Source organism: Macaca nemestrina, chromosome 16 (assembly GCF_043159975.1).
Source record: "Macaca nemestrina isolate mMacNem1 chromosome 16, mMacNem.hap1, whole genome shotgun sequence".
Classification (NCBI taxonomy): domain Eukaryota; kingdom Metazoa; phylum Chordata; class Mammalia; order Primates; family Cercopithecidae; genus Macaca; species Macaca nemestrina.
The window spans coordinates 4,144,212-4,288,390 of NC_092140.1; the positions used below are offsets into that span (position 1 = coordinate 4,144,212).

General features: G+C 43.7%; 1 protein-coding gene and 2 long non-coding RNA genes across 3 annotated transcripts; 1 reads left to right on the forward strand and 2 right to left on the reverse strand.

Moving 5' to 3' along the window:
• Positions 1–4,712: 4,712 nt before the first annotated feature.
• On the reverse strand, positions 4,713–25,097 carry LOC105485306 (uncharacterized). Its single transcript, XR_989475.3, has 4 exons — positions 25,036–25,097; positions 7,763–7,890; positions 6,173–6,279; positions 4,713–5,827 (listed from the first exon to the last, which is right to left on the reverse strand). It is a non-coding gene; the product is annotated as an uncharacterized lncRNA (long non-coding RNA).
• Positions 25,098–25,206: 109 nt separating this feature from the next.
• On the forward strand, positions 25,207–55,980 carry LOC105485304 (insulin receptor substrate 2). The gene is made up of 2 exons (XM_024793953.2): positions 25,207–29,556; positions 53,505–55,980. Exons 1-2 carry the CDS (start codon positions 25,557–25,559, stop codon positions 53,507–53,509), a joined length of 4,005 nt encoding a protein of 1,334 aa, XP_024649721.1. The 5' UTR covers positions 25,207–25,556; the 3' UTR covers positions 53,510–55,980.
• Positions 55,981–78,348: 22,368 nt separating this feature from the next.
• LOC139359197 (uncharacterized) lies at positions 78,349–80,197 on the reverse strand. The gene is made up of 3 exons (XR_011615099.1): positions 79,935–80,197; positions 79,292–79,446; positions 78,349–78,505 (listed from the first exon to the last, which is right to left on the reverse strand). It is a non-coding gene; the product is annotated as an uncharacterized lncRNA (long non-coding RNA).
• Positions 80,198–144,179: the final 63,982 nt, after the last annotated feature.

The following is a 144,179-nucleotide window of genomic DNA, read 5'->3' on the forward strand; positions in this document are numbered from 1 at the left end:
CTCAGGCCAATCCTCCTTTTGGGTTATAGCAGAATCTCATAATCATTTTTCTTCCATTCTACCAAATTGCCTATGCAAGATAGAGTACCTGTTCCAAAGACCTCAGACAAAGAACAATAGCTTAAAAATATTTATACTTGAGTCAATTTTTAAAATAAATGTGAAGCCAGGCATTTCCAGGAACCCTCTTAGCCCAGTCATACTGGGTAGCAACAGACCGAGCCAAATGCTGGAAGCAGGGTATGGATGGAGGGAGGGGCTGCTGGAACCCACAGGCACAGTCAGACCAGACATCCAGTGGCTTTCCGCAGGGGACATCTGTCAGGTGCTTTGGAAAGATGCAAACGACAAGCCACATCTGTGGACCGGGGCGTCTGTGAGGCAGGATCTTCTGTGGTCTGGTTCTGGATCTGATTACATCCTGCCATCAAAGAGGATGGATCATTCTCTAAAACCCAAGCTTGCCTGGAGCCAAACTCAGTGCCTTCGAGAGCTTAGGGCTAATGGTAGCCTCAGGCTACCCAGAACTGCCTCCTCCTGTCCTTCCTGGTAAACATCTTCACTCAGAGCTTCTCCACAGAGGACAGCAGGGAAAGGCACTAAGCAAGAACCTAATGCTCTGGGTCCTCGGTACATCATAAAACCATGATCGCGCAGACTCTTATGTCTATGTCCGATTCGACTGTAAGATGGCTGAGGGCAGAGGCCAGGGGTTGCTCTCACACTCCTCCCTCCTCCAGGACGGGGCACAAAGTGCCGCACACAGGAGGCTTGCTGCCACTCTCTTTGCTTAGCTAACAATGGGAACACGACAGGAGTGAGTTTTGGGCCAGATTTCCTGATTAGCAGCTGCAAACGTTCTGGAGCTGCTGCATGCCTGTGTGCACCACCTCACTCCACACATACACTGTGCACTCCCAGGTATCCAGCCTCTGCACAGCCTGTTCCTTCTGCCCAGGTGGCAATTCCTTATTTCCCTCTCTTAGGACAATTCCAGGCTCCTACGTATCTGTGGCCTGATCTCAGTATAGATAGAGCTTCTCCTAGGAAGCATATTCTAAATCCTAAGCCCCAGGGAAGGGCTTCTCTGATGGTCTCCCATGGCTTTTCATACCCCACTCCTAAAATAGATGTGTAATCACACAGCCACTTCTCCAGGACCTCTGACTGAAACCTTGTCAAGTCAGGGACCACATTTGTCTGCTCTCTGCGGTACTGGGCACCCACACTGTGCCTGGGCACAGCAGATGCCCCATAGATGTTTGTTGGATGAACATAAGAAATATGACGGCTACCACTTAGTGAGTGCTTATCAAGTGTCAAGTTCTGTGCCGGCCTCTCCACATAAAGCATCCCAATGTTTAAAACAGTCTTGTTAGGTAGACATTACCATGACATATGTAAAGACAAGAAGAACAAAGCCCAGAGAGATTTTAAAACTTTTCCAGAGTCACATGCCCAAGAAATAGTAGAGATGCAATTTTGACCTTGGTCCTTTGAAAAAGAAGTGTGTTCCTTCCACCACTGGTGACTGTGTAAGCTATGGAGCCAGTAGCCAGAGCAACTCATCCCTGCTGCTTTTTGAGAGATGGGCTTAAGTAACCTCCTTCCCTTGTGGTCCACACTGATGTTTCCAAAACAGCAGACATGAATTTCAAGAAGGCACAACTCAAGTCTTATTTCCGCATGAACTGTTTTCCTTTGCATATTCATAATTTATTTTTCACGACTCGTGGTTTTGCAATTGATTGTATACCGTCTTAATTCATTGCACACTCATTTCTTATTTACATAGGGCATATCCTCGAAGAGCATTTAAATGAATGAGCCTTGCACTTCTCCTGTTCTTACATGAGCCCCAGGTGCTCAGATGGCTGTGGTTGTCAGGAGGAGACAGAGTGGGGTGTAGAATCATCAAACACAACCGTTTGCGGGACAGGGCATCCAACTTTCTCTCATGCCACAGTCAGGACCTCACATTTAAATGCTTCTATCAAAAGGACAAGAGCAATTGATTCTATTTTTCTTCTTCTTCAGACCACGGAATATACTTTGGAATCAAGAAAGTGGTCCCCCAAGCATATCTCAAAGCCAGAAATGGGCTTCTGTGCCTTGAGTTTGTTGGTGTTTCAGATAACTGGGTGCTGCCTGCAGCAGAAAGAGTGCTCCCTTCAGGGGAACGGACAGCCAGGATGGTCTCAGGACGCCTTGACTTTCCTAATGAGGTGCCAAGGCCATCGTGGATGCCAACTGAGGGGTAAGGCAGGTGTTGGACCACACCTGTCCGTGCCAGACTCCTGGGGTCCATGGAAATCCCTCTAGAACCGTCCCTGGCTATGCAGTCTCAGTCTTGCGCTTAGAAGCAGATCGTCACTAGAGCATAATGAACTCTGAACCACAGGAACTTTTGGAGCTCAGGAGATGCAGAGGCTGTGGCCCTGGCCCTCAGAGACAGCAGACGGTGTCTTTGGGAGGCTGGGGAGGGGACTCCTCACACACTGTACCAGCCCGCTTCTTTGTACCGTGTCAGGAGCTCCACCTGGACTCTTGCAGGAGTTGCAAATTTGGTCTGCAAAAGGTCAGAGAGTCAATATGTTGGGATTCGTGGACCATATGGTTTTTGTCAGAACCACTCAACAGGTGGGTTGGAGCCAGGATTCTAACTCAGGTTTATTTGACTCTGAATCCCCTGAGTTATTCCCTGTGGTTACCCGGATAAAATAGTGACTGTTCACACCTTATACACCACATATGCCAGACATTGTAAGCACGCTTCAAAAAATTAACTTATGTGATCCTCAATGATTTAAATCTATTTGAACCTCTCCATGAGATAGGAATTGGCCTTATTTTCATTTTACAAATGAGGAAACTGAGGCATGAGAGTTTAAGTAACTTTCCTGAGGACACACAGCTAACAGTGGTGGTGCTGGGATGTGAACCCTGGCAGATCACCTAGAAAGTCTGGGCCCCTATCCACTACACTAAAACAGAGGTGAATCAGATGTCCACAATAAAAGACACTGTATAATTGAATGCATAGCTTGGTGACCAGGACTCAAAGCGACTTCAGAGTTTACAGGGGAGTCTATCTGGAACAGGCCCAAAGTACCCCCTAGCCCCATAAGAGGAGGACAGATATGACAGAGGAGGGCAGGAGAGGACAGTGCCAGTGCCTGTGGAACCAGACAATTTGCTCCTTGTCCAGACACTTTGCATCTAACCCATAACCAAAATTTATCGGGCACTTACAATGTGCCTTACTCCATTAAGCACTTTCATTTCTGTAAAAGACAAATTAATCTGTTTTACTACATAGATAATCGAGAATATTAAAACTAAACAAGGCTTTAAAAATCACCTAGAGAGTTCCAGCTCAGAGCAGGGGCCAGAGTTACAATCTGAAGACCAGGCTGTGGGGGCTGCACCACCAATTGCAGGGAGGCTTGGCAGGTGGGATTTCTCTTGCTCAGGTGGCAGACAATCCAACTTAAACTGGCCTACACCAAAAAAAAAAAAAAAAAAAGAGACACATTGGCCACATGCTGAAAGGTCTGGCAGTGAACTCAATATGCTTATACACAATGGTGCGATCTGGGCTCACTGCAACCTCCACCTCCCAGGTTCAAGCAATTCTCCCGCCTCAGCCTCCCTAGTAGCTGGGACGACAGGCATGTGCCACCAAGTCTGGCTAAATTTTTTTTGGTGTGTATTTTTAGTAGAGATGGGGTTTCACCATGTTGGTCAGGCTGGTTTTGAACTCCTGACATTAGGTGATCCACCCGCCTTGGCCTCCCAAAGTGCTGGGATTTCACGTGTGAGCCACTGTGCCTGGCCAGCAACTCATTTTTAAAGAAATTACAATCAATAACCAACCCTATAATGTACTGGGCATTTGGGTGATGAGAAAATTGAGACACACAGAGGACAAGCTGCTGGCCAGGGTGATTTAATAGAGAGGAAAACCACTGTTTTCAGGACGCCAGCACCCATTCCCACCTTGTGAGGACACTGACTTTTGCTTCGAGGGAATGGCTCTGACACCACAATTTGAAAAGCATCCTATAATTCATTGCTAAGTCCCGTGACAAAGACTCAAAATGGCCTGGAGAGGATGAATCCACCCCAGCACCAGGGATGGCTTGTGTCCTAGACCCATCGAACAAGTGCAGGACCTCTGTCAGCTGGTCAGAGACAGCGAGTCAGCTCCAGACCTTCTGACTGAGGTACTGGGTAATATTTTCTGATTCTCTCTCTCTCTGTTCAGCTGGTGGTTAAGAAGCAATAGAGCTCAAGCATCCAGGGCCACTGTTGGAGGCTGGGAGAGGGTGCAGCAGAGTCACAGATGTGGGTAAGAAATGGAGTCAGAGAGCCCAGATTTCAGGGGCCCCGGCTTGCGCTGTATAGTGTTTCACTTTGTGAATATATTCTAACTTATTGTCCTTCTATTTTTGATGGCTATTTAGCTTGTTTCCAGTCCTTTCAAAACTACTATTGAAATAGTGCCAGGAATATTTTTGTACATATTCTTTGGTAGAAATAAGTACCCACTTACGCTGGGTATTTACTAATGCCTACAGAAGAATTTAAATCATGACAACTTTATGAATAACAAAGTTTGCCAAAATATTATTTATAATTGAAAAAAATAATAAAGATCAACAGGGAAATGATAGGTCATTAAATACACAACCTTGGGAAGAAGGGTTTTGATTTTTATTTTCACCATTTACTAAAAGAAAAGCATTAAATACATAAGGACATAATAAATTCTAAGAAAGCGTAAGCAACAGCGGACAAGGAAGAAATTTCTAAGTGTGAAAATTTATTAAGTAAATCACAATGGAAAAATTTTGAGTACATAGCAACTTTAAACTTATGTGGGCCAACACACATAATTAACCAAATTATAACTTATCTAATAATTCAGAAAAATATTTATAACAAATACATCACAAAGGTTTAATAAACTTCCTATAATCTAAGTTCACATACATTGGTGATAAAGATATTACCAACCCAAGAAAAGTTAGCAAAACTGTAGAAATGGATTTACACCTGTGCTTAATAATGAAAACACTTCAACATTTCTAGTAATCAAAGGAGAGAGGACTGAAACATAGGGACATAATTTTGCACTATTACAAGGTACAAATATTTAACGCTATTAAAACAGCGCTGAAGAGAATGGGAAAAAAGAGGCATGGTTATATGCTGTTGGGCTAACTTCTGCAGAAAGCAACTCAGCATTACGCATATGAAGCTTAAAAACATGCAGAGCTTCTGAATCAGTATTTCTACACTGAGAAATCTGTTCTTCCCAGGAATAATGCAAAACACAAACAAAATAAATGTATACCATATTCATCAAACCAGCATTTATCATTGAAAGAAATAAGAAAAAAAAAAAGGCAATACCTAACAATAAAAAAGTAGAGAAAAACGACTATTGACCGTGTGATGGAATGTGATGCAACCATTAAACGATGGTGGTCATTAGGTTATGCAGAGCAAGGTCAAGTGGCCAGGTGGCATGAGCATCACCACTCCTGCAGCAGCCTGGACAGGTCCACTGGGCAGAACAGACCCAGGACGACAGGCCCGTAGTACAGGACCCCACTGTCCATCACACCCCACCCCGCGCAGTAGCAGCAGTCCAGCTGGTGCAGATGTTTGTTGCCTGGAGAGACAGTCTGATCCCTGAACTGCAACCTTCAAACTGTGAGACTGGGGAGTGTCACTGGGGTGTCTTCAGGACCTTGGATAACTCCAGTGAGGCTGTAAGATTAGAGATGGCACCGGGAGACAGTGGGAGACGGTTGTCCACCTGCAATTGAAATAAGGACATTTCTCATGGCTTCACAGGGAGTGAAGGTGTCTGTGGGCTCGTCAAGTTGAGTAAGAAAGATAGATGTGGAGAAGGGGCACAGACTAGGGGAGAGAAAAGCTGGAAATACCAACTCATAACCCCTTAGAGACAAATGTATGTGTTTGTATATTGAACCAGACACAGCGAGGGGCTAGGCATTCTTCTTTGGCAGATAGGAGAATGTAAAGCAATAGGAAGGGCAGTTACCATTCCTGTGATCCTATCTTTAACTTCATATTGTGCTGAGCTAATGGACATGTTATATGTTTCAAAGAAAGAGAAAAAGAAAAGGAATCATGTTACCTAACTCACTGTTGAGATGAAAAGGGAGTGTATGGTGGGCAACTGGGAGGAGTCAGTTTCTTTGCTGCTTCCCTTTGCTTCAACCAAGATGTTTTTATGGCTTTATTCTGTAAGGTAAAGTTTTTAAGAAGTTAAATGAGTGGCAAAAATCAAGCAGAATTTGTAGCGATTGTATAGGTTCTTTCAAAGATGGGCATGGTGGCGATAACATTTATATCGTGATTTCATGCATATTATCCTTTTTGTTCTTTGCATGAACTTTACTATGATTCTGATGTCACAGGTGAGTAACTAAATGTTCGGGAATGTTATCTGCCACAGGATCAGGGCAGCCACACTGTACACAGCCAGGGAGCCCTGTTCAGAGTGTTGTATTTGTGGGTGGTGCTCCTGAAGTTGCGTGTGGCTTTAGGTGGCAGTCCTGACCAGCCAGAAGTAAATGGCAAAAGGTGCCTCTCAAAACTACGTTCTTTGTCGTCTCTCCCAGGCTGTCACATTACAGAAATCTGCTAGTTAAGGAAAGGAGGATTTCTCTTCTCTCCTTTGTTTTCCCATACTACAAAATATAATGCATACTGCAAACAAGTTTCCCTTTCTACATGATTTATTGAGGAAATAAGTCATCCTTTTAGGGTTCAATGTCTTCAAATTTTTAAGCAGCTTCTTTGGAATGTATTTTATTTGGTATTGCTATCTATTGCTGTGACACTGTATTCACATAAAATGTCATTTAAAGACTATATATAAAATAGTTACATGTTCTTTCTAGTACAAAAACAAAGAATGAACATAAAAAAAGGTTTTTAGATAGAATTCAAAAAATATTGAAAGCCTCTGGTTTTCCCTCTTGGGCAAAACTTCTAGTCTTGATACCCTGAAAAAATCTCTGCTGTAAAATACCTCTATAGTATAAAATAAAATAAAAATCCGCATCCTTTTAAGTTCATAATGACCTTGCAAGAATGTAGGAGAAATCCCAGGGGACGAAACAAAAGGAGGCAGGCACGCAAGGAATGATGGCTCTGGGGGAACCTGGTAACGTCCCCACACCTTGTGCTGTGGTTTCAGTAGCCGTAAAAGGCAGAAGACAACGTGGAGGGCTCTTGGAAGGAGAGAATCTCTCTAGACCTTCTCATGCAGCCAGAAACTCCAAGAGCCATGCTGAGTGAAAGGACAAACACATACACAAGTCCCTGCCCTTCAAAGGGAGAGATGGCGACTTCAATATCATCTAGGCACAAAGGTTGGAAGTCAGCGAACAAAGCAACAGATGATGACTCAGTCACACAGCTCCACAGCCAGATGCTGGAACGATCAGACGCTGAGCCCTTCTCTCAAGGTCATTTTTTAGGGGAACCCAAAGTTAAAGAATGACCAGGTTAAATCTATTCCAGAAATGTACATTTTGGTTTAACATTGAAAAATCAATTAATGTAGTTAGCCATACTTAGAAATCAAACTAGAAAGGCCTAAGATCACCTCAGGAGGCACCAAAACATATTTGATTAATTTTTATATTCATTCAGCTTAAAATCCTTGGCATAATGGGCTAGAGGATAACTTCTTTAAACTGAAAAAAATTGAACCTACCAAAATCTTAGAGCAAACATGGTACCAAGTGGTAGAATCTGGAACATTCCCTTTCAAAAAGGATTAAGACAAGGTTGCTTTTACACCATACATTGGGGGCTCTAGCCACTTCAATAAGATGAGAAGATCTGTAAGCAACACACAAAATGGTATTATTTGTATATTATATTTATAAAATATTTCCTTCCAAACATCTTTAAAGCATTAAAATTAATATGAGGGTTTAACAAAATTATCAGATATAAGATAAATTAAAATTTGATTTCATTTCTATACCCAAGCAACAAAGAGAAAACGTAGTTTTGAAAAATGGGTACCTTTTACGAGAGTAACAAAATATATAAGGTGTTAGATTTATCTAGCAAAATATTTTAAAGATCTTTATGGGGAACATTATAAAACTTTATAAAAAGACAGTTTACAATTCACTAAAGAAATAGGGAAATGTGCCACATTCCTAGCTAGGAGAACTCAATACCTTAAAGATGTCCAATCTTTCTAATATTATCTCAGTCCTAACAAGGTTTATTAAACTTGTCAAACTGATACTAAATCATAAGGAAAAGAGTTACAAATATCCAAGACATTCCTGAAGGAAAGTGAGGAACTAGGTGAAGGAAATGGTCTACCAGAAACTGAGATTTGTTAATAAAATATAGTAATTAAGACAGTGAGGTATTGGCATAAGAAGAAGCAAAAGGAACATCAGGGGAAAAGAACAGAGGGCACAGAGGCTGACTCATGCAAACCTAGATACTTGTTATATCTGAGAAGCGCTATTCAGACCACTGGGAAAAAGTCAAATATTTAAAACACGCTTCGGAAACAGTTAAAAAAAAAAACTGAAACTGAGCCACTATCAGACACCATGCACAATCATATAATGCAGGTGAATTAAAGCTAAAAAAAGAGAGAGAAAGGAAATACAGGAGTAAATATATGAAAATTTGGCGATAGAGAAAAAAATTAAAACAAAATGAAAAACAAAACTCAAAAGGGAAACTTGATAAATTTCACTCAGTTAAAATTTAAAATTGATGTTCATTCAAAAGAAAACATAAGTAAACAAAAAGCCAGTAATAAATTTGACAAATCGATTTTTATAAAAGATTAACACACGGCATATGTAAACAATGCCTACAATCCAATGGGAAAAATTATGAAAGACAATGATACCCTGTTGGTGGAATTTTCAATTTGTACACTCACTTTAGAAAATGATTTTTATTATGCATTAAAATTAAAGGTGGGCAGAATTAACACTGGCAATTCTATTCCTCTGTCCAAAACAGTGCGCCTAAGAATATATATGTATGCATAAATGTTAAAAGGCACTTTAATTGTTAAAAGGTATGTAACTGTGAAACATACTTTTTAAAAAAATAATGTTCAAATAGAAATTTAAAAAAAACAACTACAAATAACCTAAATTTCTATTGGCAGAAGTGAAAAACAGTTATATATTTATTATAACCGAAAAAGATAAACTATGACTTCAGACATCGTAATACATTTCTCTCAAAAACATAACAATGGACAGAAAGAGGACTTGTGACCACCAGAGGTGAAGGCAGGGGAACACAAAAGTGACTGCTGTGGGTACAAAGTCTCTTGAGGTTTCTTTTGGGGCGATGGAGATGTTCCAGACTTGGATTGTGATGACAATTTCACAGCCTTGTGATTATACTAAAAAATACTAAGCTGTACATTTTTATGGTACCTAAGTTGTATCTCAATATAAAACCCATAATGTTGAGCAAGTTGCAGAAGAATATTAACAGGATGATAATATTTCTATAATGCTTAAACTTAAGTACAATGCAAAATGTTTATATACATATCTGGTAAAATCATGAAGACAGTCAAAGGATAATAATCACAAAATTTCAGATCGTGATAAGGCTAATCAGTGGACCTCAAAATATTGATAATGTTCTACTTTTTAGGCTTGACTATGCCTATTTTAAAGTATTATTATTTATAATTTACATATATGTTAAATATCTTTTTGAATGTGTGTACTATGTTGCACAATATAAAATCCAAAAAGTAAAAAATAAATTTCTTAAGGTAAATAAACTGAATTTCATCAAAAATTTGAGAGAAAAATTGGAAGGAGAGTAACAATAGGGTAGGTGTGAAAAATAAAAGATAATAAGTACCTTAGTATATTGCTGAACCAATAAGGAATTAAAAAATATTAGGGCAAAAATATTTATGAGGGGTGGAAAGAAGTGAATAAGCTTAATAGATACTAAGAATAGAAAATTGACAGAATTTGGCAATGGATTGGGATGGGAGGTGAAAACTATTGCAAGAATGATTTCCAGGTTTCCAGCTGCACAATTGGATAGATGGTGACCTACTTATCAAGGTAAGAATCACCTCCCAAATAATCATTAGCAAGGGCAGTTAAATTTTTATTTGCAAGAAATTAGAAACACCAAAAATGAAGCAAGCAAGTATTAAGATGGTGGATAAATGAATCATGGTACAATGGTGTGGAGGAATGGTATGCAGCCATTAAAAATCATGTTTTAAGAGACTGATGACATCTTGCATTTTAGGAGCAGATTAATATCTGCACATACAGTACAGTTTCCATTCTGCAAAATAATATTAATATATATGTATATTAAAAAATGACCAAAATGTTTTAAAGTACTAGCAATGGCTGTCTCTGGCAGATGCAATTATAACTAATTTTAATTGTCTTCTATTTACTTTTGTGGAATCTAAAATGTAATTAACGTCCTACAATAAACAAGCATTAATTTAATATTATAGAATATGTGTGGCATTTCAAAATGCAACTAAAATCACCAGGAGTCTCTTCAAGTCCATCTCTTTAGGACACTGATGTTACATGGAAGGCTGCAAAATCACACATCGTATCATGCATGTGCTATGAGGTAGTCTGGGAAACTGATGGGGAAGAGAAATGTTCCTGGTTGTTTGTTATGAAATAATTATGTGGCTGGGGTTAAAAGCCTCTTAGGACAGCCAAGTGGCAGCTTTCACTCAAGACACTTTTAATGCATTGGCAAAATGCCTTCTTTTCAAGTGCACCCCAGGTGATTCGGGGTAAAAGCTCAAAACAGCACCTTTTTTCCCAAAACTACCTTCAGAAAGAAGGGTTGTCAATTTGCTGGAAATAATTTTTGTCATCTTCTAGGGTTATAGGCACAACATGGTTATTCTCCTTCCTTTAACTTTGGGATGTTGGAGTTTTGCATGTCTATCGCTTCTGTCCTTTTTTCCATTTTCTCTACTACTTTCTTCTACTTTCTTTCTGTTTCATCTTTTGAAATAAGAACTTTTTGGAATAAATATTATGTTTTTATTTATTTATTTATAAAAGGACAGTAGTTATGGTATTGTTCCTTTACCCCTCTCTGCATAGACATAATGTCTTAATCATGGCAGTTCTATTATATTTTTTAGGTAACATTTTCATAACATGAAATGATTCATTTTAAAATATGCCATTCAGTGACAATTAGTACTTTCTAGTGGTAGATTTTTAATACATTTATGTTTATTATATATGACTGAATAAATAAAATAAATAAGATTGCACTGAATTAAATAGGCCTCCAAACAACAAAACGCAAATTGAAAACATTTTCTACTTTTTTTGCCAAGATGCTCTTGTTTCATTTAATCTAATACCTGCTTCATTTGTTTCATTCATCTAATACCTGCTTAGATATAAACTTCCTAAATTAATACAAATATCCTTACATAGTTAAACATAAGTTTAGGAAGCAAGCGTTTAGGTAGCAAGGGATAATTCATTTCCATTATATGTCATTAGCTCTTGGAAGGTAGACTTCCGAATATGAAAACACACTGATTTCATTGAAATGAGGGTTTTCTACTCCCTAAACAGAGAGCCATGGGAATAGGTGGTTTTATTCAAGTGACCAAGTATAGCTGGAATCACCTCTCACCTCTCTCTCCGCCTTAACCCCACAGATGCAAGCAGACTTCTCTCTAGCTCTAAAGATTACACACTTTATCTTGATAGTGTTGGGAAATGAAGAATTAGAAGAAACAAATTCTAGATCAGTAGCACATCTATAAGATGAGATTTTACAGATTAATCCTCTTTGCTGCAAAACTAGATTTTCTTTTTCCTCTAAAAACCTTCAGCTTTCTTGGATTGGCTTTACCTGTTTTTTCCCCTCTAGCAATGGTCAAGAGACAAATTGTACTCTTCCAGAACCAAATCTTGAAATATTTAATAAATACCTAATTTATCTAAATCATGTATTTACACATATTTGTTCAGAATACATAATATGGTATAACTTGTCATTTTTCAGTCATAAACCTCCTCTGACTCCTTCACAAAGGGCTCAGGTTTCCTTGCCTTGGCCAACTCTCTTCACCTAGAGACTCTAGGATTGGTACTTTCAGAAACCTGAAGGCCAACTGGGTTCCCTCTTCCCCCTTCTTATACTCCCTTTTCCACCTTCCTGCACCCAACATGCTTTGCTTTTCTCTCTTCCAGGTCATTCATTCCATCACACCCTCTGGAGTTTCCACGTCGTTACAACAGAAGCTTCTTTCATCCTCAGATACCAGCTCTTCACTGCCTGAACAGAGAGGATCCGTAGGGCCCCATCTTTGTGGCCTGTAAACCAATCTGGTACAGAACACAAACGATCATAGCCAATATGTACTGGCTGTGTCTACTGTGCCAGGCAGGAGCTTTCAAAGGTCTTTAATGTGTTAATTTATGTGAACTTATCAGTAGCTCTACAAAAAGTACTTAATCAGAAAAATATATATATAAAAGTGTAATCTAAAACATAGAAGAACAATCCTGAAAAGAGTATGTTGAGCACTTATGATGCAGCAGGTTCTTTGAGAAAGCCTATCAAGCATAGAGAGTGAATCAAAACACATCAGGGCAGGTTCCAGAGGCTACCAGGAATGCCCCTTGAGGAGGTGCAGTGGAGAAAGGACAGCCTGCAGGACTGAGGACCAGAGGAAAGGCCAGACCCCAGTGTCCGTCTCTGTTCCAAGATGATGCCAACATTTGGTCTCACACATCTGGTGGCATCTACAGTCCTCTAATGGAGAAATCTCTGGAAAGGTTTGAGCTGAAGTCATTGGGAGGGAGGTGTTAAATGTAAATGTGTCGCATTCATTTCTAGTTGCTACATGAATGCATTCTAACAAGCTGTTAGAAAGGGAGTCAAGGAAAGGAAAGATTCTGATCCATATTCCAAAAATGCAAAGCTGAAGAGATGTTGCAAGATGACATTCAATATGGGGAAAAGCCCAGTAATGGGGCTTCTCCACTTTGCAAGAAAACCATGAGATTAAGAGGAATGATGGACACCCACCACCCAGACATGATGGAATCCCCTAGGGTTTCATACCTGGGCTCCCAGGGACTTTGACTCAAGCAGAAGAACCCTGGGCACACCTACCCTCTCCCTGTAGGCACCACAGGGCCCCTGGTTGGAGCCTCTCTGCTCACTGATGACAGCTATTGCTGCACTCACCATGGATGCCAATGCAAGCAACACAGAACAGGCGGTCTGCAGTGCTCCTCTCAGGTGCCAGGCCACACTTCCAGGTCACAGCTGAACTTGCATCTTCACAGACATCATTAAAACTCAACCTACTGGCCAGGTACAGTGACTCACGCCTGCAATCCCAGCACTTTGGGAGGCTGAGGCAGGTGGACTGCTTGACGTCAGGAGTTCGAGACCAACTTGGCCAACATGGTGAAACCTCATCTCTACTAAAAATACAATAAAAATTAGCTGGGCATGGTGGTGCATGCCTGTAGTCCTAGCTACTCAGGGGCTGAGGCAGGAGAACTGCTTGAACCTGGGAGGCAGAGGTTGCAGTGAGCCAAGATTGTGCCACTGCATTCCAGCCTCGGTGACGAGTGAGACTCAATCTCAAAACCAAACAAAATTTAAAAACTCAACCTACCATGAGTCATATTTCTGCCTACAGTGGAAGCCCTTAGAGCTATTCACTTTCTCCCATGGGGTTATCCTAACTGATGTTTTCCTTTCACCCAGTCCTTTTTCACTCCTTTACCTCCCAAACAGTTCCAGAGTCTTCTCTCAAGTGTCCTTTCCATTGCAACACTACTCCCATGCTTTCTCAGCCTTTTCTGAAAGCTGGCTGCATCCTGGGCACTCTGACTCTTTTGCTTATTTTGCCCCTGGGCTTTCCTTGGGATTCTTCTCGTTCTTCAATGATTCTGTCAAATAGTACTTTGAATCCATAATGCAAAGTCTTCATTTATTGAAAGTTCATTCTCATGGATCCTGCCCCATCTGTCATGCCTTCTCCAGGCTGCATTCCCCTCTTCCTCATACCAGGAAACCAAGCACTAGATCAACATGGCTCGCATGTCGCCAGGTCCCCTGCCTGGACCACTCATCCACGTTACCCCTGGCTGGCCAGTCCCTGCTGCAATGCTCTCTTCTGTCCACTCCCGTGGTTCCTCAGCTGGCTAGTCTGTGCCCCTTCATTGCGTTTTCTCTGCTAGCTTACCTTTCTGTCCCTGACTTCTAAAAGTTAAGAGTAGTTGGGTCCGATCCCAGGTGCTCCCTTCCATCTCATCTCTCAAGTCACTTTCAGCAAATCCTAGGGACTTAAATGCAGCTAGATGCCCATGAATCCCAAATTAACATCTCCATTCCACGCCTCTCCAACAGCCTACCCAACATCTTCTCTCATATTTCTGTTATGTCCAACCTCGTATGTCCAAAATAAATCTCTTAACTCTCCCTCCCCCATCTCAGGAGAAGACCTTGTCATCACCCAGTGACAGTGCAGCACACTGAAGGTTCTCCCTTCCTCCCCGACTCCCAAATCATCACCAGGCGCTACTGAGCCTTTAGAAATGAAAGTCGATTATTTTTACACCGTTAAATATTTAATACATATGTGTGCTACAAAATTCGGGAAGTCCAAAAAATAACACGATGAAACGTGAGTCCTCTCCCCAACCCGTCCCTTCCCCAGGAAGTCAGGCTGACTCCTTGTGTTATCATATTTTTGAGTTCACTTGCAGTAGGTATCTGTGCACATCGTTGTCACATTTGTGAGTTCACTTGCAGTGGGTATCTGTGCACATACCCACACATTTTAAAAATTTTTTAAAAAATGGTTGTACTATACCATACACACTGTTCTGGAGCTTGTTTCCCCACCTCACACTATACAGTCAAATATTATTCTGGGTCAGTATAAACAGAGCTGCGTCGTTTGTGTTAACAGTTGCATAGGATTCAAACCTTCGCCATTACAAGACAGTACTGTAATAAGCATGTGTATAAGCTTCTATTCCTAACAATAATGCAATGAAGCCCCTTATAAAGAAATCATTTCCCATCCACATGAGTAATTCCTGGAAATTAAATTCTGGGTCAGGGAACATAAGGCATTTGTCATATCGATAGATACAACCAAATTGCATAGATGCTTGCTGTTCAGTCTGTACCACCAGCAGCCTTGGGTGGGAACCCGTTTCCCAACATTCTGGCAAACACACTGTGCTATCAAACTTCTTGATCTGTGCCAATCTGATAGGTGAACTATTCTACCACACTGTGGTTTTCATTGCATTCATCTTATTACAAGAAAGGTTAAGCAATCTTTCATACATGTAAGCCTTTCTTGCATTAATTTTCATGATTGTGAACTTTGTATTCAGGTCATTCACCCATTTTTAGAATGTTTTTAGTTTCTTATTTTTTATAGTGCTCTTTTCAAGTATTAAATAAGCATCATTAGCACTTCATCTATGATATTGGCTGCAATTTCCTTCCAGCTTGTACTTTAATTTTGTTTTTACTGTTTTTGTTTTGTTTTACTGTCTTCCCCCTACAGAATCCTATTTTAGAAAGTCAAATTTATCAATATTTCTTTACTTTTCTACTAGGTTTTATGGTTTCATGTTTTAATATTTAATTTTTTGCTTCACCTGACATTTTAGTGAAAGGAGACAGGCATCTAACTTTTAGGTGTCTACAGGTATATTTTCTGGCTCTGCCTACTCCATTTACTGAATAATCTATCTTATCCTCCAATGAAATAAACTGCCAGCTTTAGAATATGTTTTGTCCTTTGTATCTAGATTTATTTCTGTACTAAATACAACTGGCCTTTTGATTTGGCTATGTGCATGTAGGTTCTCCACTTCCACCGGTTTGTGAGCTTCCTAAGCACACTGTCAGGGTCTGAGATTTTATTCCCCTTCCCTTAGAAAGTAATGTTAGCCTGTCACCGTTAGGTGGATGCTGGCAGAGGATGCAAACCTTTCCGGTCAGAGACTCATGGCACAGAAAGCGGCATGACTTGCCTCTATTCCTCTTGCTCCCCAGGCAGCATGGGGCAACAGGGCGGGGCCTGTTGGATGCCACGTCTGCAGTGGGCTGTGTTTCGGCTGACACAAAGGGCTTGGAGAATCCACCATTTTTGCAGCAGGAAATAAGCAGGCCTGCTCTTTGTTCTGGAATGCAACCTCACCTTTTAGTGTGGTTTGCTGCAAGCACAACCCCTAGAAAAGGCTTGAGTAAAGCGAAACCAGGGTCTTGCGTATTTAACTGAGCCACTAAGAGGCATGGGAGCAGGAGAGAAGCACGGAGTAGAGTCCTTCCCAGCAGACACAGCTGGGTGGTTGTGGTCGGTTTGCATTTTGATGTCCACAGGATCACACAGTGTCTAGCACAAACCAGATGCTTAAGACATTGATAAATTTGACAGAATCCAACGTTTCATGGGGTTAGAATGAATTTACCACCACATAGCATAACTACGAACCATCTATTGAGTATTATTCTCCTCCACACAGATAGTTCCTCACACTATTGACCCAGGCAGCGTGGAGTCTAAAACGTTACCTTTTAAAGGAATCAACCTAAAAATAAATGAAATAGAATTACTATTTGACTCATTAAAACTAATTTCTGTGAAATGAAATTTAGAGACTTTATTTACTGTCTTCATTTCCTGTGAAATGTTGAGCTGATAACTTGGAAGCAAGCACTGAGTTGAAGCACCCCTAACCGTTTTTTAGTAGCTGTACCATATTTGCCAAGGGCCCTTGGTTATTACCACGAGAATGTTTTAATTATGCCTTATTATGTTTGAAATTACAATCTAACCAGGACCAGGAATACCATCTAGTGAAGAAATACGAGGAGATAAAAAAGCGTTTTTCCCTCTTACGAAATTAGCTAGAGATTGCAAATACCATTTAGAAACTAGAAAAACGAACTTGTTGAAGAACTTCAAGGAAAAAAGGCCCAATGGAAAACAGTGAGACAATTGGCAAATAGTTTAACTGTACTTAAGAAACATTTGGAAATGAATGACGGGATGCAGTCACATTAAACACGTAGACTTGTGACTCTGTGCCTGCACACTGAGTAAGAATTGAATGACACGCATGACGCGCTCTGTGGAAGCACAGTGGAAGACAGTTAACGTCACAGGTGGATGTGCTGCAGACCTCACTGAAGCTGGCACACTGAAAACAGCCCTCTGGATCACTTGCAAATCAATTTAAATGTTAACATTTAACATCGATACATTAAAACAAAGGTTGCCTCAATTTCCCTTCTACTTGTTTTCATTTACCTCCTGTCTTCTAACTGCAAACATAACTTCAATCGGAGGATAAACCTGTTTAACCAAGATGGAGTTCCATTCTTTTTTTTTCTTTTCTTTCTGGTTTTATTTTTTTCTTTTGGAGACAGAATCTCGCTCTGTTGCCAGGCTGGAGTGCAGTGGCGGGATCTCGGCTCACTGTAACCTCTGCCTCCTGGGTTCAAGCGATTCTCCTACCTCAGCCTTCCGAGTAGCTGAGACTACAGTGCGCCACCACACCCAGCTAATTTTTGTATTTGTAGTAGAGGTGAGGTTTCACCATGCTGGCTAGGATGGTCTCGATCTCTTGACCTTGAAATCCTCCCACCTCGGACTCCCAAAGTGCTAGGATTACAGGCGTGAGCCACTGTGCCTGGCCCATTCTTGTCTTCTTACCTTATCTTTATATCACTTTTTCCTGGAATTTCCCTGAATATGTAATCTGATGTGATATTTGATACTTTGTGAAACTTCCTCAGCTCAAAGATAAGTCACTTTCTCTACTATACTACTATATATAGTAGTAAGAAGAAGCTAAAATTGCAGCATTAGACATTAAAATTAAGCACTAAGAAAGTTAAAAAAATGCCAGATGATGGTTATAATACATGGCAATTTTTATCTTCAAATTATGTGTGGCAATATTGTAACAAAAGACACAAGAAAAAAATATTTGAGGAAAGAAATATTTGAGGAAAATAGTGCCTTATTACTTAGATAGACAGCTAATGGGGCAAAGACCTATGTTTTGGTAATCCTTAGTATGTATTTGAGGCTTAACAAATATTTAGCACATTTTTAGTAACAATGTTTGCTGATTTTTATATTTTGAATTGAAAAAGCCATAAATGCACCTTCATAATAAAGGGTGAGCCCACTTTTCTATTATTCTGTAACTAAAACATGATGCTATTTAAAACAACAGGGCAAAATAATGAACTAGATATTAATTTCCTTTAAAGTTTATATTGTGAGAGACAAGGGTGCCATTTTGAAACTGTGTTGTACTTTTAGTATGAAGAAACTTTAAAACTAGGTACAAGTTTATCAAAATAAAACAGGTATCAAGTCTCAAAAATACCATCTATTTCATTTTCTGTGTGCTTTTAATGGCAGTGAGAATCATGTTTTTAAATTCTCACTTTTACTACCTAAAAGGAAATTTTTGTAGTATAAAATATAATTTTAAGATGTTTTCAATATATAATACCTTTTTTTTTTTTTTAGCAAGACAGCTTTGGGCTGACATTTGAAACTTTTACTAAAGAACCAGCAAATATTAAAATGCAGGCTGATGTTTACACTTTCAGTAGTAATTCTTAGAATGTGTTTATCTGAACTGAAATCTCCACTTAACAGTCAGCGGGAAATGGCAATAAATGGCATCTGCCCTAAATTTCACAAGTTGTTGCTTTATTTATTTTCTTGTGAACCTCATTTATCCATACTCCCTCAAGTCACTTTAGTTTAATGTTATTTGTGTGACAAAAGTGTTTTAAACAAGGAAAAATGGAAAATTCATGTGTAAATAGCTAATCATTGCTTTTAAACATAGCATATACACGGGGGCTCAGAGGACAGGTTGGTGAAGATTACTCAGAGAATTTAAAAACCTTACCTCAATTCTCAGGTATGTCATAATCATATCTTTATATTACATATTATAAAATATTTTTTACCTATCCCTCATACTGGTCAGAGTCAAATTCATGATCTTTGTGAGTATACTGACAAACTACTCTCACAAGCTATTACTATTATTGATATTTTATATATCAACTGTTTTTTTTTTTCATCCATAAAAGCACCTCAACGACATGTTCGGTAGCAAATAAGTTTTCAGATCCCTTCACTCCATTGAATAACAGCTCTAAAAACACTTTGACTAACTTGAATATCTTCTATTTGCAATGCCTAAAGATTGAGAATAAAGCGGTTAAGAAGGAAGGTGTAATTTGTAAATTTAGAATTGCCAAATTAGTAATGAGTACATAAGTTCAAATAATTTTACTCAATCAAAAAGATAGTGACATTTGATGCTGATTAATCACCATTTTTGTTATGTGTGATTTTCAGAGTATGTTTTCTTTCCTATCTTACTTTTTCAAATTTTGCTTTTCAGTATCTTTCAAGATGACTTTGGCTTATCCTAAAAAGAATCTGAGACCTAAAGTTCAATGTAGGGGAGAAATACAATTAAAAAAATCTTTGCTTGCCAGACAAGCAAATCTTGATTATAACTTGTTTGATTAGGTAAACATTCTAAAATAATACTGAATTTAGGTTCTTGTTTTTATTTTGTTGGCTAGTTTTCTAAACTCTTAAGTGGGCAGTGATATACATTTCTATTAAACTGTATAAGTATGCAAATTGGGATATAAATTGCATTAGAAAATGTGAACGTATTTGCTTGATATTTAATTCAACCATAAAAAATAAATTATTGCACTTATTACTGTTCTCTTTCCTCATTTGTCATCTCATATTGCTCTTAGTCACTCACTATCAAAATTTGTTTAATCTTACTTCTATTAATTTCCTTAAAGATTCATGCAAAGCAAATTTCTGTCAGGTTGTAAGCACCTTTCTCTCAAAGCAACCACCACTGTATTTGTGACAACTCACGCCAGAACCCTGAATCTGCCTTGGGAAGAAACATTGCCAGTTGGTGGCAGCATTCACAAGAGAGGGTCACATTTCCTCTGTTATCTTTAGGTTGAATTTCAAAACAACTCTAGAAAACAGACTCAGAAGGCTAGCCTTGGAAACAGCATGCAAACAACTGCAGAGAAGTGGAAGGTTTCTGACTATAATACAGTTCTACCAAACAGCAGGGCATGGGGCAAAAAAGCAGGCTGGCTCCCTTCCTCCTGTTTACCTCCTGAGCAGTGTATAAAACAGGGTGAGCTTGCTCCTGGAATCAATACGTGAATCAATGAACACAGGCTGATCTTCCCCCCTTCATAAAATCTGTGCTGTGTACAAGGACACCCCGGGCCACCCTCACTGAGCATCCTCCCGCCCTCTCCCAGAAAATATAGCTGTGTCATCTTAGAGACATTTTTAATGTCATCTGCTTATGATGTGCAGATTGAGAAGCAGACAATTTTGTTCTGCTCTGGCATGAAAAAAACAAAACGTTTCAGTCGGCAGCTAGGATATCAACATGAAGCAACACACAGGACATCAAATTTCATCATGCAAAATATGGGTGTATTCTATTACAGGGGCCAAGCACTCCAAGGAAAAGTAATGGTCTAAGAAGATGCTCTTGCATTTTAAAAGTATCTACTAGTGTTATACAGCCATTAATGTGTAATTTCCATTTCAATAATAGGAAGCCTTCTGGAAAAAAACCCTGTGTTGCTTCTTAAATCTAGAAACACATTCCCAAAATTCAAACACAACAAAATCCAGAGGCATATTAATAAAAATTTTAAACTCCTAACTGCAGTCAGTTTTTAATTGGGCATTTATGTATTTCTTCCACATAATTATATTTATAATGAAAAATGTTGCAAATATTGGATTAGCTGTATTTGTACCTACAACATATTTTTCTAAACAGTATTAATTTAATTGATAGACTTTTAAAAAGTTACAGTAGTTTGTTCTATCATATATGCACATTAAATAATCATTTATTTTAGAAAATCCTCCCTCATCAAATGAACATTTAGGAAAGAGACTGATCCATATTTTTAACAAGAATAATAAACACTCAAGAAGAAAGCCTTTATAATTTCCAAGGGGCTGATCAATTCCATTAACACATCCTGATACTTTAAATGTTTGCAATGCTGCACATAGCAAATGATCCAAACAGCAGTTACATTCTCTCATGTAAGTCATTCTGTTGCACATACACAGACTTAGCAAGTTACAAAACTCTTGTGAAATTTCAGTTGAAACATTAGCAAATAAATTTGCTGGTAAAGTGCAAGAAGTCTCCTTATAAATCCTAGATGAGGAAAAGTCTGTCCACAGTTCATTCATCAGAAGAATGGAATTTCTCAAATGAGCTACTGAACAACATTATCTAATAAAATGAAATATAACGAAACGGTGCCACTCATTTTAAAGATTAAATATATCCTTTGACAGAAACCTGTGAAGTTAAAAATCTTTCCCTCTTAAAATACCTTTTAAATTAAAGCTATTCTAACTAGTTATATAGCATTCCACTTAATCTGCTTAGTTTTTAGATTGAGTTCACCTAAATACAAAATACTATCAAACACCTACAGGGCAAATAACTAAAAAAGAAAGACAATTTCACAAGCAATAAAATGCTATCCACCTTTCTCCTCCCATACTTGCCTCTCCTATATGAAACAAAGAAAAGAATTAGTGATGTTCATTATTGGTAGTGCTACTAGTATTTGTATGGTGAACCTGTAACATATTTTTAAATCTCTACACTTTTATATAATTGACTCTTTCTTCAAAAGTAATTGTTTCAGAAGACTTCTAATAAAATAATCATTATTATATATGATTCTGTTAAAAATAGAAACAAACAAACAAACAAACAAACAGAAAAAAATTCCTGCTGAAAGATATCCCCATTTTATTAGCCGTGAAAGGAAAGAAAGCTTCCAGGGAAAGATCTTGGACCATGAGAAAAAATTTCAACCAGGCTGTTTGCTGGCAAGAGGCCATGCCGGCCCCAGCCAGTCCTGCGTGCAGAGCATGTTGGCAGATGTTATTAGCTGACTTTTGCTGAAAAAGTATGGAAGAACAGTTGGAAAATCACAAGGTGTAGAACAAGCTTTAAATAAATAAATAGCTTATCTGGCAATAGAAAGGGGGAATGAAAACAAGTTCCTCAGTTGAGGAAGAGGACTGGGATACTTCTAATCACACAGTTTCTTACTGTTGGTTTGTTTCATGGGCTGACTCTCAATGAGAATTGAAATTGTATCACCCACATTTGTATTTAGAGGTTCTAACTGCAGAATTGCAATTAATTTCCAGTTTGCTGTAGGAAATTTATACTCTCTATGACAGAATACCACAGATAGAAGTGATAATTCTTTAACCTTCTCTCTTTTGTCCCCAGTCTGGTAACTGAGGCAATACATGGGGAAAGTGCTAACTGCCGATCCAGAGCTGCTGATACTTTAAAAACACTGGCCTTTACCACTAGGATGCCCCCAAGAAACAAGCAAACAGGAAAAGATGACACTTGCTAACGTGTGACGGGCACAGCAAGTAAATGTTCAACACGGATATGAAAATGTAACTTCACATTAAAAGTCAAAATGAAAAAGAAAAAAAATGCAAAATATACTTTCTCAGAAGAAACCATGACATGATCTTTAAAAGTGGTGGTTCCTTTAGCATTGTCTACTGATGGCTGGCAACATACAGGAACGTAGAGGTGGCCCATTTACATCCTCATAAAAGTGGGATGTAAGTGATCACAAAGCCAATAAAACTATACTACATTTTTTTCAAGTTCCAAGATAAGAATCCCTTCATCTTTCCTGAGTAGACATATTGCTAGGCAACATTTGTGAACATAAAAAAAGGTAACAAGATCTAAAAAGAACGCCAAAGCATAATGTTCATAAAGGTAGGGCCCCCAACACACACAATCATACACACACAATCATACCTATACACACACAATCATACACAATCTATTATATAAACAAACGCACACATACAGGTGCACAGACTTCAAATGGCATTTCTTGAGGTATTATTTTTTAAAGATATGATTTAAAAATGGAAGATCAACTTTAAACACACCTCTTTGAGGCACATTGCGTGATATTTGCCACACTGATTATTCTTCCCAAATTCAGGCTACTAATCAATAATCCTAACTGTATACATGCTAAAAATAAAAACGCCATAATCTTTGTACTAGTCAGGGCTCTCTTGGCACATAAAATTAGCCAACACAATCTTCAAGTCACTTGTTACAAAAATATATTAAAATATGTATCACCCTTTCAAAAATTACAATCTTATTTTCTCTTAGATTAAGACTTTATTACATTAAAAACACTTCTATGAATTATACAGGACATCCAAAAGTAAACATCCGGGACTTAAAAACAACCAATATTGTAAGACAAATTATTGCTGTAAATTATTTCATGAAGACATAATTAAAAATAAATAAATAAATAAGCAGCCAAGGCCGGTTTTGTTGAGCTTTCTTCGTTGTACAGGATCGGCAGCCCGCTGGGATCTGAACTCAGGAAGCCCTCACCTCACCCTGACTTGGTCACTGAGGAGAGGCAATTGTAGGGGTGCTTATTTGCTATAGGCTTTGAAAGTCACAAAAGCCCCGCAGATATAAGAATTCGAAGCAGTGCTCCAATGGCATCTCCAACTTGGCCGTCACCGCCCGCAACGCGCACACAGGTAGTGGACGCCGGCCCACCTGCCCGTCCGCTGGGCGCGGGCCGCTCCACCGCGGGAGAAGGGGCGCTCCTGCCTCGGAGGGGGCGAGGACGCCCCTGTGGAAAGAAGGGGGCCCCTGCCTCGGAGGGGGCGAGGACGCCCCTGTACAAGAAAGGGGGGCTTTTGAAGCGGTGTGGTGAGAGGACGCTTCCGAGGAAGGAAGGGGGAGGGCTCCCGCAGCGGTGCAGGGAGAGGACGCCCCTGCGGAAGGAAGGGGGCGCTCCCGCGGGGGCTGGAGAGACGCCCGCGCGGTCTCCCGGCTCCGGGGCCGCTGGTTCGCGGGCCCGCCCTCTCCCCGGCGCTATGGAAACCGCACTTTCTCCGCCAGCCGTCCCCAATCTCTTTCTCCTATTACCTCCCAAATGCGATTTCAACTTCCCGAGAAGCTGACAAGTGAATGGCGCAGAGGACGCCCCGTAAGGCGCCCGCGAGCGGGTGGGACACGGGCGCCCCCTCTGCGCCCCTCGCAGCCCCGCTGTCCTCCAGGGAAGGGCGCGCGCCGCTCTCGATCTGGAGCGCGGGGCTCGCGAACCCGCGGCCGCGGGCCCTGGAACCTCCCTGCGCTCACCGGCTGCGGGGGACCGAGACGGGGACGGGGAACGGGCGCGCCCACCCCGAGCGCGGGTGCGGCCGCCCTCGCCCAGAATGGGGACCCCGCGCCCCGAGAGCAGGGCCCAGCTCGCCGCCCAGGCTTCCCCTGCGAGGCCGCAGCCCCCGCCGCCGATCCAGATCCCCCGCCCCGCCCCGCCGCGGCCCCGCCCGGCGCCCCCTCCCCGGCGGAACCTCCCCGGCGGACCCAATTAATTGAGTCCGAGGCGGGAGGGAAGGGCCCTGCGCGCCGTGGCCTGGCCCGCCCCGCCCCTCCTCCGCGCCCCTTTTCCCGCCCTGGGTGGCATCTCCTCCGCCGGCATCCACAACGAGCCGCTGATTAATGAGGCCGGGGCCGCCCCCACCCCGCCCGGCCCGGCCGGGGCCTCCGCGGGAGGGGGAGGGGACGGCGGGAAACGCGGCCCGGGGAGAAAGGGGGGCGGGGCGGGGGCGCGCGGCCCGCCCCCGCGAGCGCCGCGCCGATTGGCCGAGCGCGCCGTCCGTCGGGGGGCGCGGCGCCAATGCGAGGCGGCGGGGCGGGGCGGCCGCGCCGTGTGTGCCTGCGTAACGCCGAGTCACATGTTGTTTTGCTCTTCTTAGTTCAGTCACTCGGTGCGCGATGTGTTACTCACTGTGCGGCGGGGACCGCGACGAGCCCGGGTCGCCTTTGGCAGCAGCAGCAGCAGCACCAGCAGCGGCAGCAGCCCCGGCGGCGGCGCGGACCCCGAGCGCCCGGGCGCACCCCGGCTCCCCGGAGCGCGACGCGGCGGCAGCAGCCCCGGTGCGGCCGCGCGCGCCTTAGGCTCGGCCCCGCGGCTCGGGGACCCCGACTCCCGGCCCAGTCAGCGCGTCCCCCGGCGCCGCCCGAGAGCCTGAGGAGGCAGCGGCCGCAGGCAGCCGGGGCGGGGGGCGGCCACCGCCCGCGCCGGGCATCCTTGGGAGCCCCGAAGCGCGGAGGGCGCGGCGCAGCCGAGCGGTGCTGGCCCCCGCGGGCCTCCCCGGACCTTCCCCACCGCCTGGGCCCGAGGGACGCGTGCTCGGGCGGGCGGCCGGGCGCAAGGGTGGGAGGGAGCCGCCCCCGCCCGCGCCCCCTCCGCCCCTCGCCCCAGCCCTTGGGCGCCGGGCCCGGGCGGCGCGGCCTGAAGCGCCCGGGATGGCGAGCCCGCCGCGGCACGGGCCGCCCGGGCCGGCGAGCGGAGACGGCCCCAACCTCAACAACAACAACAACAACAACAACCACAGCGTGCGCAAGTGCGGCTACCTGCGCAAGCAGAAGCACGGCCACAAGCGCTTCTTCGTGCTGCGCGGGCCCGGCACGGGCGGCGACGAGGCGACGGCGGGAGGGGGGTCGGCGCCGCAGCCGCCGCGGCTCGAGTACTACGAGAGCGAGAAAAAGTGGCGGAGCAAGGCAGGCGCGCCGAAGCGGGTGATCGCGCTCGACTGCTGCCTGAACATCAACAAGCGCGCCGACGCCAAGCACAAGTACCTGATCGCCCTCTACACCAAGGACGAGTACTTCGCCGTGGCCGCCGAGAACGAGCAGGAGCAGGAGGGCTGGTACCGCGCGCTCACCGACCTGGTCAGCGAGGGCCGCGCGGCCGCCGCAGACGCGCCCCCCACCGCCGCGCCCGCCGCGTCCTGCAGCGCCTCTCTGCCCGGCGCCCTGGGCGGCTCTGCCGGCGCCGAGGACACCTACGGGCTGGTGGCGCCCGCCACGGCCGCCTACCGCGAGGTGTGGCAGGTGAACCTGAAGCCCAAGGGTCTGGGCCAGAGCAAGAACCTGACGGGCGTTTACCGTCTGTGCCTGTCGGCGCGCACCATCGGCTTCGTGAAGCTCAACTGCGAGCAGCCGTCGGTGACGCTGCAGCTCATGAACATCCGCCGCTGCGGCCACTCGGACAGCTTCTTCTTCATCGAGGTGGGCCGCTCGGCCGTCACGGGTCCCGGCGAGCTGTGGATGCAGGCGGATGACTCGGTGGTGGCGCAGAACATACACGAGACCATCCTGGAGGCCATGAAGGCGCTCAAAGAGCTCTTCGAGTTCCGGCCACGCAGCAAGAGCCAGTCGTCGGGGTCGTCGGCCACACACCCTATCAGCGTCCCCGGCGCGCGCCGCCACCACCACCTGGTCAACCTACCCCCCAGCCAGACGGGCTTGGTGCGCCGTTCGCGTACCGACAGCCTGGCCGCCACCCCGCCGGCGGCCAAGTGCAGCTCGTGCCGGGTGCGCACCGCCAGCGAGGGCGACGGCGGCGCGGCGGCGGGGGCAGCGGCCGCGGGCGCCAGGCCAGTGTCGGTGGCTGGGAGCCCCCTGAGCCCCGGGCCAGTGCGCGCGCCCCTGAGCCGCTCGCACACCCTGAGCGGCGGCTGCGGCGGCCGCGGGAGCAAGGTGGCGCTGCTGCCGGCAGGGGGCGCGCTGCAGCACAGCCGCTCCATGTCCATGCCTGTGGCGCACTCGCCGCCCGCCGCCACCAGCCCCGGCTCCCTGTCGTCCAGCAGCGGCCACGGCTCGGGCTCCTACCCGCCGCCGCCGGGCCCGCACCCGCCCCTGCCGCACCCACTGCACCACGGCCCCGGCCAGCGGCCCTCCAGCGGCAGCGCCTCCGCCTCGGGTTCCCCCAGCGACCCCGGCTTCATGTCCCTGGACGAGTACGGCTCCAGCCCCGGCGACCTGCGCGCCTTCTGCAGCCACCGGAGCAACACGCCCGAGTCCATCGCGGAAACGCCCCCCGCGCGAGACGGCAGCGGCGGCGGTGAGTTCTACGGGTACATGACCATGGACAGGCCCCTGAGCCACTGTGGCCGCCCCTACCGCAGGGTCTCGGGAGACGCGGCCCAGGACCTGGACCGAGGGCTGCGCAAGAGGACCTACTCCCTGACCACGCCGGCCCGGCAGCGGCCGGTGCCCCAGCCCTCCTCCGCCTCGCTGGATGAGTACACCCTGATGCGGGCCACCTTCTCCGGCAGCGCAGGCCGCCTCTGCCCGTCCTGCCCCGCGTCCTCTCCCAAGGTGGCCTACCACCCCTACCCAGAGGACTACGGAGATATCGAGATCGGCTCCCACAGGAGCTCCAGCAGCAATCTGGGTGCAGACGACGGCTACATGCCCATGACGCCTGGCGCGGCCCTCGCGGGCAGTGGGAGCGGCAGCTGCAGGAGCGACGACTACATGCCCATGAGCCCTGCCAGCGTGTCCGCCCCCAAGCAGATCTTGCAGCCCAGGGCCGCCGCCGCTGCCGCCGCCACCGTGCCCCCTGCGGGGCCTGCGGGGCCAGCGCCCACCTCTGCGGCGGGCAGGACATTCCCGGCGAGCGGGGGCGGTTACAAGGCCAGCTCGCCGGCCGAGAGCTCTCCCGAGGACAGCGGGTACATGCGCATGTGGTGCGGCTCCAAGCTGTCCATGGAGCACGCGGACGGCAAGCTGCTGCTCAACGGGGACTACCTCAACGTGTCCCCCAGCGACGCGGTCACCACGGGCACCCCGCCCGACTTCTTCTCCGCAGCTCTGCACGCCGGCGGGGAGCCGCTCAGGGGCGTTCCTGGCTGCTGCTACAGCTCCTTGCCCCGCTCCTACAAGGCCCCCTACACCTGCGGTGGGGACAGCGACCAGTACGTGCTCATGAGCTCCCCCGTGGGGCGCATCCTGGAGGAGGAGCGGCTGGAGCCTCAGGCCACGCCAGGGCCCAGCCAGGCGGCCAGCGCCTTCGGGGCCGGCCCCACGCAGCCCCCCCACCCCGTAGTGCCTTCGCCCGTGCGACCCAGCGGCGGCCGCCCCGAGGGCCTCCTGGGCCAGCGCGGCCGGGCTGTGCGGCCCACGCGCCTGTCCCTGGAGGGGCTGCCCAGCCTGCCCAGCATGCACGAGTACCCACTGCCGCCAGAGCCCAAGAGCCCCGGCGAGTACATCAACATCGACTTTGGCGAGCCCGGGGCCCGCCTGTCGCCGCCCGCGCCTCCCCTGCTGGCGTCGGCGGCCTCGTCCTCCTCGCTCTTGTCCGCCAGCAGCCCGGCCTCGTCGCTGGGCTCAGGCACCCCGGGCACCAGCAGCGACAGCCGGCAGCGCTCCCCGCTCTCTGACTACATGAACCTCGACTTCAGCTCCCCCAAGTCTCCCAAGCCGGGCGCCCGGAGCGGCCACCCCGTGGGCTCCTTGGACGCCCTCCTGTCCCCTGAGGCCTCCTCCCCGTATCCGCCGCTGCCCCCGCGTCCGTCCGCATCCCCGTCGTCGTCCCTGCAGCCGCCACCGCCACCACCGCCCCCCGGGGAGCTGTACCGCTTGCCCCCTGCTTCGGCCACTGCCACCGTCCAGGGCCCAGGCGCCGCCTCGTCCTCGGACACCGGAGACAATGGTGACTACACCGAGATGGCTTTCGGTGTGGCCGCCACCCCGCCGCAACCCATCGCGGCCCCCGCGAAGCCAGAAGCTGTCCGCGTGGCCAGCCCGACGTCGGGCGTGAAGAGGCTGAGCCTCATGGAGCAGGTGTCGGGGGTCGAGGCCTTCCTGCAGGCCAGCCAGCCCCCGGACCCCCACCGCGGCGCCAAGGTCATCCGCGCAGACCCACAGGGGGGCCGCCGCCGCCACAGCTCCGAGACCTTCTCCTCCACCACGACGGTCACCCCCGTGTCCCCGTCTTTCGCCCACAACCCCAAGCGCCACAACTCGGCCTCCGTGGAAAATGTGTCTCTCAGGAAAAGCAGCGAGGGCGGCGTGGGCGGCGTCCCTGGAGGGGGCGACGAGCCGCCCACCTCCCCCAGACAGTTGCAGCCGGCGCCCCCCTTGGCACCGCAGGGCCGGCCTTGGACCCCGGGTCAGCCCGGGGGCTTGGTCGGTTGTCCTGGGAGCGGTGGGTCACCAATGCGCAGAGAGACCTCTGCCGGCTTCCAGAATGGTCTCAACTACATCGCCATCGACGTGAGGGAGGAGCCCGGGCTGCCACCCCAGCCGCAGCCGCAGCCGCAGTCGCCGCTTCCTCAGCCGGGAGACAAGAACTCCTGGGGTCGGACCCGAAGCCTCGGGGGTCTCATCAGCGCTGTGGGCGTCGGCAGCACCGGTGGCGGGTGCGGGGGGCCAGGTCCCGGTGCCCTGCCCCCTGCCAACACCTACGCTAGCATTGACTTCTTGTCCCACCACTTGAAGGAGGCCACCATCGTGAAAGGTGAGGCCCTTTGCCTTGGCGTCTGGCGGGAAGCAGGGGTGGGGCGGTGAGGGAGCCTCTTGGGTTTCACTGCTCTCACTTCTTTGGGACCTTGACCCTGAAGCCAACAGCCTGGCTCTGGCTCCTTGTTTTGTTTTTCTGTGGGCTGCCTTGTTCTCTTCCCTCAGAGAACTTGCCAGAAAACTCGTCTTTGAGTTGAATGACGTTTTCCGCGTGGGAGGGAGACTGATTTTTGAGGCCCCACCCATTCCCCCATTCTGTGCGTCCCACAGTCCCCTGTCCCTTAACACAGTGGAAGTTCTCCCAGACCGGCCACACTAGAGGCCGTGGGGCACCCGACTGTCTTCCCCTGGGTGCCTGGGTCCGTTCTTCCGGAGGACCTGCGGGTCCGGACCGCTGCCCGCAGCTGCAGTTTTCACCTTTCTCTGTGTTCCCGGAGCTGGGCTCCGCCTGATTCTTGGTGAGCTTGAAGATTCAGACCTGAAAGTCATTTAAGAAATGAGCATCCATTTTGATGGCTGTTAATAGTGACAGTTAACTATTTCCATTTTACACATAAACTGTAGGAGCTTTTCCATCGGAGGCATTGTTTTTCTCTGAAGGGTGAAACGGTAAGGCTGCACACAGCCTAATGCAGTGGTGTTCAACTTGAGCATATGTGGGAATTACCTGGCGGGCTTTGCTGAAACATGGATCTCTGGCCTGTGTTAACCCCGCAGTTTCCGATGCTGTAGCTTTGGGGCGCGGCCCGGGCTGCGCATTTCTAGTGAGTCTCCACATAATGACGATGCTGCTGGCCAGGGGACCACCCTCTGAGGACCCTGCCCCAGGTGAGACTCACCTGGGGAGGATTCAAAAATTACCGATTGGGCCTCATGCCAAGACACATTGAAGTGAAACATGAGATGTCTAGGAGGCAGGGATGGGTGTTTTTCAGACCTGTCCAGATGATTTGAATGTGCAGCCAGGATTTACAATCAGTGCTTTGGAGAAAACAGGGAAAGACAAAAAAACACAGGTCTTTTCAAGAACAATTGGATAGGAGGGTGCTGGTATTGTTCTTCGCGTTCTCATCAAATATCCGTGAGGAGACAGAGCTGGGCTGACTTTGCAGCTGGTGGTGCATTCTGGTTGTCTAAACTTTGAATGGTGTTTGGGTGGGGGAGATGAAAGGGAAAGGTGAATGTTCAAATCGGGAGACTTTATTTAATTTCGTAGCTGTTTTCTTTGTGGGGTTCCTAGCAGGATAGAGGCTTTATGGGAACAGTGAAACATATAGTAACATTTGGATGGTGGACTAGATGTGAGCCTAAGGTGTAAACAATCTTCAAGGGTCATAAGATGAGGATCAAGGTGGCTGGGGATTCGCAGCCTTTTGTTCTTAAATAGACCAGTTTAGTGCTATCCAAATCTAGTATCTGTTTTATAGTATACTTAGGACTGTTGGTCCATGGGATTTAAAATTATAGCTGTGGGGTGAATACCCTGTTATTCCAGTGTAACAGAGAAAAGCTCTTTCCTTTATTAAAACCGTAGACTAGAAGATGAAAAGAGTCACAGAGAATTATCAGGAGTGTGGTGCTTCAGCATCCAATTAAATCATTGGAAGTCGCCAGAATGTGTCCCATGAACAGTGATTCTCAGCTGAAGGTCACTTTGGTTGGAGTTACTTATACACTATTGCTAGTGTGTCAGAAAGTTGGAGGATTAGCTGCCTTTAAGACACAGACCATTATAAACACAGCAGCAGTATAATTGAGGAGGGAAACACACACATATTTATGGTCTGCACAAATGGGTATATGCTAGTGTGAACATGAAAGTAATCTACATCTTGCCGGAATCTGATTCTAATCAGAAAACAGCCTAAGAACATAACACCTTTTCCTGCTTTCAGTGGAGCCAGTGGGACAAACCTGGAGTGGGTGGAGGTGGGGCCTCAGCAGTGGGCTCTGCCATAGCAGGGGCCATAAGCTGGAATTTGTGCCTACAGGCCTGGAGGGACTCAAGGCCTTTCTGATGAAGCTGATACATTCAGAATTGGGGTCCAAATAGGAGACAGTGCCCTTTTCAGGCTAGTGAAAATGTTGAACTCTAAGAGATAAGTTTATTTAGAGACTGGATTGAGCTTTCATTTAAGATTTCCCACCAACGTAAACTTCCTTTCAGCCGTAGGATTCTCGATGGTGAAGTCCACACAGAAGCCTGCGTTCTATGGCTGCTGAACAAAGATGAGAGATCATTAGGGCTGCTGTTTTCCCGAAGTTTGTGTGGGTATCATGATGAACCCTCTTCTAAGATTTTTAAGGACTCTTTTAAATCAAAATGGACAACTGCAGTCAGTCCACCACGCCAAATCACGTTTTAAAAAAGGAAATATCTGCCCCACTGGGTTTCTAGTAAAGTAAGTTGAACACAGAGAACAGCAGAATAGGAAAGACTAGTGTCACCTTAGGCCACGTAGCACCAAAGTTGTGGTCTGTTGAGACAGAAAGGAAACATTTAGGAACTTGGGATGAATATCCACTTTTATTTAACTTGCACATGCACTAGAAATTTGTTTGTGATGCTCATAAATACAGAGTTCACAGTAGATAAGTGTCCTTTAAGGCAATGATTTGTAGAAGGCAGACTCGCAAAGCATTTCTTTGAAGACAAGTAGAGAAAGCACTTACTAGGCGGCCCCCTGCCCTCCCTAGCTCTTAAAAGTGGCCTGTGTTTCCACCCTGAGCTCCTCCTGTTCTGCCTGGGAAGACCTCATTAGTGATGCTGATGCAGAATAATTTGGGGTTACTTGGGTAATGTTTGGCATTTGCATAAGTGATAGCAGAGAGGTAAGGTTCCAGCCATGTCTGGCAGTTGTTTACAATAGAATTGTGAATGGGGATGGGGTTTCAATGCAAGAGCCAATTAAAACGTGTATCTCAGGTACCTCTGTTTTTATTAGTCCAGAGCAAACTCTAAATTATGCATCTTATTTTAGGGCAAGTTAAAGTTACTTATCATGTGTTTTTGGTGTGTATGCATGTGGAAACTCCAACCAATTTGTTAGGTTTTGTTGTTTGGGAATTGGAAATACGCTACTGAATTTCCTGCGCTTTAAAACTGATTTTTACTAGTAACTTTTTATGTTTTTGTGTTAGGATAGTAGATTGATGAATGCCATAAAATATGCTGTTTTAGTGTTCCTCTTTAGTGATTTTAGGGATTTTATTCTAAAATTGGCACACACATATATATATATATGTATGTATGTATGTATAAAACAGATTAGATCAGAATTACCACTGAAAGTATCCATATTTAAGTTTTGTTGGATACAAGGACTATCAATTCTTATCCTACGGTGAAAGAATGATAAGAGACATGTTTCCAAAGGGACAATAAAATCACGATTTATGTTGAAAAGTTTTGCCTTTTGAAGTTGTAAAGAAGAGAATTTTCCTAAATTCAGAAATCCAGTGAGATGATTGACAAACCACACAAGCTTTCTGTTTGCTGTGGCGGGCGCTGGTTTGCTTTAGTTGGCTGGCTCTGGCCATAAGAAGATAATGGCACGCACTGCTGCTGCCCTCTTCGCAGGAGCAGACAACTAAGGTGCTAATGAAAACACACACGGGCTTTCGTGAATGAAAGTCACGTGACTTGTTCTGTTTCCTTTATTGAAAGAGAAACCTTTACAAAAATAGTACTTCATAGAAGGAAGCATAGTATGTGGAACACTAAACCAGGAATCAGGAAACCAGGTTTCTAGTTGCTGATCTTAATGAGTCATTGTGTGTCTATGGGCGAGCCACTTAATCCTTCCTTCTCACTTTCCCTGTCTGTAAAATGGGGGTAATTATAATCCTCCCCTTTCTGTGTCACAAGGCTGCTGGAAGGCAAATGAGATCATAAACATCAAGAGTGTTTTAAGCTCTTCTAAAGGAAGATGCTAATAAATCCAATTGTTGATACTTACTACTTTGAAACCATGCATGTATTCAGAAAAGACACTTTTGTAAATGGGTACTCTTATATTGAAACAAACAGTAACAGTGTAGTCTGAAAATGGAAGCAGCACCTTGAAAATTGCTTACCTTTACTGCTTCATTGCTAGTTCCACTCCAGGCTCCCAAGAGCTATTGTTTTCCCCCTTTGTTTAATTTAAGATCTGTTCATAGATATTTATGAACAGATTGTAACAAAGTGGTGTTCTGAATTACATAGTAAAGTAACAATTAGAGAAAACAGTATGGTAATCCTGAAACTATATTAAGACTGAACTTCTGACTACCTTTTATGACTTGTTTATGTATTAAGAGATGTTGACAAGATGAAAGTGTATAATTCGAATATACATTTTAAAAATCGCCTCTTAATGCTGAATGCATTGAAGGAAAAACAGAACACTGCGGTTGTTTGACTACTCCTTGTTTAGTCTGAGCTTTCATTCTTTGGGGTTGATTTAATTAGGATGGTCATTCCTGCAGTTTTGATGGTAGCACTGTGCTTATCAAACATAGTAGGAAAATGTGTGATTATTTTGTGTTTCTACCCCCCCAAAAGGAATCTTAGTAGAGAATTGATATTTTATTTTCTTTAGAAGTATCAGTATTAAAAATGAGGCTCTTTTTTCTGAAGAGAAGAACTTGCAAAAGTTTTAGTAACAGCATGAGTATAATGGGTTTTCTGTTAAAATTCCCACTAATGCATTTTCTTCAGAAGCATAGTTCCAAGAGCTAGTTAATTTTGGTATCAGATTTGGCAAGTAGAAAGGGTTTTTGTTTGTTTGTTTGTTTTGGGTTTTTTCTAGGGGGAGTAGCACAGAATTAAGTGTTCCCATTTCACCTTATAAACTTAAGGGAAAATGTAACTTTATTCTTTTATCTGCATTGCCAAGTAGAGTGAGGAAAACACCGGGTGAAGCAAAGTGCTGTGCCACCCTGTCCTGCATTTGGACAGCTGTAATGCAGGTGGATTCTCTGTTTAATTTCTCTAGTATGGATGAGAGCAGAATGTATATTTCTATACAAGATGAACAGAACATTTTAGTGTTGGCATTTTAATGAACAAATGAAGACAACATTTTCTGAATGTCCAAAAGTATTGGTTATAAACATACTAACTGTCAGATCATGGTTTTTGTGAAAATAATGCTGTCCAAGTTTAGACAGGGACACTGTTTCTATATTTAGTTTGAGTGGGTTCTTCCAGATTGCAGTGGTTATTCTGACTCACTTAAGGTAGATTATTGTAGACAGAGCTCAGTGCTAGACTTTTCTGAAGAAAAGTAGTAAAGTCATCATTTGGCATGGAGGAGATGATGAGGTTGATGATTGCTATTTATTTTAGTTTCTTTCAAGATAGCTACAGAGACTAACATTAAGTGGGTGCTAAAATAAAATGCATAGGTGAAGATTAGTATAGAGAGAGTTGGAGTATATATTGTGTGCCAGCATTTTGCTCTGTAGGTGCAAATAATGCAAGATGCTACTGTGTGTTATAGCTTTATTACTTAAGTGAATTCATTACATAAGAATTCCGAAATAGATTGGATTAAAACTTATAGGTTACATGTTTACAAATGATCAAATAGTCCATTTGGTGGTTCTGATTAATTTTCTATTAGACTAGAAAAATACTAAGTTTGTATAGAGTCACTTTTATGTGTCCAAAGACACTGTAAAACTTGAGTGGGTAGAGGTGAAACCTTGGAAACTTTGTCCAGTTTTCTTATGTCTTATATGATATCTATATACACAAGGTTTATAAAATATTCCTTGCTTACTGTGTTTTTATTGAAATTTGGAATATTTGATACAATATTTTGACCCACAATATATTTTTTAAAGATAAGTGATCACATGCATTGCACCCTGTAAATGCTGGATTTTTTTTTTTTTTTTTTTTGAGACAGTCTCGCTCTGTCACTCAGTCTGGAGTGCAGTGGCGTGATCTCAGCTTACTGCAACCTCCACCTCCGGGTTCAAGCTATTCTCCTGCCTCTGCCTCCTGAGTAGCTGGGACTACAGGCGCGTGCCACCACGCCCTGCTAATTTTTTGTATTTTTAGTAGAGACAGGGTTTCACTGTGTCAGCCAGGATGATCTCAATCTCCTGACCTCGTGATCCGCCCGCCTTGGCCTCCCAAAGTGCTGGGATTACAGGCGTGAGGCACCGCACCCAGCCTAATGCTGGATCTTTTAATATTCATTTTAAAGAGTATTGGGTTTTCCAGAAATAAATATTTGGGGCTGGTGTGTGTGTGTGTGTGTGTGTGTATGTGTATGTGTATGTGTGTATGTGTGGTTCCATAATATCTCATTCAGTGATGCTCTGGGAGGCTCAATGTGATATTTTTCTCCATAACCGAAATTCAAGTATTAATGATGTGTTTTTTGTTCGTGTTGAAACTTTATAACTTAAGCTTAGTCTACTGTTACTTTACCCCTATACAGTTAGTACAAATACTTGAGTCCGTTATTATGGTGTGGTATGAAATTTCAATTGTTTTCAATGCATAAAAGCAGATACTATGATATAGTTCATTATACTATGTGATTTTGTTACTTTACAATCCTGTTATACTGTGTGATTTTGTTACCTTAAAATACTTATGTTTATGTTAAGAATGAGTCATTCTTGGATGGGCGTGGTGGCTCATGCGTGTAATCCCAGCACTTTGGGAGGCCGAGGCAGGCGGATCACCTGAGGTTGGGAGTTCAAGACCAGCCTGGCTAACATGGTTTAACCCCGTCTCTACTAAAAATACAAAAATTAGCCAGGCATGGTGGCGTGCACCTGTAGTCCCAGCTACTCGGGAGGCTGAGACAGGAGAATCGCTTGAGCCTGGGAGGCAGAGGTTGCAATGAGCCGAGATCGCACCACTGTACTCCAGCCTGAGCAACAAAGAGTGAAATTCTGTCTCCAAAAAAAAAAGACTCATTCTTTTGCATAGTATTAATGCTTAATCTTTAATATTTAAGACTGTGATATAGTGCTTTCTCTGTGCATTCTATGGACTTAAATAAGTCAATCTTTGGCCTCCAAAGTGTAAGTGTAACAGATAATCCCATAACTTGGCAGACAACTGGCAACTGAAGATTTTGAAAGAATGTTATTGAAGTTGAATGCAATGACAATGTACCATTATTCTGATCAATATGGACAGATAACTGTCTGCTATTATCCTCTTGGGGTTAAAAGAGTTGTGTAAAATTCAAAAGGTGTTTTTATTCCCTTTATAGTGGTAAGACATTTTCCTATATACAATATTGTACCCTATTCCAAAAAATCCTATGGCATAGGCAGAACCACCATGAACCCCATTCTTTGGAATTGAGAACCTACAGTGTGGAGAGGCCAGATGACTTGCCCGAGATCTCTGAGCTAAAAGGGGAAGGAGTGTGCGGTTCAACCTCATAACATCTTAGTATCCCTAGCCCAGTTCTCGAATGTCGTATTGTCTGCTCGGGAAGCTCATATGCAATAATTACATTAGGATTTTATTCTAGACCCTTGCCTTCAAGTTAATATTTTGCTGGAGTGATAGTTACTTACCCCCCACCCCTTTTTCTTCCACTTGGTATCAATTCAAAGAAAAATGGGGACAATTGAGGAGGAAGACTGGTAGGAAAGCCCTCTATTTATTTTAATCAGTTTTTACATCCACCAGTTTGGAGAGTTTAGTATTTGATGCTATTTTCAAGGCTGTCATGTTGCTAGTGAATTTTAGAGTTGACTGTTAAGTTGGTGATGGATCTGTTCTGGGGACTCCAGTCATGCTTCCTGGACCTCTAGATGTGTCGACAAAGTGGAAAACTTAGATTCCTCTCGCTGTCTTTGATTACATCTTAGTAAAGCGAACAGTTTATGATACTTGGTAAGATACCTCCCCACCACCACCATCAAATACATTAAAACTCTTGCAACTTAGGTGGTGACAATAAGAAAAAAATATGCAAGGGTGTTCTGAGAAGGAAGAGTTGAGAACTGTTGATAGAATGTAACTTACTTAAGTTGTGAAAACAGAGGCTGTGTGAGGTCGGGAGTCTTAGTCAAGGTCACTGATTTAATTAGTGGTAGAGTTGTTTGTAGATATCATCAAGAAAGAATAGGAGAATGTGATACAAACAATGACACATCTCAGTTGGTTCTTTGTATCCTGATGAATAACTTTCTCCCAGGATACAGCCTATGCTCTTTAGAACAACGTAGTATTTGTAGAAATGATATTAGTCTTTTTACTTTGGAACATTTTAGTAACTTTCTTCATCCATAGACTAAAAGATACCCTGAAAGCCAGAAATAGAGAATGCTGAATTCCTAAATGAGGAAACGTGTTATAAATCAGAGAAATATGGCTCTTCATGACTATGTGGACAGTGTTTACTGAGCGGGGAGAAGATTTGACAAATGTTTTCGGTCATGTATTCACTTTGTTAAAGAAAAGGAAACAAAGTTATTGGGATGAGTGAAAAAGGCCTACATTATCTAGCAGAATTGAAGTCTTTGCTCTGTGTAACAGGTTCAGCCTGGGGGGGGAGGTGACACAGTGATTGATGAGTCAGTGGGTGCGTTCAGTCACTGCTCTCTGTGTCTCTAAGACAGGCGCTTGTTCTATAAGTGAAATATCATATATTCCCCATTATGGATAAGTCCATTAACATTTTGCTAAGAAATGAGTCATTAACTTATTTAATGAGTTTATTTGAAAACTAACCAATTGAGAATCTGCCTAAGGACCAATAAGTAACTAGTCAGTCATTGCTAGGTGGTTATCTTCTGGGGTTTTGAGTATTTCGTCAGTGCCTTTTTATTTTTAACAGCCTTCGTTGTTTATTGTTTCTTTTTTATAATTCTCAGGGAAAAAAATCATTTAGCTGGATTTTTATATGAAGATAAATAGTTTTCATACAAATTTAATTTCACAGAAGCTGCTGTCTTTCTCAAGACGTGACTATAACCTCACTTTCAAAAGCAGAAAGAAACACTTTAGCAAACACATAAAAATTCTTAAGATATTCACACTTTAAAACACATAATAGGCAAACCTGTGGCCTGGAACGCTTGTGGGCAGTGCAGTGTTTGGTTTGTGTGAGCTGTCAGGCCCCTCAGCATCAGGGGAGAGTACCTCCTTCGTGGCCAGCACCCCCAGCGGTGAGCCCCGTGACTCACCAGATAGCAGGTGAGATTGGAGACCTGGTTGAATGAGCAAAGCAGGAAAGCAGTTTTGCTATCAGGGCGAATGGACTTACGGACCCCCTTCCAGGTTAAGAAGAAAGCCACATTCCCAGCACCCTGTGTTGCAGTGATGGGTTTGTTGAGCACCCACCAATTTAGTCAGGAAAACTGATCCAGGCGTGTGGTCTGGGGGTCTTCATGAATAGGCCAGAAGCCCTTTCCCCAGCGAGGTTTGGTGACAATGGGAACTTTTGCCCTCTGCAGAGGACCTGGGAAGAGCATATACCTATCTGCACTGCTCTGTGCTGTGAAGCCACCGAAAATAGGGACTGAAGTCAGAGACCATCTGATCCCTTGAATTCCCAGGTCTTCGGTAGAAGCCGCCCCTGATCCCAGCATCTCAGTGGCCGCCCTCACCCATGACTGCCCGGCGCTGCCCGGGCCCAGCGCATGCCAGGTGGGCCTCTCTGCCCTCCTTTGTTCGGTACTTCCCATACTCAGATGGGTGGATAAGTAAGGGGAATTGTGAAGTAGGGAGAAAAGTTTTGGAAATAGGCCAGAATTTCCTTACTAAATTTAAAAACCATGCACATAATCCTTTAGAAACTCCAGGCAATAAGCAGGATTAAGTAAGTCATGGATTGGAGTGTATTGAGCAGAGACTGTGTTTGTTTGAAGAGGTCAGAAATGGAGGTACTGGGACCCTAGTTTACTGTGGACATTGCAGGGTTTCTGAACTTCCCAGATGGCAGAAATTCCTGGAAAAGTAGAGTCTTGTGGTCAGTTTTTTACCCCACACCTTGGGTGCATTTTTAAAAAATAAATTACTAAAGTGCTTTGCTTCAGTTTTATGAAGTAAAATATTTGGTATACCATAAAACTATTTGGTATGATAGTAGATATTCACTTTTTATTGTCTTCCTGCGTAAAAGCGACCTACAGTAACATTTCACATCTGCAAATGAAACAGAAAACAAATCCGTGAGCTACCCATGCCCTCTTCCAGTTCTATATGTCAGATGAGTGTGCGGAGACTTGTACAAATAACTTTTGTTATGTTGCCAAGTAGACATCTACTAAGTGTATAGTTGAACTGAAAGTATATTTGGGTGTGCTTTAGCAAAATGTATTAGTTGCAAAAGTACCAAATCTCTTTTTCTCTTTTAATGTATTATAAATCCAGGATTGTAAATTTATTTTAATTGCAGTCAGTTTCAGAAAACTAACTTTAATTTAGCTGGCTGAGAAAGCAAAAGAGAAAATATTGGAACTTTAATATTGAACTGTATGAAAATACCAGATACAAATGCTACACAAAACCCCTTTAGATGTAAGCATCAATGAATTTGCAGACATTGTTGAGATTATTTGTTTTGACAAGTTTTTTAAATGATAATTTTCTCCTAAAGGTTTTGTAGCTTCCACATATAAGGGCATTTTGGTGTTTGGGGATAGATGAAAGTTTCAGTGGTCCAGTAGAAAGGACACACCTTGGTTCAGTTTGCAATCTTACTATTATTTGCAGCTTAGCTTATCAGTGGTCCTAGTTCCAGATGAAACAATCACTGCAATAACATGTCCAAGTTTTCCCAGCAGGGAGCATTTAATTAAGTTCTTAGAACAAGTCTGGGTGATACGCATTCATCTGTGTGAGTCTTGGTGTGTCCAGGTCAGCTGGACTGTTTAGAATTCACTGGGTCTTCAGCCATTTCCTAAAGGCGGAACGTAGTTGATATTTTAAGCCAATCAATGTATTGAGAGTTCAGCGTGTGTCAGCACAAGAGTAGATGTCCTGGGAGATGCAGAAGAAGTGTGAAGCCGGGCCTCTGTCCCCTAGGTGCCTTCAGAGTCAACTTGGCAGCATCCCACTATGCGCCATTTTCTGGGCAGCCCCTCTGATCCTTTTCCTAAGTGTCCACCCTGTAGCCAATCTTGGCTGAGCACAGATAATGGCATGTTTCATGGGATGTCACTGCTGCAATTGTGGATGTCCTTGCTGGAACATTCACAGTACTGGTCCCATTCACAGCTGGGACCACTCAGATGTTTCACCGCTTCACCCCTGCGCGAGCCTGGGGTGCATCAGATGAGGTGGTGGTTGTGAGTTTTCTTCTCTGAAAAATAGTAGCTTTGATTCTGCTCCTCTCCCGATTCCTAGATGTTAGCTTGCCCTGAGCTGTTCGGTGGCCTTGTGGCCATACTCTCCTGGTATTTCATTCTGTGCTCAGTCTCTGTCATACACGGTAGTATTCCAGAAACTTCCCCATTGTTAGGTTTCTTGGCTCCTTTTCGTAGTAGGCGGCTCCGAAGCCTGCGTTAAGAGTATTGATCTCATTCTTTGTACAGGCATCCCTGGCCTGTCCAGGAAAGCCCCCTCCCTTCCTGCCAACCACAGCCCCCCCTGGCTCAAAGAGCTGCTTCCCACTCTTGGCCCCCCTGCCCACCATGGTGGTGGCCAGTGGAGGAGAAAGAAGGAAGTCCCATTGGGTTGGAGAGCTCCAAGTCAGCCACCCGTGAGGCTGATGGGAGAATTGGTCACAGATGAGTCTTGTGTCATTCTCAGCTTTTGCCACCTTTTACAGTTCTTTTAGGCACAACAACAACAACAACAACATAAAAGGAACTTTACTTATGGGGTGTTTGAGAAAGGTAGAAAGTTGGAGGCAGAAAGGACGATGGCAAAAATGGTGAGATCTCCCTTTAATTTTTAAATGTATTCAAACCATTAAATTTCTGCATGTTTTCATTACAAAGATGACAATTATTACATATAGACTGTCTCAAAACTACTTCATCCATTTGAGCAATAGTAAAGGATAGGCTAGAGAGAAACAGATTTGGTTTTTCAAGCTAAAAAGAATAAGAGAAAGTGGGCAAGTCTTCAGTGGACTGTCAGCCTTTGAAACCTAGGAAGTACACTTAATTTTGTTGTGCATTTAGGACATGAAGCACTACAGGTGGTGAAACGCTCTAGAAATGAAGCAGGAAAGGGAGAGGGAGGAAAAGGAAATTTGAGCCAAGCAACCTGAAGGTGGGGAAAAGCCAGTCTTCTGGATGTTAAGGGAAGAATCCAGGTAGGCAAAGGGGATGAACAGCAGTGCAAAGGCTCTGGGGCAGCAGGTTGCCCGGTATGTTCCAGAACAGGAAGGAGGCCAGTGTGGCTGGCATGGAGAGCTAAGGCTCAAAGGAGAAGGTAAAGAGAAAGAGGTAGTAAGGGACCAGGAGGAATCCAGCCCGGCCAGCCATGCTACTGACGTTTCTTCACATGTCACAGTGTGTCAGGGAGATAGAGTCCTTGGGAACAATAGGCAGAGCTCTTAAAAACTTTCATACTGTGGCCATCAATTCCATCATCATGGTGGTGGTATCCCTGGGTGGTGGTGGCTACTTGGTAGAGCATCTGTCAACTCACATTTCTTCCTCAAAAGTATATAAAATTGGAAAGGACCTAGTAGTGATCTAGTGGAATGAAGACACTGAGCTGTCACTGAGGTTGGGGAAACCACTGGGACATGCTTCCAGGATCAACTGCAGAACGAAAGCGCATGTCTGTAATCAGGGAGTGACATGCCTTATTCTAAAAACATACGTTCGTAGCGTACCTTATAATTTTAAGACATTTAAAAATGGTGTTGAATCCCGATAACCTATGCCTAGGGTTGGATCTTGTTGTTATCCCTGTTTTTTAATGGAAAGTCTGAGGCCCGAAGATGGTAGGCCACGTATGTGCCTGCCCCGCCGTAGAGCCTGACTCCTGCTGTTGGAGAGACTTTCCTAGTCTGTAGAGAGAGGATGTGGTCCTGGCAAGCCTGGCTCCTGCCTGATTCTGTATCTTCTGGGTAACACAGAGCCTTCATTTTTAAAAAAAAGACAAAGTCTTTCCCTCTGACAAACTAAACGCTGAATCCGCTTATTTTGAACTCTTGCCTTGAGGCGGGGTGACCCGTGCATTACAGTTAACTGTAGGACCTGCTAACTCTCGGCTTATCAAACAAATCAATTTCACTCTTCAGTTAACTTGGAAATGAAAATTATAGAAATTAGAAAAACTGTGCAGAAAATGTGTTATTCCAATGTATTATTCCATTTGTTTCATAGAGATCCTGGCTTCACAGGAAAGAGCTGAGGGCATGGGTTTTGCTGACGGTGTAAGAGCTTGGGGAAGGTGAGGGCTCGGTGTGGACGGGCGCCCTGATGTCCTCTTAGCCTGCTGGTGAGGAAAGTGCACGTTTAATAAATGGGCTCCAGCCAACTGTGTGCAGTTATTTGTAGCCTGCATAATTTTAAAAACGTGGTGGAGCGTTTAGGTCTATCTTTAGAATTTAGGCTCAATTTGACTGACTTTTCCTGAAATATGTAGAAAACTAATGGTGAAAGAGGACCTCATTCTTGAATTATCTGCTTGAACTGTGTTGCTAGTTATTCCTTTCAAGTAGAAATTATAAAATGGCCCATCATTCTCTAAGCAAAATGAGAGGAATAACAATTATTTTATAGGAATTTCATATATATTGAATGTCACAAAATCATGTAACTGGAAATGTTTAAGTGGTCGAGCTGGGCCAGGCACAGTGGCTCACACCTATAATCCCAGCACTTTGGGAGACCAAGGCGGGTGGATCACGAGGTCAGGAGTTTGAGACCTGCCTGGCCAATATGATGAAACCCCGTCTCTACTAAAAATACAAAAATTAGCCAGGTGTGGTGGCGCGCGCCGTAGTCCCAGATGCTTGGGAGCCTGAGGCAGGAGAATCACTGGAACCCAGGAGGCGGAGGTTGCAGTGAGCTGAGATCACGCCACTGAACTCCAGCCTGGGCAACAGTGTGAGACTCCATCTGAAAAAAAAAAAAAAAAAGGAAAATGGTCGAGCTGATTTTCCAGGATGGAATATCACTGCGTGAAGCTCTCCAGGAAGAGAAGGCATTAAGTCTGTAGCACACAGGATAGAACTATTATCTATTTTGTGTACATCTGCTTGATCCTGAGTTTTGTCACCTTGGTTACTAACAAGATGGTTAGAAAGGTATGTCTCTCTTAAATCCATTCTTAAAGGCCGTAAAGGAACTCAGGCACAGCCTTGGGAAACCTGGAAATGTGACTGTGTCAATCATCACACACAGTCCAACTTCCTTTTCATGTAAGAAATGTTTTTTTTTTATCATTAATTGATCGTTTCTTCCCTTTCCAAACTTCTGGCAATTTGGGAAATGGAATCTTTACGTCTCCAGGTATTTTCTTCTTCCACACCTCCTCCTCCTTGCTGGAAAGGAGATGTGTTTGTGGCCACATTCCCAGTGTGGCCCGCCTGGGCAGGAGCCAGGGTGCACACTGACCTGCACAGCCTCTGGCCTCTGTCCCTGGGCCTGCAAAGCAGGAGCAAGGGGCCTGTGCTCACTCTGAATCCAACTGCTGGTGACTCAGGGCGCCCTGCTGGACCCTCCAGGAGAAGTTGGGGCCCACGTTTCTAGGCTGCCCGCTCATCCAAACCTCCCTCCATGTCCCCAGTCAAAGCATTTCGGGGATCTAGGTCCTCTGGTGTGTGAGGCTCCTCCCAGCCCGTGAGCATTTGAAAATGTCTACAAGATCTTTGCCATTTTAGGTTCTACGGAGGCTAAAGAATGTATGTTTCCTCTGCTTAGACTTAAGTTTTTGAGTAACTTTATAGACACTTTGGCATTTTGGCTGAAAGGGCATGTGCAGTAACTTAATATGACTTGTGCACTGTTTCACTGCCAATCGGTCACATGCGGGGGAGTCAGAGCCAAGGTGGGTGAGGTTGGGATAGCTACATGCTTGGTGGGGAGGAGGAACCAAAGACATGGATTTCCTCTGTCTCCACATCCCTGGGCAAGGCCTGGTGATCAGCTGCTGCTGTCTTGTTTTATTTGCTTCTTCAGTAAATGAACTTATATAGTTGGTAACTTGGCATTTTCCATTTTGCATTACTGAAATTTCAATAAATAGTGCTTTATTTAGATGTAAATCTCTGTCATTTGTGGCAGAGGAATTTAAATGTCGGCCTACATTTTAGTGCACCTTTTGGTATAGAGCAGAGAGAAGAGAAGTGCTATCCCCCGATGGCCGGGACCAGGCGGAGTCCAGCCTATTGATGATGCATTGTGTGTGCTTGGCATGTCTGTGATATGGTGAGGGATTCGTGTTCTCTACGGGCAGCTGCCTGCGTGGTAGACATGTGTGACCCCTTCCTGGGCGTTTTGTCCTGTCCTCAGGACATGAAGAAAGCAGCTAGGCAAAGGCACTCTTTGCAGCTTTAAATGGCCTAGAGTTACCCCCAGAAAAACAATTCTACTTCTGTTCCACTTCTGTCCGCTTAAAACAGGTTCGTTCATTTTATTCTGGGAGCTATTTGCCATTGTTTTTGTGCATTCGGCAGTTGTTTATTTGCTGCTTGCAGTTGTGGTTGTTCGTGATACCATTCACGAATACAATTTTGAACGAGGAAGAACTGTGATGACAAGTGCACTGGGAGACACCACCGTGGCTCTCCGCAAATTAGCCAGAACAGGAGGGTGGGAGGAGCCGGTCTTTCCCTCGCAGCACAGGGCTGCCTGGTCTTAAGAAGTCTGTAGTTGAGAACACAGCATATGGTTACATGTATACATTATTTGAAGGTGCACAAAGAAAGCAAAGGGAAGCCAACCGCAAAATGCCAGTTGTGCTAGTAGCATGTGCTTCTTTATGAATGAACATACATATTTTTGTATTATTTGTATATTTTATACATGAAATCTCATTCGCCATATTCCCTGTGACTCCACTGGGGAATTCAGGGTGGGAGAGGTAGTGCCCCCATCTTCATAAGAGGGAGCAGACTTAGAGACATAGCTGTAGAGATTACACAGCTGGTAAGAGGTGGTTCCGAGATGCCAACCCTGGGGGCCTGGCTGTGGTGTGGCCACAGTGCCTTTCACACCAGTGTCCTGAGAGTCGTGGGAATGGCATGTAGTTTAAAGCACAGAGATGGTGGCATGGAGTCATTTCCAGGGTCCTGGGGAAAAGCAGGATGTTTCTGATATGGCCGATTAGGAAGAATGGGTACTTTGATCTCTACAAAGAAAGCCTGCACTTCAGTGACTAAGTAGGATTTGACCCTTCAACTTTGACTGTAGTAGATGCTCAGTTAAAGGCTACATGGTCATTCTTATGAGGCTTTGAAATTAGATAGGTGAATTTGTCCCCAGAGAGACAAAGCTGAAATCCTGTATCACATAGATGTTATAGACCGGGGAGGGGGGATTTACCTACAGTTATTTAAGCTTTTGAAGTAGAAGAAAGGTCCAGTTGAATTGATATAACAACAGGCTATTTGGAGATGGATATATTTTGAATAAATAATTATTCTACATTCCCTTAATTTGGTAGCAAAAATATAATTAGGTTTTATAATTTCATATATAAACAATATAAACATTGTTATGGTGTACATAAAATTTTTTAGATTAGTAAAAAAACCATACGTAGAAGCGTGTTAAATCTGAGAAAAGAATTACATCGTTCATTGGCTATTTGCAATTTTAATGCACATTATATCGCTTGGCCCAAATACTGTTAGGGCAGAAGCATAATGCTTACATTCACATTCTCAAATGACCCAAGAAAGAAAAGATTTGGACCCTTTATGAATTGCAGATCTCACATGTAAACCTTTACTTTTGTTAAAGGAGGAATGCTAGTGTAGGATGTATTTAGCAATGATTAGATTATGAGTGAAAAATCAAATAGAACAGCGGTAGCTAAGAGAAATTCATTCCAAAAGTGTGCTGGCTTCATAAATGATTTTGTGATGTGCATCCTCTTTTTCAGTAGGGTCTGTAACAGGATAGTGTGGTTTTTAGTAGACAGTATTGCATTTCTAAAGTACGTAAGCTTGCAGATGATTTTCAAAGGGGTATCAATTAGTTTCCCAGTATAACACACAGATGGAAATATATGGTGTTATTCTGACAAATTTTGCCTGTTTTTCTTCGCATTGTCTTTCTTAGTAAAGGTTGCCATGTTCCTGTGCTCCTTGAAGGGTTAACAAACTTTCTGTGAAAGGTCAGGTAGTAAAGGTTCATTGCCACGCAGTCTCTGTCACAACTGCTCCATTCTACTTATGGTGTGAAATCAGCCATATGTAAATGCGTGAGCACGGCTGCGTTCCAATAAAACTTTATTTGCAGAGACAGGCAAGCCGGATCTGGCCTTACTTTACTTACCTCTGCTTAGAACGTCACTCTCCGAGTGGGCTGGAAAGGGTTTTCTTTTCTTCTGGGTCTTACGCAGTCCTAAAGCTTTGTTCTTTTTTGAAAACTGCTTGAGCATTTCTGCCTGTGAGAAATGGCATGAACCACATGGGGTTTTTGCTTCAGTTTAATACCTATAAGCTTTACTAAGGATCTAACCAGCAGGGTGCCAGGTGCTGGGGACAGGGAGGTGAGAAGGCAGGGCCTGGGCATCGCCTGGCAAGGAAGACAGACCATGGAGCACACCCACATCGACTCACAGGCTTCACTGAATTGTGTGACATGCTAGTGTGCTGTTTAATGTCCTTCGAGGAGAGTTTTATAAAGAGCTAGTGGTTCAGTGTGGAAGTTGACACTCTGGGGCCCCAGTTGACAGTTGCAGGTGTCTCTGCTCCTGCCCCGTTCCCACCCATCTCATTGTCACCAAAGGGGAGCAGAGAGGAAAGTGTTCTGGGAGAAACTGAGGACTCTGTTCTTCCACAGACCGCCGGGGAGGCTTTAGCAAGTTGTTTATGCTTCCTGGTCTGGGTTTTAACTAAAAAAGGGTCTAACATTTCATAATTTAAAAGAAAGGGTCCACCCGCAATTCTTGGGACTTCTTGTGTCTCAGGTGTTTGTGCGGAAGAATCATCGATACTGTTTCTCGTATGGCACTGGCGGCTGCTGCAGGGGCAGCGGGCAATTCTTGCCATAGACGAATAGCTCACATCATGCACATGGCAGGGTTTTTAACAATAACATTCAGAAAAGAACCATGTACGTTCTGTGTTATACAATCTGCTGTAGCCGTGCACTGTAAAATTTATACAGGCTCCTGTGTAGGAAAGTTGAATGTGTAGAGGGAATTTGAAGTGCAGTAGATAAAAGTTTAGGAGGCCTGATTTTCCTAGTTTGGGATGATTAAGATCGGGTCTTATGTGAAGGACTAAACAGGAGTTAAAGGGGGAAGATACCTTTTACTAAACCCAGCCTGTGAGACACCCAGATTGTCTCATCCTGTTTCATATTGTGTCATTAACATCAAGTTGCAACTTGATATTAGGAATTTTTTTACTAACAAGCATTCAAAATGAAATGATTTTAATTGTCAGTGGAAGTGATGAGCTCATAGAAAAGAATGTTGTCAGTCTTTGTCAAGGAGGACTGGAAAGCAAGTTATTGCCCCTGTTTGTCATGGGAAACTTATTCTTCCATATTTCCCTTTTAAGTTATTTTTTTTCCAATTTAAAAGAAAAGTTCAAGTAACCGTTTTTCCTAGAATCTCTGGCTTTTGTTATCATACCCAACCTCACTTTTTTTTTCCCCATATTCTTAAGAGTGTCTTGCTTTAGTAAAGTCTGGAGATACTAAATTATCGGGGGTTTTTTTTTTTTTCTCAGAATTGCTCCTGCAGCTGAAAAGTTAATTTTCCCTCGTAATTCTGTGTTTAACATAAAAGGGTGAAACTGGGCACTGAGATGGACCTGTATGATATGTTTGAGCTCATGGAAGGTTTCATTGCTTTCTGAATCACATTTGCTACTAGAAATACAAATTTTAATTTTAAGAAGTGTATGGTTTCATTTTGTCCAGCACATCAGTATTTGTAACACTCCTAATTCAGCTACGGCTGAAAATGGGAAGCATCTGTATCTACTCCATGAATCTGGCCCCGGGCGGGTCCAGTGCTGCTCCCCAAAGGCCTGTGAGGCCCCATGTCCCACAGCCTCTCTGCAGAGAGGACTAGGGCCTCCCTGGGCAGAGCTGCCATGACCCCGGTGTATATCCTGGATTTTGAACTTGGAAATGTGACGTTGGAGGCAAACACGTCCAAACCCAAACTGTCATGAGAAATCATGAAGAAAAAGGATTGGTGAGTCAGACCGTGTGCCTAAAATGCTGCCTGATGTTATTGGCTGGAGCAAATTGACCTTATTTCCAACATGTTCTAGGCTTGATACCCACTTCAGTTTTCTGTAATGTGATTGCAGTCATGGTGCCCAGCTCCGCGTGACATGTCATTGTTGGGACATTGTTCCATATATTATAAGGAAGCTTTCCTCCTTGTAATCACAATGTTTTCTAGTGATTCGTTTTCTCCTTTCTCTCTTTTGGGAGAGTCAAGTTGAGCAGTTTGAAGGTGGAGCTTTTACTGACAGCTCTCCTTCATTTGCATTCTGATTGCTCTTTCAAGTGGAGGAGAAAAGGGGAGGAATTATTGCCCATCTGCAGGGCATTATGGTGAGTGGCACAGGGGACTGTATCCCACATATGAATGTCATCTGTCACAAGCGACAGCAGAAAGGAAATGCGGAGTGGCCACACTGCATGACAGGTCCTGTGGAACACTCTCATCTCTGCTAAAAGGGTTTTTGTTTGTTGATTTTGTTTATTTGCTCAAATAACTCTACATGGATACGTCTGTGGATGGATTTCTTTACAAAGCAACGTCTAAGGGACAGAGTAGCACAGTGTGTAATGAATGGTGTGACAAATTCAGCGAGTGTCAGTAAGTTTACATTTTTGTATCTACGTTACCTGTAGTGGCAGAACTGGTGTGTGGTGTTCTGTCATTGGGTTCATGAGCAACACGTGAGTCTTACTGTTTTCTTTTTGGTTTTGCCATTACAGCTGATGGTTTCTGAAAATGTCTCCCTTCTTAGTGAATGTTCAGGGTAGAACAGCCACAAAATTAATAATTCTTTGCTTCTACTAAAATTAACACAGATAATACAATAAATAAATTTTTGTTGGAATCTCATCTTCAGGAAGCCTGAAGTTTGATCATATGTAAAGCTTGAGGATGTCAGATGATTAGTGTTAGAAAATTGTTGGTGTATTTTTTTTCCCTAGTCGGGATGAACCAGGCCGATTTACAGGGTGAGGGATAACTTCGGTTACTTTGAAAGTAAATGACTATAAAGGCAAACGTTTACTCTCATTCCTAGGTTTGAATCTACAAGAGTGTTTTCCAGCTTTCTTCTTCCTCGGGTAGGGGAGGGTCACTGATGAGTGGGTGGCTGTCAGGTGGATGGCAGGTATCGTGTTTCCGTGGTGGCTTCAACCAGGGGCACTAGCTCTTGGTGTTTGGTGTCTGAAAGCTGTGTGTGAACTACAGAGAGCCCTCCTGAGCCATTGCCCGTGTTAATCATTTTAGGCCTATGCCTGTGGGGCCTTTAATAATATGCGTGGCAAAGATTCTACCACCGGCTCAATTGGAAAAAGGTATTTGAGACATCAGTTCAGGCAGATGGCTTCTGTCTTAAGCCTTCTTTCTCTAACAAATGAATAAGAACTATACTTTGGGTTTCAAAAAAGATCCCTTTTTGCCACCATGCATTCTTAGTACTGATGCTTCTTAGGTCTCCGTTGTATCCCAGTTCCTCTGCTGCGGCGGGCAGGGTCCAATCCGAGGTGTGCTCCAGCCTTTTCCTCACTGCCCTTTGGCACCTCCACAAAGGATTGTTTCTGCTGGTTAATTCTGTTTAAATCACCGTGAGTGCTTCCAAGCATCCCTAAGGGTCACCTGGAATCAGCTGTGGCCTCCTGGGGTGGGGGGATGTCTAAACAAGCAGGTCTGTGAGAGGCAGGGTGCTGAGGGGCAGGAACTCAGGCCTGTGCCCGCTGAGCACACCCAGACCACAGTTCTTGCTTTACTGTGAAAGGCGGCCGTAGAAAGCGATTGTTTTTTAACCTAACAGGAGACAGGCTAGGTGAGACACATGCACGTTGTGCTTGCTCTGGTAACACGTGTGTGCATGCAGATGGATGTGAAACGCTGCACAGCTGACGCCCCCATGACTGGCTCTGAGCGGGTGGTCATCCTATTTCTGATCTCCCTCACCTCAGCTCTCTTGCGTCCTTTGAGTGTGCCATTAACAGGTTCATCTTCCTGTAATAACCCTTCCTTCCTCCCTTCTCCTTCCCCTTCCTCTTCCCGTTCTCTCTCCTCTTCCCCTTCCCCTCCCTCTTTTTTTTCTTTCCTTTTTTTCCCTTTCCTTCCCCTTCCTCTTCCCCTTCCCCTTGCCCTTCCCTTTCCCCGTACCCTTTTTTTTTTTTTGTCAGCCATCTTCCTCCAAGTTATCAGTGAGGCCCTGCACCAGCGTAGAATTAAAAAAAGAAAATTGTTGAAAGGTCATTGCATGAATAAATGCATGGATGAATTATTTCCTTGCCATTTATCAGCTCTTTTCTTGCATAATGCTAATGCTTAGAAATTAACGTTTTGATAACTATATTCTACTTCCAAAAAATAAAATTACATGTTCAACTTAATTAGAGCTCGCAAAGAGATGTAATGATAAGAATTGAGTTTTACAGCGATACAGCATCCTAAAAAACAATGAAAATGTCAGTGGCCTCATGAAATCACAAATGAAAATGGAAAGTGATTTTTTCCAGCAATAATTTATCTGCCATTTATACGACAAAGTACTTAAGTTTGACAAGCTGAAGAACTTACTTGTTTAGTTGTTTTCAAAATAACAGACTTAGAGTTAACATGGATAATTCACCCACATTTAGCTAATTGTTAGTGTCAAAATAAAATAAGCAATTGATTAGAAATCTTTCTGTCAATGGATTTGCAGACTCTCCGTTACCTGCTTTATGGTGGCCATGGGATTCTTCCCAAATCAGGGCCTCGGGGACAAAATGCAAGCTCATTTTAGAGTGAATTACAAGTCAAGGTGTATGTTAGCAAATGCCTGCTTTTTTTTAGGGGATACAATTAGATTCTCACTGAAGTCTCCTGGGATTGAAAATCACAACAATAATGAATCAGATAACTCAAAGACAGATCTTTCCTTAGGAAGAAATTAATTCTGTTAAGGTTCATTGGCAGAACATTGTTTACTTATTAAATTTCTAATGGACATAAGCTTTATAAAAATAGTAAGATAGGCCGGCCGCGGTGACCCACTCCTGTAATCCCAACACTTTGGGAGGCCTAAGTGGGTGGATCACCTGAGGTCAGGAGTTCAAGACCAGCCTGGCCAGCATGGTGAAACCCCATCTCTACTAAAAATATAAAAATGAGTCAGGCCTGGTGGCACGCACCTGTAATCCCAGCTACTCGGGAGGCTGAGACACGAACATTGCTCAAACCTGGGAGGCGAAGGTTGCAGTGAGCCAAGATCATGCCACGGCACTCCAGCCTGGGTGACAGAATGAGACTCCATCTTAAAAAATAATAATGATAAATAAGAGAGAGTAAAAACAGCCTCAGAATGTCGCATTGTAGGGAATTTAAAAATGTATACCTTGTATATTGACAAGTATTTTTTCTGTAAAGCTTTTGGGGGGCTATAGAGCGTAGTGCCTCGAGTTCCTAAGGAGATGTGGTTTTGAGGGACTCACTCAGCTTCAGGGCACACTGGAAGTTTCTGTCTTGTTGAGTTCAGTCTTCTAAACTTAAGATGGATAGAAAAGAATTTGATTCACAAAAAAGTAAGTCAGGGAGTATGGTAAAGAGTCTAGGATCAAAATTCTAAATGATTTTAGAAGAGTGTCCAGAAATGCAGTTTGTATAAATGCATCTGCAAAGGAAGGAAATGTACCTGTTTGAGAGCAAAGCAGTGCTCGCCATCATGGAACTGAGTGATCAAAATGAACAGTATGTCATTTTGGTTAAAAAGCCAAGAAGCTTCGAAGGAAAAAAACAACACGCTGTGAAAGGTCAGAATCTTCCAATTTGTTCTGTCCCTTGAAGAAGGAATATATCAAGTAAAAATAGGCCTAAAACCCTGGAAATTGAGAAAGGTTAAAGAATTTTGATCCTTCATCCTGGAAGGGAGGAAGCAGTTAGATCTGGCCAAGTGTCCTCAGTCCCTGTCCCCTCTGAGCACAGCGAAAGGGTAAATTACCTAAACTGGAACATATGAAAGTTGAGTGGATAAAAATAACCCTTTCCTAATGTTGAGGGTTATGCAACCACACGTGAGACAGTGCAGGAGCCTTCCATTGCTGGACACGTTCAAAAAGAGATGGATGATCCAGTTGGAAGTTTTCTGAGGACAGAAGTGTGGAGTTCTTAGTTATTCCACTTTCATAACATAATGCACATTTGTAGGATAAACATAGTTTACAGAGCATTGTAACGTGTGTCATGGTTTTTCATCTCTGCAGCCCTGGGAGGAAGGTAGTGGATTCTGTGTATCCCACACAACACAGGGAGCATCAAGGCCTAAGGAGTTAAAGGGGTCATTCCATCACACAGACACGCAGTGGCACCTGGGAACTGGCCCTTCTTTTTCTATCTTGTTCGACAGAATGATTCACAAAAACACGTGTGAATATTTTTCTTAAATTGAAAACATGAACCTCACTGTATAGACAACTCACCGTGAACCTAACAGCTCTGCTTCCAGGAAAACTCAGAGTTTTCCCACCGAACTCACTTCTGGAAAACAGAATGAATACGTGTTTCTTTCTCAAAGGGCATCAGTTTATGAAAATAACCCAGGTCTTAGCCGTGGGTTAGAGGGGCTTTTTCTGGAACTCCAGAGATTGCTCTTTTCTCCTGAGGATCTCTGCTAACTTCCCTCCTTCCTTTTTCAGAGTGAAGATCTGTCTGGCTTTATCACCCGGATGTCACACGTCAGAGAATGTCATTAAAAGAAGATGCTCAGCATTGTTTCAGCCCGAAGCTGCTTACAGTTTTCTTTTGGATCTGAGCAATGACTATGTTTGGAAACATCTGTGGACTCTGTTAGATGAGGCACCAACAAGGCAAGGTCACCTGCCTCTCTCCCTTGTTCCCGGATGGGGCATTCGTCATTGTGCTGTTTGCGTTTTGTTTTGTTTTGTTTTGTTTTAACAAAATTAGCTGAAGAAGTTATTCTCAAGAAAATTGGATGTTTTCATTGGCCTTCTTAAATTGTGGCCGGTGTCTTAATTTCTTCTTTTCCTTTTGGCAAAGCAGATGTAACCCTCAGCATGCTAGGAGAGTGCACCCACACCTATGAAAGTGGTAGAATCTGGTATTTACTGGCTTACACTCAAAACGACCACAGTCCTACCTCAGTTCAAGGTAAAGCCGGATTTCCGTGGCAGGGGTCCAATAGGACCTCCTGTAGTAGCCCCTGCGCTGTGTGTCTGGAGCGCGGTCCTCGGCCTTAGTGAAATGGTCCAAGTATAGACAGCTGCTTGTTGGATTCCAGTGCAGGTACCTGCCATGTTTACGTCCACACCGAGCCCAGTGTGGGACTGACATTTCTCGATGGAAGTGAAATTTGGGATTGGACTTTAAAGACGGATTACAAAATAATAATTACTATATGTAACTGAAGCAACCTACTTTTGAAACAAATCAACTGTATTGGGTAGTGGGGGGGTGGGAGGGAAGGGCTTTGGGAAGGGGATGAGTATCTCTTTTTACCTTTAACAGACTTGTTTAATCTTCTCGATGTAGATGTTTATGTAGGTACTTCACATTGCAAACGCCTTTTATTCTATTTACAAGCTCAGATGTGTCTGCTCTCCTGAATCTTGGGCATGCCTTTCTGTAACCAAAAATCCCTGTAGGTGTGCTAGCAATTCCAGGGTGGTCCGGGTGTGGCAGATTTAATTTTTTAAAAAATGTATTATCTTTAATAAAATGTTATTATGTCAACCAGTGAGGCTGCCCTGAACAAAAAACGAAAAGAAAAAAAGAAAAGGAAAGAAAGAAACTGATAAAAAGAGGCATTCCAGCCCCTATGTTGCTGATGGAAAAAGAAAAAGAAGAAAAGCAATCTCGCAGTACATGTTACTTGTCGAAAAAATTCCTGACAAGACTACCCTTGTTTTATGTTTTCAGTATTCTGAAAATACCAGTGTTGTGGCAGTTCTCGCAGACGTTACCTAAAACCGCTGAACTTGACCGGCAGAATGATCTGCCGTTTTCTGCTCCGTCGACACTCAGTTGGAGGGCTGTCGACCTCTCCTCCCGTGGGGGCTTCCCCAGTGCCTATCTTCTCTGATAGTCATGGAGAGGTTACACTCATTCATTGGAGATGTAAGTTGTTGGTTTCGTTTTGTTTTGTTTTGAGAAAAATATATATAAATATATAGATATATATCACTATAGAATAATGCATTAATAAAATGAGGCTTTTTTAGAGGAAGACCAAAAATTTCAATGTCTTAAAAATATATTTAATGGCAATGCAAAAGTCTTCCTGCTTCCGTGCTGAACTTTAGAACAGAGGATTGTATTGCAAGACAAAGTTGAATGTAAAGTGATCTCCCTGAACATTTTTAAGGTTTTACTTTTCTGAAATTATACATCACAGCAGCGCCTAGGCCATACAATGTTAGCTGGAAGGTCAATTTCAGTGTATGATGTACTTTATGAAGATGTATAAAACATCCTGAAGTTTTTATTTAGTTTTGGGAATAGGCATCGATGGGTGGTATTTGCTTTGTAACTCCCCCCAGGTACGATAGGGACTGAATATGGACCCTGCTGAATGCGGTGTATTGACGCATATTTAACTCGCCCTCTCTCCTTAGAGTAGTCATGACACTATACAGATGGTTCATGTTCATACTGCAGCTTAAAACAAGCAAAATACACAGATGATAATATACTAAATTTTCCTCTATCCTGTACATTTCAAAAAAAGGCATATGCAATATTTACATTTTTAATTTAGTTTACAGAATGGAACCAAAATGTATAAATGTTATGTTTGCTAAAACTTCACAATGTATATTGGGTCTTTGTACATTTTGCCTGACTTACCTTAAATTTAAAATATTTTTTGCTATATAAACTTTAACAGTTATTAAACAGTGTTTTCTTTTTGGGTACGTATTGTTTCTGGATATCAAGATGTTAAATATATTTCTTGCTATTGTGATATGACAAGAGACTTAACTTATCTTGCTCTGTCTTCCACTGTACACGCTGTATATAGGGGTCAATGTGATGCTGCTGGAGACGAGAATAAACTGGACTAGAATAGTGCATTGTATTTAGTCTGTATTGATCATGGATGCCCTCCTTAATAGCCATATGCAATAAAATAAAGTACATTATTTATGAAATGAATACAGTCCTGAAGATTTTTTCTGTATGAATTCTCCGTTTAACGTAAAGCCAATCTACTTTTAGAGTTTAAACGGGAGTAGTTGAGGAAATAACTAGGCTCCTAAAAATACTTTGATACCTTTTAATTTTAAAACTTTTATTCTGGAAGCCAAAAAATACCTGCCAGATAACAACATTTATGAAAAACAAATGTGTTATAACAACAAAAAAGAATATTCTATTTACAAAACACAGAGTCCTTACGATGTGCTGGATGCTATTCTAAATGCATGACAAATATTAACTTCTTTCTAGCTCATGACAATCTTAGGAGGTAGGAATTGCCATCCTCATTCTGCAGAGGAGGAGCCCGAGGTACAAAAATGCTAAGAGACTTGTCTGAGAGCATGCAGTCCGTGAGTGGTAAAACCAGGACCACTCCCCAGCTCTGCAGTCCAGAATCTGCTTATGCACCTCTGCTTAGTGCTCCCTTCCTGATGTGCACACAGAAGATACACCAATGTGTACATCAGGAATGCTCCCTCCGTGACATGCACACAGAAGAAGATGTACCAATGCATACATTAAGAATGCTTCCTCCAGCCGGGCGCGGTCACTCACGCACCTGGCCGCCCCTGGCCGGCACTTTGGGAGGCCGAGGCAGGCAGATCACCTGAGGTTGGGAGTTCAAGACAAGCCTAACCAACATGGAGAAACCCTATCTCTACTAAAAATACAGAATTAGCCGGGCACAGTGGCACAAGGCTGTAATCCCAGCTACTTGGGAGGCTGAGGCAGGAGAATCGCTTGAACCTCGGAGGCGGAGGTTACCATGAGCCAAGATCACGCCTTTGCACTCCAACCTGGGCAAGAAGCGAAACTCTACCTCAAAAAAAAAAACAATAAAAAAAGAATGCTCCCTGCATGACACATACACAGAAGAAGATACACTGAGGCATACATCAAGAATACAAAGAACAAAATCATCAGATCCAGGAAAATGCAATTCAGGAAGCAGAAAATATAAAACTGATGCCGTGAATTTTTATCCAGGACAGTTTACCTCCTCGCTTGAAACATTTGTCCATATATCCACTTTGCCCTAAAATGATAGTCATGTAATAACGTGCGTGTTATCTTTTGAACAAATAAAATCAGTGCAATTTGGAAAGGTGACTTTTAAATGATGGTTTTTAAGTCAGCAAGATGAGCTCACACCGTGGTGTGGAAACCCGTGGTGGGATGGCCACGTGCTGCATCCCCTGTTTGTGCCTGGATGGTTTGTTCTGGGGGAGCCTGTTAGTCACACCGAGTAAGAGGCCTGATCTGCAAGGCTTGATATACCTGAAATCTGATAACCATTTTAACAACGAAAGGGCAAATGATGCAGTCATTCCACAGGCCTCATCTAAGGCAGGAATGGACAAGTGATTCGCCTGAAAGAGCCACCATGGATAAAGTACAGTGACATGGAGTTGTTCCAAAGGTCCACAGATCCTGGAAATATTACTCAGAACCAATGCAGGGCCTTTTCCAGAATGTTAAGTATTACATGACAAGATATGATGACTGCAGACTGCAATAATTTTGGAAGAATTTGGTTCTAACCCACTGATGGCCTCAACAGGCAGCTTGCAGGAGGCACCTTAGCTCATGGTACTGTCATGATATTTGAGTCCCATCCTTGAGCTGATCTGCAGCTCGTCCTTCCTCAAACCTTCCTTAAGCATTGCTTCACAGGTTAGACGGGTTGTTCATTACTGTGAGTTGTGAGATAACCAGGGGTAATAGCATTTGAGTGAAGCTAGCATTACTTGACATAGCAACTTTTGGATGGCACCAGTTGAAGGACAGAGCGGATGATTCCTCCACTGAGAATGTGCAGTGTCTCTTCCCTGTCATTGCCCCAGCAGTTTTTCTCTGATTTCTATAACCGAGTGAAATCTGATGTTTATGGTTCTTGCTTTGGCGATGATACACAGATGATAGACCTAGCATGCCGCAGTGGATAGCTTGAAAACATTAAGCGTCCCTTTAGGAGTTTCTTTTAGATTTCGACCCTCACAGCCGTGTCTTTCCTCTTGTCTCTTCAGCCTCGTTTCCCTCTGCAGATCCCAGTGACCCTAAATAGCAATTTGATGGTTTCTTGTCTGCTTATCATTAGTGCCTCCTTCATTTCACACTGGTCCCACTTTCCTACCTGAGCTCTCAGATTACTCACAGCCTCTCCGCTGCATCTGGAAACTCTCTGTCCTATTTTAGGCACTTGGTTCCTCTGACAGGAGCTCTGCCTGAGTTTGTGCCTCTGAAGTTTTCTTTTTCTCCATTTCAAAATCCTCTCCTTTCACGTTGGAACTCAAAAAGTTCTAAATTTTTATGAAAATTACTTACACCCCAAGAAACCTACCCCCAACTGTTTTGCAACCTGTCTGGGTGTGTCAAACACATATCAGAGACTGTACAACATGCTCCTATCTCTCCAGCCTGGGTGTGTCAAACACATATCAGAGACTGTACAACATGCTCCTATCTCTCCAGACCTTTCTGGCTATGATACTGTTAACTCTCAGATGACATTGACAGAAAACATACCGATTGATAGATTTTTCTAGAAAAGATGCATAAAACAGTAAAGGGAGATGTATGTATTAACATGTGTTTAGCTGCAAGTAATTGAAACCCCAATTCAATGGCTCTTAGCTGATCTGAGCTGCTGTAATGGAAGTCGTAGACTGGGTAGCTTATAGACAGTAGTATTTTTTTTTTCCTCACAATTCTGGAGGCTGAGAAGTCCAAGAACAAGCTGCTATAATGTGATGTCTGGTGAGGGCCTGCTGCCTGGTTCATAGACGGCACTTTCTCAGTGCCCTCCCATGATAGAAGGGGTGACCTAGCTCTCTGGGGTCCCTTTCATAAGGGTACTAATCCTGTTCATGAGAGCTCTGACCTCATGACTGAATCACTTCCGAAAGACCCCCACCTTCTAATACCGTCACTTTGGAGATTCAAATGTTAATATGTGAGTGGTGGGAGAACACAGACATTTAGACTATAGCAAGCCCAGAGCAGTAGTTCTCAAACTTCAGGACTTCTTAGAATTATCTGGAGGGCTTGTTAAAAACAGATTGCTGGACTCCACTCCTCGACTCTTCTCAGCAAGTCTGGGGTAGGGCCCCAGAATTTGCATTTCTAAAAATTTCCAGATGCTGCTGATGCTGATCTGGGACCACACAATGAAAATCACTAAATTGCGAAGGGATGTATTAACTCACACAACAGGAAGCCCAGGGCTGGTTAATTAGGCAGCTAAGTGGCGTGCGCAGAAGCCCTGGATCTCTTCTTCTTTCTACTCAGCCATCCTCCCGATCTTTGCTTTCATTTCTCACACTTGGCCCCCTGTGTTTATAAGATGGTTGCAGCAGCTCCCGGCAGCAGATCATCTCATAATAATGTCCAGCGAAGACAGTGTCTCTTCCTTGGGTGTCTTTCTGGAGTGATGCAAATGACCCCAGAGCCACCCCACCACCAGCTGCCTGTGCCTCACTACCATTGTCTGGGATTGGGTCCCAAGCTCCTGGTTCCATTGATTATGAGGAAGGAGATGGCTGATTTACACTAAAAGAGATGCACCCTCCGGGGCTGGGAGGTGTCCGCATCCCAGGAAGAGACCATTGAACAAAAGCTGGGCGTTGGAAACCAGGAAAAAGAAGGAATACTGTCACTGCAGTAGCAACTAACAGTGTCTGCTACAGCAGCAGAAAATGAAAGGACTACCCTTTTCAAATGCAATTATATCTCTAATGTATAATCCCCATCTACAGTGATTTTGAAAGGGGGATTTATAATAGGGTAAAAGTAGAACAAAATTATGAATCTAGCGTGATCAAAAAGAGGATGGCGTCACTGGCTTATGTTTGCAGAATTGTTATTTTCCAGACTCAGAGCATAATTCTACCACTATAGGCTTCACATATCCTTGCTTTTGTTATTAAATTCTGTGCAACATGGGAAGCTGTTTTATAAAAGATCAAGATACAAAGGATTGGAAAATTGGACCTTTGAAGGTACATCAAAGAGCTAGGACTATTTAGACTGGAAAAGAGGGAACTATGGTGATTAATTAGCATTGATAACATTAGGGGCTGTGGATAAAATAAAGATTAGTCAGCTGACCTTCTCAAAAGATGATAAAGCCAGAGAACACAGTAGACTACAATTAGAAAAATATGTCCTATTTCCATAAAAAATAACTTGATAATAATGAGGGTTATTAAATATCAACTTTGAAACCATTGTCGATTTCATTGCCTGGAGGCCTTAAAAAACAGGACTTTGCAGCTGTCTTTCTTCGTAGTGATGGGAGAGGGGACATAGACCACATAAACTCGACCGGCTCCTCCTCCCAGGGGCTCAGCATCGCACAGCTGATGAGGCAGCCACCCGCTTTGTTGCTCATGTCAACAGCTCCCCTGGACTTGCACAGGGCATGACCTGCAGCCTGAGATCCTGGCTTCTCTGAGGATGAGAGAACTACTGAGCATCGGATTTAATGAGGAAAAAGAATCGCCATAGTTTATTCTGCCTAATTTAGTCTGTAAAGTGTTTACCAAAATAGTATTTAGGAATCTGAAGGAAAGATCTAAAATTGGAAGGAAAGATCAGAGTGTGAGGTCCATCCTGAATGGTCCAGGTTCATAAGATAGTAAGATCATGCTGATAGAGCAGCTCTAAATCATGTTGCTTAAAGAGATTTTTAAATACAGGACAGCCAAAGTGACAAAGTGATCTTTATCAAATAGCCACGCCCTCTGACTGGCACCTGTAGTCCCAGCTACTTAGGAGGCTAAGGTGGGAGGGTCACTTGAGCCCCAGAGTTGGGGGCCGAACTGCACAATACAGCTAGATCCTGTCTTAAATAAGAAAAAATAAATAAACGCATGTATAATTCAAATTCTCCTTCCTCCCCACCCACCTATTATCTTTTAGGAAAAGTCAAAATTCCTGAGCGTGGTAGGCCTGAGACATAAGGTGCTATATGAATTGGCTTCTGCCTAATTCCCCAGATGCATCTTCAAGGCCCTGTCCCTCCCCCTCCACCCCTCCCTGTGTCGGCACCTAAGCCTTCCTAGAGCATATGTAGTGCACCCAGCTCAAGTAAGGAAGAGACATAAAATGAAATGAAAAGACAAAGAATTGCTGAACCTAAAAATAAATGTTTATCTACCAAGAGTTATTATTTCCTAAAAGATCCCTTGAGGAAAGTTATGCAACAAGTTAGAAGCATTTTTAAAAGTACACATTTAAATGCTATACAACATTGCTTCACTTCTTCCTTTGAAATCTGAGGATATTCATCATCTCATTTCCATTCACCTCTCCTTTCTCCTTTTTCCCCGCCTTAACATTTGTCAGTTACATTATTTTCTGCATTTTCAAGGTAAAAAAAAAAAATACATTTTTTTCTGTAATGTAATTCATATGAGTTTAAAATACTTATCCTTCATTTACATTGATTCATTTCATGCCACCAGTTCTTTGAACATGCTTAGTTTTTAACCATCTATTAATTGCTTGGATTTTGTTACTGAAAACAAACAACTCAAAACTTTTTTCCAGAAACTTTTTTGTATGCTCTGTTCCCTGAGCTCTCTCATATGTGAGAGGTAATTTGCCTATTGTCTTTGTAGATGAGCAACAAATTGGCTGTGTAGACCACTATTAGGTCCTATACTCCTTTCCAAAGAACTTTGTGACATTTGTCCAGCCTTCTTATTTATTGAATCAGGAGGTTCTGATGAGTGGTTTTCGAGTTCACATTACTTTGGGGAAATTCACTTGGCGCAAAGGTGCCCTAAATACACAACCCTGTCTACCTAAGCAGACTCACCTTCTGCCTCTCTGCTACCCCAGGAACCCAGTGTTGGTCACAGTTGCACTGATCCTATCACCAAATTTTAATCCTTTTATGACTCTGCTTTGCATACAAGTATTTCATTTGCCCTAGAGTGTTGAAACCTCTTTCTTCATCTAGAAACTCGTACTGACTCTTCAAGACAACTCTACCATGTGTCAGGAGAAGGAAAACTGGAAACATCCAGTGAACGGTTCCAATGACTATAATGCAACCTGATTTCAACTCACCTCAACAGAGCTAGTGACTCACTTCTCCCGATTCTCAAACCACTCTGCTTACCCTTCTGTTAGGGCACCTTCCAAGTTTCACTGTAGTATCTGTTTATCTGTGTTTCTCCCACGAGGGGGCTCCTTGATGGAAAGGATCACGTTGCAGACATGGTAGCTAGCAAAACTGTGTTACCGCAACTGCTGAGTAACTCTGTTCAGACATTTATCTACCTCTCATCCATATTCACACACCTCTGAGAACTAAGTGCTATTAAGAAAACTGAAGCTCAGAAAGGTTAAACACCTTGCTCAGGGTCACAACTAATAAGCAGTGAGTCGGAATTCAAAGCATTTATTCCAATTCCACCTCTTTCCCACTGTGTTTTAGTGAACCTAACACAATACATGACACACAGTGGTAGGTACTCAACAAATATTTGTTGAATATTTTAAATGAATGCATCTGTCTTGTATACGACTAGAACACTCGCAGTCTAAGAGAGTAGGGTGTTTGAATGATCGTATTCTATATTTGCACAATTTCTTCAACAATTATCCTGTTTTATTGGCTTTATGAAGGCATAATGTTGCTCAGAGAAGTAAAGTGCATTTGTTGAATTATAAAAAGTGACCAATATTGAATCCCAATGGTTCTCTTATAAATGTATAGGAAACCTTTAACTATATATAGCAGAAAAGTCAAAACAACAGCTGGAACATATATAATGTTTTATTCTCTCAGGTGAAACTAGACAGATGTGGGCATTCCAAAGCTGGCACGGGGTTTCCATCACTTCCCAGGACCCCCCTTCCTGCCGTCATTCAGCTTTAGCATTCTCAGTGCACATCTTTCTGTCTTCAAGGTTGCCTCATAGTCCAATGTGGCTCTTGAAACTCCAGCCATCACACCGGCTTTATCCACAAGAAAGGTGAAAGGGGAAAGGGTAAAAATGGGTGCCCCTGCTGGGCGAGTCAGCTACTTCATAAGTGAGTCTTCCACTTAAGTCTTGTAGGCTGCATATTTGAAACACTTCACTGAGAACATTTCCTTTCTCCATGATTCATTTCTGCAACTAATGTCTGCAACTAATTTCTGTTGCATTCTCCTCCTCATCCAATGTGCTTCTGGATACTGGATCGAGTCGGGAGGAAGCCTGAGGGCTTGGACTCATAAGGCCTTCTTCTGGTGATCAGCAAGTAAACAAATATGTAACATGAGACGAAGATAAGAACTGGGAGGGATAGGGGATAGCCCAGGTGTGGGGGAGAGAAGGCTGGTTTCGCTGGGGATGGTCAGAGGAGGCCTCTCTGAGAAGGCAACACTTGATCAAGTTCCAAAAGGGCCTACTGTGGGGACCGGAAGAGCAACCCAGCAGGTGCAAAGGCCCTGGGGCAGACGCATGCTTGACATGGCGGAGACCGGGAAGGAGGGCCACGACCCGGTCGCTCTCCTCTCATTCCACTTCTCACAGTTCTCTATTTAGAACTCCCATGTTTCAATGAGAACCAATTATAGAAACAGCCTATCAAAATCTTACCATTTAAGGGTGATCATTAAGAACTTTGCTTTACTTCTTCATACACAGAAGGGGTGGAAGGGGGGAAGGACAGTGTGAAGCAGACAGACAGAAACTCCCCTTTGGCTTTGAAGGTGTATTCTTTGCGGGTGCCGACATATTCCACGAGGCAAGGCAGAGCACAGGGAGGCTGGGCATTCACGTAGACAGTGTGTCTTCCAGCAGAAGGTGTGCGTGACGCCCACCTACCTAGGAATGGGTGCAAGCAGTCAATACCTGGTTTCTCAGGGCACTGCCTGGGCTCTGCTGTTTCAACAATGCACTTGGCTTCTTCCGTGACCCAGAGCTGCTGCAGAAACCACTGCTGAGAGTATGATTGATTCTCGGTATGCCAACGTGTCCAAGGACAGTTAGTAGGAGCGGAGGTTTCAGGGCATCAAGGAGTACTGTCCTTGCACATGGGCACGGTACTGATAAGCTGTTCTCTGAAGCCTGGGTGCCGGTGCACCCTGCCGTGACCAGACGCAGCTCTGTGCTGCAGGATAACGTGTGCTATCTCATTACTGTCTGATCACTTAAAAGGCTTCTGATGAAACCCATAGCTGAAAGGGTTGGGTCTCATGCTAACAAGATCTTGATGCAGATGCACCCACCACCCCATGTTTAAGATCTTTAATTTTATGGGTACAAGTAATAAAAAATTATCAGGCTGTGTATTTTCTGCATCCACTGATATAAATGTTACTATTGGCATTATTATAATCCTAATGACCATCATTGGTTACACCTGCTAAAAATGTTCATGCTGTCTAAAAGAAAATAAAAGCAACCGGTGGCAGGACCCCTGCTCTCACACAGTAAAGGGCAATAAACATTTATTGACATGCTGAGGAGAGGAGATTGTCATATCCTATTAGAATAACCAAAGATAAGGTTTGAAAGAATTCAACCTGTCAAGCTGTCTTTTCACACGGAGGCCAGAGACTTCCCAGAAACTATGATGTCCGCAGTGGCGTTGCAGGATCTGCTTTGTAACTGTACAGTGCTGGGTGTGTGAGAGCAGGCGTTCCCTGAGCAGCACCACAGACCAGTTCATTTGAAAGGCATTAGAAGAGAAACTCCTGCGGTCAGCCTTGGCAACCTCCTTTGTCCCTGTGGATGTGTCTGGACACCCGTCATCACCCTCCCTTGGGGGATGGGAAGCCTCAGTTAAGAACGGAGCCTGGTGCCCTCCCTCCAGGAAACCCCACAACCTTCACTTCAGGGGTAAGGGGCTTCGTCTCCACAAGCTCCACCCGTCAGCCCCAGCAGCCTGTGAGCTAGAGCTGGCAGAGGGCACCGCCTGGCTTTGCTTCTCCTCCACCGCCCTGCCCTTCAGGGACCTGGGCCTGGGAGTGGAGGCATGAGGAGCGAACCCTAGGGGTGTTGCCTGGGATTCTGCTGGCCTCCCTGCTGGGTGTGGCCGAGGCCCGATGCCCACTGCTGCATGGGGCCACGGCAGCCCTTGCCCCGCCACCCCATCCACAGCCCTAAGGAGGCTTCCTCAGCCGCTCTGTGGAGCTTTTGAGGATCTGCTTGAAGATGTCAGCACACTCCTCCCTGGCAGGCAGCCAATATTTTGTTTATTGCTCTCAAAGCACACTCACACTTTCCTCCCGTCCGGTCCATTTTCTGAAAACATTGAACTCTTGGCTTACGGTCAGTGCCTCCTGCTTTTATCTGCTCGGCCTGAAACAGTGACGTCCAGCCAAAAGGCCGGAGCCAGCCCTGGGGCTCCTCCGATGCTCCAAGGGTGGTGGCCCCACTCCCCTAATGAGGCCCATTCCAGCAAGGCCAATGCTTGGGCATTTCAGAGAGATGCGCCCTCCCTCTTCTTATCACTTTCCCCTTCTGAGTGATTAAAATTAGGTGACTTTTCAAGACTCCATGCAAAGGGTGGCATGCATAGCTCTGGCCACTGCAATAGAAACTGAAGTAAGGCTCCTGTGTATAATCCAATCACACAGCTGCCTCACCTTGGTCTCACACCAGGTCTGCAAGATGGCAGCCCCCTGGGTTTGCCCTCCAGCCTTCTCTTAAGTCCTGGAGCCACTCTGGCAATCGAGCCTTCCTTCTGGCATCCTCCGGAAGGCTAATTGAATACAGCAGGAGGCAGTCACAGAGCTTTTTAACATTTCTACTTCCTTTCAATTGCACACTTTTCCAATAGGAAGCAAAGCTACTCAACGCAGGAGAGAACTTCCCTCTCTTCCCACTTAACCTTTCTCCTACATACACATTCAGGCTACTCAAAGGTATGCTGTTTCCTTTCCACTAAGTTTCCTCCTAATTACCTGGAGGCATCCAGGTGTGGCTGAAAATATGCTCAACCCTGGGAGTAAATATCTGCACCTAAGGGCAGTGAGTAGCAGAGCAAAACAGCTTGTGCAGGGCTCAGTGTGCTTAAAACAACCTGCAGCTATTTATCGGGTGACTCAGACAGGATGCAGGGGCCAGATGGTTAGCATCCTGCAAAGGCTGACGGGCGCTTTCATTTGATTGTTTAAGAATAAGTTCACACCGGAAAGGGGATTTCACACGTCCTCTTCCATTCTGGAGTTTCAGTGTTTCATTAAGCTACTCTATAAACTATTATCGTGGAGAAGAAACAAAAAAAACCTTTTAATTATGTTTCCTTTGCATTGGTGGTCAGGCAGACAGGTAAAACTTTTAATTATTGAACTGCTCCAAAGTGTGCCTGTAAGTATATCTAAAATATGTCTTGGAAGAGTGATTGTACCTTTTTCTAGAAAATGATAACTTCTATGTTTCCTTTGTAAAATGAAAACCCACTTGTGACTGGTATACAAGGAAGCAGCTGACCTGAAGCTGTCTAAGTAATAAAGGCAAAACTAGTAAGACCCCAAAAAAGAATGTAGCTCACTCTTCTCAATCTCTGGCACATGGAGAAGGTATGGAACTATCAAAGGAATTGAATTTGGGAAAGCTTGGTTCAAGTCCGGTGGGGCAGTGGGCAAAGGGTTGATGTTGTTGAACTTCACGGACTTCATCATCAGTAGGCATAAGAATATAATCGCTTAGGTGTTTAGGGTGGCAGTGAAATAGTAAAAGTGCATAAAGGTAGTTTTAAAGAGTGAGTGAAGCACTATGCCAGGCAGGTATTGAAGCCATGTCAGTCACTAAGCTGAACATCAACAATTTGGGTTGTTTTTCTTTGGTGCTTTGGCACATACCTAAAATTGTCAAGTGAGTCCTCTGAAAGGCAAGGATGTTTGTTGTCTAGTTTCTTCGGAAGTTTTTATTTGGAAAACCTTGGGTGAAGTGTCATTAAATAATATATAATACTGCTTTTCTTTCTTTCCTTCCTCTTCCCCTTCCCCTTCCTCTCTCTTTTCCTTTCCTCTTTTCTTTCTTGACAGAGTCTCACTCTTTCACTCAGGCTGGTGTGCAGTGGTGCTATCAGAGCTCACCACAGTTTCAAAATGCCAGATTCAAGGGATTCTCTCACCTCAGCCTCCTGAGTTGCTGGGACTACAGGCATGCACCATATACCTGGTTAATGTTTAAAAATGTTTTGGCCGGGCATGGTAGCTCATGCCTATAATCCCAGCACTTTGGGAGGCCGAGGCGGATGGATCATGAGGTCAGGAGTTCGAGACCAGCCTGGCCAACATGGTGAAACCCTGTCTCTACTCAAAATACAAAAATTAGCTGGGTGTGGTGGCATGCGCTTATAATCCCAGCTACTCTGGAGGCTGAGGTGGGAGAACTGCTTGAACCTGGGAGATGGAGGTTGCAGTGAGCTGAGATCATGCCACTGCACTCCAGCCAGGGCAACAGAGCGAGACTCCATCTCACCAAAAAAAAAAAAAAATGTTTTGTAGAGATGGGGTTTCCTTTATTTGCCCAGGCTGGTCTTGAACTCCTGGCCTCAAGCAATCCTGCCCACCATGGCCTCCCAAAGTGCTCGGATTACTGACATGAGCCACTGTGCCTAATAATGCTTTTCAAATGTTAACATGCACACAAACATCCCTGGTGATCTTGTTAAAATGCAGATTCTGATTCAGGAGGTTGGGTGGAGAATGAGAGCCTCATTTCTAACGAGCTCCTGGGTGATGCTGATGTTGGGCTGTGGCGTGCATTTCGAACAGCAAAGGGTGGGTGACAGAAGACAGGAAATTCATGTGCGAAGAGGAGCTAAATCCTGAAAGTCAGTGGCCCTCACCTTATTCGTTCTTCCTCAAATTCTGTCTTACCCAGGGGCCACAGTAATAGGGCTTAAAAGCCCCAAGGTGGGACAGGAGGATGGACTCACAGACATGGCAGGAGGGGAGCTGGGAACCAGCGCTGTCTGGGCGCTGAGGCTGGAGTGCTGAGGGCCTCCCCCAGCACTAGGGGTGCCTGATGGAGGATCCAGCGCAGACCCACTGGCTGGAAGGATCCCTGTAAAATTCCTGAAAGAGAGGAGGAGCCTCACCACAAATGACTACCTCTTCTTTAGGCCTGTCCACAGTCACCCATGCATCCCAGAGGTCTATGCAAGATTTGTCTTCTGGAGCTTGGGGAGAAGTAACCAGAAGTCGTGTAAACGTCATGGTCTTGATTCTTTCCATTCCTGCTGATCCCGTCTCACTCCAGTGTGGCCCTCGATGACTTTCCTCCTCCTTTTCTACAAATGTGCCTGACAGCTTGCCGGACAGAATTTCTATGCTTGGTTAGAAAGGACGATGCAGCTCAGAAGATGTGAGATATTTATCGCCTCTCGACTGGAGTTTGTGTGACACCGCACCTTTCATCTGCAGATTTGTCTCCCGTCTCATAAAGGTCAGGGTTCTCATCTCTGCACTGCTCTCTTGCTTCACACCCCTTCCTCAGGTGCCCTCATCCCCCTCATGACTTCAACTCACTCATCTACATCCTCAAATTTGACTTCCACCCTCACAACCACCGCTGCCTGTGCGGCAACTCCCAGGGCTGTGCCATGGACGCCCCATGCCTAACTTCTCAGACAGAAGGTCTCACCCTGCCACGGTCTGCTCCACCTGCTAAATCTAAGCCCCACTTAGCCATTGCAGCCAAACATCGTCTGCCTCTTCCGAACAAGACCTGGGCTGGCATCTCACGAATTCATATGGCCTGAGTCCATCTGTATGCCGATGGCACTCAAATTCACTCCGCATCTCCATGTGCCTAGCCTGCACATGCCTCAAAACCAACATGATCAAAGCGTGGTCTTTCCTGCTCGGACCCACCCAGCCCACCCCTAAACTGCCCTCCCACCAGCCTTCTCTGCACCGATCAATGATCAACGGCACCACCAGCCATCCACACACTCAGGCCAACCAGTCGAGCACTCGCCAGGACTCCTCCATCTCACAGCCCACACTCCATCCTTCAGCAACCCTGTCGCCTTGACCTCAGAGCATATCCCGGCCTCAGTCCAACCTCCTCTCATCCCTTCCCCTGATAGAAAAGTCGCCTTCCTTTCTTGCTTGGGCTACGCAGCAGCTTCCTAAGTGGCCTCCTCCTGGCATCCTTCCCCTCATTCCACTCCATTCTCTCTACTATAGTGTGGCGTCAGCCGGTTCAGATCCCTCCCCAGTGCCTTCCAGCATACTTGGAGCAGAATCTGCCCTCCCTTCCAGGGTGCACAAAGGCCTAACGTGTGTCACATCCATTTGTGCCAATATTGCACATCCATTCACCTTTAGATGTTGTTGGGCTCAGAGTGTGATTGGGAAAGGAGAAAATAGAGCTCTAATTGTGATTAGGTGATTCATGTTCACACAATCATTAGAATTCAAAATGCCCATCTGAATGCCCACACAGATGTCATCTATTTGAATTGGTATAATCAGCACATGAGAATAAGAGCCTTTGCCTGCACTTTCCTCTTTTCCTTTATAACAGGAGTGCCTGCACATTCAATTCCGGCACAGTCGCCTCTGACTCGCTGGCCATGCCGCTTGCCACCACAGATGTTTCCTGGTCACGTCACTGTCCACTGGCTGCATCCCATGGTGCAAGCTCATTCTGGAACCTTGTCTTTGAGCTGCTTCCTCTTGCTCTATCTTCTGCAGACACCACTCCTCTGTGGTCTGGGAATTTTCTCTGCCAAGAACATCATGCAGTTTGGGGGTGCAGTTGACAAAGGGGAACACTGACAAGTGGATTGAAAGTAAAAACTTAAGGGTTCTCTTTCCCCGAAGCCATTCCTGAATCCTGAAACTGAAAGAGAGGATCCAGAGGAAGTGTGAAATTAGTGATCATGGAAAAATCCAGGGTGGAAATAAATTAGGCTAATGATAACATAATTGAACAACACTCTTGGGTCTGACTTCCTAAGCCATGGTGTTAGAAGTTGGCATAGAATCTGATCCCTTATGTTGTAGGATCATCTATTTCATTCCATATAATATAGTACAGTAGGCATAATAGTTTTAGGGGGAGACATGGATTAAATGAAAATTATTACAAAACTTAATGTCACTGTGTCTTCAATCATTTTCTTTTCTTTATTAATTATTATTATTATTATTATTATTATTATTATTATTATTGAGACAGATTCTCATTCTGTTGCCCAGGCTGGAGTGCAGTGGTGCAATTTCAGCTCACTGCAACCTCTGCCTCCCGGGTTCAAGCGATTCTCCTGCCTCAGCCTCCCGAGTAGCTGGGGCTACAGGTGTGCGCCACCACACCCAGCTAATTTTTGTATTTTTAGTAGAGACGGGGGTTTCAGTATGTTGGCCAGGCTGATCTCAAACTCCTGACCTCGTGATCCGCCCGCCTCAGCCTCCTGAAGTGCTGGGATTGCAGGCATGAGCCACTGTGCCCAGCCCGATCATTTTCCTTTTTTTTTTTTTTTTAAATCACTTACAAAACATTAATTTTCAAAAGGGGGAAAACAAAGGTAGGGTAGACTAGGATCCAGGAGAAAAGTGTGTTCACCTGTGTGGGACTGCGCAAACATTTGACCTCTCGGGCCCTCACTTTCCTTCTACCTGAATCATCTCACAGGTGACTGAATGAGATTAATTCAGCAAATATCTACACTGATCACCTACCTTGTATCAGTGCCCCTGTGCCTCAAGGCACAGGTCCTTCATACAATTCTTTTAAAATAAATTATTACAAATTAATATAAAATTGTTATTTTGAGACAGGGTCTTGCTCTGTTGCCCATGCTGGAGTGCAGTGGCATGATCATAGCTTACTGCAGCCTTGATTTCCTGGGCTCAAGCGATCCTTCCACCTCAGCCTCCCAGGTAGCCGGGACTACAGGTGCATGGCACCACGCCTGGGTAATTTTTTGGATTTTTTTTTTTTTTTTTTTTAGTAGAGATGAGGTCTTGCTATGTTGCTCAGGCTGGTCTCGAGATCCTGGGTTCAAGCAGTCTGCCCTCACAAAGTGCTGGGATTACAGGTTTGAGCCACCATGTCCAGCCAATTAAATAAAATTATTATAAAATAAATTAATTTTATAATAAATGACAACCATTCAAAATAAATCATATAAGAAACCCTGAAGATCCTTCACCCAATTCACTGAATTACATTGTGTGTGACAGATTACAGTATCAAACAGCAAGTCTTAGGGCCACACCTCAGGCCTTATCAGGAACTGAAAGCGATCCATCTCCAAGATTTTGAATGCAGAAGTTCCCCTGCTTGGCCACAGGGCCCCTCTTCCTTGTCCCTTTCCCCTTCCTGGAGCGTCCTGGGGTAGACTGACCGTGAAAACAGCCCACGCATTCCGCCGTCGGGCCCTGCCCTGCATCCAGCCTGCGGTGATGTCACTTTGTGGCTCTTCTCATCTGGAAGCGGAGGGTATTTCTCTCCACTCCTGAGTCTAGCCAGCCTTGCAAGTCACTCTGCCCATTGGAATGTGGAGGAAGTGGCAGGTGCCGGTCCCGAACCTATCCTCAGAAGCTATCTGCTGGGAAACAAGCCCAGGCGAATCTGCGAGATGAAGAGAGACCACACGGAGCCGATACCAGTCCGTCCGGTTGTCTCAAACACGTAGGAAGCCCAGCAGGATGAGCCATCGCCACCCCCACATCCCGACTCACAGACTTGTGAGCAAAGGTCAAGGTGGGCTGGTGTCCGCCATGAGGTTGTGTGGTTGTTCAGCCCCGTGTCCAGGTGATGGGCACCTCCCATCCCTTCCCTCTTCCTCATTCTCCCAGTCCATCTCCCTTGCACAGTTTTACGTACCTTTCTGTACACACTGATCCTGAGGCAACTGTGTGAGCATAAACTGAGGCAACAGACCAGCCCAGAAAGGCTGACAGATTTCAAATCCCAGGCCCCAGGTAACCTCGTGGTAAGGGATATTCCTGACCCTGGGTGACAGGTGACACTACAAGTCAAATCGGTAATTCTAATCTCAGTTTAGGTCCCACTGATGTGTTGTTATTCCTGTCTCTTTAAATGACACCTCAGGTGACTCAATACATGGACTTCTTCACTCCCTCCCCTCTGGCCCACTCACCTGCTACTGGGCCAGCTCCATACAGGTGATCTCACATCCAGGAGATGGGGTGCCCCGAGCAGGAGTCCCCCTCCTCTCCCTCCTTTCTTCTTTAAGCTGTCCTGCATTCTGCTTCATGCTCAGAGCTAGCCAGCTGTTCAGCAAGCACTCGATCAGAGGCTGTTCTATGACAAGGCCATCAGTTCTGCCTCGAGTCACTCTCAAGCTAATCAGTGTGGGTGGCTGGTGGAAAACATGCCTGTAAGAAAGCAAATGACTGGATGGCATCATTGGGACCTCATATAAAGAACAAAGACCCATAGAGACACCAGAAAACAGAGCCGTCCCAGGGAAGCTCTAGAGAGAGAAAATGTCAGCTATGCCTTGGAAGGAAAAAGACCTTTGTCCAGATAGAGAAAGGAAAAAACAGAATATCCATCTATTTCTTGCCTTGTCACTTACGCCCTGCTCCTTTGCAATCTGGACTCTGCCACCCTCAGCCGCAGACGGGGCTGTATTGACAATCTTCTTGATGCTTTCTGTTGCAAGAGCTCCCAGCCCCCTACAGCAGCAGCTCATTCTGTTGACTCCTCCCTGCCTAATAAAGGTCATAGGCACCATTCCTTAGTGCTAGTTGTCACAAGACCTTGCACCAAACACCTTACATCTTATTTCACCCTTGCAACAACTCCCATTTACAATGCAGGGAAGCGCTGACAGGGCGCTCAGATAGATGTTCCAGGTTACAAGACCACACTAGCAGAATCATAGCTTCACCCTGAGTCTGGCCAATTCCACACCTACACACAGCCACCCTGCCCCGCGCCTTCCCTGCAGGGTGAGTGGCTGAACATTTTCTTCGGCTAGCTCACTGGCCACCCCTTCTTTCTCCCTCTGCTCTCTAAATGTCCTTGACCCCCAAGTTTTCAACAATGACTTCCCATCCCTCACTTCCTTCCTGTGTGATCTCCTTCTCTGGAGATCCCTTACTGCCTTCCTCTCTTTGCAGCCACCTGTCAAATCCCAGAAGCCAGGATGTTACATGTGCAATTTGCCTGCAAGGTGCCTTAATTTGGTTTTCCTAATGGCATCTTAAATTCAACATGTCCAGAATGGATCAGTGTCTTCCTCGAAAACCAATTCCACTTTTTGACATTTTCTCTGAGTCACTGGGCTAAAATTTAGAGAGGGTCACTTGTTTCTGACAGCTCCCTCCCCACATCCTTGGGCCCTCCCCACATCCAATCAATTCCTGTCTGAAATGTCACCTGTAACCGCCCCTCCCTTGCCATTCCCACGGATATCACTTTACTTATTGCTTGTTACTTCTTGCTGGGCCACAGAAACGGCTGGACCCACCTTCCTGTCTCTGGTTTATGTGCCATTCAAAGAACCTCTGAGGCATCACCTGACGAATCATTGCCATACTCAGCTTGCAGGATCACACTTGTCTACTCAGGGACCTGCAGTACTTCCCCATTCTTACTGAATAAAGTCCAGATTCTGCCCTTCAGTGTTCTAGGCCCTTATCACGTGGGCCGTGAAACCTTCGGCTCCTTCTCAGAAAGCTCATGGGCAGGTCCTCTCTGCTGTCACACCCAGAGTCAAGAAGGCCTCGGATTCACTCCCCTCACATTTACACTTCCCTGTCTCCTCACAAACTGCTTTCTCTTCCTTCTTAACTCTTCCTGGGAAAATCTTCCCCATCCTTGAAGGTCACTGTTACCCCTCCATGAAGACCTCACTCTGACCCCCCGACGAGTGTTTGACCCAAAACACCTTGGCTTTTGCTTATAATATTTGTCCCTGACTTGGGGCACGTGTTTCATTCACTATTTGAGTGTATGCTCTTTGAGGGTAGGAATGAGGGACTGCCCGGCCTACCCTGAATCTTGACTCTCGTGAATCAAGTTTTAAAAATTGACTCAAAGTAATAAGTTAGAGTTACAAGAATAAGGTGGTAACGGTGGTTTTAGAATTCAGAAATAATCCGATTAAAAATGTAAAAAATACTCCAAAAGAGTCAGCTGTGGAGGTTTGCTTGTAGCTACCAAGGAGCAAAGACTTTCTGAGAGCTTAACTCCGGTGGGTTTGAGCCTCCCTCTGATTAAAGCATCGGTGCCAATAGTACTGGATCCCTCCAAGAATGTGATGTTTGGGACTTTGTTTGTGGAATTGTGTGTAGGTCTGAAATGTCAGGCCCGTGGGGAACTAACTTTGAATTTTGTTACATGACTTTTGTGGTCAGTTCGGGTCATCCAGCTACACTCTGTGGTGTATACTTTGGCACATCTGCTCTTGAAAGATATGATTATATGTAACTCTGACAAATAGATCAGAAGTGTGTTTTAATTTTTTTGCCCTTTAGATTTAATGAACCAATTCCTAAGAGAACCCTACATGTTTCTTTAGAAGATCTAACCAATTGAAACTACCTTATGAGAAACCCTCTACCTGAATTCCCTCATTCATTCAAAATTATGTTTAAACCCATATTGTCCACATCCATTTCTTTTTTTAACATGAGGAGACATCATAAGAAACGAAATAACAGTTTGAGTCACGGCAACAGAGTCCAACTTTCCTTCCAAGAGGCCAAGTTGTTTTAGCAGAAAAGGATATTGGCCCCAAAACTCATACTAGGTCCACCGGCAGCAAACACAGAATGGTGCCGTCACTCTAGGAAGCTGGCTGTTCCATATTTTTATACTAGATTTAAGGTTCAAGATTTCATGTTGGCGTTCATAAATGCAAACACTCAAGTAAGCAAACAGAAAGAAGAGTTTTTTAGTTCATATTTTCTTCTCCCATCCTTTCTCTCTCTCTCTGCAAATGTTTCAATTGCATAGGTTTGACCGCATAGCTGCGTCTTACACCATTCTCCTCTATGTAAAGATGTAAAGCACCTCTGCACTTTTTTTTTTTTAAGACAAAGTCTCACTCTGTGGCTCAGGTTGGAGTGCAGTGGCACAATCTCGGCTCACTGAAACCTCTGCCTCCTGGGTTCAAGTGGTTCTCCTGCCTCAGCCTCCCGAGTAGCTGGAATTACAGGTGTGTGCCACCACACCTGGCTAATTTTTGTATTTTTAGTAGTGGGCAGGGGGTGGTCACCATGTTGGCCAAGCTGGTCTCGAACTCCTGACCTCAGGTGACCTGCCCGCCTCAGCCTCCCAAAGTTCTGGGATTATAGGCCTGACCACCCCGAGCGGCCATCCACTTGGTTTTGAGAGCAGCGACAGCGGCCGTCTGTTCGCACTGCCCCAGGGAGAAAGGTTGCTTGCTGGCTTACTGCCCTCACCTCCACTGGACCCTGCAGGTGCTGAGGCCTCAGGCGCCCTTGCTGCCCGTCACCACAGCCATCTCATCCATTCCACGGCTGTAAATATGCTGATGACTCCGTTTTTTGTCCCCAGAGTTGTACATCCAGGGAATATGGCAATTCCCTCTTCCCAGCTGCCGCCGCAGGAGTGGGGTCCCCTGTGCCCCGGCCCAGCCCCATGGGCCCCCTTGCCGCCCCCACCACCCCTGCCTGGCCTGGATGTTGGCAATGGTGGTTTTCCAGTGCCCACCCCCGCCCCCCCCGCCGCCCATCCTTTCCCTTACCCCTTTCAGCCTGTTCCTTCCTAGAAGCCACCGCAATGTTGGTGAGAAAGTGGATCAGATGTGCCACAGCCTCAGGCCGCGTCAAAGTCTAACCACGTCCCAAAAACCTGGTTTGGTTCCCAGCTCCTGCTCTGATCTCGCCTCTATTTGGAAACCACCGTCCCCACATTGGTCACCTCTCAGTCACCCCATCCTCTGGCTCACCCCCGAGGCCACTGCCAATTGGGGGTACCCGTCCACAGCATGGATGGCGCTGCCTCCAGCACCTGCGCTGCCCGAGGGTCTCCTGGCCATGGCCTGGGGGTGCCAGGCAGCCGTGGCCACCGCATCCTCCCTCAGCGCTTCCCATGCTCTCCCATGCGCTCCCCCATGGCTCCCCGACAGCTCCACCATGCCCTCCCCACGGCTCTTCACGCTCTCCCCAAGTGCTGGCCACGCTCCCCCAGGGCTCCCCCAAGTGCTGCCCACACTCCCCCACGGCTCCCCCCTCCCTCTCCACGTGCTCTCCACGTGCTCCCCACGTGCTCTGAGGAGCCTGGGCAGGTGGAGCCAGGTTGCCCCCGGGACTCATTCAGGGGTGAGCACACCTTCTTGTACTTTTCCCTCGTTGTTTCCTCTCCTTCCTTCCCCTCCTGGAAATGCCTCCTGAGGAAATCACTCAAACCCTTGTCTCAGGGCCATGGCAGGGGTCTCCTTTCTTACAGGGCTGGCTGCTTCCTCCGTCAACGCTTCTCTGGCTATTTATTTATCTAAAATGAAAACTCTAGCCGTTGCCTTCGTATTTCATAGCCTCCTTTCCCATGTTGTTGTCACTCTTTAAAGTACTACCTATTTCACACACTCATAGTGTCCACTGTATCCCCCTCCTACCAGAGTGTGACATGGATGGTAATGTCAGCCTTCTTCACTCCTGGTTAAGCAGACTTGAGAAAAGGGCCTGGCATACAGTAAGCATTCAGTAAATGCTTTGTGAATCCTGTGTCTTCAAAAAGTGGGATATCTCTTTTTAAACAGAGATAACGTTGCAGAATCTTGGAGTTGGAAGAGACCTCAGATGGTGTTGAGTCCTGTTTTCTCCTCAGAGCAGAAATCCTGGGACGCCATTCTGGTCCGATTGTCCGTCTTTTCTCCTGTCCTTGAGCTATTCTAACGACAGACATTTGCGGCTCCACACGGCCAGGCCCTCTGTTAGAGAACTTGGTTAGCTCGGCTCAACAAATGCTGCTCTGAGAACACTGACTCCCGTGTCAGGAGGTTGTCTGCGCCTGGTGCTCCCGGAGGGCCAGCTCAGGCCTCTTCTTGTCATCCAGGGGACTGCAGTGACATGGGAGGCCCTTGCTGGGGCTGCGGGGAAGGGGTTCCAGCCCTACTGAGAAGTCCTCTGGAAACACCTTGCTGTGGATTTCAGAAGTTTTCGGGCAGCTAGATTACTACTGGCAGTGAGCCGGGGACAAAGCCAATGCTGTGGTGACAGAAAGCAGAAAGACAGAAGGAACCGGGGACTTTGGTGAACCAGAGAATACTTAGCTCCTCCAGCCATGAAGCAGGCCCCACCACAGGGCTTACAGTCCTAAGAGCCACGGGGTTTCCTTGTTCATTAAACTAGGTTAATTTGGGTTTTCTACATCCTAAAGGACACCAAGTCAGTGTGCAGAGGGACCCTGTAGACAGGTGTCCAAAGAATAAGCCGACAATCATGGAATTTCTGATGACACCACTGACACGTGGGATGGAGGCCGCCTTCCCAGGGCACCCCTATACTCAAAACAACGAATCCTGGCTCTTATTCACCCCTTTGGATTTCATAAGCAAGTGGTAAGTAGAAAAATAGAGAGAGTAGCTTCATTTTATTTTCAATACATCAACTGAGTGTATTAATACTTGTATCTACGTCCACATGTAAGAACTCTATTACATAAATTTGAGAATAATCTGCTCTTTGCTATTTAGACTTTATTTACTTTCACTGAAGATTACCAATTGTTCCTACAGTTTGCGTTTTATAGTTTAAATCGCTTTACACTTGATCTTATACGTAACAAAAGGTTCTCAATAATTACAAACAACTGTGTTGATTTAATGTACTCCAAGAATCTCATGGACACAGTCCAAATTATAATTCAAAATTGAAAGTGGTATATTGGGCTAAACTGTCCAGCACCTAAGGAAGTAACAATGACTTACTTTTATTGTCTGGGGTCACAGACACATAAAGTTGATGTACCTGACTAGAAAATTAATCGTGGTATATCTTTTATATCTTCAACATCACTATGAATCTTCCATTTTTTAAGTGACATGGAAACATTCAAATTGGGACATGGAGTCTAAGAGTGACGGGCTACTGGAGTCCACACCCTGTTGAGGAAATCCACACCTTCAGTGGCCAGCTCTGTTTTGGTTTTCAAACTTTAAGCTCCCTTGTATCCCCAAAATATATGAATGAAAACAAATCAATGTATTTACTTATTTATTTTTATTTTATTTATTTATTTGAGATGGAGTCTTGCTCTGTCGCCCAGGCTGGAGTGTGTTGTCCTGTTCTCGCCTCACTGCAACTTCCGCCTCCTGGGTTCAAGCGATTCTCCTGCTTCAGCCTCCCGAGTAGCTGGGATTACAGGCACACACCACCTTGCCTGGCGAATTTTTGTACTTCAGTAGAGACAGGGTTTCGCCATGCTGGCCAGGCTGGTCTGGAACTCCTGACCTTAAGTAATCTGCCTGCCTCAGCCTCCCAAAGTGCTGGGATTACAGGCATGAGCCACCGCGCCTAGCCCGAGTCAATGTAGTTATAATATGTGAATTGTCTGCACACCTTTTCCAAGCACTGGAAAAAAAGAAGAAAGAAAAAAAAAAAAGAAAGAAAGAAAGAAATAGGTCCATGAATGAGGTAAGCAGAGTTGGACCCAAATACTTGGATGCCTTCTCAACAATTTCTTCCAAATGGCTTCCCGAAATTAGCTCTGCACGACCCATCTTTCTTGGGGGGTGGGGAAGCGATTACTTTCTAAAAGCCACATTAAAGTGTATGTTCTATATCACGATGGCAGTTAGGGGAGGGGAGGCGTCTACAGCTGACTTGGGGAGGTTTTAATCACTGAACTATGCACAAGTGGGGCTGGGGCAGGAAGCAGCAGGAAAATGGAGCACCTTCTGTAGAACCCAGCCAGCCTGCAGGCGTTCCTGATCTGAGGAAAACACTTTAATTAATATGTAAAACAGCAGTGGGGAGAAAAGCAAGGTTAATTTCCAAACCACATCACTACCAGCGGCATTTGGGTTATGAAACCTTGGGAAACTTCTAGGAGATCCTGTTTGAAGGCACAGAGGTGCTTTTGTGTGTGAGCAGCTTCCGAGATGCTCAAAAGCTCTTTTATCTGCCCCCTGCAGTGGTATTGCTCTTTCTGTTCTTAAAAACACTGCCTTTGACTGGCAGGCTGTTGTTTTTAATTTGCAGCGCACCCTCCATTTTTGTTTGGAACCTGCCTGAAAGCAGCGTTTAGGAGAGAAAGAGCTGTTTGATTTCCTTTGTTGCGGCTTTCTTAGCTGCTGGCTACCTTTGGAATGTGTGACACAGGCCGTCTCTCCGGTTAGGAAAATGTTCTGCACTTGCCTGGGGTGAGACTGTAGCTCATTTCCTGGGTTGAGGTCTAAATTCCTGAGCAAAGTGTATCAAATACTCGCTGTGCCAAGGACCAGTGTCTGGTGGAGACAGCGGATTCTCCAAGGTCAGGGAAGTGAAGAAACAGCTGACAAGTCTTTCCCTAGCTTGAGCAGAAACAGCTCCATTCAGTGCTTGAACAATTAAGTCAATTAGAGGATGTGCAGCTTTCTAAAGGCGCGTCCACTGTGAGCGTGTGGGCCTGCGTTTCCTGCCTCCCTCTCCTCATGGATACCTCAAAAGCAACATATCTGAAAAGCAGTCCTCTTAGCTACCCTGTCTAGGAGAAGTCAGAGGCTTGAGGACGATACTGTGTTCCTCCCACCGCTTGCTATCCCACCAGCACCAGCTCCTGGCCATTAGACACTCGCATCTTTCAAGCAGGGAAGAGGACATGTTTGGGGGGTCACGGACTCCTTTGAGAATTAAAATTTACCCCAGGAAGAAAATCATATCTGCACATATCAAGATCAGCACACATTTTCAGGGGTTTTCCCACACCTACTCTGAGCCCAGTTAGGATTTCTATACTAAAACCAGTCTCTGTCCCATTTCCTCTGGCACGGCCCTACGTGCAGCCCCAGGCATCACTTGCATTTAGCCTGGAGGGTTAACTTCTGGCACAGTTTCCTTCTCCATCTACCATGGAGGCCATAGTGGTCTCCACATTCCCAAGCGCTCACCCATGGCCTTTAGAAGAAAGTCCAAACACCAACTTGGCACTCGAAGTCTGAGGAATTCTTCATCCCTTGCTCCAGGCACATGAAATGCCTGTGTTTCCCTGAGCAAACGTTTCTCCTGTGGCCTTCCAGTTTCTCCCAGTACATCCTGTGGACTATTGTGGAGGATTTGCATTGCAGTGTGCACCTCTCAGGTCCACGTTGGAGTGCCCTGCCCCCACCTCCCTCTGCGCGGTCCACTCAGCTCGGTGGTGTCACTGGTGGCTGAGCTTTTGCCTCTTTCCCTTCATTGGAAGACTCCTCAGTCAGAGTCTGGGTCTTCATCTCTAAACCCCCCAGGGCAGCAGCAGCCCCTGATTTTGACATAGGAGGAGATTAGGACTGCGGCTTGTAGGGAGGTGGTGACCCACGGCTGGGCTTCTTTTGAAGCTGACTTTTGTAGCAAGCACAGCGTTCCAACTTATATTAAATACATATGTGGGGTGGCTTGATACGACAATGGAGAAGATCCTACATTGCACAAGGTTGGAGCTGAAGCCCAATTCTCACCCTGCAGCTGTAGCACACAGCCTCACAGTTACGTGCACAGCCACATGTATGTAATATCTGGCATGTAACAGGTGCTTGTTCAATATTTGTTGGATGAATAGATGAGTGACCCTAGAAAAACATAATGCAGACCTATGGGTAGAAGAAGCAAAGAACCCAGGAATTTCCTGGAAGTTAGGCGTTCCAGCCCACTTCTGTCCACAGCCATGTGCTCTCTCTCTCTCTCTCTCTCTGTCTCTCTCTCTCTCTCTCACACACACACACACACACACCTGCACCCATGAGCCTCCCCACTTTGTCAGGGATAATGATTCACAGGTTATGCCACATCTTCTAACTTCTCCATTTCTTTACATTCGCTTCTTAACTCCATTTGTAGGCACACAGCAACCCCCGTCTCCTGCAACGACCCCTGCTCCAGGCCTCACATGAACCACCTGCTGTCTACACTCAGCAGCCCTGGTCCAAAGGCAAACACAGTCCTGGTCGCTCTCCCCGCCACCCTGCCCTGCCCCAGGACAATTGATCCTAGCATCTCTTATTCACTCTCCAGCTTTCTCTTGGCTCCACTCTGTGCTGAAACAGCTAACCCTCTTGACTGGCAGATTCAAGGAACTTTTTGAGTCCAGGGCCTCCAACCTTGTGTCTTCAGGAGCCTCTGCAAAGCCGGCTGCCGCGTAGGTGGGCTCTCTCCCTCCACTCCCTTTCTTCTTCATTCTCTGGTCCTCCGCATCACCCTTCAGGGTCATTCTTTCTCAGCTCACTTAGCGAATGTAAGGAAGTGTTTCATTTTCAGTCTTTCAAATCTTTCTTCAAATACTTCATATTCAATCATTTCCTCTTCTTAGATAAGAGTTTTGTGTTGTTTTAAGTACAGTGTTATCCAATGGCTAGATCCACACCTCTAGCCAACTCACTCCCCTGTGGCCCAGACTCTTTTTGCCAACTGTTTGACTCTCGTGTATAAATGACAGGCAGCTGCATATGTCCACATGTCCAGCTGTCTGTTCCGTAGTGGGTCACTTATGGGGTCAGATTGTACATCTGCCTATTTCACTTCAAATTGCCTCTTTCTTGCAAGCATTAGGGGGTGTCTTGTTTCACATGCAAATAAACACAGAACAAAACTAAAAACAACCTCAAATGAATTTCTGTGTTGAAGAGATTTTAATGGTAAAATAATTAAGTTTACTTGTGGTTAAAAAATAATTGTAAATTTTTTATTAAAAAAACTCAAAACTATCTTTCTTGCCGTATTTTTCTTTTATTATAATCAAAGTTTAGGCAAGAAAAGGGGTATCTATTGGCTCATGAAATTAACAATTCCATGGATCGACTTAGAACAGTGCTTTTCGAATTAAGTATGAGGCCCATCCAGAGAGCTTGGGAACAGATCTCACTGAGTCAGCTCCGTCTTCCAGAGTTTCTAATGCAGTGAGTCTGGGGGGTGGGGGTGAGAATTCGAATTTCCAGCAAGGCCATGAGGCTGCTGCTGCTGCTTTGGGGGCTCCACTTTGAGAACCACTGACCCATAGCATCAGGCACCACAGGACCCAGATGGTCAATGATATCCGGAGAATCAAGGCTCCCTTTCCCCAGTGACACACAAAGCTCCTGGCACTCCCAGACTAACATCCTCTCTGGAGTTGGTAATTTCTAAAAAAGATCTTTCCAACTTCCATAAAAACTTCAAAACTATGACTCTGGCTCTACATGAGCTACCTGCTTACCCCTGGGCCAATCACTGATGCTCCCTGTGGGTGTAACCTGACTCTCTGGCCTGGGTCACATGACTCGCCTTGTGGTGGGCAGGCTCCCTTTGTGACTGACAGCTCTCCTGCCTGCCCCACATTCAGAATCCTATCTAAAGGAAGGAATGTAGGGCAAATAGAGTGCATTTTTAAAAATATATTCCAATCTATATATCTATATATATATCTATCTACCTACCTACCTACTTGTCTGCCTACCCACCTATTCATCTAGGCCAGTTACTTAATCTCTCTGAACCTCATGTTATTTATCCAGATAAGTGATTCTATAATACTTACCTTTCAGGACCATTGTGGGGATTAGAAATATCACCTGCTTAAAACAGCCAGCATATTGCCTGCCACATGAACTATGTCGAATAAATGATAGCTAGATATGAAGAGGAAATTGCTTCATCCTTGACCCTGTCTCCCCCAGTAAGGGTGGTTCATTAGGTGTCTGGCACCAGATAGGGTGGAGCCAGATTGAGGATGCTCACCCTATCACTTGTCCTCACTCATCTCTGCCTCCTTGACCAGTGACTATGACCTCTCCATCCACTCATGCGAATATGGAGGTTTTTCCATTGGAAAATGGTGCATATATTTCAGAAACACCCATCACATATCTGCAGCCCTTCGGTGAGAGGTGCAGGGGCACATGGAATGCTCCTTCCTGCTGCTAAGTTCATTTTTTTTTAAGACGGAGTCTCGCTCTGTCTCCCAGGCTGGAGTGCAGTGGCTCGATCTCGGCTCACCGCAAGCTCCACCTCCCGGGTTCACGCCATTCTCCCGCCTCAGCCTCTCGAGTAGCTGGGACTATAGGCACCTGCCACCACGCCGGGCTAATTTTTTGTATTTTTAGTAGAGACAGGGTTTCACTATGTTTGCCAGGATGGTCTCGATCTCCTGACCTTGTGATCCGCCCACCTCAGCCTCCCAAAGTGCTGGGATTACAGGCGTGAGCCACTGCTAAATTCATTTTTGTGTGGCTTTCATCGTTTGTTCCCTGTTGAAGCCTTCTCCAAGCTTCGGGTGTTCACAAGTCTCCAAGGGCTCTGTGAGATTAGAACTTCCTTCCTCTTTCAGCTGATAATTACAGCTCTACCGTTCTCCTTTGTAGGTCTTTCCTCGAGCTCCAAGACCGAGTGTTCCTACAGTGGAGCTTCTATTCGAGCAATTAGGGCAGTCAGTTGTATTGGAGAAGGGATGAGTTAACTACCTCTATCTCCTTTGCTACTTGGTTCTGGGCTCCTACATATCACAGCTACCTGGAGGATAATGATAATGATAATAACTATTATTTACTGAGCTTATGATGCCCTAGGCAAGATTCTTTTTTCAGTGAATTCTCCTAAAGCCTAGAAGGTAGCTATTCAATTTTACAGATGAGGAAACTAAGGCTGTGCAAGATAAATGCCTCCTCTAAAATCACACAGCAGTACAAGGTGTGGCAGAGCAGGAGGGCCAGCGGAGTTGCGACTCCAGCCCAGCCTGTGAATGCAGACTTTAGGTGTAACCTGCACTGTTCTTGCAGCTCTCTTTGGACCTGGATTGAAGTTTTCCCACAAAGAACTGGGGAACATTAAATTGTTGATGTTGTTGTTGTTGTTGCTCTAAATTGGATTACATATAAATTCTCTTTCCCTCCAATATTCTGTGAGATTTTGGCAGTCAATGGAGACTCACTGCCTAATTGTTGCCATGGGTGATTTTCTCAAATCACTGCTCCGGGCCCAGGGCCATCAGAGCAATTCACCACACTGAAGAGATGCCTTTGTTAGTCCAAAGGCAACCTCAGGTAATCCACCGCTTGACCCACCTCTGATTTTAAGCACCAAATTAATTTTAGACGTTGCATAAAGAGAGGTAGATCCTCCTGTTTTCTTTGGGAGTGGCAAGTGAGCAGCTCAGCTGGAGTGCGTCCGGGCTCTGCCTGTGTCCCTGTCCTCACCCTGTCTCTGCTTTCACCAAGCAGGAGCTGCGTTTGGGGTCGGCCAGGGCTTTCTCACCTCTGGAGATTCCTGGTCCAATGTCACTGGCAAGCACATGACTCGGGAGAGCCTGAAGATTAAAACACTGGACTTCGAATTCCAAGAAGTCCTATCATCATCTATCAGGGAACTTAGCAATATCACTTCCTTTCATAGCAGATACATTTATGTGCTTGACTTTCATTTTAATGGTTTATAAAAGCTAAAAACAATTGCAGTTTGGGGTGCCCTACGTGGTTTTATGAGTTCCCTTCAATTCTGCTATTGTCCCTTAACGAAGTAAACAAACCCAATGGGCAGATGAATGAATGCTCCCAACCTAATTAAATCTAACATTTGAGAATAAAATAATAATAAATATGTAATCTTATTTCCATTTGGAACCAACTAGAGCTTCTTTGAAATTTGGGGCTATTTGGAAAGTATTATAGATCACAAATAGATGGAACCACAATGGAAACACATTACCGCTCCAAGAAGATTGAAAGTAGCCCTCCCGTAAACCTAGTGTTGTATCTCTGTACTTGTGAAGGAAAAGACTCTACTTTGACCGGAGTGGGCTCTGTTGAATAATGTTGAAAATGCACATCTGAATGAGGCTGCATTAGGCTGTCCCAGGGGGAGAGCAAATCAGAAGTTATGTTGTTCATGCAAACCATTTTATCTGGCCACCTTTCTAACATGCTTATTTTTCATTTTCCTCTTTTTCTCCCTTTTTTGGGGGGTTGGGGGTGGGATATTACCTAGGGAGAGGGGAAGCCAATCACCATTTGACTGTGTGTTGAATTTAAGGAAGCCTAGAGGGGAAAAGAGGAAACCTTATGATTGAATTTTGCCTACTAATGAAAGTTCATATAAATCAAGGCTCACATAGCTCTTATATGAATAAAATATTATACCTGGAGGCAGGAGGATGTGATCTATTTTACTATCTGCATTAATCTGCAAATTTGCTGTTCAAGGCTGCGGCCACACATCACTGTGGAGAAAAGACATTCCCTTCTGCGTTGCTGTTTTCTCAGGTCCAGAACATTCTCTTTCTTTAGTACGACACATGTCTTTTTTCTGATAAACACCTGGCTTCACTTTTTGTAAGGTTTACAAAATTCGTTAGGCATATTCAGGTTCAGAGGTTGGTAAAGTGCTTGAACCATATCTTTAGGTGATTACCGTCCTGCACTCTGCATTTTGTAATTACGATGCTTTACTCAGTTGTAGTCAGGTCAAACAAGTGACAATGATAAAGACCATTGTGGAGGCAGCACAGTCACTGACTGGACCTACAAACACACTGGCAGGGCTGTTTGCCTTACAATCTGGGCTTTATAATTAAAGGAAACGTCAAGGCTTAAGCCCAGACCTTTGGTGAGGCAGTTATCATGAACTCTGGAAGATTCAATCCATTAAATATTTTAGTTTGTTCCAATCAAACAGTGTTCATGACCTACTTTGACAGGTATTCGGGATGTGCAGTCAGGTGATTTTTCTTTTAAACTGTCTTATCAACCAAGCAGATTCTTCCATGTGGCCATCTGCTCAGTTTTGCAGCCCTCAGCTGTTCTTGGAGCTGGAAAAAAAATTCTCCTGTGGAAAAATCAATGTACTTCTCTCACAGACATGGAGATTTAATATGTTACAGGAATAGATGCAGTAGAAATAACTAAATTGATAACCCTGGTTATATCTCCATTTGATTGAGAGATCTTAGGGTAAATAAAATATGGCTCAATTTACAGTCAGATTACTTAGGTTGTTATTTTAATAACTAATTCAGTAATTTTAGAAAGTAAGAGAGTAAACTTATGGCATTTTTACACTAAAATAGGTTTCAGACATCCTTCATGTAGGTAATGTCTTGTTGAGACTATTTTCCTGGTGTTTTTGAAACTGTGGTTCTGTTTGTAGTTTCATAAGAGCTTTGAATTTGGCTCCGTTTGGGGTTCAGCAAATTAGTGTAGTTTGTTCTGGTTTTTATTTGAGGTTCTGCTTGGGACGAGTCCCGGGAATGGACGCCATGTTTGTGAACAGGGCCCACTTTCATCTGAGCATGTCAGTCACAGGAAAAGTCAGATTGGGAGCAAGCCCCCACCAGCACCCCCACCACATCTGCACTCACACCCACCCCTCCATGTTGGCTCCAGAGGTGAGAGATGGTTTCTCTTTCACCATTTTGGGGTGATCCTAGTGAAACACAGCCAGGGTGTCCATCAGTGGCTACATATAGAGATAAAGATGGCTGACTTCCATTCCCTACCCCAGCACACCTGCTGGCGGGATCCGGGCGCATAGCCGTCAGCACTGTGTTTGCCGTTGGACCAGTGTGGGGTGTCAGTCACTGACTGGAGGGGGCGGATCAGGATCCAGCAAGGCCTCCGAGTGCCAGACAGTGTGCTAAGCCCTCTGTACAGTTAGGAGATCCCTGTGGAAGGTGATATCACCCCCGTTTTTACGTTCAAGGAAAAGCAGTCCCAGAAAGGACTCAGGTTTGAGTCCCATGGCAGTAAGTGCTGGAGGTAATTCGCGTTTTGGCTTCCTGCCTGTTCTGTGCTCTGTCCTGTAGCCTCCATAAACACAAGTAGTTGGTGGCCGATAGATTGCAATCTTTAGCATTTTTACAAGCCAAACATCTGTGAAAACCACAGCAGTATCATTATAAAAATCCCATGTAAGTATAAATCTTTTAATATGATAAAATTAAATAACGGCAACTCCTTTTATTTGAATACAGCAGTATTTTAGGCCAAGCGATGTTTTGGTCAAACATATTCCCTATATCTGGAAAACCTGGTATTTTTTGAACATAGTTTCCCTCATTCTTGCTGCAGGAATGACTTTTTCTGGATTAAAAAATAGACTATGGGACTACTACCTTGTTTTTTTGTTCACAGAAGTAGGCCAACTTATGGATGTGGGGGAATTACTCATTTACGATTTTTTCGTGAAGCCGTTCATCTTCAGGTCTTCCTTCCAATAGTGGCTCCCTTCCTTCAGTTAGTGGCTCCCTTACAATCTCAGCATAACATGAAATGTACATAAATCCCTACTTCTCTTTTGCTTTGGATTAATGATATCAAACAGGCAACTAGAATATGCTGCCAGTGCAGAATATGAATAAAATAAATATTTAAGTATTTACAGCAGCTGTGATTGTTAATTTTAGTGTATAGTGAGACTCCTACAGTGTGATTTGCTGTAGATTTTTTTCTTTTTGGTTCCTTTTTTTAAAATTGAGGAATTATGTTTTCTGTTTTTATCTTCTGTTTTATGTGTGTTTTGTGGTTTATACTCCTAGATTTTCCTGTTAGTTTTACCCCACCTAAAATTCTAGCTCATCTTCCTTAGCTATGTCTTAATATATGATTACAGTGACCCTTCAAGTGAACAGAATGATCCCTTTGAACCATGGAATAGGTGAACGACCTTTTGAAATACACACAGACTCTGGTGCAATGTAGCCAGAAAAACCAAACAAATTGACAGCCAAATGAAAAGTGATTGGTTCAATTGAGGTACACCTGCCAAATCAAGGCTGCCAGCTGGGAAATTCTTACGCATTTTCCTAAGTGGCTGTTATATAAAATATTGAGCCTGCGTGTATCTGTTAAGTCATCATGGCTCTGATATTTAAAGAGCCTTGTTCTTTTATTTTTTCCTTCCTGGAATGGGGAATCAAGAGACCAGGGTTTACATATTGAAAACAAGAAACCAAATCAAACAGTGGCTTATTCTTTAAAGTAAACAGAGCAAAGGCTATCAGTGGCAGATGTAACCAAGAGCCGGCTCCATGCAGACAAAGAGCAGATTATGAAAACAAAAATCTCTTCCACTGAAATAATTATCCTTAATTACTGATCCAGGAACTGCATTTAATGTTTTTCATTTGCACAAATCTTAAGGGTAAGAGAGGCTGACAAATACTAATCAGGAGACAGGGGAGATTATTTTGTGGTTTTGGGTGGGACGGGCATCTAAAAGCCTATCCTTCTCCTTGGCTTTGCCAGCCTAGACCCTGTGTCTCCCTCAAAGTTCAGCTGAGACCAAAACTTCAAGCCCCACTCTTCAGGGAGCGCTAACCCATTCTTTCCAACCTTCTTTCTTCTGCGTTTCTGAAATCCACAAAATCAAGTTATCACTGCGGCGGCACCTTGTCACTTGGCTGAGCTCTTCACTTTAGCTGATAACCTGGGGGAACAAAGCCTGGTTCCATCCAGGGTTCATATTTGAAAACTATATAACAGAACATAGGATACTTGAATGAACTCTATTCTGTTTTGTATATTGTCCCTGGCTTGACATCTGCACCGAAAGCTGCTCAGAGGCAGGGGTACTTCGTGTCTCTTTTTTCCCCAGCTCCCAGCAGGATATTGAGTCAGTCGTGAATGATGGATGGATGGGTGGATGGATGAATGGATGGATGGATCTGGGATTGTGTCCAAGTGATTGCACTGTGGTTTTTAAAGTTTATTCAGATATTTGGAACAAGATCATAGACTATCTCCTACAGATAGTAAAAAATTTAATCCTTTAGCCAACTAGTGGAAGGAGATCAAGACTATCCATCTGTAAAATTGATCCAGAGTCATGCCTGATGCCATTTCACAGAGAATGCCAACCCTACTCTTGGTTTACTGTGCATTTCCAATGGCAGGGCTGGTCTCTGAGAACTGTGAAGTAGTTGTGTATTGTGGTTGTTTGGTTGTTAAAGTCTGACCCTGGTTGGAGTCATTCCGTATTCTAAAAGGTCTCCACTCTTCTAGAGAGAATCACAGTGAGCAAGTGTTACAATGGCAGCAGAATGTTTCCTGATGAGATCAATGCACGCTTCAAAATCCCATGACTGACCCTTCACCAAAGGGTTACCACCAAGGAGTTAAGGACCTTCCAGTAACATAGGTATTGCCAATTTACCTCCTTACCCTAAAAAACAATTCTTGCTTTGAGACTCCATCAACAGTCCCTGTAAATATTACACAAAGCACTAATTTTCTTCTTCTACAAAAGCATAATTTCTCTCTGTTTTACTCTCTGTTTTTTATGAAGTTCTGTGGAGAACTGTTCAATATTTAATTCCTGCTGTGTATGAGAGATCAGCTATGATTTCTAAGTACAAAACTAAACTTTAGCAATCTATAAGAATAGTCTGTAGTCCTGGTAATTGACACCGTGATAATATATCTCTAAGCGGTGACAGTGTGAACACAGTATCACAGTATTAAGAGATAGATTTGGTACAAATAATTATGACTAGCTTGTGTGGTATATGTTGCATATATGTGATACATGGTATACACGTGGTGTATGTACATACACCATAAGTACATATGTACATATACATGATGTGTATAGATAGGCATATATATGTGTATACACATACACGTTTCAGTCTTTTTGGATATGGTCTGGATTTCTTTGTAAAACATATTTTATTTTTTCATCCCAAGAAAATATTTGTCTTGCAGAAGTGCACTGGAAATACTTAGTTGTTGATTCAAAATAATTATCCCTGAAAAAAAGCATGATTTGTGTTCAGTCTCGCAGCCCTGTTTGATTGCTTCCCATGCCCTACAGAACTATATTTATAAAAGGATTTTGTCCTTTTGCCCTTTCCATAACTCACCATCAACTGTGAATCAAGTTTCAGGAACAATGGAGGCTGTTTTCCTGAATCAATAGGCAAGCCTTATTACTTTTTCTTTTTCAGGGCTTCTTTACTCGCTCATTTTCCAGAGTTCTCCTGTTCTAGACTCTCATTTATATTAATCAGTCAGAGTCCCTCATATGCTTACTGAGTTTGCTGTTGCCTGGAAGAATTTCCAAGTACTCTTTTACAAAGAAAACAACATATTTTGTAGTAGGAAGTAGAAGTTGCCCACGGGCCACTTACAATCAGACTTTCAATCAGTAGCTTGAATTAGATATTTTGAGTTAGATTTTTTGTGTGTCCTGTTTATTTTATAAAAGGACATTCTTATTTCTCATTTTTGAGTTATACATTGGTTAATAAATGTATAATATTGTGACTTCTTAGGAAAGTCACAATATTACTTATTATATATTTATTAGCCATTAAGGCCTTCTAAATGGCTTTCTAAATAAAGCAGATTTTTTTTCTTGTAGTAAAAGCAAATAAAACAAGACCAAAAATATTTCAAAGTATTATCAAACCTCCATCATGCCTATACTCCCTCAGAAGCTTGTTTCTCCCTCCCTGCTATTGATTTGGTTACTATGTAACCTCATTACAAATAGGCTCCTTTCCTCTGGGTCACCTTGTAGGATGGCTTCCTCCAGGAGGTTCCCAGAATATAGGGATGGATAGCCAGGGTCATCTTCTGCCAACTTTGGTCTCTATATGCTTATACCCACTTCAGCCAGGTCCCACTTCCTCTAGGACTTGCCATGGCATGAATCCTAGGCTGGCTGGGTCATTGTGAAGGGGCCGGAAGGGGCCAGAATTGCAGGAAGGAAAAACCCTAAGGTTTGTGAGTATCACCTCCAGGCTTTGAGGCAGGTGCCTCTTCTAGATGATCTCAGTGAGTCTCCACTCCAGCTCTGGCACACCTCACTGTGGCAGGTCTTAAGCTTCAGAGAGGTTTAGGAGTTGGCCTAGTCGCAGACAGCAGGTGGGCAAGATGGGCATGACTGCAGGTGAACACGAGCCTGCCTTGCTGGAGCTTTCTTCCTGGTCTTCCTTTTGGAACAGAGGTTCTTGCCCGGTCCTCCTATTGCTGTGATCTTAGAACTGCAGGCTCTCGAGAGGGCTCCGTTTACACATCTGCTGTTTACCTCCTGCGGATGCTTGGCACTCCATTGGTCGCTTGCCCCATCCCTGTTGGAGGTAAATCCTTAAGCTCCTCATATCCTGCCCCCCATTCACTCACTTGTTCATTCTTGTAGCCTCTTACCCACTTCAAGTCATTTATTACGTTTGAGGCACTAGGAAAGAATTTTCCGTTTCAAAGACATGCAGTTTCCGGGAATGAATGACCACTGCTCTAAACATGATAGTAATTATAGTTATTATTATTATTACCTATATCAACAGCGCTATGGATTGAATTATGTCCCTTCCAAATTTATGTGATGAAATTCCAAACCCCCAGCATCACAGAATATGATTATATTTGGGGGACAGGGTCTTTAGAGAGGTAATCAAGGTCACTAGGGTGCACTCTAATTCAATATGGTTGCTATCCTTGTAAAAAGGGGAGAGTTGCACATAGACACATGCATAGAGTAAAGACGATGTGGAGAGACTCAGGGAGAAGATAGGCGTCTACAGTCAGGGGAGTGGCCTGGAGCACAGCCTCCCTCACAGCTGTCAGAAGAAGTCAGCCCTGCCACCACCTTTATCCTGGACTTCTGGCCTACAGACCGTGAGATAATCAATTTCCATTATTTAAACCACCAAGTCTGGGGTACTTTGTGGTGGCAGCCCTGGTAATGTAATACACATAGGAATAATATATATATGAAAATGTAGGCTTTTGCTATGTGCAAGGTGTGGTGCAAAATGCTTTCAGTGCAGAATCTTGCTTCAATCTCACCCAAACCTTAATATTACCAGCACTACTAAGATTTAAAGATTAAGAAACTTGCCCAAGACCAGACAGCTAGTAGATGAGAAACCCAGGGTTCAAACCCACACCTGTGACTCTGGAGCCAGCACCTTTAACCATCACTTTGTCTTATTTCTCCCCAGGCTGAAAGCATCCTCCCTATTCACTGGATGTGAGTCCTACATGTCCCATTATAAACTGTCCCTCTGCCTCAAATGTCAAGAGCAACATTGAAACAACAGTATTTTTTTTTCACATCAGTATAATATTCAGAGGACATTAAATTAAGTAGGCATTCTCATATTCTTGGTCTCCACATAGCAGAAAAATCTGTTAAAATGAAGAAGGTAATCTTGTTAGTGAGGCATTACATTGACCTGAGGAGCAAATACTGTTGTTGTTTCTGGCCACAGAGGATTTTGCCCCTGAACCAAAGCTAGCGTGGTGCTCTGAAGCAGGCTTTTATGTGAACAGGTCATTCCTTACAACACCGCCAAGTGTTGCTTCAGAATGAGCCTGGCTCCTGCCATGTGGGTCAGGGCTGACAGCAGGGATTTCAGATGTGGCGGATGACTAAGGGTTTATGTGGACATGGAAGATTTGAGGCTCCTTTCTGGCAATTGAAGATCTTTTTCTCTTGGCAGACCTAGAAATTGTTTGCCAGTGGGGGCAGAATGAGGGAGGGGCTTTGAAACTCAGATGCTACAAGTTAGTGTGTACGTTTTGATGAACCTGTGTTAACAATATACTTTTCCAGTGGATCCATTCCAGATTAAACTGTGGTCTTTGTGAGTTTCTCAACTTCCGTTTTCTTATTGTTTGATATTTATTGCTTTTTAAAAAGATGTGGTAATCTTGCACACAAACATTTTCATACAAAGATTTCAGGGAAAAATCTTTCATACGAAGATTTCAGGCAATAAATTTCTAGTATTTATACCGCTAGCGAATAGAACTCTTCCTAAAATTGTTTGAAGTTCAAAATCTTATGGCAAGAGATTGGCTCTCATTTTCAGTAGCCTTGATTGAAGCCAATTGATTGAACTGCTGTTCCTGTCAATCTTGTGACATTCTTATACTAACGAGGTAAAACAAATGCTGAGTCCGGAGGTCACACCAGTGCTCGCTACACATGTCCTTCACCTGACTTGATATTTTGAAATTTTTATCCATGATGAGAAGTTGAGATCTATCCTCCCTTTTTTTGTGTGTGAAAATATGCCTTGTTTTAGTCATTGGTCTGTCCATGTAAACAATTACGCTTTCTCAACAATTGAGATTCAAAACTAAGAGCAGACCTGTGCTTCCACAGAGAGAGGAGATAGTAGAGAGGCAGGAAGCCATGGAGTCCTGCGAGATAACACCCCGCAGAGGATGTTAAATGATGGCATGCATGGTACCCATCTGATAAGTGCTATTCTAGTTTTCCCCATCGTTGGGCTTGACCATGACCATGGAATCATACAGCTTTGGAACAGAAAAGAATCATCTCGTTGTGGTCAAATGTCACATTTTTTGGGAAAAACCTAGAGGTGAGGGGGACACAGTGACTTGTTCAAGGTCACGTAACTAGTAAATGTCAACGCTGGGATGATAAACCAAATCTCCTGGGCATGAGTTCAGTGTTTTTCAACAGAATTCACATGCTGCTATTTCACAAATTAGATCAGGTTTACTAATTTTTGCCTTATGCTAGATCTTGAGAGGCAACAGCTGTGTTTGTCCTTATCATTTGACACCCAGAGCCTAGTATAGTACCTGGGACACAAGAGAAACTCAAATGTGTTTGCTAAATTAAAGCACTAAGGAACAAATACATTTCCTCTTAATGATCACGTTCAAAATAAATCTAATATTCATTTAAGAATACTTATAGCTTTGACCCTTCACTTGGTCATGAATATGGCTGCCTGAAGTTAAAAATAAGGTAATGAATGTAAATTCACCTGTGTCTGGCTCTTTGTTATTGGTGATAGTGAAAAGTTTCATGGCAAAAGAAGATACAAATCAATGAAAAAAATGGAGTTGGGAGATACCTTCTGTCTGTGGTATACGTGTTCCCCATGATCATAAATGGAGAAGTGGAGGCAATATGAACAAAATGTGCACTTAGAAAGCCTGTGCTCAGCCACTTTTGGTAATACTTAAGGCCATTAGGGCCTACCCATACAGTCACAGATCCGAAGAGGTCAATTAAACTTTAAAGAGCTTGTTTAGCTTTGTTGCCTCCAGGAAGTCCGTAGGAAAAAGTACCAGAAAAACATAAAACAAACCAAAGTAAAAAAAAATGATTTCTTCTGTGTAATATGGTTCCAAGAAAGCACTGTAACAGGCTTCTGCCCTAAATTAATCAATGTAAATTGATATTTGAAGATAAAGCATAAATACTCGAAGACTGTAACATACTATATCCAGAGTAGTAAGAACAATTAAAAATAGGCTCCGGGGGGGGGAAAAAAAGAAAGATTCCTAAAACTGAAGAGAAATTCTCTTTTTCTATTATATCAGCTATATACCAATGTCCCTCAACTTATGATACAGTTACATCTGGTATGGTTTGGATCTGTGTCCCTGCCAAAATCGTATTGCAATCCCCATTGTTGGAAGAGAGGCCTGGTGCGAGGTGATTGGATCATGGGGGTGGATCCTCCTCCTTGCTGTTCTCGCGATAGTGAGTTCTGGTTGTTTAAAAGTGTGTGACGCCTCCTGCTTCACTCTATTCCTCCTGCTCCCACCATGTGCCTGCTTCCCCTTTGCCTGCACATGATTGTCGGTTTCCTGGGGCCTCCTCAACCGTGCGTGCTTCCTGCAGAGCCTATGAAACTGTGAGTCAATTATACCTCTTTTGTTTATAAATGATGCAGTCTCAGGTATTTCTTTATAGCAGCATGAGAATAGACTAATACACATTCCTATAAACCCATTGTAAACTAAAACTATAAGTCGAAAATGCATTGAATACGCCTAATCCACCAAACGTCACAGCTTAGCCTAGCCTACCTTAAATGTGTTCGGAATACTTACATTAGCCTACAGTTGGGCAAAACCACCTCACACAAAGCCTGTTTTATAATAATGAGTTGAGTATCTCATATAAGTTACTGAACATGCTCTTGAAAATGAAACACGGAATGGTTATTTCAGCTCTGGAAATACAGTTTCCACTGGATGTGTGTTGCTTTTGTGCCATTGTTAAGTAAAAAAATCCTAGGTCAGGGAGCATCTGTTTCTTTTTTATTTTTATTTATTTTTTTTTAGAAGGAGCCTCACACCGTCACCCAGGCTGGAGTGCAGTGGCGTCATCTCGGCTCACTGCAACCTCCGCCCCCTGGGTTCAAGAGATTCTCCTGCCTCAGTCTCCTGAGTAGTTGGGATTACAGGTGCCTACCACCACACCTGACTAATTTTTGTATTTTTAGTAGAGACAGGGTTTCACCATGTTGGACAGGCTGGTCTTGAACTCCTGACCTTGTGATCTGCCCTCCTCGGCCTCCCAAAATATGGGGATTACAGGCATGAACCACCGTGCCGGCCCATCTGGGGATTTTTGTAGTGTATCTTAGTTGCAATCTAGAAGAATCTGATGAGTTTTCACTGTGTAGATTTATTTAGACTTGCTATATTTTTACTGTGTCCTTTACCTTCTTAAAATGCATTTATGGTTTAAAAAGTCTGATCTCATATATTTAAGCAATCCTCAAATAATTTGAATATGTTCTAAGTAAAGTTAATAATTTTCGATTATACATAGGCCAATAGTGGGTTTATTTTGTTTGTATTCCATGTAGACTTAAGTTGCTTGCAAGATAATCTGGGAAATTGTAGTCTTTTTGGTGGCGTTATAGAATCCAGAGGTTGGGAGTTGCCACTGTAGACCAAATGCTCTGGAGTACGTGAAATTTGTCTATCAGCAAATCGACAGACTGTTGACTAGTTAACCTTTCTCCAGGCAGTGTCTCCCCTCCAGCCCTCAGGCATTTTGCTAAATCCCACGTCTTTTTCTTTGCCAGCTGTCTGCTAATCCCTGAGAAAGTGTTAGCTGATAATTTAAGGTGTGGCCACTCCCAGGAGTATTGCATTTCAAAAGAGGCCTCCAAGATAGAAAATACTACACTTAAAGGAGCTAGAGAAGGAAGGAAGGCTATGATTTTTTAACCTGCTTGTCAGTTGAGTTCCAGGCCATTTAACTCAGTCTTTAGCAAGATCCTCTATGAGCTTCCCCGCTACATGAATTTTCCTCCAATTCTGAGAGCCAGTGACTCCGGACCGCACTTCCTCACTTTAAAGCATCACATCACAATCATTTCAGCCTCAAACGTATTACTCACCTGTGTTAGCTAGAGATTGCAGCTGCGTGAATGTGGCTTATTTCATACAGAACAGAAACATTAAAACCATTCAACTCCTGCAGGACTTCTTAATAGCGTGTGAAAGGAAGAATTCATATTTCCAGAACTCTGTACTTGTTACAACTCAGGCAGACTATGCTTTCATAAACATAGTGACATATTTTATGCATCGATCTTAAAACCCTAATACAAGTTCTATTCCATATTTTCTTAGACATTTGGACACACTTAAAAATAAAGCAACCATGTGTCAGGGTTTGCTCATTAACGTTTTCTTCTGCTCAAATCTGTATGAACAATGTATAGATGACACATACCTATATATGTAAATATGTATATAGGTTATGCCAGTATCTTCCATTTATTCTCATATGATTACAGTTATAACAACAATGATTTATATGTTCAAAAGCAAACATTTCTTGAGTTTATTCTGTGATCAGCTGATATTAGACATTGGATGTGCAGCTAGAAATGTGTATATAAGAGCTTCAGGGCCCGGTGTGGTGGCTCAGGTCTGTAATCCCAGCATTTTGGGAGGCTGAGGCAGACAGATCATGATGTCAGGAGATCAAGACCATCCTGGACAACGTGGTGAAACCCCGCCTCTACTAAAATACAAAAATTAGCCGGGTGTGGTGGTGCTCGCCTGTAATCCCAGCTACTCAGGAGGCTGAGGCAGGAGAATCACTTGAACTTGAGAGGCAGAGGTTGCAGTGAGCCCAGATTGCACCACTGCACTCCAGCCTGGGTGACAGAGAGAGCCTTCAGCTCAAAAAAACAAACAAAAACAAGAGCTTTAGGTAATGAGGGGTTTTGTCTCCTCATCCCATTTCAGTTTTTCTGAAAAAGTGAAGACACTTAACTACGTTCACAATTTCAGGAAATATGCTCTGTTTTCAGTTTCTTCAGCTCTTATGGTTACAACTGTCTAATTTTTATTTGGGTTGGTCAAAGACTGCAGCCAACAATCTGAGAATATGCTTCCTAAAGTGGCTTTGTCTTGCATATTTAATTGAGGAAGGTATATTTTATATTCACACATGCACCTGTGACTTCTATCTTCCGATTTCAATGGTCAAACTTAGGAAGTGCAGCGGAGTGAACGAGTAGTCAGCTTTCTTCCCACTTGCTCTTGCAAATTGGTTGTGATCTGTACCCGTGGGTAAACATCTATTTTGGCACACATGCAAAAATAAAATCAGTAATCTTGAGTTGGCAAAATTTGATGAATGATTCCTAGTAACTTAGTTTTCACTTACTGACAACTCTGGAAATTCTTTTAACCTTTTCTGAATAATAATGTTTTTTAAGTTTTGGGTATAAAAAGTGACATTCTCCCTGAAACAAGGAGGCAGCTCTCCGTTCAGCAGAAAGTTTTGCAGTAAGATATAAGGGACTGCAGGGAGGCTGAGGTGGGCGGATCACGAGGTCAGGAAATCGAGACCATACTGGCTAACACCGCGAAACCCCGTCTCTAGTAAAAATACAACAAAAATTACCCGGACATGGTGGCGGGCACCTGTAGTCCCAGCTACTCGGGAGGCTGAGGCAGGAGAATGGCGTAAACCCGGGAGGCGGAGCTTGCAGTGAACCGAGATCGCGCCACTGCACTCCAGCCTGGGTGACAGAGCGAGAGTCCGTCTAAAAAAAAAATAAATAAATAAACAAAAAAAGATATAAGGGACTGCAGAACCGTTCTCCATCCTCCTCTCTCTCTCCCTTCTAAGGGGAAAACTTCCTAAGTTACCTTGGGCAGGTGCCTACATTTGGTGCTCCGGGACAGCTCAGCCGTCTGCTAAGAAACAATTCTATAGATGCCTGAGCTGCTCAATTCCGAAGGAGTTTTCTTCTGACTGCTGCTAAATAAGCCGACTGAACGGTACATTTATTTGTTAATGGATATTCTGTTTTGGCTCTCAATTTAAAAACATTTTTTAATGGGCAATTGAAAAATATACAAATGAAGAGGCCATGGTCTAATGAGAAGCCACTTCAGCAGCTATCAACTCAGGCCAATCTTGTTTCACCTAGAGCTACAGTAGAGAAACAGAGTGTTTGGAAGACTGGAGAATCAATAATCTTGGTGAGCTGTGTGTGTGTGTGTGTGTGTATGTGTGTGTGTGTGAAAGAGAGAGAGAAATCTGTAGGACTGGGGCTTCATTGGTTCTTCTAATATGTAATATAGCTTGTGGACCCATATCATATTATTATGGGAAGTATGGCACCAAAAAATTTTAGGCCTACATTTTAATTTTAAACTTAATGACTAAATGTGTATATTTTCAAGACATCAGATATCCACATGTAAACAAAAAATACAGCCAAGTATCTGGAATTTCATATCTCTAGATAGCTATCTCTGTGTGGATAAAACATCTAGTTTATGTTTAACAATGAATGAGGTAAGAATGGGTTCTGGTCATAGCCGAACAGGGAACCTGGGGTCTGGCCACTTCAGGGTGACCTCAGGCAAGTCATTAAATCAGTTACTTGGGTTTATACTTTCCTGTTTCTTTCATTTATTTATTAAACATATATTGAGCGATTACTTTCTACCACGCACTGCAGAGAACACAACAAATAAATCACCTTTCTAGATACAAAGTGGCTCCAGTCCAGAGGGGATGAGAGTAGAGGCTGGATATTCTGTAAAGCAGTAGTCCCTAACCTTTTTGGCACCAGGGACTGGTTTCGTGGAAGACAGCTTTTCCACGGACCACTGGGGGTGGGGAGATGGTTTTGGGATGATTCAAGCATGTGCTTTATTTTTACTATTATTACATCATAATATATAATGAAATAATTATACAACTCACCATCATGTAGAATCAGTGGAGCCCTGAGCTTGTTTCCCTGCCACTAGACATCCCATCTGGGGATGATGGGAGACAGTGACAGATCATCAGGCATTAGATTCTCATAAGGAGCGTGCAGCCTAGATCCCTCCATGCACAGTTCACAATAGCGTTTGCAGTCCAGTGTTCCTGAATCTAATGCAAGTGCTGATCTGACAGGAGGTGGAGCTCAGTTGGTAATGCTCCCCGTGGCTTCTGGCTCATCTTCTGCTGTGCAGCCAGTTCCTAACAGGCCACAGACCGGTACCAGACCATGCCCTGGAGGTTGTGGACCCCTGCTCTAAAGCTACTTCCAGAGCTGGTAGTATGTTTTAAATTATTTCTTTTATGTTAATTATATTTTCCAAATAATTCCCTATCTTCCAAATAATTACAGGATAAAGCCTTTAGTCTAATATTTGAGATTTACCACACTGTTATTCAAATCTGCCTTCCCAACTTACAATTCTACTTCTCCCCTGCTAAAATTATTCTCTCCAGTTACAATGATTTGTGGACAGGAAGTTTGCTTCATTCATCTTTGTATCCACAATACCTAACATAATATCTGACCCAGTGTAGCTGCTCAATAAATGATTAATGAGTAGATAAATGAAAGCCTCAGTCTATCTCTTTTCTTGGCTTATAATAATATACCTTGAGTATGTGGAAAAAAGTACTGAAAATCTTTGATTCTTTTAAGGTACCCAGGGTATGATTTATCTAGAGGATCTTGAATTAATAGCTAGATTTCATTTCCAACTTATGAAATAGATTTCACGGTCTTTCAGGAACTAATAATTTTTTTCAATTACTTACTCAGCTTCCAAAGGTTTTACCAGTCATGATAAAGGTATACTATGATACTTGCTGATTACATACAATTTCGAGTGTTTAGATATTTGGAAATACCTGGATGTTCTTATTAGGAGTATATAGATAAAATTTGTTTTTGAATGTCCTTACAATCTTATTTGGCAATTCTTTAGAAGAAAATTTAAAATTATTTTATTTTACTAACTCTGCTTCAACGAACATAAAATCCTGAGAACCTCAAATGATAGTACTCTTTGTGTTTAGAGCTGCCAGAAAGCACCTGAAGCACTGTCACGGAGTCTGTGTTTTTTGAACCTTATAATCAACAGCAAAGTGGGAAGTTTCCAAACTTAGACGTTCTTTCACGAGGAGGAAATTGGGTTTAACACCCATCTTAGTAGTGCTGTACAGAGAGCAATAAACACGCCATAACGTAGTTTATTTGGGTTCACCTATTAGCCACGTAACCTCAAAGCTTGACTCACATGGAAAATAGACATGATGAGGTGAGAAGCAAATATGACAACCAAGAAAAGACAGGGATTCTGACAGCCTCAGTGACAGACGGCGGGCCTTGAAACAGAGTGCGATGGCCCGAAGCCGTCCCCGCTGGGCCTCAGCCTCCTGGCCCAGGCTCTTGGGGCTTTGGTTTCCTCTTCCATGAAGCAGAGGGTTGTGCCGATTGCTCTGCGTCTTCATACATGTGAAGCTCCCATGTCAGTGCCTGGCACGTGGCTGGTGGGATATGTTTTCTCTTAGCACTGTACACATGAATTTGATAACAGGCTGACTACACAGAGCCAGCTTTGTGACACCTTACTTGTCTGTATTTTGCTCTTTGTTCAGTTCATTCATTCATACATAGATAAGTAAACATTTTAAATAACTATTCATTTGCATATCATGCATATTTATTACCTGCTCTGTAACAGCAGAGTGTGAGGTGCTGCGTCCTTTATGTAAGATCTGGAGAGTGACTCTCCCCACCTGGGCTCCATAGGCTGTGGGAGGGTCAGGTACATCATTCTCACCAAGGTATCTGCGGGCACATGAGCTGGGGTAACCTCGAGGAGAGGCGCCTGCTCTAAAGTACACACCTACTGTGTGGCCGTCATTCTGCTCACAGTCGCCCCTCCCTGCTGGCCTGGAAGTTTGCTGCTCACCTGCTGTGACAGTCACCAAGCTGGTCATGCTCCCTGGGAAACAGGAAGGGAGGAGATACTCTCATCCTGTCCTCCCTGCCTCCAGCCTAGAGAGGGGCGGGGCTCTGAAGACAACGGGACTCTGAAGATGTGATCCCACGTGTCCTTGTCCTCAGCAGATGTTCCTATTCATGTCCAACTCCAGGCTCCCTTCCCATGACACACGGACGTACACAGACATCCTGAAATCAGCATTGCTTTGTATCCCAACACAGGGATCCTTGCCTGCAATAATGTCTCGCTTTTTTCGTCAGTCATTGGAACCTGACTTTTCTTCTGAACCACACTGTGTGTCCATGAACTTCTCAAGAGGTTCTCCACCTTCCTCTGCAATGGCTCAGCTCCACTCCCAGGCCTCTCTTGAGAATTTCCGCACCAGCTGCAGCATGCCCTCCTCCTCTCTCTGAATTTCTCCTGTGACAAGATGCCTATCGCTTTGCATCAGGTTGCATCATATGATGTCAGAAAAGCTGAAAGAAAACAAAGTGCTGTCCCTGGGGAGAGAGGCACTCTTAACACAGAAAGGAGCCTTGGGGAGGGGCTGCACTTGGGTTTCACCTGCAGAACACCCACTTCTGGCTTCACGGAATCATTCTTTAGTCCCACATTCTATATTGCCATTTGTTTTTCATGAGCATTAAAAACGCATTCTTAGTTCTTAGGTGTTTTCTTGGACTCAGAATTCATCCTGCTATTTCATTCAAGGTTCAGTACACTTCTTGATTTTATGTCCATCGTATTCCAAGGACAGATGATTAAAATATCATCAACAATCTAGGGCACTTTGTGAAACCCTTCATCACAGAACTCATATCCACTGATGACTCTCCTGGTTTGCTAAAAGCTCACTTATCGTGAAATACTTTCTTGGGATCAAATGTTTTAAAATAAAAATTTATATGTAAAAAAAATACTGTTTTGTTTAAAACAGAGGTAACAATATGACTTGAATTTTATTCATTTCTTAATCACAATTTTTTTTTCTAATGATGACCTTTGATTAAATTTTATAAAAGTGCCTCGAAATTGAATTGACACTGACGTCTTCTCTGGTGAGACCTCGGTTCAGCTGCTAAGGTAGGATTTCCGACAGTGCCGGCCCTCCAGTGGAACTGGCTGACACCTTTTCTCAGAGGACAAGGCACAACTGTGAGGTCCTTTGGAGGAACTGTGCGCTCGCCCCACTGCCAATGTGGGGCCCAGTCCACGGGAAGGCCTCTAGTGTGCTCAGCGTGTGTGAAGATCAGAAGCACACGTGGGTTAGTAAGTCCCACACCGTAACTGACTGTAACTCACAGCTCTGAAACAAGAGTGAAGAAGATGAAATTCGTCCAGTTTTGTCACCACCTGTGCATTTCCACCAGAGAGGAAACCAGGCAGTTGTGAAATCGAAGGGGCTGGGCTGCCCACTCCTGGTCCACAGGCCTCCCTACCCTGAGGGATGTCCTCAAGGCAAAGGACAGGAAGCGGTGGGGTTGGGAGCTCTGTCTGATGCTCTGTTCTCCCAAAATAGTGTGGACTTTTCCACTGGATTTGAGGACATGTTCTCAAGTGCATTTCAGGCCTGGGATAACTGGAGGCAGTGTTGGTGGACAGCTAAGGAGGGCACAGGAGAATCACTCTGTGGAGGACCCTCATTTTGCTTGCTTTGGCTCTGAGCATGGCTGAGAGAATTTTTTTTTTTATATTTTTGAGATGGAGTCTTACTCTGTCACCCAGGCTGGAGTGCAGTGGCATGATCTCAGCTCGCTGTAACTTCCATCTCCCGGGTTCAATAGATTATCCTGCCTCAGCCTCCTGAGTAGCTGGGACTACAGGTGCCCACCACCGCGCCCAGCTAATTTTTGTATTTTTAGTAGAGACGAGGTTTCACCGTGTTGGCCAGAATGGTCTCGATCTCTTGACCTTGTGACCCACCAGCCTCAGCCTCCCAAAGTGCTGGGATTACAGGTGTGAGCCACCATGCCTGGCCTTCTGGGAGAATTAAATTCCACAGTTGAGGGTGGGGCAGCTTGGGAGAAGATGGGGTAACACAGGAAGGGAGCAGGAGGTTTCCCGGGGTTCGGTCCTTAGGCAGAGCTGGCACCCAGAGCTCACGACCCTTGCCTTCTTCAGCCTGTGGATCATGAGTGCGTCAGCTGAAAAGGGCATGAAACCAACCCTAGCAGGCATCAGATTTTGTAATCTTATGTGCTCTGTGCCAGAGCTGCCGCAACAGTATCCGCTGCCGGCCCCTCCTATTTTTCCTCTCCTTCCCTTTGGAGCAAGGAGACACAGCCATGCCTGACAAACACAAGCTGTCCCTGCCCTGCCAAAGCCCACTGCCTGGCATCTCCTTATGCCCCTTGTTCTCTCTCTGTTCTGCAGTCCTGTGGGCTTTCTTCAGTTGTTTAAACACAGATGCTCCTGGGGCCTCTGGCTGTTTGCAGATGCCATTCCTTTTGCCCGAAAAAAAATGTCACTTCCTCTTCCACCAGGTTCTTCCCATGGTCCTTCAAAACTCACCTTGAGCGTTACTTCCTTAAGAAATCTTTTTTTTTCAGTCTCAAAGTAGGCAAATATTCTCCTCTTTAGTGATGTCACTGTGCCATGTACTTCTCGAGTTGTTATGAAATAGGGCAAACATTTTTGAGATACATTGATGTAATTTTATGCTTTGCATTTCCTGGTGTATGGGCTTCTCCTACCACCTGGGCAGCCTCCTGCCCTGCAGGGAACAGGGTGACCTGCCAGGATGCAGACAGCAGGTTTACTCATATGGGGAAGGACAGGCAGGTTCTGCATGCTAATGAAGCTATCTGAGTTCACAGAAACACACAAGGCCCGAAGGCCAAGCTTTTAGAGAAAGAAAAATATTTCCCAGTTTGGGGAGCTCCCTTTTTGGCATATTCAAAGCTAGGCAAAGTGGATTTGATCATGGAGTTCTGTGTCTGGAAGGTGCAGTGGAACAGAAAGAGAAGAGGGATGGCCTGTCAGTTTCCACTGCACCGTGGGGCAGGGAAGGCAAAGCAGAGTGTAAAGCAGCACAGTGCCAGGACCTGTCCATGCCCTGTGTGGGACCTTCTCCTCAAGGTTGATGGGCAGGCTGTGGGGTGAGGGTGGGAGTGCATGGCAAAAATCCAGAAAGATGGAGGGTCACCTGTCAAGGGCAGAGGGGCAGTATGCAAATATAGCCTTGTAGGATGCCCCTGCTCCAACACTTCAGGGTGGTCTTCTCACAGTGCTAGTGGCTGCACAGCTCAAATAGGTAGAGTGAGGACCTGAGCTTAGTGTCCTTGTCTCTGTGGCATGGAAAGCATCAAGACATTCTCAAAGGTGCGTGGAGGGCATGGAAGGAGGCTGAGAACATTCCAGAGGTCATCTTTGTGGCAAAGGGTGCCTGCACCTGGAACCCAACAGAAGTCACCGACAACCTCAGGGGGTCTGTGGGGTCAGTGAGAGTAAGACCCAGTGAGCACGAGGAATGGCTAGTGGTTCCCAGGAACACAGCCTGAAGCAAAATAGAACAGCTGTTCCGTCACCACATGGTATAGTTGTGAACAGCAGGGAAGCATTAGGATGGGTCTTCAAAGTGGTTGGGATTGATGGTTCGGCAACCTGGGAGCCTTATGGAAAGCTTGGGGCCCAAAGAGAGAGACAGCATATGTTGGTGGGTAGCGTGTTCATAGTGACTGGCTCTGTATTCAGATCTACATTAGCAACTTGCATCCACCACATGCGAAGTAGATAACAATAGGTATGTTTTTAAAACTCTGTGATTCTCAATTTGCTCATTGGTAGAAAGTCATTTAGTTGTGAAAATTTAATAAGTTAAAGTAAGTAAAGCAGGGAGAGCAGTGGCCTTGGATAGAAAGCACACAGATTGCATCGTTGTCCTGCTGTTAGTAATTTTAGAAGGTAAGTTTCATTCATGATGGCAAAACTCATATATATCTTTTTCACCAAAGGGTTTTCAGTGGCTACTACAATGCCATGATGTAATAGAGACTTTACAAATATTCCTGGAACAAATGTATAAATGAATGATTTGAAGCCTTAAGTTAGATCAGGGTGATTTATTTTTTTAAATGTCATATACCTGTGTTAATAGCAGTGAATGAAGCCAAAAGTAATATGTGTGTGTGTTTCAGAACTCTTATCAAGAAGATCACTCATGATAATATACAATAAATATAAATGGATCAAACTTCCTTTACAAAAAATATTGTCATATTAAATTTTATATACACATACATGTGTATGAAGCAAAATGACATAGAAAATAGATGAGTAAATTCTTAAAGAAATATGAGACAAAAAATAAAATGAACCCCAAAGTGTAATATTTATATCATATAAAGTAGAACTTGAGAGAAAACAAGGAATGAGGGACAAAGCGGGCTACTTTATATTATTTTTTAAAGTATAATTTATTATAAGAATGTAATAGCCAGGGATGTTTAAAAACTAAATAACAGCATCAAAAGATATAAAATAAAAGTTGTTATAAATGCAATAAGAAACTGGCAAAGTATGTTCTTAGTAGGCTACTTAACAATATCTCTGCTTTTTATGTTAAGTACATAAACTTTACAGAGAACTGAATAATGTGATTAATATGTTTTATTTACTCAGTATTTCTTTAAAGAAAATGTTGTCTTCAAATGTCCATAGTATAGTTAAACATTGATTATAGCTTCTGTGTCAAAAAAGAGCTCAATACAAGGCATTCTCATAAGCCATATTTTCTGACAATAAGCAATAGAATTTAAGTAATAAAAAGTTTAACACCAAATCTAAAAACCATGTGGAAATTAAAAATACTCCCTGAATAATCCATGAGCTGTTAACTCAAAGAAAATGATAGAGAAAATTAAAACTGAATAAACAGATTGTTTAGAAGATGCCATAATATATGAGATGTAACCCACATTGTGCTAGGAGAGAACTTTGTAAGTTTTCAAGGTTTTTATCTAGAAGAAAGTTGCAAATGAAATATCCATTTTACTGCAGAAGCAAAAAATAAACAATTTAAAAAGCCCCAACAAAAGCATGAGTAAGAAAACAAAGATATAGTAGAAATTAATGACCTAGAACCTGAAAAACTGTGACAAATATAGTAATTCAAACCTTTATTCTTTGATATTAAATACTACTGATGACAAACCTTTGGCAAGGCTAAGAGAAAAGCCGAGAACATACAAATATTCAGTATTAGAATTCAAGGCACTGGGGAGGGGCGCAGTGGTGAGAGCAACCCCTTAGACAAGGAACCCTTGGTCGACTTCACCAGTACTCATCTGTGTGATCCAGGAACGCTGTCCAGCCTTCTTGTCTCATGCCTTGGATTCCCACACCTCATAGTGCTGTTAAAAAAACTACATAGAGTTACCACTTGTGATATGGTTTGGCTGTGTCCCCACCTAAATCTCATCTTGAATTCCCATGTGTTGTGGGAGAGACCCGGTGGGAGGTAAGTGAATCATGGGGGCAGGTCTAATTTATACTCTTTGTTAAAAAATGAGAATATCAAGTTGTGAAGATTAAAAGCAAACATCTTCACCTTCTCTACTCCCCAGTCTCAGTTGTCTGCTATGTATTCTAGATATTTTTAAATTCCTCTATCTATCAGTCAATCAATCAATCAATCAATCAATCATCTATCTATCTGCCTGTTTGTCTAGTTGTGCGTGTGTGTGTGTATTTAAGCTCAGTAGGATCCTATTATCCATTTGTTTTGCAACTTGTTTTTCACGTGATGGCTGTCCCTCCACGTCAGCACATGGTATTATAATTATGCATATTTTATTCTCTTTGAAACAAGGTGAGCAAATAAACCTGTAGCAAGGGAAATGCAATCTGTCACCAAAACTCCCACTACTCGAAGAGTGACCCAAGGCCAAGATCTGCTGGATCCTTTTCAGAACCTTTGTGCGTCTTCTTAGCTTCTGATGGCGGCCACTGGTTCCTGCACAGCATGTTGTCCCCTTCTGTGTGTTGTTGTGGGAGCTTTTAGAGTTTTCCTTTTATTTTGGGGTCTGCAAGTTTTATCAGGGGACCTGTGGGTGGACACACAGCCCTCCATGGACCACTGTATAAGGAACTTCAGCTTCAGAAAAGAGGCTTCAATCATTTCTCCTAGTATTTCTTTCTAATATTTTTGTTCTCAATTTTTAAAAGTCTCTATTAGTTTGACCCTCCTGAATGTAGCTTGCAAGACTTTTAGGTTTTCATTCATTCATTTGTCTGTTTATTTTTCCTTTTCGATCTGGGAGGTTTCTTTGGCTCAACCCTCTAGCTGCCTGGTCTCCACGGTGGAACAGGCCCTCTTCTGGACAGCCAGCTTGGCAGCTCCATTTAATTTTCATTTTGTCAGTTAAATTTTATTTACCATACCTCTTCCTTTTTCGTAAGTGCTGTTATCTTCCTATTCCCTGTTCCTCACCCTCTGTACCTCCCCCTTCTTCTAATTGTAGCTAATTCTAATTTTATGGGTGCAATTTCCTCTCTAATCTCTCAGTATCAAATTGGATTTTTTTATTATTATTATTTCTGTTTCCTCTCAGGTGAGCTGTTTTATTTGTTCATCATTATCCTCCACGCTGGTATTTGCTCCCTGTATTGGGTGGTACTTGGTTTGGTTCTTTTTTATGAATGAAGATGGGGTTGATTGCTTGTGGGTTTCCTCTGCAGCAGGCACATGTGTTTCCTGCTCGGCCTCCTCCCTGCCTGGCTAACTACAGGCCTGTGTGTGGATGAGGCCCCAACAGCAGGAAGAACCATCCGGCAGCCTGGGGACCGCCTCCTGCCCACGCCCCTCCTGGGCCAGCTGCCAAACCGGGAGGGTTTTTCTTTCCTGAGAGCCGATAACTACAGCACAGAGACTTCCTCACTTTCTTGGTTCAAGGCTCTATCATTGTTTCAGTAATTTTTTTCACGTGCCCTAGGCCAAAGCAACTTCTTAAAAGTTCTGTGTATAAGTAGTTAGGGCCGAACAACATAATTATGCATGCCCTAACAACTTAGTAGCTGTTTGAAAAACCGATACATATACCTTTAAAGAAAAAACAAACAACAACAACAACAAAACAAAACAAAACAAAAATAAGCCATCTTTCCTTTTGCTCTGAAATTCCCATCACTTACCAGCGCTGCATGTGCCTGCTGGGGACAGCACAGCCTTGCCTGCCTTGGCACGAGATTGGAGAGCCCTACTGCGTTTGCTGTTTCGTGCTGGTTTTCACATGGGGCCTGCTTTTGATCAGAGCACCTGCTGAACGTCCAGCCAGGGCCTCGTGGAAAGGAAAGTAGCGCCCTTGAGCCTTGGAATGGTGGCCTCGCTAGAGCAAACATTTCACGGAGGGGCTGATGGATGTCCCAGAGGTTGTGTTTCTCTCAAACATGAAGAAACTCTACAAGCGCCCCTATGGATTTGCCGGGGCACCCCGGGCCCTGTGTGTGCGGTTGACAGCTTTAGTTCTCCTGTTTTCTCTTCCTTGCTGACTACTTGAAGATCTGCTTTGCTTCTTTTAGGCCCTATAAGTTAACCCACAACTTCATTTTCTTTAAAAACTAGTCTTTGGGTGAAACATTTCCTCCGACCGTCATTTTTCGACTCTATTTAAGGGATCGGTGGTAGGGGCTATAGTGAGCCGTTCCAGCTCTCACCCTAATGTTTGACTCATGGCAAGGTCTTTGCATCCTTGACTTTGCTCTCAGGGCTTTTTCTAGGCTTGCTTGGGAAGAAGTTTTCAACATTTCTATTCCATGGCTATTTTCATTTTTCTGTTTTCCAGTAATGTTATGTTTTCATTTATATGTATTATTTTTCTCAGAAAAAGGAAACTTGGGGAATAGAAAAATTGGAACCAACTCCTCCGTCAGCCATTTGAAGTTGCTTGAGGTTCTATGTTGGGCTGGACATCAGTTTTAATTCTTAAAATTGTGTTTGAATTAGAATGGTGGACTTTGAATCATATTGACTTCTGTGGATTCCATATTTTATGTTGTCACTTATTATTCAGCTCTACTTGAATTCTAAATCACAAAACAAAACTATTCAAACCATCACGGTTTCTTCATTTTTAATATAAGTATTTGAGGTTCAAAGTTAGCTAATCATACAGTATATTCCAGAGTTAGTGAGAATAGACACTGAAAAATTACTCTTTTCTGGGATAAGGATGACTAACTTAGAACCACAGGAAACAGAGTTCCTCTAAAATGAGTTCAGTTTTCAAACAAAAATTTTAAAAAACACACAAAACATTGCAGAATTGCTCATTTTATCGGATGACTGAAACTTACATTTGTAAAAATGCAGTTTGATTGATTATGATGGCTAAGCCAGGGTTTGGTGACCTCGAAGAGTAAAAACTTGGCACATACTTATTGGAAAATGTGAGCACCATGAAAAAGATACAAGAGAAATCTTTTAATTATTGCAATAGGATTTAAGAAATAAAAGATGTCATATCAACACAAAGTAAGGCTTTGCCTAGCAGCCACTTGGTGAAATGTTTACAAATTGTTGACAGTTTTGTACTTTAATACGTATATGCCTTTCTGTGATACAATATTTTAGATGAGATAGAATATTTTTCATGTTTCCTCTTTTAGTATCTCATAGAGACAAATTATTTGATGTTCTCTCTTTTATGTGCATAGTACATCCATGGGTATCAACCACAGTAAGAAGTAAAATTACCAGCAAAACTCTTGCCAAGGATTGTAATTAGTTATTAAAAAATAATGTCTCCCTACGCCATATTCTCCTCCTGAGTGTATTTTGGGTTTTTCTTCCACTGCCAAAGCCTTAAAGCAAATGTCTAGACAAACCTCCTACACTTTGATAATTTCAAACCTGCACACTGCTGATTTCTAGTAATAGACCTACATCTTGATGTCATTCTATGAATGGCAAGGCCTGAGTTTCCAAAGGCTCTCTGAACATCTGTGCAGTCACTGGAACTCACCGTACCCTAATCTGATGGGCCTTCCTTCCCTGCTGCCTTTTCTCCTGTATTTCACATTTGAGCTGCTGATATTGCAACTGTCCCAGCGGCCAGGTAGGAACGTCAGCCTCTCCCGTGGGACGTCAATCCCTGGCATGAGACCCGTCTGACCCTTCCCCCATACCATGGCCTCTTGCTTCTCCCTCTGAAATATCTCCCAAATCCTTCTCTCTGCCTTCTTTTCCTTCTCTCCTCACTCACATGGCTCTGCCTCAGGCCCCATTTTCCTTCACTTGGATCTCTTTGTGATGGTCTCTTTCCAAAGACACTGTTGCTGGAACCCCTTTCCAGAAGCTGAGGTAGAATCATACTGCTCTTCTAGAACCTCAGACACTCTCAGTGCATTTAGAGACATATCCAAATTCTGGCAACACCACACAAGTCTGCACCCTATCCTGCCTCATCTTCCACTTATTTATAAGCTCTGTGTTACTGAGTTTTCCAAAATATACCTTTTATTTTCACAGCCCATTCTTCTCTTATCCTGAAATGAACTTCTCTTCTATGCCTCTGACACCTACTCACATATGAATGTCCTGCTAACACACCACTTCCACCGGACCCAAGTTCACTCGTGAACCTTCCTGCCCATTCCAGTGGCTACTTTAGAACTCGCCGGATCTTTCTCTTGTTCCCATGCTATTGATCTGCCGTCTTTGTTTGCTTGTCACACTCCTTCTCTTATCCAAGAAAGATTTTAACAGCATCACACTCATTTAAATGTCTATAGCTTTAGTTCTAGACTAGTTTATCCTCTTGCTATATTTTTGGAGACAAATTTCCATCCAAATTTACTAAGCAAAATAAAATTCTTAAGAAATCTCTAAATCAGAAAGCAATTTTGGCATGTTTGCATTATGTATTTTTTTTTATTAACTGAGATTTACTCAGAAAGAACTGAATAAGCCAAAAATTTGGAGCTGAAATGCATGACATTCAACCCTTCTAGAAAAAATAATGTTGGTCTTACAATGAATTAATTGTACATTTTTGAAACATGTATAAGATTTTTAAAAAGTTATATATTCTAGTTTTTAAGCCATTAGAAAATTTGGATAAGTGGCCCCTTTTGTAGGAAATCCTGTGTACATCACAGTCTCTCCATAGCCTGGTGAGGAGCAAGTGGCAAATCTTTTGCAATAGAAAACAGAGAAGTCAAGGCTGAGGAAACATAGAATTTCCATCACAAATATCTGATAAATTTATCTAGGATCCAAATTTGGGGAGTTATATGGCTAGTTCAAAAGCTATGTGTGTATTCTCCTACTGGACAGGAAAAGGAAAATAAATGAATTTACCAGGTAGATTGGCATCTACTGATTTATGTAACAGGTAGATAAATGGAATGAATCCAGTCATCCTGGTTCTTACTTTTCTGTGTTGGGATAGAAGATGGTTTTCTCTCATAAGTGGATGTAAGAGAAACTGGTGGGGAAAATGTGTTAATTAAAATTTAAATTTTCATATGGAAGACTTGTTGAAGAATTCAATTGTTTTATTCCAACAATCTGGCAGTTTGGATGCCTGCCACAGCCTTACCATGCATTAGCTGTGTTATCTCAAATAAGCCAGCTCGTCTTGCTTGGCCTCAGTTTCCTTAGCTATTGAATGAGGGTTTGGACTGGGTGACCACATAGATCTCTTTCGGTGGCCAAATCCTGTGGCTTTGTGATTCTGTGTACAGCCCAGTTGCTTATTCTGTGCAGTTAAATGATAGCATCCAGACTCATGCACTAGGGGTGGAAACCCTTGACTCCTTTCTTCTTTCTTCCTCTAGTTCTGAAGCACTGCTTTCTCCTTGTTCATGTCCTGTCCTTTGTGACTACACATTATCAGTTTCTTCTTTCTCTCTGTTATTTTTTTTTTTCAGATAATGCAATTACCCTTGATTCCACTCCCAAACTGCTTTTTTCCTCCCTGACCCTATATACAGTTCATCTAAGACAACTTCATCTGTACACATACATTCAACTATCATACTGTTACTATTAGCTTGGGTATTTTTCCGGAGCTTCAGGCTCCTATCTTCCACCCCCATGGACATCTTTGCTTCAATGCCCTGTGAGTGTCTCTAACTTACTATGTACAGAGCTGAATTCATTATCTGTTGCCCTTAATTGATCTTTCTTGCAATGGAATACTAATTGACTTCCTTCTCTTCCATGTAACTGCCTCCAATCCATCTTCAATCTGTCAACAGAATGATCCTACTAAAACCCAGATCTAATCATGTCTCTCTCATGAGGAAAAATTTTTAGTTTCCCCATTGCCTCCAGGATGCATTTGAAACCTCTTTCGAGCTCTTCACAGCCCTGCCACCTGCTTCTTGGGTCTTTATGCACTACCACGTGGGCCCTTCAGCCATTCAGCACAGTTGACTTTTTTCTTGTGTTCGTAGTTCTATCAATTTTGACTCATATATAGATTTGTGTGATCTCTACCACAATCAGGTTACAAACAATTCCCTCATCCCCAAAACTCTCGGGGCTATCCCTTTACAGGCTCACCCTCCTGCATCCCGATGCCAGCACCCACTATTCTATCCTGCGTCACTGCAGATGTATCTTTCCAATGCTGTCATACCAGTGCAATCATACGGCCCTCACCTACTGAGGTCGGTTTTATTAGCTCCCCGTAATGCCTGTAAAATGCATCCAAGTTGTTGTACCTTGTTTGTCCCTTGTTGGCTTCTACTCTGTGGTGCGGAGGAGTCACAGCTGACTATTCACTCACCTTTGGAGGGGCATTTTAGTTGTTTCCAGTTTGAGACAATTATGAACAGAGCTGCAATAAACATTCATGTACAAGTTTTTGTGTGAAGACATATTTTCCTTTCTCTGGGTTAAATACCCAGGAGCGGAATTGTTGAGTCATGTGGTAAGGTCATATTTACCTTGATATAAAGTCTGTGAAACCATTTTTGAGAGTGGACGCTTGTATTTTTTAAAAAAGATTTGTAGTTGACTCTGAGGTCCAGCCAGGTTTGGGAGCCAGAGCTGGAATAATCAGTTACCTGTTGGTCATTCCCACACAGTACAGGTTGCTTAACAGGACTATGTGCATGCATGTTTTTGTAATCTCTGCAACCTCAAAGCCTAGTTAAGATTTCATCTTAACTTGATTGCTATGTGTTAGCACGTAGTTGAATAACTAAGAGAGAGCAGACCCCTTCATGGGAGCTGGTGAGAGGGTGCTCACAGCCTGGCTGCTCCCACTAAAGTGTAGTCAGAACATGTGACACGCAGTACAGATGATTTTCCACACTCCTCTCCTGCCCATAACAAAATTACTTTTAGTGATGATCATGTAATAGTCAGTAATAGTGATGATTTTCTTGATTTATTCTTTAATACTAAAACAAGTAGAAATCAGTTAAAATTATACATTTCTATGTTTAAAATTTTTTTTCAGATTCAGTAAAATGTTTTATGAACTAACATTTGCATTTACTAAACAAAAATACTATGTTGTGCAGTTTGTCCCCTGTTGCATTGTTTTAAATTTTAAGCACAAGAAAACTTCCAAACGATCCCCTCTGATGACTGAATCCAAATAAGTCAAGTTGTGTTCCTTTGTCTTGACAAGCACCGTCCTGTCACATTTAATTTAGAATCTAAGGTTTAAGAGTGAGAATAGGTATTATCCCCAGAGTTGGAGAAGCACCTGGAACAAGTCTGAATAGTTCACTCCATCTGGCTCCTTCCCTCCACATGAAGATGGGGGGCTGGGTGCCTGTGTGCCAGGGTCAGCTGAATAACTTGGAGTTTTCTGGAATAACTTTCCTATAGAGTATGATGTTTATTAAGGGATAAAAATACAAATGAATTGATTGAAGCTTGCATAGGTGTGTAAGTTTCATCAGACTGCTGTCACAAATGACCACAAACTGTGTGGCTGAAAAGAACAGACATGGGTTCCTCATGGTTCTCGAGGCTGGAAGTCTGCAGGGCTGGTTCCTTTGGGGGCTGGGAGGAAGAATCAGCCCCCTGCCTCTCTCCAGCTTCTGGAGGTGGCTGGGGCCATCGGGGTGCTGCTTGGCTCTCAGACACATTGCCTGTTCTCCGCTCCATGTTCACATCTTTCACATTCCCTTGCGTTGCTGTTTCTCTTCCTCTCTTCTTATCAGGACACCAGTCACACTGGATGAAGGACCTACCATACTTCAGTATGATTTCATCTTAACTTGATTGCTTCTGCAAAGACCCCCCACTTCCAGATAAGGTCACATTCACAGGTACCATGGGTTAGGACTTGAACATAGCTTTTCGGGGGATGCATTTCAACCCATCACACACACACACACACACACACACACACGTGCATGCACACACACAACCAAATACATGAAATGAAAACTCAACAGTCAGAAGAGCAATTATTTAGAACTTTCATTAACAAATGATTGTGTGTGTGTGTGTGTGTGTGTAGGACTGTTTCATCACTAACTGTTTGGAATGGTCCTCTTGTTGGGATAAAAGCAGGCCAATTTTGCTTGGCTTACTTATCGTGTATGAATTATCTTTAACAGAAATTTCCTGTACCCCAGGCAGACCGTTCCCTTCAGCTCAGCCCAGGTAGCTGCTGTCCCCAAACGCCCTCAGTGGGTATGAGGTGTTCCTCAGAATTCCTGGTGATGTCCATTTCTTCTTCCATGTTTTCAAATAGCGGTATGACACTTTGAGGTGAAATATAGCTCTATTTAATGTCACATGGGTTTCTTGAAGCTCTGACTTTTCCGAGACCACAAATTTTACTTGAAGGTAAGCAATTTAAAGTATTTTAATAAAAACATAACTACAGTATGAAGTGTGATGCACATATTACATACATCTTTAGATATAAATATGGGATGACAAAATATGAACATAGTTGCAGGGCCCCGAAGTTTCTTTCCTCTATTACTGTGTTAAACAAACAAAAACGAAGTAAACTAAGACAGTGGAAAGGGTTCATTTCAAACACGTAACATATGTCCTATCTTTAAGTCTGACTTGATCATTTATGTGCTCTGATGCATAAACAGCAATGGAAATAATACCACCTTCTTCTTATCCCGGTAAACAAGTTTGTGAGCAAATGATTTAATATGGGGAAGGAGCTTCTGAGTTATCAAAGGGTCGCCGTTTTCCCAGACTTAGAGATGACTTAGTGCGGGGGCGAGCCATCTTTTCAGTCAGTTCATGAATGTCTTGGGCTTTGTGTGACAGACCTTCTCCAATCAAACAACTCTGCCACTGCAGCTTGAAAACAACGACAGACAACACATACACAAAGCCAGTGTGGTTGTGTTCCGATGCAATTTGACAAAAGCAGGCATTGGTCAGACTTGGTCCATGGACTGCAGTTTGCCAGCCTCTGAACTTAGAGGCAAAAAAACATTTGGAAGAATGGAGTGAACCCCGAGCACAGGGAGGAGCAGACGCGCAAGTTGTCTATGTGCTCTTTTCCTGTCTTGATGGAAAACAAGAGATTTGTATGCTTTCACAAAACAAAGGCAACTGTAACTATGAGTTCAGAGATTACTTCACTGATTTCAGTAGTGTTGATACTTTAAGCATTTGCTATGTATCCTCTGAGCTATTGGGACATTACACTGAGATGCAGTGGGTGGGATGGGGAGGTGCTCAGGGGTTCTCCTCTCTGCCCTCACTACTTGGTGCTTACAGACAGCTACTAAAGCAGTGCTTTTCATGCTGGGGAGCCTGACTATTTGCAGGTCGTTAAATCAATTTAATGGGTCATGACCTGCCTTTAAAAGAATAGAACTGGCTCAACTCCATTGGGCTAGAATGGAAAATCACAAGGTACATCCTTTAGAGTGTTTTGTGAATTTTTATTATATACTTGCACATATATAAGCATATATGGGATACATACATAATAATAAAGAACTACTAGGGGAAAATTAAGCTGTTTTTTTATAAAGTTAAAGCTTTGAAAAGAGTATAGTCAAGTCACAAACTTTTTTCTGTTAAGTTATACCTAAGTGTGACAATGGTGAAAAATTGGCAAACAAAAACTCTAGAAAAAATTTGCCTTCAGATTGCTTTCCAATGGCTTCTTAAGTTATTGAAAGACATCTCAACTAGAATTTAAGAATAGACACTTTCAGTGTTATTTATGCAAAATAATAATAATAATAAGTGCTGAACTCTAATTGACTGATTCACTTCTATTTCCCAGGCTGGAGTGCAGTGGCATGATCTCGGCTTACTGCAACCTCCACCTCCTGGGCTCGAGCGATTCTCCTGCCTCAGCTTCCCGAGTGGCTGGGATTACAGCTGTGCACCACCACACCCGGCTAATTTTTGTATTTTTAGTAGAGATGGGGTTTCATCACGTTGGCCAGGCTGGTCTTGAACTCCTGAAGTGATCCACCCACCTTGGCCTCCCTAAGTGCTGGGATTATAGGCGTGAGCCACTGCGCCCGGCCCAACTGATCCATTTTTAAGAAAAGCCTTTATCCTTAAAGCAAATATTGGTACATGAGTATGTAACGTATGAACATGTGATGTTTATGATTTCCAACTTGCAGTCACCTTTTCTTTGAACTGTTCTAATATTTTGTTCAGTCCTCATTTGTATCTGCTGAACCGCCCCTTGCGGGGATTGTCAGGTACCCTCCTCTTACCTGTGAGCTGAGGGAAAGCTGAGAATGACTTTAGGAGAAGTGAAGGGTGAAGGTACAAATTTCCAACTCTTCCTCACAATCTTGGAATGCTTGATTTTGATCTCATCTTTGCATTTTCCCCTCCCTACCATAGAGAGGGACGTACGGTTCTGTGCTGGGCTAAAGTGTGTTTGAAAAGTAAAGAAATTGCGATATAAGATATACTGGACTGGTGTGGCCAGGCAAGGCGACTGACCTCTCCTCACATTTTCCTTCTTCCAGCAGAGCACATCTCTGTCCTCCAAGAGGCCGCATGTCGAGTGCGTGGCTCTCTCTGACCCTGTCCTAATGGCAGTGCCTCCATTTGTTTGTTTGTTTTTGTTTTGAGACGGAGTCTCGCTCTGTTGCCCAGGCTGGAGTGCAGTGGCGGGATCTCGGCTCACTGCAAGCTCCGCCTCCCGGGTTCCTGCCATTCTCCTGTCTCAGCCTCCCGAGTAGCTGGGACGGCAGGTGCCCGCCACCACGCCCGGCCGATTTTTTGTATTTTTAGTAGAGATGGGGCTTCACGTTTTAGCCAGGATGGACTCGATCTCCCGACGTCGTGATTCGCCTGCCTTGGCCTCCCAAAGTGCTGGGATCGCAGGCGTGAGCCACTGTGCTCAGCTGGCAGTGCCTCTGTTTTTATGGGATGAGGGCAGCCCCAGGTGAACTCGGGTTCTTCGTGGAGGAGGGTCCCCATGCATGGCGGAGGCATGCGCCTCCTCTGACCTGGATGCAGGCTGGGATGCCATAAGCACTGGGGCTACCACGTTGTGCTAACGGGCTCAGAAGAAGCTAGTACAGGTTTATCCAGTGGCCAGTGATCCGGGGTCGCCAGTGCTGAAGGAAGGGAAAATCAATGTTGAGTAATATACTTCAGAGCCCTAAAGTAGACTCATATGTAATGTTGAGGCAACTAACACTTTGTAAAGAGGACAGTACTAAGCAGAAGAGACAACAGAAATACCTTATTTTGGTTTCGTTTGATGAATTTTCTTGAGGAGGGATTTCTAGGGCAGTTCAAACAAAAAGAACAGAAAGCAGATAACACTCAGGTGAAATATTCAGCATCCATCTCCTTCGTGTCTAAGCCCTGGTGAGTCTGTGTGCAATCAGCTAAGGGCCTTATCCCATGGACCCCAGGCTGCAGGCAGCCCTTGCCTGCTGAGAATGGGGACCGCACCAGCTGATGGCCTCGCTGGGTTACATGCCCACACGCAGCTGCTGAGTCTCAGGAGAGCGGGAAGAAAAGTCTTGCCCCAAGAAGGCATCAATTAACAAAAAATAGGTACCATAATGTAAAGCATTTATGTCGCCTGCCTTTTGGAAACTTCTGGGGAGAGGAGGGAGGAAGTCTAAACATTAATTGCAAATACTGTACATGAAAAAAATATGCAGATATATTCAGCTCTATCAATTAATTGAAGTCACAACATCCAGGGATGTTTTCACTAACGCATTTCATTATTAAATATCTATTACTATTGGGTATTTATTGTGAAACATATGCACACGAACAGACAGACTAATGTAAGGAACACTCAAGTCCTCACCTCTCAGCTTCGCTGTATCTTAGCATTTTGCCACACTTGCCTCAGATCGTTTTTAAAGAATTAAAACATTAGATGCTATGGAAGCCCATTCTACTTCTTACCGTGACTTCTAAGATATTTTCAATGATTTTTAAATTTTTTGAACAGCAATGAAGTTAAACAGTTAACGACACTGTTGCATGGAGGTTTTCCCTCTGATGGCGAGATGCAGACGCTGCACTCAGAGGAACATGAGCTGGGAAACGGGGAGTCTGAAGGGAAGAGCTGAGCTGCAAACAAATGTCCTTTTTGCTTCCAGCCTTAGCTTTGGTTTTATGATGGATAAGATGTATTTGCATATTATGTCCTCTGTCCAATAGCATATTCCAGACAGGGGTTTCTGGGGGCATGATTATGAAATAAAATATATTGTTATACAGTTGAATATGGCAAGCAAAGTCTCCGCAGACCTCAACCACTTAATTTAATATAAATGTTGGAGTTATCACAATTGGACAAGGATTATGATCATGTTCTCTGCATTTCTCTGAGAAAGTCACTATCTGGTAATGGCCACTGAGCTTTTATTAATTTTATTATTGTACAGGAGGAGAAAGTCATCATTTTGAGGCAAATGTTTGTGTCCTGATATAAGTAAAACTTCAGAGTGCTCAGCCCTCCCCTCCCACTGCCATATTTTTAGGAGAACGGCAGCTGAGGCCTGGAGAGAGGTGATGTGAGATTTCCCTCGGCCATTTGTAGTAAGAGATGGAAAGCATCCTTTAGTTATTCCGAAAAATGATCAGGTAGAACCATTATGCCCACGACATAGTATAAATCCTTTGTAAAACCAAAACCCATAGCATTTGGGGTTTTGCAGTGCTAGTTTTACCATGCAGTGGCCTGATTTTGAACACTGCCCTCTGCAGACCTAGCACCATGGAAACCCAGGCCTTTGAGGAGGAGAACGCGGCCTGCGTGCTCCCCTCCTGGCTACTGTTCACCAAGTGCGGGTGACCCTGGGACGCTGCCCTTGTTTGCTTACTTGTTTTTCCTGGCTGTTGATTTCAAAGAATTCTCGGTCAAATGAGAAACCCTCCAACAATTTTCAGGAAATACAGAGATGAGCTTTGGCAGGAATTAGGTACATTCTCAAAGCAGGCCTTCTGCCTGAAGTCACAGTGAATTTTCATCACAGAAGCTCATCTTTCTTTGTCGCTGGTGCAGGGAAAGTAAATAAGAGCCCAATTAGTGGAAACCATAAAGAGAATGCTTTGAAACTTGCATCTGAGATCAAGCCAACAGGAGTTTCTGGTAGAGGTGATACTGGAATTCTGAAAAGACAGAAACGTTCAATCTGAAGGACTTTGACTTTGTGCTTATCTCATAAAAGAAGTCATTTGGAGGCTATTTAAATGTGTAAAGTGTACAAAGGCTTTGTGGACCAATTAGTTCCAGGAGGGTTAAAGAGCAAACCCTGCCCAGAGCCGGTGTACCTGCTAGTCCCTCTTCCTGGAACGCTCTTGTCCCAGATAGCTGTGTGGCTTGCCCTGAATTTTTCTTTCAGTTTCCCGTTTAAATGTCACTTTATCTGCAAGGCCATCCCTCACCACTCTAAGAAGAATTTTCCTGTCTATCCCCTTGACCCTCCCAGTTTTCAATAACACCAGCGTCTGACATTTTATTTTACTAAATGCATATTGAATTGTTTATCTCCTGTTTATCCCTTCCAGGATGTAAGTTCTGTGTGACCAGGCACCTGTTTTGTTTTTGTTCTTGTTTTTTGAGTCAGGGTCTCACCCTGGTTGTTCAGGCTGGGGTGTAGTGGTGCCATTACGGCTTGCTGCAGACTCCACCTCTTGGGCTTAAGTGGTCCTCCCACCTCAGCCTCCCGAGTAGCTGGGATGACAGGCATACACCGCAATGCTTGGTTAATTTTTTAAGTTTTTCTTTCTTTGAGACAGAGTTTTGCTCTCGTTGCCCAGGCTGGAGTGGAGTGGTGCAATCTCAGCTCACTGCACCTCCCAGGTTTAAGAGATTCTCCTGCCTCAGCCTCCCAAGTAGCTGGGATTACAGGTGCATGCCACCATGCCAGGCTGATTTTTGTATTTTTAGTAGAGACAGGGTTTCACCACTTTGGCCAGGCTGGTCTCAAAGTTCTGACCTCAGGTGATCTGTCCGCCCCAGCTTCCCAAAGTGCTGGGATTACAGGCGTGAGCCACTGTGCCCTGCTCCAATTTTTAAATTTTGTGTTGGGTCTCACTGTGTTGCTCAGGTTGATCTTGAACTCCTGGGCTTAAGTGATCCTCCCACCTGAGCCCCCCAAAATGCTGAAAGTACAGGTGTGAGTTACTATGTCCAGCATCCTTGGTATGTGCTTATAACCAGGACTGAACCAATGTCTGGAGTAGAATTAGCTTGCTTTAATTATTCACTGAATGAATGATTACATAAATGACTAAATAGAAGTTTTAAATGCTAAATTTCTAGACGCCAGAGTTTAGTTTAGAGTGAGTCAGTGTTTGTTTTTGTTTGTGTTGTATTTAAGTAACTTATTTATACCTCTTCAAAAGGGTATCTTTGGTGTCTTACAAAATGTACATAGAATAATATAAAAATAGATCATGAAATCAGAGCAAAGAGAAAAATATGAGTGGCTTCATTCTTGTAGCAGAAAATCTGTATTCTAAAAATACATTTCTAATATAGTCTAAGACAGAACATGGGAAGTGAAAAACATCACAGGACAATGGTTCTCCAACTCGATTCTTCCTGTGGAAAACGTGTACTCTGGAGACTGAACCTGGGGTTTTACCATTAAAGTGAGATAACGATCTTTTCCAGGTACACATATAAGGCTGAGAAAAGGGATAGGCTTTTTTTCCATTTAAAAAGTTCCCCAATAACTTTTTCTTAAATCTTTTGAAATTCTACTGCTTATCTGCTGGAAAGCACTTAAATTGATAAGAAAAAGAGTGAACAAGTACCAAACTCTCAACCAAGTACCTTGGAAATAGATACCTGAGGTAGCTTGACAGCTGGATTTTCATGGACAGCTGTGCTCATAGTTGTGAATTTGAATTGCATGGTTTTAATGTTGACATACTTTTAATCGCTGAAATAACCCTAGTTCTAAAAATAGAGATAAACATTGATATTTTATCATGTTTCATAACTTTCTGATGTTTCATTCCCTAAGTAATTTTAAGAACCCTTGCTTAGACATCTGGCTCTGTGGGACAATAAAAAATATGATTTGAGGTCTTTATTCCAGGACAACTTACGCACAGAAATGTGCTACAGAAAATAAGGAGGAGTAGATTTTACTTAGACTGACTTTGTTTTCTCCTGTGGGATGAAGAGCAGCTCTTTCCATTGATCCGATTGTCCCAAATAATGTTTCAATGCTTCCGTTCATTTTGACCATGTGGTCACACCCCAAAATGTCAGCCACAACATTACACTGTAGACACAAAAGTCCAGATTTACCCCTGTACCTTTGGTCCAAGAACATTTATATTTGACCTCCAATAAAGGCTCAACTTGCTCCAAGAGATTTTTAATGAAGAGCGCCATAGCATTCCGGTTGCAATTATGCAGTGAATGCAAATTCCAGAAGCATAAGCAAATCAATGGAGAAAGCACAATGATCCCTTCTACACTAGCATCTGGATTTTTATAAATCCACATAGCCTCTTCCTTCCTTTCTCCCTCCCTCCCCGTCCTTCTGGCACCTTCTCCCCTGCTGGGCATGTGAGCCTTGCTCCAAGCTTCACTGGAGTTTTCTCATTTCTAACCTGCCCAGAGGCCGGGTCCAGCCTTAGGTGGCCATCCCATGGTGGGCTTGGGGCTGCCATACCCAGTTCATTTTCTCAACCCTTCACTTGATTTTCGCCTGCTGACACAGGCTTAGTGGGCTCCGGATTTTATTCTTTTTTTATTCCAAACGGTTGCCTAACTTTCCCCTTTCGCCTAAACCCAATAGAGCTGTCTTTCTTTGCCGGAGAGGCTTGCAGGGGCTCTGTGGCATTTGCTGCTATTTCAGCTCTTTCGATGCAGCAAATCTGCTTTCCCCAGCCCTGGAGTAAACATCACCTTTTCCCTAGTTGACCTGCCTCTGCTGAAAACACACCCACCCCTTCCTGCTCCAATTACAAACTTAGACTTGACTGTGGGCCAAGTTGCTTTTCACACAGGAGCAATGTCTCTGCCTCGCACTTGGTTTTCCAAGGGAGGCGGTGACTGAAGCCAGCACAGACAATGCTCCAGGCTTTGTATTTGCTGGGCCACAGAGAGCCACGTAACATTTATTCTGATCCAGTGAAACCTAATGCAAGGAAGGCAAGGGGAAGGTCGTTTCTCCTGCGTGCCATTTTCAAAAGTGTGCTGGCTGTCTGTCCAGTTACGCTTCCCTTTCCAATCATGTCTTCTGAGGTCTGACCTAGATGTGTCCCATCCCTCACTTCCTCTTGGGGTGCGTAGGAGGGTTACCATTTGGGGCGATGATGGGTGTGTCCTGGAATGGGCCCTGTTACACAGGTGGATTGACCTGGTCCTGGGTGTGTGAGCAAAGCCCAGTGCTAGCAGATTAGTTATGTCATAAAACATTAGGAAATATTTCATACAGTGGAGATAAATCGGAGAACTGCAAGCTGCTGGGTTAGGCCAAATCGTTCTGGAAGCAAGGTCAAACGATCTTATGTACTGTATTTCCCCGACTTGGCGGAGTTGAAACTAATGTCTCTTCTTCACTTTGTGAAGTAAAACCTCCAAACTGCATTACATTTTTGGCTCTGACCTTGCACCTGCCACCCCACAGCCCCAGGCATCATTAGACACCAGCACAGTTCATTTTCTGAAGACATGAACTCCTGTTGTGGTTTATTGGCTTTCAGGACCCAAAGACCTGCCAGACTTTGAGCTTTTCTCAGTAGTGAGTGATCCCCTCTCTACCCTTCTGCGTTCTCCTCTCTGCGCCTCAGCTTGTAGAGCTCTTCCATGGAAAGTCACACAGCTTATACCCGGGGATGTGGCTGCACTGATGCTGCTGGCAGCAGCTGTGGGGATGGGTGTCCTATTTCAGCTTCTAGAAAGCTGCCTTTCCCATTCCCTACAACGGTCATTGCACACTTTTACCATTTTCGTTTTCCCTCAACTCCTAACTTATCCCTTCCCCACCCTCCACACTAAACACCCAACCATGATTTTGACTTTTTAAAAGAAACAGATACCATCAAGACAACACCCCTCAACTTTCAGGTTACTTTTCTACCAATTCATTTCTACGTGTTCACGTACCTGTTTTAAGCTCAATCAGAGAAGTTATTCCTTTTGCTTTTCAAGAAAGCACTCAACACTGCTTTTTTTCCTATCTGTGTATTAATGAATCTGCCATCTTCCCTCTCTTTTCTATCCTTTTGCCACTGTCTTAAACAGCCAAGAAAAAACCTTCTCTAAACCTTCAGTGTTAAATTTCTCCTTAATCCTTCATCTCCTTCTTCTACTCCTCTCTGTATTTCTGTTTATCACTCATTTTCTACACTCAAAACTTTATTACTGTCATCACGATGGTACTTGCCATTTTACATTCATCTAACACATTTATTGAGCATTTTTTTAAATGTCAAAAATGGGGTTGGATCTTGGGGGATAGAAAAATAAAAGCTACAGTTGTAAAGCATCCATCATTCTCAGCAATTATCTTGTTTATTTATACAATTGCCTATTTGCAAGCATCGAAGTCACAGAGCCTGTGCTTTCACTGCTGTATGTTGGGAGTGCTGGCTGTGGGATAGGGGCTCATAAAAGTCTTTTGAAGGAATGACTGAAGCTATCACCAGGAGTTTACTGTAGAGGAGACACAAGCACCTGATCACAGCTCAACTGTGCTTGTGATGGGGTGTGGGGAATGTCTTCAGAACCGCAGTGGAGAAAGCACTCTGACTTTGCCTGTGGGTGGTGGGAGGTTTTCCTGGAGCTACATCTGAAGGGATGAAAAGGAGTAAGTCCAGTGAAGGAGGACAGAGGGAATGGGAACATTCTAGGCAGAGAAAGGGAGCAGAAAGCTCAAGAGTGAGGGGCCAAGAACAAACCTGATACATTCAGGGTCTATTTAGTTGAACAGAGTTGGGGGAGGACAAGATGGTCCCTCATGAGTGTGGGAGCACAGCGAGAGGAGACTCACATTGGCATTTGTGAAGACATTCTTGATATCAGTGCAGAACTCATTAAAATAGTGCAAGATTAAAGCAGGGCAACCTTTCTAGGAAGCCTAGAGAGGGACAATGATGGTGGGAGCACTGTGATGGTGGGAGCAATGTGACGGTGGGAGCACTGGCAGTGATGGTGCAATTGGAGGGAAGATGACAGGTTCAAGCAACATGGGGGAAAAAAAAGGCTGACTTTGGAGAGATGAAGGGCTCCCCCGGTGGGGAAGGCGAGACATGGAGGATACATGCCTCTGCTGTGTTTTGGAACGAGTTTCACTTTCAAAACAATGGAACCTATGTTATTTATCACTCTGTGTTTTTTCTTTTCTTTCTTTTGTTTTGTTTTTCTTTCACAAAACCAACTGCTGTGCTCTAGTGGGTCAGATGAGCCGGCTCCTAGGTAAGGAGAGTTGTGTGGGGCTCCTCCCTGAAGCCGCCTGTGCACTTCATTCCAGCCTTTGCACAAGGCTGTGGATCGTGTTTCCCAGTTCAGGTCTGTCATCCTTTCCTGTCACCGGCATCTCCCAGAGTCTGGCAGGGGGTTTGTGGATCGACAGGTCTATCCGTCTGTGTGCTTGTGTTTTTATCCTTTTCTGTGCTTTCCTACTTATTCTAGGAAGGAATTGAAAGTGTTTGAGCCAGGCACGGTCAGACAGATCCTGTTTTAGTCCTGAAGCACCCTCTGATTGAAATAACTGGTTGGGGGGATCTTGTAGAAGAAAAGGGGAGGTCCTAAAGTGAACCGCTTGGTGTTCAGAGTTTCCCAAGCTCTACGCGTATGTGTACATGCGTGTACACACCAGCACTGGCTATGTGCAAAGAATGCAGTATTTGGGAAAAAGCATAGAATTTGGAATCATGAACCTGAGGTTTGTCAGCTATGTAATCGTAGTCATTCTTTGACCCGTCTAAACTTCATTTCCATCAGCTGGAAAATGCGATGAATAAACCATCAGTCCTGGACATCTATGAGGAATACTTGAAATAACTATCTTATGGTAAGCGTTTAGTTCAGTGGGTGATGACAATGATATGACATATGGTTATGGAAAAAGCCCCTTTCCTTCCAAAATCCCCAAAACAAACAAATAAATACATTGTTATGGTATAAATTGGGTTTCCATGTTATACGTGGAGTTATTGGAACAATTTTGAAATTCTTTCCAAATTAAAGTTCTTTCTCTATGTTGATCTAATTTTTAAAATTTTCTGTTTTTATATATAAAAAGCAATCAGGGCCAGGTGTGGTGGCTCACACCTGTAATCTCAGCACTTTGGGAAGCCGAGACGGGCGGATCCCGAGGTCAGGAGATCGAGACCATCCTGGCTAACACGGTGAAACCCTGTCTCTACTAAAAAATACAAAAAACTAGCCGGGCTTTTGGATTTCTTAATAAATAATCTGTCCCACATGAGGTAGAGGAAGCTGAGGTCTACCAGATGTCCATTTTCCTTCCTAGGTGCAGAATTCTCAGTGCTTAGCTGAGTGCATCATCATCTGGGATAAAGGCTGCATCTTCTAGTTTTGCTTACACGTATTTGTGGTCTATGATTAAATGATGGCCAATGAGATGGGTGTGGGAGTGTGCATGCCTGTAAATAGCTGTGAGAACTATGCTCTGTAATTCGGGAACCACAGGTGTATCCGCTGCAGTTTGGGAACCATGGATTTCTCTACTTTCTTATCATCTACTCACCCCCTCTCCTTGAATGACTGACGTTGCTTGCTGAGTGTTACTAGGAACCACATTACTGCCCAGTCTGATGAATTTCTTAATCTATTAGCCTCTGCAGTTTCTGCATAGTCTGACTCAGTGGCAACTCTCTATTTCCAGAAAGCTCCATCCTGAGGCCCTTTCGCGTCATCTTTCTTGCTTCCACTGGCTCTTTTTCTCCTTCCCAACCCCTAAAATGTTGTTGTTCTGTCAGGCTCTTCCCTTAACCCTCTTCTCTCATCTAGTCTCTCCTAAATCTAAGCCAACAGCATCCATTCTAAGATGTCAACTTTCATTTCTAGGCAAACGACTTCCAAATCCCCAGTTTAATCCCTCTGACTGCTGATCCCTAGTCCATGTTTTCAACTGTACAGTATCCATCTCCACCTGAACCCCCACCCTTGCCTTTGACATAAACTATTCAAAGCATTTGAACTCACCCTTGCTTTCAAATGAGCTCCCCTTACACCTGTTTCTCGCAGAAGCCTTGAGCCCTTGCTGCCCAATTCTCAGTCTGAGAGTAACTCCAGTGCCTTCCCCGACCCTCCCATTCCCTTCTCTCTCTTTCACCCTCATTCCAACCCCATCTGCTTTTGGGTTTCTTTGATTCACAGATGGGTTGTGCCTCTAACTCCTGGCTATACTTTTCTACCTCCAGTTTTTTTGTTTCTCCAATCCATCCCTGCCAGATCAGATTTTCTGAAATGCAGCACTAATCTGATTCTCCCTGGCAAAACCTTACTTCAAGCCCAGTCTTTTCAGCCTATTGTTTGAGCTTCTCTCTGGCAGCATCTGTAATGTGCACCACCAAGGGGAGGTGTGTGGCCTGAGTCTTCTCAGCTCAGCACTTTTGCTTGCTTGTCCTTCCTCCAGCCCCAAATCACCTCAAAAGTTGTTTTTATCTAACAAACACCTTCAGAGCCACTTATTATATGCCAGGCACTCTTCTCAGCAATTTGTAAATATGAATTTCTTTAATCCTTATAAGACCCTAATACCAGAAGTTCTATTGTTATTCCCATTTTACAGAGAACACTGAGGTAAAGAAAAGTTAAATAAATTGGCCCAGGTCCCCCAGTTCTGTAAGTGGCAGAGCTGGGGTTGGAGCATGAACCCATACTGTTACCAATGAAAGCAGTGTACAGAAATTTGAAGTAGAGATCACTGTTGTGTAACTCGTTAAGTTTATAAAAAATAGTAATTATCCCTTAAAACCATGACAAAAACAGAGAATGAAGAATTATAAAAAATAGATTTGTTGTAAATCCCCAGAAAAAAAATTAAGCAGGTCTCCATCAAAGCCTCATGATAGAGGAATTCAAACTTTGGTCTTCTGAAAGAAGACATTATTGGACTTTGGTTACCGTTATTGTTTAGGTTTTTCTCCAGTGGTGATGAAGTAAAAGGAGACTTTGACCTTTTCATAGACCTTGTAAGTTGGGCTCTGGCATTTACTCTGTTTAATGCTCTAAAGGTTCAATATACAAAATGTATTAAAAAAAAGTCGTCTTGCCCTGGGTTGCCATCTCGGACAGCTGTGCTTTGATTATTGTGGCAGTGGTGAGAGGTTCATGTGGAGGTGGGGGTGCTGGAACAAGACAGCCTGAGTTAAATTTCAATCCTCACACTTAGCAGCTCCGTGTACAGGTGTCATCACCTGTCAAATAGAGGTGATACCAGTGGCTACCTTATTGAGGAATGGGAGAGTTCCACTGAGGTAATATGAGTAAAAAAGCTCTTAACAGGCATAAGCACTTAAAAATGGTAATTATCATCATGGCATGATGTATTCATCCATGTTCACACTGCTATAAATATACTAACTGAGACTGGGTAATTCATAAAGAAAGGAGGCTTAATTGACTCACAGTTCTGCATGACTGGGGAAGCCTCAGGAAACTTACAATCATGGAGGAAGATGAAGAGGAAGCAAGGCAAGTGGTACATGGTGGCAGGAGAGAGAGAGCGTGCAGGGAAAACTGCCACTTTTAAACCATGAAAACTCAATAACATGAGAACAGCACGTGGGAAACCTCCCCCATGATCCGATCACCTCCTACCAGGTATATCCCTCCCTTGACACACGGGAATTACAATTAGAGATGAGATTTAGGTGGGGACACAGAGCCAAACCATATCACATGTTATTCAATAATACCAATAAAATTGCTCTGCAAAAGAAAAAAAATATGAAGCTAACTAATTTTGCTTATAATTTTACAGGAATATTGGAAGTTTTTATTCCTACTGCCAACAAAGACTGTTTATCTGTTTAGTGCCTTTAAAAAATTACACAGCATTTCCCTGTTTACTTTTAGTTTTGTAATAGAATTCCCTGGAATTGGTTGTTCATAGTCTTTACTATGGCATCATGAACCTTCAGGAAAGAACCAAGAGATTTCTGAGAGTCCTAGCAGGTTATACTGTGAATTTTACTCATGTTATTCTTACACTGGGAACAGCAAGGAACTTGACTTCACTTTTACCCTGGCAGACAATCTTGAAACAGTTTTGTCAAATAAAAGATGTTATTTTTAACAGGAAACAACTGATACTAAAGATCTGACTCAGACTTTACTCTCCTTCAAATGATATTTGAAGTTGAGCTTGTCAGCAACTCTTCATTGTGTGCCTACTATGTGTAGACATGAGGTAGACAAGACTCAGCCTTCATCATCAGGAGCTCATACTGCAGTGGAGAAGCCAGATTCATCAGCAGACTATTTCTAAGAAGCATGGGGAGCACACATGGTCCCAGAAACTGGGAATCCAGGAGATACTCACTGCACTGTTATTTAGGCTGAAAATCAAGCTGGAGCTTCCTCCTTGAGTCCCTTGTCAGTTTCTTCCTCTATGTAGCTAACTGTCCATCTGAGAGGATGCATCCCCTATCTGAGGTCATCAAAACACCCGTGGTAGCCAGGATTCAAGCCCGAGTGTCCTGTCTCCTAGCTCTATGCTCGGGCACACCATAATGGTAGACATGTTGGGACAAAAACCAAACCAACCAAACAAAAAACCCAGTTCTTACATTTAAGGATCCCTAGAGCCTACCACATAGTTTTGTATCTCAAATTTAAGCCACAAAGTTCTGTTAACCCTCATTCATTTATCTAGCATATAGTTGTTAAATTTCTCCTGTATGGCAGGCATTTTTTCCAGGTCCTAGAATTTAGAATAGGGCACGATGAATTAATCAGAGATTGCTGAGATAGAGACAAACCAACCAACCAACCAACCAGTCAGCCAGCAAGCAATTAGCCCTCACTGTGCACATCCTTCAGTGATTATGGCTAGCAGAATGTGGAAGGAATTTTCATTTGTTTATTTCCTTTGAGGGATGAGAGAGTTGAGGATTAGCCTCTCCAGGAATTCACATCGAGAATCAACAGGGCAAAGCTGAAGGATAAGCCGCAATTAGGCAGGATGCAGAGGTGAGACCGAAGGGAGAGAGGTCAGAACCCAGAAAGGAATGTATGCATAGACCATTAAGGACCAGAACTGGCAAACATCTTTGTAAATAATAACGGGAAACTAGGAATAAACAAGGGAAAACTAGGAAACTAGGTGCATTCTGATAGAGAGTCTGTTGTCACCCTGGGAAATGTGTTTTTTTCTTTGACTTACCACCATAGAGTGGCTCACAAGGAGCACCGGGCCACTGAAATGCCTGATGATTAGGGGAAATGAAATCTCTGTTGTCTGTTTATATTCTTAGTTTATTAGGTCTATTTTATGTCTTCAAGATCCACGAGTATAGGACATGATGCCATTTCCCCTGTATGTCTTTGGTTTCTAAGCAATTAAGAAATATAATTTCTTTCTCAACATTTACTGATGTGGAAATTTGGGGATCTGAGCCAGGGGGCTTGCCGTCATCAGGTCATTGGAAAAGTGCATAAAGGAACACAAAGCTAGAGTGCCTAAGTTGGGAAATCTGCTTGCCTGCAAATCCAGCTCAAGTTGGCAAGGAAACCCCGCCGTATAGATGGCAAAAATGTAAATCCCCTGAGACTAGTTAAGGACAAACACATTTCATTGAGTTAGGGTTTTGTTACAAAATAGATAAATGTGCACGGTTTCCGGGCCAACGTTATTCAAACTACTAAGGTCTTGACCAAGTTGGCAGTTCTTTCTAGAGGCCTCTTAGTTCTACTGGAATTAGCAGTTTCATTAAAACTAAAACTCAAAGAGAGACACATCAGCTAGCCAGGAAACTGAGTAAACCAGTTCCTCTAGAAGGTTTCATTGTAACATTGGGTAACCATCCAAATCCTAGTGGCCTTTGTCTCAAAAGAGATTGCTGCATAAAAGTGGCTCGACATGAAGGCTGGTGTGAAGGCATATTGGATAAGGGAAGTCATTTCTGTTTCTATCTGCCACTGCCCCTCATTTATTTTATCACCATAAAGATATAATTCACATATCATAATATCAACTTTTAAAAGGTGTATTGTTCAGTAGTTGTTAGCGTATTCACAAAGTTGGCAACCATCTTCACCATCTAATTTCAGAATGTTTCATCATCCCAAAGAGAAGCCCCAAAGTCATGATACCCATTTCCCTGGACTCCTTGTCCATTGCAACTGCTAATCCACTTTCTGTCATGACTGACTTGGGTACTCTGGATAAATGGAATCATATGTTATATGTTGTGTCTGGCTTCTTTCCCTTAACATGTTTAAAGGTTCATCCATGTCGTAGTGTGTGCTAGCACTTCATTCCTTTTTTATGACTAAATAATATTCCATTAAAGATATATATATAAAAAATATATAATACCACATTATATATATTATATATAACATATAAATATAATATATGATATATGATATTATATAAATATATGATATATAATATATAATATAATATATTATATATTATATTATATATAATACCACATTATATATATTATATATATATAAAATACCACATTTTGTTTCCTCATTTTCAAATTTTTCAGTAAGAATTTAAAAAAAAACACCAATACAATATGCTGTCTTTTAACATGCTAGCCCTCACATGGTAATGCCTAGAATATTGTCCATGAATTTCTCTGGTGTTTCTTTGGTGACTTGTTTACTTCCTCAGTGATGTTACACTGTTGTGTTCTGACCCTGTCTGAGTCCTGTCTGTTCTGCTGGCTTGAGAGTGGCATTGACTGAGCCTTGGGATAGGGCTGCTGTTGGTCTGCAGTTATCATGTTCAGACTTTATCTGAGATGTGGTCTTTGGGCCAGATAAATGCAGGATTTTCTGAACTCACTGGTGAGGAAAAGCATTTGCTACCATTGGTTCTTCGAGAGCATATAATTTTCCCTAAGTCAGGAGTGCGTGTGTGTGGTTGCTGGGTGTGGGTGAAGATAATCAATTTTATGCTTCTGATAGTCTTTCAAGAAGTGCAGCAAAAGAACTTGGTGGCCCTGAAGAATCTTCTTCCTCCTTCCCATTCCTGGGTCTAACAGGTCATAGTCATGTTCTGTTCTGAAGCTGAGGACCTGGTAGGGTCCATGGCTTTAATACCACATGTGCTGGGCACAGTGGCTCACGCCTGTTATCTCAGCACTTTGGGAGGCCGAGGTGGGCGGATCACTTGAAGCCAGGAGTTCGAGACCAGCCTGGCCAACATGGTGAAACCCCTTCTCTGCTAAGAATACAAAAATTAGCTGGGCATGGTGGTGGATGCCTGTAATCCCAGCTACTCGGGAGGCTGAGGGAGGTGAATCGCTTGAACCCAGGAGGCAGATGTTGTAGTGAGCAGAGATGGCGCCATTGCACTTCAGCCTGGGCGAGAGAGGGAGACTCCGTCTCGGAAACAAAACAAAACAAAACAAAAACCATGAAAAAAACCCAAAACATGTGCTGGGGACAAGACACTACAACCTAACAGGACATCTCCCCTGTGAAGCCACAGAGGTAGGTAGTGGGTGTCTGAGTTGGGGGCAGAAAGGCAAGATTGCTGCTGGGCAAAGCGGAGACAGTGAGGCCCAAGCCGCCATGCATCCCAGCGGGTGTGGAGGTCACATCACTCAGCAGGTGGAGGGTGCACCGTCACCCACTGTGAGGCAGGGACCGTCCTGTGGGTTCACAGAGGAGCCCTCCACCAATGGAGTGATGCTGCCGCTGGCTGCGCTGCTTGGGGTTGCAGCCCGGGGTAGAGTGGAAGACAGAGGAGCAGGCTGGTGGAGGACGGGCTGCTGCAGGATTCCACTTCAGTCTTCCCGTCTAACTCGGGGCGGCTGCATAGGAGGGCGATAGTCAGCAAGAACTTCCAAACCATTTTCAAAGTCTATCAGGATCGTTTCTGGCCTAGAATCTCACACTCCCTCCTTTCCAGAGCCACGTTCCTTTGTATTTTCTGTAGAAGCAGACACAGGATCTAAGCATATGTCTCTGAGGGTGCCTGGACTAAGAAATCCAGGAGACTCATTGGAGAATTCTCTTTTATTATTATTATTACTATTACTGCGGTGTGCTAAGCAGAGAGCAGGTAATTGGGCACATCATTATTTAGGGCTAAAAATTTGTTGATTTGAGATTTTTCAGGATTGGCTAAAACCTACTTCAGAACACCACGGGAAGGAAAAATTATCTTTGTTTCAGCAATGCCGGGGGCTTCGGCTTCCCTGGTGAGTAAATGAAGAAACTGCCAGCGACTGCTTGGCCTCAGACTGCCTTGCGAAGGCTCCTTCTGGCACAATTTGGGCTTTGAACTTCTCCCTTAATTTCTGAATCTGTGTTGTGATCATTGGCTTTGGAAAGGTTACCAGAGGTTGAGTCTGGCCTGACACGAGACTAGCCAATGCCAGAGAAATAGGTTTGGTGCCTGAGCTCACCTCAGGCCCACATCTCCAGGGAGTGGACAGGAACAGAAAACCCGCCAAGCTACTGTGACCCAGTCCTTCAACAAATGTTGGAGCGTTGCAATGCCTGCCCCTACCCTACCCCGGAGCGAGGCTAGGCACCAGGACACTCTCTGGGGTACTCTGCGCCTGTGTTCTGGGGAAGGAGGCTGTGAAATTCACCCAGAGATCTGTTTAAGACCTGCCCTTTCGAAATGCTCTCAAACGCTTTTATCAGGACAGCACAGCTTGGACAAATGGCCACAACAGAGAGGCAGCGGCATCCCTTGGACCTCCAGGAACAGCAGCCCTGTCTGTCTCTGAAGGGCCTTCCCCCCTCAGGCTCCTCTCACCCCTCCGGGCTGCCCTCAGCGAAGGATTGCCTCACCCAGTGAAGGTTAACTGGGCCCTTTGTTTGCAAATGGCAGGACCGGAGCTGGTGCTAGTAGATCATCAGGCTTTTTACAGCATCAAAGTGCTGCAGTTTACTGAGAAATCAGGAAAGCATATTCCAAAACAGGGTTGTCTTCTAGGAAGGAACAGAGAGGACTCTGCCTTTCTACTTTCAGGCACGCAGCCCTGCATGCTCCACCTGGGTATCTGTGAGGAGAGGCGGCGTGAGCAGGCCCAGTGGAAGCAGGGATGGAGAAGGAGGGGTCTCCCATAACTCACTGAATTAAAATGTGAATTACATGTGTCTAACACGGTACAGAGGCTCAGGTAACTGAGCGAGGTTTCCTTCTTGAATGTAGAAATGTCTGTGTAAGGAGATCATTCCACCTTTTGGGCTACCTTTAACTGTGTATTTTCAAAGATGTATTCTTTTTGTAAAAAAAAAAAATTTTTAATGCAATCTGTCCTTGTTCTCTTTAAAGCAAATATCTGCAGAGATGTTTATCACATTATCATACCTCTGGTTGTAAACAATGTTTTTGACTTGATGGATTTTATGTTTTCACTATTAGAGGCTGCTTCTTTATTCCCAAGTATAAAATTCTAGCTTCAGAGTAAATGCTTAGCCAATCAACACCAAATAAGGCTGGAAAGAGAAAAAAAAAAAAAAAAAAAACGCAGAAAACTCACAAAGCCTCAGATTATAAGGGGCCTAGTCAGGTTTCAGAAACTCTAGTCCAAACAGGCATTCCTAACGTAGCCCAGGCAGCTCTTACCTCAGGCACTTAGCAACGTGCAGGCCTTTTGAATTTGCTTAAAACTATTAAGAAGTAATTAAGTAGTTAGAGGGTCTTTTTCAGCCCTGAGGTCCAGGAGGTGGGCTAAATGAAAGAAAACAAGTACAATCGCTCAGCCTTGTCTTCCTTTTAGCTGACCTTGCACGCTAATAAATTCATCCTGTATTTTTCTGCTACTGCCAATTTATGGCCTACAGGAAACTAATCTTGTACAATAACTACCTTCCTGTACTTAGTTCCTAAATAGAGCCAAATGGATTTGGTGGCGGAAGAGCTCCCCAGCAGTTCCTGTGAAGCAGTGCTGAGCCCAGCAAGATCTGATAGGGGCTTGATGCTCTTATCGACTCTGACGATATAATTATGTTCTTGTTTTGGCTGCCCTGCACTTAAGCACAGAAAATAAAAAGCAATCCTCTGTACAACGCCTACCACAAGGATTTAAACTTCAGACTGGAGAGTAAGATGTATATTTGAAGCAAGCCACGTAGGCACAGTTATTGTGAATTTAGGGAGTGAAACACACACAGGCGATCAATATTTCACTGGAGTCTTTGATACAGAATATATATCTGCTCTGTGATTTCAAAATATGCACAAAGGAGTAAATTTTTTAATGCGCTAATGAAAGAACTGTGTTCTCATTTCAAACAGGGGAAGAGAGACAGAAAGACAGAGAGAGAGAGAGAGAGAGAGAATGGAGAGAGAGAGATTAGAAATATAGAGCCATTTCTTCAGTAATAGTTTACAATCAGGTTGCCACAGGCTTGGATTCAAGTAAGGAAAGACTGTCAAAAGGCAGGGTAACCTGTATGATATCTTTTCAGACCCTCAAATAGCTCAAACACTACGCTGGGAAAACTCAGAGTTTGTCCTTTAAAGAACCCGAAAGTGTTTAGTCTTTGATAAGTGCTGGCTCCTCAGGGTTTCCGCTTCCCCGCAGCGGATGTGCCTGCCACCTGCCCACACCGATCTGATGACTTCATGTGGACATGGATCGGTCCCGTAGGACAGCGTCTTCTTCCTGTGCTCATTTATTCTGGAACTATAGCAAAGCTGCTAATGCAAAGGGAAGCCTTCTACAAAAAGGCTGAAGACAGCACCCTGACCAACAGACCGAAGCAAAGATGAAAGGAAGGCATAAATAATCGCAGCTCGGGTCCGATGAGACTTATTGCTGAGGCTTTTAAACCTAGAGAGGTGGCGGGGGCTGGGGGGTCCCACCCAGTTGACCGGTATTAGAGCCCGTGGGGCTGCATCCCGGGCTTCTATGTTTCCCAAAGTTCTATGGTGGTGGGGGGCCTGGCTGTTAAGGATCTGAGGATGTGGTTACCTATGGCCCCTGAGGATGACACCAGCTATCCATCACTGTGAAATCAAACAATGGTAGTGGGCCAGAAAGATGGCTCAGCTTCCTCCTGAGTATGAGCAAGTTTCCATAACTATGAATCATCCTTCCCCAACCATAAAAGTGGGCATATTAATACCTGTCTTGTAAGAATCCTGTGAAGATCAGGGATAACAAATGCAACTTAATAAAAATAACCTGTTATATGTTGGCTGGTGATGCCATAAATGTATTTTGTAAAATCTTTATAATGGTGACTAACCAGAATATTATTATCATTAATAGCAATAGGAGTATTGTCTGATTCAAAGGGTGCATTTAGATTGTGGTAATTCTGTGTGTGGTTGGGTGGGAGACTGGAGGGGGCCGGAGGGGTTAGGATGAGTGGGACAGTGATTATTGGAAGTGGGTAACGAAGAGATCAAAGAAGTAACTTTGTTCCTATTTTGTAAAATCATCATTCTACCTCACTCTCCTAAAACTGATGAGGATCATAATATTTATACCGTACGTTTATACAGGACTTTATACTTGAATAGCCCTTTTACATCTCTGGTCTATTTTAGAAATTTGAGCCTAAACATGGAAAGCAGAAAAAAAGTAAATGTGGAAGAGCACTGCGCCCATCCCAGTTTGGCCAGAATGATTTTGGATTGTTATCAAGAAAGGGAATAGTGGCAGCATAGTTTGGTTTTCCTCCCTCAAGAGGACTGGACACAGGGAAGGAGCAGGAAAAAAACCTCCTGAGCAAAGCAAGATTCAAGAACAGAGACTGACTCAAAGCCTACACGTGGTTAGTGCACAGTGGAGGTGCCAGCTCATGGTTAGTGCACCGTGGAGATGCCAACTCATGGTTAGTGCACAGCGGAGGTGCTGACTCATGGTTCATGCACAGCAGAGGTGCTGACTCATGGTTCGTGCACAGCAGAGGCTCTGCATTTTGGGATTCATCTGTTCTAATTTTAGCCTTTCACTTACTGCCCTAAGACTGTCACGGAAACTGTGTCTTTGAGTGGTGAAAGGGCATCAGATGTGTGGAAGCTCCTTGCAGCGTTTCTCCACATTGTCTCCTTGACATAATTTAGCTTGCTGCTGGCTTGCTTTGCACATGGCTGTCACTCAGTGCATGCTGGTGAAATAACTGAATGGAAGCTCCAGGGCCATCACCTACACCTAACTCTCTGGAGGCCCTTTCTTCTCTCATATCTCAGCTTCCCACTGCTGCCAGGAGGAGTAACTCAGCTGCCGCTCAGCTTGATGTCAAGGAGACGTCCTTGGTCTCCAGGAGGTGAGAGGGAACAGAATACTAACACCCCAGTGAAACACAGATTGACTCACTGTTTAGCAGCAACCAGCCAGGCATGGGCTCCCTCCCCGCTGCCAGCATCCACATGCACCTCCTCCGTATCCATGGTAATATTTTCCACATGCCACACAGTCCCTGACATGGCCCTAATGAATATAATGCTTTATGTTTAGCCCAGAATATGGGCATTATCCATATATTTCAAAGAAAAGGCTCAAACAAAAACAAGTATGCCTGATGCGAAGCTCCCAGCTTGTGGGTTCTTTTTCATGGGCCTGTTGGATGGGAGGTTTGGGCTGCAAGACGAGCTGCGACTTTACCTCTTTGAATGTGCTGATTTTAAAGAGTCGATTTCAATCTAAGGAAGGACTTTGGGGGATTGGAAAAAGTGAAGAGATTGTATAAAAGCTCACAGCTAGCAGGTGATGGAGGCTGAACCCAGGAGTGCTTTTTCCACTCTCCCAGGCTGCTTAAAAAATAAATTGTATTTGAATGCGCTCACATTAATTTTGCTACCAGTTTACTTTCGTCAAAATAGTGTCAATGAACACAAGTTCTTAAAACACCTGCAAGTCCCACCTGGGAGGTGGGGCAGCACAGGACATGAGGAGTTGGTTGTGAGTGAGAATTTGAGAATGTTCAATTCATCCCTCATTAGCCATGTGACCTCAGGCAGCCCACTGATCATTTCTGTGTCTCAGGTTCCTACTCTGTGAGGGAGAGATATAATAATTGCACCCCCTTTGAATGCAAGCATCTCCCTTAAGAGATGAATACACACAGTGGAGTGACAGTAGCCAGGTTTTTAACCTTTCTGAGCTTTCAGTTTCTCTTGCCCCATATGAGATAGTAACGGTACTCACTTCCCCAGACTATTGTGGCGACGGCATGCAGTAGGGTGAGTGGAAGGGTCATCACATAGATTAAATGATAGCTTTGGTTATTTTTAGTGCTGCCATTATCCTGGGTGCTAAGATTCTCTGGTCTCTTCCTACTGGGTGTTCGTTTGACTAGATTCCAAGAACAAAAATTACTTGACCCACACTGGTAGGGTTAGGCGATCTTTCCAACCCTCCTGGGTTGGCAGCTAAAGGATATCATCTGTTGGTCTCACTGTCCTTTACTGAGGTCACTGGCAAACCTGGGGGAGATTCATCACCATGCAATGCACTGGCATTGTGGAGCATGCCTGTCTCATTACAGCAGAGGCTCAAGTGACCTGGGAACCACTGCAGGTCAAAACTACAGGGCATGAAAGCCAGGAGTTTACCAAATGGATGCAGAGGCTGCCCAAGTGTTTGGGGAATTTATTTTTATTGGAAATATTTGTTGTCTCTTCATGCATAAAGGTACCAGTTATAAGAAGTCTGAAATTTTTTTTTTTTCTAACAAGTACAAATTACTTACAAAATACTTGCAAGGACAACACAAATAATTTTTTTGCTGGACCTTTTGAGAGTAAGTTGCCTGCAGGATATCCTGTCATCCCTGAATACTTTAGTGTGTATTTTGTACAAACACAAATATGCTCCTACACAACCACAGCAGAGTTAACAGAATCAGATAATCAGCATTGATATATTACTAATGCCTAATTCTCAGACCCTGTTCATATTTGCCCCCAAACACCCTTTGAAACAAAAGGAACCATCTCAGAGCCACACGCTGCATTTGGCTGTTGTGTTTCATTAGGTTCCATTCACCTGGAAAAGTTCCTTGGTTTTTCTGTGACTTTCGTGGCCCTGACACTCTAATGGCTCTAGGCCAGTTACATTGCAGGATTTGCCCCAGTGCAGGGCTGCCTGTTGCTTCCTGATGAGCAGATTCAGGTTGAGCATCTTTGGCAGGAGAACCCAGGAGCGACCCTGGGAACTCCTCCCCCCGTGCTCTCAGGTTGGCAGGACTGCGATTTGCCCGGTTGCTGAGGATGTTCACGCTGGTGACCTGATGGAGGTGGTGTCTGTGGCTTCCCTGCTTTCTTCTTTTGTAATTATTTAGTATTACATGGGGAACTAGCTTAAAACTGCGTAAACACTCTGCTCTTCATTCTATATTTAATTTATTCATTTGTGTTGTATCTATGTCAGTATGGACACGCAGTTTTCTATCTTATTTAATGGATTATAACCAGGAATTATCATTACTGATCTTACTGCTCACGTTTGCTGTGGTCTGGAAGCTCTTCCTGCTGGCCCGTGTGTTGTCATTCTCTAAGCAGGTCCTCAAGATGTTTCTGAGTCATTGTGGACCCTCCCTGCTTTGGACTATGGGTCAGGTGGTTCTCCAAAAAGAGCTGGTTCCCAAGAGGAGAATGGGATTTAGACACCATGATCTGGGTCCACCTCAGTGCACAGAGCTGGACAGCATATGTGCATAAACACACACACACACACACACACACACACACGTTTACATCTATGTTTGTCTCTAACTCTGTCTGTACATGAGTTTGTGCTAATATCTTCAGTTCACTCAAGCACCTCAGAGTCCACTCCCAATTTCTTCCTTTGTATATTTGTGACTCTCATTCACACCCTGTGCCACCCCTGCCATTTTCTGTCAACACTGCCACCTCCCTCTGCATAGACCCATTCCAAATTCCATATGATCTCTGAGGCCAGGCACTGGCCTGCATCACAGGCCGGCATCCTCCCTGCCCAGTAATGCTGTGCCATTCCTGTCTAGACCATCCGCCCACATGAAAGCCACTTTCCCTGTCCTTCCTACACCAATGCCCTCCTTGCCTTGCCCAGAGGCACACTTTGCTCCAGCTGCTTCCCCCTTAAACCCTATTCATTTTTCTGGGGATCTGCCACCCTTCCATTCAGTCTCTTCCCCTGCTTGGACACTCTCTCTACCCTACTCAGGCTGAAAGTCCCATGGTCCTCATTCCACAGGAGCTCTGACACCATGACCCAGCCATGTGGACCGCCACTGCCCCCTACCAATGCCCAGCTTGGGCTCTTGCAAACCTCCCCCAATCCCATCCTGGCTCACGACGTTCCTCTGTGGTCCCTTCCATTGGTGTGGATGTCCCCATTGTTTGGATACACACAGTGGCTTTAGGATCAGATTGTTCAGGAAGTGGAAGACCTGAAAAAATGTTTTATAGTTGGAGCTAACTTCTAGAACACACTGTCACTAGAAATTTGTCAGTGAGCCCTAGGGAGTAGCAGGCAGGAAGGTTGGTAAGGATGAGCCATTTCCCTGAAATCTGCATGTCACTCAGCAAGGTCTCTGCTTGTATAACCAGGCATGGGAGCCACCCTGTCCCACCGCCTGCTAGAGACTCAGTGGCAGTGACCCAGCCAGTAGCCTCCATCAAAGTATTCTGCATTTAGATAGACTCGACCACACCAAGCTATTGCTGGAAGCCCCATGGCTTCTTTATATATATATATATATTTACATATATATTTGCATTTATATTTATATTTATATAAATTTATATTGTATTTATATATTTTTATATATGTGAATTTATATTGTAAGATATATATCACAAAAGGTACATGGAATTTATATTGTTTTTATATATTTATATATAAATTTGTATTGTAAGATATCTATATATATATCACAAAAGGTACATGGAAATGGTGGTTTGTTAATTTTTTTTTTCTACTTTAAGTTCTTACTGCTCCTCTTTACGCAGTGGGTGGATGGTGACGATTCCCCAGGGCAGGGGAAGGCAGTAGTGTCAGCTCTTACTCCAGTGTGGTTAGGGCCCTTAGTGTCCTCATTTCATGCCTGAAGTCTCTAGAGGTGTTCATCTTGCATATGGGGTACATTGTATCCTCTAACCTGCATCTCCGTACAACCCTGTTTTATTTTCTATCTCCATTTGAATTTTTCTTTTTGGATTTCACATATGAGTGAGATCATGCAATATTTTTCTTGCTGTGTCTGGCTTATTCCACTTAGCATAATGTCTTCTAGCCTCATCTATGTTGTGGCATATGGTATAGGATCTTATTCTTTATGAGGGCCAAATAACATTCTGTTGTACATATGTGACATTATTTATTTTAGTTTATTATTATTTTATTTTTCTGTAAGGAATTGTGGAACAGGTGATATTTGGTTATATGAGTAAGTTCTTTAGCGATGATTTGTGAGATTTGGGTGCACCCATCACCCGAGCAGTATACACTGCACCATATTTGTAGTCCTTTGTCCCTTGTCCTCTTCCCACTCTTCCCCCCAAGTCCCCAAAGTCCATTGTGTCATTCTTATGCCTTTGCATCCTCATAGCTTAACTCCCATATATCAGAGGGAACACACGGTGTTTGGTTTTCCATTCCTGAGTTACTTCAGTTAGAATAATAGTCTCCAATCTCATCCAGGAATTTCTTCATCCATTTGTCTGTCAATGGACACTTAGGTGGTTTCCATACCTTGGCTATTGTAAATAATGCTGCAATGCACATGAAAGTGCCAATATTTTTATAAGGTAGCCATTTCCTCTCCCTTGGGTATATACTCAGAAGAGGGATCCTGGGTCATATGGTAGTTCTATTTTTCATTTATTTAAGGAAGTTCCATTTTGTTTTCCATAATGGCTCTTCCAATCTACATTCCTACCAACAGTGTACAAGAATTCCCTTTCCTCCACACTCTGCAAACATTTATCACTTGTCTCTGGTAATAGCCATCCTAAAGGGTGTAGCTGATATCGCACAGTGGTTTTGATTTGCATTTCCTTGATGATTAATGATGTGGAACACCTTTTCATATACCTGTTGGTTGATTTCTATGTATTCTTTGGAGAAATGTCTATTCAGGTCTTTTGTCTATTTTAAAAAATAGATTATTTGTTTTTCCACTATCGAGTTGTATGAGTTTTTAAAAATATATTTTGGATATTAATCCCTGATCAGATATATGGTTTGCAAATATTTTTTTCCCAGTCTGTTAGTTGTTGTTTCATTTTGTTGATTGTTTCCTTTGCTGTGCAGGAAGCAATTCCTTTTAGTTTGATATAGTTATGTATTCATTTTTGCTTTTGTGACTTGAGCTTCTGGTGTGATAACCAAAAACGTCCTTGCCAAGGCCAATGTCCAGGAAGTTTTCTCCTATGTTCTTTTCTAGGAGTTTTATAGTTTTTGGTCTTATGTTAAGAATTTTTAATCCATTTGGAGTTGATTTTTCTGTCTTGTGTAAGAAAAGATTCCCATTTCATTCTTTTGCACACAAAAATTCAGTTTTCTCAGTGCCTTTTATTGGCCAGACTACTGTTTCCTCATTGTGTCCCTGTATTTCCCCTGTGAAAAATTAGTTGATCCTTTATGTTTGGATTTATTTCTAGGCTTTTCATTCTGTTCAACTGGACTATTATGTGTGTTTTTATACCAGTTACCGAAGTATTCGATGATAATAGTTTTGTAATACAATTTTAAGTGAGGAAATGTGATGTCTCCAACTTGGTTTTTCTTTCTTAGAACTGTTTTGGCTATTTGCTGTCTTTTATGGTTCCATATTAATTTTAGGATAAGTTTTTCTATTTCTGTGAAGAATGCCATTGGGGTTTTGATAGAGATTGCATTGAATCTCCATATTGCTTTGGGTAGTATAGACATTTTAATCATATTGATTTTTTGAAATTATCTTTTCATGTATTTTTGTCTTCTCAATTTCTTTCATTCATGTTTTATAGTTTTCAGTGTCCAGACCTTTTACCTCCTTGGTCAAATTTAGTTTCTGATGCTATCATAAGTGGGAAGTTTAAAATTTCTTTTTCAGTTAGGTTGTTACTTCTTGTTGGTAACTTCATTAACTTCTACAACTTACACCTGTTTTCAGAGGCTCACTAGATAATCTCAATGTACTGCCCCTCAACCAAGCTGCCTCCCACCCTATTTCCATGTCTCTAACTCCCATTTATTCCTCTTATGAAGGAAAAGCCACTTATGTTCAAGAAAGATAAAATACAAAATATAGAAAATAAAAAAAGAAAGAAAAACACCCCACAATTCCCTTGTCAGAGCTAATCGCAATTAAAACTCTGGTAATTATTATTGCAGAGTTTTATGTATTTTGTTTATTTTTATAAAAAAGCAATCATACCTTGCATAATGTTTTGTAACCAGATTTTCTTCTCTCCATTTAACATTATGTGAGAAACAGCTTTCTGTCATCAAATAAATGTGTCCAACACTATTTTGGTGACTTAGAAGTATTCGATTGTGGAATATACTCTCATTTATTCAAGTAATTTTCTGACTGCATGACTGTTTTATTTTACCTAGCTCTATAAGATGGCCACAGTGCTTTGAATGTTTGTCCCTCAAAACTCATGTTGAACCTTAATCTCCAATGTAACAGTATTAAGAGGTAGGACCTTTAAGAGATGATTGGATCATGAAGGCTTTGCTGTCATGAATGGGTTAATCCATTCACGGATTAGTGAATTAGTGGGTGACTGGATTAAGGGGTTATCACGGGAGTGGGTCCGTTTAAAAGCCGGTTTGGCTTGCTCTCGCCCTCACTGGTGTGTGCTCTGCTGAGTGACGGTGCAGGAGGGCGCCCTCACTGGATGCCTGTGCCTTCATGTTAGACTTTCCAGCCTCCAAAATGGTAAGAAATGTTTTTTTTTTCTTTATAAACTCTTCAGTCTGTGGTATTCTGTTATAACAGCAGAAAATGGAATAAGACAATCCCTCTTTTATATCTTTGGTAAATTCTTGACTTTCAGGTTTGGGATTATGTATATGCATGTATGTATGCGTGTCTATACAGTTCTATCTATATGTATATGTAATTTTTAAAATTTATTTTTTATTAATGTTTTGGCCCATTTGGAGGCCCAGAACTATAACATGCTACAGGTTATGGGTATGTTAAAAACCATGGAATACACTCTACATTTGCATATAGTTCCTATATTTGTACCAAAAAAACTTGATTACCTGTATTGCAAGAATTTCAGAGCAACTGCTCCTTCCACTCCTCAAATATACTGTGTACAATAAAAGCATAGTCAGTAGGCTCAAGATTACCATGCCTGTTTCAGAACCAATAAGGTTGTGGTTCGACATCTAAATGGACTGATGACCTTAAAACAACAACAACAATGACAATGATGTCTATTTATTATATTTTTCTCCATTTTCTCTGGAATCTGACTCTTTTTAATATGCCCTTACTGAACAGGTACACACTAAATATGCTTTGTAGATTGATCTCCTGAGACAAGAACATGATGTTTCGGAGACGTGGCTGTCGTTATTGTAAAGCAGTTATGAGAAATCACACGAGCTTGTTGGGGAAAGCTGATATGTTTATCTGTACCAGCATTCATCAGGGACAGATACCAGATCCACA

Coding starts and splice junctions, on each gene's coding strand:
- LOC105485304 (XM_024793953.2), top strand. CDS start 25,557: ATGGCGAGCCCGCCGCGGCACGGGCCGCCCGGGCCGGCGAGCGGAGAC.